The 121,896-nt window shown below is 41.3% G+C and overlaps 14 protein-coding genes, 3 long non-coding RNA genes and 1 pseudogene across 28 annotated transcripts; 9 read left to right on the top strand and 9 right to left on the bottom strand.

The window, feature by feature from the left end:
• Window positions 1-475: 475 nt before the first annotated feature.
• On the top strand, window positions 476-8,856 carry LOC105685499 (allatostatins). The gene is made up of 3 exons (XM_012399653.2): window positions 476-687; window positions 7,235-7,601; window positions 7,683-8,856. The coding sequence occupies exons 2-3, from the start codon at window positions 7,305-7,307 to the stop codon at window positions 8,091-8,093; spliced, it is 708 nt and encodes a 235-aa protein (XP_012255076.1). The 5' UTR covers window positions 476-687; window positions 7,235-7,304; the 3' UTR covers window positions 8,094-8,856.
• Window positions 8,857-8,994: 138 nt separating this feature from the next.
• LOC105685611 (protein amnionless-like) lies at window positions 8,995-14,894 on the top strand. The gene is made up of 6 exons (XM_012399876.3): window positions 8,995-9,539; window positions 12,054-12,364; window positions 12,482-12,611; window positions 12,711-12,948; window positions 13,073-13,226; window positions 14,149-14,894. Exons 1-6 carry the CDS (start codon window positions 9,177-9,179, stop codon window positions 14,516-14,518), a joined length of 1,566 nt encoding a protein of 521 aa, XP_012255299.2. The 5' UTR covers window positions 8,995-9,176; the 3' UTR covers window positions 14,519-14,894.
• Window positions 14,895-16,491: 1,597 nt separating this feature from the next.
• LOC105685619 (cyclic AMP response element-binding protein A-like) lies at window positions 16,492-26,715 on the bottom strand. Of its 2 annotated transcripts, XM_012399888.3 has the most exons (8): window positions 26,509-26,715; window positions 26,003-26,270; window positions 23,700-24,451; window positions 20,539-20,860; window positions 20,089-20,456; window positions 19,672-19,998; window positions 19,433-19,576; window positions 16,492-19,319 (listed from the first exon to the last, which is right to left on the bottom strand). In XM_012399888.3, exons 3-8 carry the CDS (start codon window positions 23,763-23,765, stop codon window positions 19,140-19,142), a joined length of 1,407 nt encoding a protein of 468 aa, XP_012255311.2. In that variant the 5' UTR covers window positions 23,766-24,451; window positions 26,003-26,270; window positions 26,509-26,715; the 3' UTR covers window positions 16,492-19,139. The 2 variants fall into 2 exon arrangements, with proteins under 2 accessions (XP_012255311.2, XP_048511579.1); XM_048655622.1 differs by lacking the exons at window positions 23,700-24,451; window positions 26,003-26,270; window positions 26,509-26,715 and adding an exon at window positions 22,924-23,088.
• Window positions 26,716-27,981: 1,266 nt separating this feature from the next.
• On the bottom strand, window positions 27,982-35,504 carry LOC105685602 (ubiquitin-protein ligase E3A). Of its 2 annotated transcripts, none has more exons than XM_012399865.3 (12): window positions 34,855-35,504; window positions 34,184-34,319; window positions 33,907-34,087; window positions 32,252-32,617; window positions 31,823-32,133; window positions 31,547-31,750; window positions 31,155-31,454; window positions 30,867-31,067; window positions 30,507-30,784; window positions 30,220-30,436; window positions 29,916-30,151; window positions 27,982-29,831 (listed from the first exon to the last, which is right to left on the bottom strand). In XM_012399865.3, exons 1-12 carry the CDS (start codon window positions 34,899-34,901, stop codon window positions 29,711-29,713), a joined length of 2,598 nt encoding a protein of 865 aa, XP_012255288.2. In that variant the 5' UTR covers window positions 34,902-35,504; the 3' UTR covers window positions 27,982-29,710. The 2 variants fall into 2 exon arrangements, with proteins under 2 accessions (XP_012255288.2, XP_048511578.1); XM_048655621.1 differs by having other exon boundaries at window positions 35,275-35,504.
• A 339-nt stretch (window positions 35,505-35,843) lies between these two features.
• LOC105685442 (T-complex protein 1 subunit beta) lies at window positions 35,844-39,169 on the bottom strand. The gene is made up of 8 exons (XM_012399517.3): window positions 38,991-39,169; window positions 38,572-38,913; window positions 37,825-38,134; window positions 37,225-37,736; window positions 36,919-37,143; window positions 36,657-36,834; window positions 36,367-36,570; window positions 35,844-36,283 (listed from the first exon to the last, which is right to left on the bottom strand). Exons 2-8 carry the CDS (start codon window positions 38,572-38,574, stop codon window positions 36,111-36,113), a joined length of 1,605 nt encoding a protein of 534 aa, XP_012254940.2. The 5' UTR covers window positions 38,575-38,913; window positions 38,991-39,169; the 3' UTR covers window positions 35,844-36,110.
• Window positions 39,170-40,792: 1,623 nt separating this feature from the next.
• Window positions 40,793-44,761, top strand: LOC105685895 (protein inscuteable homolog). Its single transcript, XM_012400364.3, has 4 exons — window positions 40,793-41,689; window positions 42,783-43,277; window positions 43,372-43,582; window positions 43,669-44,761. The coding sequence occupies exons 1-4, from the start codon at window positions 40,944-40,946 to the stop codon at window positions 44,647-44,649; spliced, it is 2,433 nt and encodes an 810-aa protein (XP_012255787.2). The 5' UTR covers window positions 40,793-40,943; the 3' UTR covers window positions 44,650-44,761.
• Window positions 44,723-46,739, bottom strand: LOC105685908 (MIT domain-containing protein 1-like). 2 transcript variants are annotated; one of them, XM_048655627.1, is made up of 5 exons: window positions 46,599-46,739; window positions 46,294-46,417; window positions 45,971-46,209; window positions 45,691-45,890; window positions 44,723-45,109 (listed from the first exon to the last, which is right to left on the bottom strand). In XM_048655627.1, exons 2-5 carry the CDS (start codon window positions 46,412-46,414, stop codon window positions 44,968-44,970), a joined length of 702 nt encoding a protein of 233 aa, XP_048511584.1. In that variant the 5' UTR covers window positions 46,415-46,417; window positions 46,599-46,739; the 3' UTR covers window positions 44,723-44,967. The 2 variants fall into 2 exon arrangements, with proteins under 2 accessions (XP_048511584.1, XP_012255813.2); XM_012400390.3 differs by having other exon boundaries at window positions 44,993-45,614.
• LOC105685900 lies at window positions 46,536-48,669 on the top strand. Of its 3 annotated transcripts, none has more exons than XM_048655623.1 (8): window positions 46,536-47,180; window positions 47,251-47,314; window positions 47,391-47,515; window positions 47,593-47,711; window positions 47,783-47,892; window positions 47,963-48,126; window positions 48,197-48,361; window positions 48,492-48,669. In XM_048655623.1, the coding sequence occupies exons 1-8, from the start codon at window positions 46,996-46,998 to the stop codon at window positions 48,598-48,600; spliced, it is 1,041 nt and encodes a 346-aa protein (XP_048511580.1). In that variant the 5' UTR covers window positions 46,536-46,995; the 3' UTR covers window positions 48,601-48,669. The 3 variants fall into 3 exon arrangements, with proteins under 3 accessions (XP_048511580.1, XP_048511582.1, XP_048511581.1); XM_048655625.1 differs by having other exon boundaries at window positions 46,537-47,180; window positions 48,197-48,382; XM_048655624.1 differs by having other exon boundaries at window positions 46,538-47,180; window positions 47,596-47,711.
• A 304-nt stretch (window positions 48,670-48,973) lies between these two features.
• LOC105685916 (ADP-ribosylation factor GTPase-activating protein 2) lies at window positions 48,974-51,855 on the top strand. The gene is made up of 7 exons (XM_012400402.3): window positions 48,974-49,131; window positions 49,549-49,740; window positions 49,975-50,106; window positions 50,192-50,518; window positions 50,614-50,891; window positions 50,967-51,345; window positions 51,447-51,855. Exons 1-7 carry the CDS (start codon window positions 49,057-49,059, stop codon window positions 51,720-51,722), a joined length of 1,659 nt encoding a protein of 552 aa, XP_012255825.2. The 5' UTR covers window positions 48,974-49,056; the 3' UTR covers window positions 51,723-51,855.
• LOC105685924 (probable protein phosphatase 2C T23F11.1) lies at window positions 51,739-54,185 on the bottom strand. Its single transcript, XM_012400413.4, has 5 exons — window positions 53,932-54,185; window positions 53,457-53,770; window positions 53,116-53,321; window positions 52,632-52,857; window positions 51,739-52,481 (listed from the first exon to the last, which is right to left on the bottom strand). The coding sequence occupies exons 2-5, from the start codon at window positions 53,641-53,643 to the stop codon at window positions 52,147-52,149; spliced, it is 954 nt and encodes a 317-aa protein (XP_012255836.1). The 5' UTR covers window positions 53,644-53,770; window positions 53,932-54,185; the 3' UTR covers window positions 51,739-52,146.
• A 138-nt stretch (window positions 54,186-54,323) lies between these two features.
• On the bottom strand, window positions 54,324-57,083 carry LOC105685449 (translation factor GUF1 homolog, mitochondrial). The gene is made up of 7 exons (XM_012399530.3): window positions 56,863-57,083; window positions 55,923-56,735; window positions 55,585-55,824; window positions 55,234-55,499; window positions 54,920-55,134; window positions 54,636-54,848; window positions 54,324-54,552 (listed from the first exon to the last, which is right to left on the bottom strand). Exons 1-7 carry the CDS (start codon window positions 56,949-56,951, stop codon window positions 54,427-54,429), a joined length of 1,962 nt encoding a protein of 653 aa, XP_012254953.1. The 5' UTR covers window positions 56,952-57,083; the 3' UTR covers window positions 54,324-54,426.
• LOC105685802 (translation initiation factor IF-3) lies at window positions 57,058-58,309 on the top strand. 2 transcript variants are annotated; one of them, XM_048655626.1, is made up of 3 exons: window positions 57,142-57,245; window positions 57,323-57,751; window positions 57,815-58,309. In XM_048655626.1, the coding sequence occupies exons 2-3, from the start codon at window positions 57,434-57,436 to the stop codon at window positions 57,983-57,985; spliced, it is 489 nt and encodes a 162-aa protein (XP_048511583.1). In that variant the 5' UTR covers window positions 57,142-57,245; window positions 57,323-57,433; the 3' UTR covers window positions 57,986-58,309. The 2 variants fall into 2 exon arrangements, with proteins under 2 accessions (XP_012255647.2, XP_048511583.1); XM_012400224.3 differs by having other exon boundaries at window positions 57,058-57,751.
• LOC105685779 (spondin-1) lies at window positions 58,217-79,010 on the bottom strand. Of its 5 annotated transcripts, none has more exons than XM_012400193.2 (17): window positions 78,819-79,010; window positions 74,900-75,098; window positions 66,024-66,264; window positions 65,769-65,955; window positions 65,358-65,522; window positions 65,156-65,279; window positions 64,934-65,064; window positions 63,441-63,630; window positions 62,900-63,062; window positions 62,093-62,531; window positions 61,474-61,687; window positions 61,223-61,393; window positions 60,978-61,100; window positions 60,702-60,874; window positions 60,538-60,616; window positions 60,395-60,460; window positions 58,217-60,323 (listed from the first exon to the last, which is right to left on the bottom strand). In XM_012400193.2, exons 2-17 carry the CDS (start codon window positions 75,093-75,095, stop codon window positions 60,133-60,135), a joined length of 2,853 nt encoding a protein of 950 aa, XP_012255616.2. In that variant the 5' UTR covers window positions 75,096-75,098; window positions 78,819-79,010; the 3' UTR covers window positions 58,217-60,132. The 5 variants fall into 5 exon arrangements, with proteins under 5 accessions (XP_012255616.2, XP_012255603.2, XP_012255634.2 ...); XM_012400180.2 differs by having other exon boundaries at window positions 63,399-63,630; window positions 78,819-79,009; XM_012400211.2 differs by having other exon boundaries at window positions 62,294-62,531; window positions 63,399-63,630; window positions 78,819-79,008.
• LOC125501018 lies at window positions 70,977-78,811 on the top strand. 2 transcript variants are annotated; one of them, XR_007278491.1, is made up of 4 exons: window positions 70,977-71,352; window positions 72,020-72,186; window positions 72,340-72,612; window positions 75,433-78,811. It is a non-coding gene; the product is annotated as an uncharacterized LOC125501018 (long non-coding RNA). The 2 variants fall into 2 exon arrangements; XR_007278492.1 differs by lacking the exon at window positions 75,433-78,811 and adding an exon at window positions 74,547-74,677.
• A 173-nt stretch (window positions 79,011-79,183) lies between the features above and the next one.
• On the top strand, window positions 79,184-85,245 carry LOC105685382 (annotated as a pseudogene).
• A 197-nt stretch (window positions 85,246-85,442) lies between these two features.
• Window positions 85,443-86,957, bottom strand: LOC105685509 (splicing factor YJU2). The gene is made up of 2 exons (XM_012399665.3): window positions 86,666-86,957; window positions 85,443-86,581 (listed from the first exon to the last, which is right to left on the bottom strand). The coding sequence occupies exons 1-2, from the start codon at window positions 86,687-86,689 to the stop codon at window positions 85,580-85,582; spliced, it is 1,026 nt and encodes a 341-aa protein (XP_012255088.1). The 5' UTR covers window positions 86,690-86,957; the 3' UTR covers window positions 85,443-85,579.
• LOC125501020 lies at window positions 86,957-93,984 on the top strand. Its single transcript, XR_007278494.1, has 3 exons — window positions 86,957-87,817; window positions 87,929-88,057; window positions 93,859-93,984. It is a non-coding gene; the product is annotated as an uncharacterized LOC125501020 (long non-coding RNA).
• LOC125501019 lies at window positions 89,856-100,175 on the bottom strand. Its single transcript, XR_007278493.1, has 4 exons — window positions 96,957-100,175; window positions 96,517-96,661; window positions 94,418-94,554; window positions 89,856-94,227 (listed from the first exon to the last, which is right to left on the bottom strand). It is a non-coding gene; the product is annotated as an uncharacterized LOC125501019 (long non-coding RNA).
• Window positions 100,176-121,896: the final 21,721 nt, after the last annotated feature.

Below are 121,896 nucleotides of genomic sequence, written 5' to 3'. Positions count from 1 at the left end.
CTGAGACAGCATTGCAAGTGATGTTCATAGTTTCGGCTGCCTAATGGGAGCACCAGCGAAACGACGCGGGGTGGCTTATGGCTTTTTATAGTCATCGAATCGAGTGGAATTACATCGGGCCCGTATACGAGGCGAGAGAAAAGAACAGCCATTCAACGATGAGAGGCCATTAATATTTCCAGGCAGTTGTTACCGATCAATTAGTCGGCCGTTATTATGTTGTTACACCTACAACCCCTTCCTCGGTATTTGATGACGAAAGAACACGTTTCACGCTACGAACGACTTCCCGTTTCCCGGTCCTCCGAAAAAATCCTCGACAAAATTCTTATTTCGGAATAAGGGTGTACCATAACAAGCGTCTTGCAATTGGCCCGGAGAGTAACGCGGGGAACGTCATGCGTCGAGACGACGGCGTCGCGTCGGTGGCGGCGACGAGCGCGGGGTTGAACTTGTTATATAGGAGACCGTCGAGGCGCCCTTCCCGTCACTTTCACGCCGACTGCAACGTGCGTGACCGGTGATTGTGGTTGTGTTGAAGAATCGTCGTAACGAGACTTGGTCGTCGTCTGAGAAACGTTGAACGGAAGAATCGGTACAGAGAGAAAAACGGAAGATCGAACGCTAAAGAAAGTAAAAAAGAACGAGATACACGCTCGGGAGGAACGGAGATACGGGGAAACGCAAGTGAGTCACATCTCACTCGATTCTGTTTTCGTACACTCTGTTTTTATTTCAACATTCACTCTGCCCCGATTATACGATGGGGTGTATTGTAATCATTTGTTTTTTGTTCCCCTTAATTTTATTTCATCTCGTCGAAACTCCTCGAGATGATGAACTCGGAGAGGGCCCGTGATTTTTATATTAAATTTGTGGCTACGCGCGTATTCCGCATACGCAGTTCTCGGGATTATAACATGACGTAGGTATACGGGAGATGATCGCGGGAATTTTATTTCATTTCATTTAATTTCCTTTTCAATACTTGACACATACCAGTTTCATCAAAGATCCGGAGCAATCGATCACTTTCGAAGACAAGAGGCGCCGAATCGCTGAAGCGTTCCAAAAGCGATTCCGGTGGGGATCAGAAAAGCGGTTTGGAGCAACGTTAAAGGATCTCCTTTCTATTGGTCCTTGACGCCCTCTCGAGAGTCTAGAGTTTCACTTACGAAAACAGGCAATAATCGCGCTGCAGGAACCGCCAATATAAGGCCAACCAACCTCAAGAGTTCGCTGGTCGGTTTGCATTCCTCATTTTTCACCACCCCCAAAATTCTTCCAGACCTCTCGGCATAGCATTTTCCTATACAATTTATTGCACATTGAGCAGGTTCATACACATCGGGGATTCTCATATTCGAATATATTCATCCTACGAGACAAGTGTATGAATCGGTCATAATGTCAACTCGTCATTCCAATTACCCGTGACTCTTCGAGCAGAGCTTGGAATGTAGTGGAGAATTTTCTATGCGGTACCGCGTAACATAAAAATGCGCGAACCGCGGTACCTCAGACAGTCGCGGAATGGATCGGATCAACTGCGGATGGGAGCGAAAAATTCCGGGATTTTCTGCCGAAAAGATATGCGTCGGAGCAGAAAAAAAAAAAGAGTAGAAAAAACGTGAAAAAAAATTAGTTCGAAAAGAGGGGGCCGCCCGATCCTCCCGATTTCGACGACACAACGGATCAAGCGGATAAAAGAGCAAGGATTTATCATAAAAGGACGCCGCGGTGGCAGGATACGTATAATGCTCGGGGAGGGGAGACCCAACGTTCGTTATTAGCCGCGCGTTATTACCGAGGCTTAGGATCACGAGCAAACTGGCCAATGATCGCCATTCTAAGACCCTCGCACGGTCATATTATATAATGTACATTGTGTACCGGCTCATAGCTCATATCGGTCCCCGATATAAGAACGATCGCATACCCCGAGGATTATTCTTTAGCGGAGCAAAAGCTCCAACCTGCGCGGTCGCATGAAATAACTCTGCAGAGTGGAACCTTCTCGCATCGTATTAGTTTGATCCTTTTGATACTTTATCGGTGCGTTATCCGAGAATTCGGTAAGATTTTGGCGGTAATTCGTATCACGACTCTGCGCAAAAAAAATTACGTCTTCGTTAAAAATGAATTCAGGGAGTTGGTATGATATAAATCCCGAGGGAATCTCTATCCACAGAAGACATTCAGTTGTCGGGTTTAGGGATGAACGGTTATCGTTGAACTCGCGTTATTCGTCGAATCCTGTAGACGTAGTGAAGCTAATAGAGTTATCGAGTAAAATTTGGATAAGTTTCAACCTCCGTGGTTGACGCGAACTCTCATCCGTCATCTTTACGTTTGAATTTCCAACCCTTCGGTAGAATGTGCGGTGCGGGACCAAATGTATGTACGGTATGTATGTACGGTATACCGAACACAGCTTTTATCCGCAATTTTCGAGAATCTGAAACTGAAACGGTAAACAAAGTTTACAGTTGATACGCGTAGTTTATGTACATGCATGTGAAGTATACGCGACGTCCCCTCATTCTCTGTGGTTTATTCAATTTCGTCGACTAATTCGCCAAAGGACTCGTATACCTATAGGCTATAGGGAGTTGTTGAAGCTATAACCGATCATCGAAGAAGGTCCATGTAATTTCAGCTGTTCCCTGTGACGTCCCAGTGATGTAATGGTATCATTTATATCAGAACTAACGCAAACAGCCGAAGGTACGAAGGGGAGGCTCACGGAAACCTGCGGAACGACGATAAAATTGAAAGAAATATGTTGATGCTGAAGACTTTTATATTTTGCGTTATAATTAGTTCTGTTTTTTTTTCTTCTCCTTTTCCTGACATTTTCGAATTTTTTTTCTCCTCGCACGTGGACGAAAGTAAATGGTTCGCCTTCCATGTTTTATATCTCCACCTCAAGACCCCTCGTCGCTTAAAAAAAAATATAATTATAAATAAATTCGTCTCTTAGGGCAGCTTAATTTAAATGACTTCCACTTCTTTTATTTTATCGTAATTATTATTTTATTTTTCTAATAATCTTTTCCCGCTGATGATCCCGTAGGTCCACATCCAAAGTGGAGTAAATAACGTAAACTTCATTATCTCGCGTATAAATTGATCCAGTTCGGCTTCAGCAAACATTAATCATTATACATAAATGATAAATAGGTGACGCGTACGCGGTACGTTACAAATAATCCGTCATTATATCCGATTGAAAACCAACCTCCTCCTCCCGCCCCCCCTCAAACCTCTTCGGACAGGTGCTCGTTTATCGCCTGTCACGTCACGATTTTTTTTTTTTTTTTTTTTCGCACAAGAAACATTCAGCGAATAAAATATATCTCACGTAACGTATTTGCATATATATTGTGCGTGAACATTTCACATATGAATGTACGTAGAACGCGTGTCTATGGTATAATAGCGCTCATACGTGCAGCGATACGTGAGGCATATGTGCAGATATTACAATATCAGGTCGTGGTCCTGCAGGACCCGGACGGAAACACATCTCTAGCCGCGCGGATTTCGCACCTCGGATAAATGCTGCCGGTAATGACAATAATAATAATGACAATAATAATAATAATAATAATAATAACAGGGAGTATTGCAATGAGAATGATAATAAAGCGAAGACGACCCTTCTTGCATACGGGCGGACACCGTTAAACGTAAAGGGCGCATAAATAGGTATGGAGCATGAGGTGGAGGATTCGAGCTAGCCGCGAACTGTTCTTACCGAACGACCGCGGATCAAACCGTAAAGGAGGGAAATCTCAGAGTCCAACTCTCGACATTAAACTCCTAACCCTCGGATATCGCATTATAATATAAGTCGCAGAAATCCTCGAAAAGCTTCGCGGATCAACTTCCAGTTTAAGCTACAGCTTGCCCATATATTCGGTCGAATCCCATAAACTGTATTATAACCGCGGCTAACAAATCTGCATTTAACACACCTTGGTTACGATCGTTATAGGTATATCAAGCAATTGATGGTGCGGCGTAAGATCGCTATTTTAATTGCACATGGGATAGAGGTGAAGGATTTCTTCGTATTCATCAGCATTCTACGGAAATGCTTTTACTCACGTGTTCGTGTTCATGATGAATAAATTACGGAACTGAGAGCTCCGCTTTCACACGTGCAGGAATACCTTGATTAAATTACTATAACAATACATTTCTGCTGACTTTTCAATTTTGAATAAACAAACCAGAACGAGCATTTATCCTGATTAAAAATACCATCAAGGAATAACGTTCAAACAGTGCGCCCCCGTGTATTTTAGCGATGCGCGTGTCCTCGATTGGGAGAAAACCTGTTAGAATCAATCGTTGGACGCTGCCTACCCAGATGTTTATCCACGACTGGGGATAAAAGAAGAAGGATAATTCGAGCATCGCGATATCATTCCTCGCCTCGTTTCGGTCCTCCCTTGATACCTTTAATTTCCTCCACGGGATGAATAGTGCCGAGTCTTAACCGCTGCGACGGTCGAGAAAGATTCGTCCGTCCGTATTCGTCCTCTATAGCAAAACTGTATCTCTCGGTATAAATCAGTATGAGGAAACGGTGGCCGTTAAGTGTGGGCGTCATGCGGAATGAAGAAGACGCAGTGGCGGAATAATCCGTGGAACCTCCTGCACCCCGTGGTAATTACCGGGAGTGGAGAGTTAAGGTTGCCGTAAGCCAGAAGCAGAAACAGAGGTGGGATGAGGGTAGGGGGGTAGGGGGGTAGGGGGGAAAAAAACGAAAAAAAGGAAACGCAAAAAGAAAACAGAGGCGTAATCTCGACCGGGCAGCACCCGCCGGCGATTGCGAAGAATGTACCGTACGTATACATATAGAGAGTGTGGAAAATACCCCTGAGACAGACGCGGATGGCGAAGCCTTCGCTAATCTCTCCGCCCAGATATCTCTCTCTCTCTGTTTTTCAACTTTCTTACGAGCTCCCTCTCTCCGGAGGGATAGGGCGAGAGAACGGCTACGTGAAAATTAACCGTTCCCTTCGCCATACCTGCGGGATATTCAACACACCGCCAGATGAGAATCAGGAGCTCCCGCGCCGTCGGCGAAGCGTCGGGGGTGGCGACGCAAAACGGCACCGGCACCTGTTGCCGTCGCACAGATTTCATCCCGCATTTCAACCGTCCGTCCCGGAGAATTCATCCCGTCGGCATCCCCCTCGCAGCTTTGGCCTTCCTCCCTCGACCCTCTGCAACAGTTGTGTGTATACCTATACGTGTACGCTGTATACGGTATACACGTATATTTCAAACCGAGTAATTCCAACAGTTATCTTACAGTCGCCGCTCCCTCTATACCTATAGCACTGCAGGTCCAGCGTTCATTTCTAGTTAGTTTTTCCGTCTAATGAAATCATCGTTTTAATTTTCGTTCTCGCCCCGCTCATCCTTTGCTTAACCTTCATCCAGATCTGAAGGCACTCCGGGAATGTAAATTGCGTCCGAGAATCCCCCGGACCTCTGCAGCACGAGCTGGTACGAACTTGGCTAGAAAATGAAAACATCTACAGCTATTAGGGCCGAGATACCTTATGGGGTGTATGTGCGCCGGATGATCCTTCGATATTTCGAGACAGCACGAGTCCTGAAAAAGTATTATAGATATCGATCACTTTATACATTTACCCCCCATTTGTTCATCCCAACGCAAAGATAATACTAAAAATAAGAAGAATATTCTGGAAAGAGAAGATTTGCGGAAAGGATGTAGAGCTAAGCTCCGGACAAATAACCGTATACAATTATTATTATATAGGTATACCCATAGGTGAGAGCGAAAAAGTAGAGCGAGGAACGTTTACCGGATGGTCGTCCCTTTGGAATATCTACTGAAAATCCAATCCCCTGCGTAAATATAGGTATACTTATAATGGCGTTGCGGATACGGCGAAGGCTATTTCGCGCGACGGGCTATTCGCTTGTGAAATCATTTGACCACCTCGGAACGAAATCACAGAAATTAGGATAATCAAATCACCGAAATTGGACGCGTTAAGTCGCTGAAATCATTTTTATAGTTCTGTTGTCCGATGTGAAGTTATCGAAATCACCGAGGAATTCTATCTAGCTATAGATATCGATGTCATTCTGAAATCATTTGTGCACCGATGCCGAGAATTAATGCCAGCCCTCGATTTTCATTACGATTTCTTTCCAACCGTCGCCGCGTCGATACAGTCGACCTCGCGACGGAGATCACTACGGATTTTGAATCCTACCGGAGCAACGGGAACGCCGACACACGGCGTCATTAATCATCCGACAAGACGCGCTTATGTATACTTTGTTGTACCATTTGGTATTTTCACGCGGTTACGTCTTGTCTAGCTTGAACCGTTCACAGATTACACGCAATAGCAGTTTAAATTTTAACCCATCCAACCGAAATTCACGCGATATTTGCACGAAAATATAAATCGTACCCGATTTGATCTTATTCCATGAAAAATCATACCTACGTAATCGTATTGGAACCCCGCGCGTCATCGAAAATATCAATTGGGAAGTAAATGAAATTGTGTGGGGAAATTGACGAGATTTTGTTTGGCAATTGTATAATCTCGTTTCAGCTGTGGGTAGTTGAGTTTCTCCTGTATAAAATATCTTTTTGTCATACTGAAATCGTTCGATTTTTCTCGTATCGATTCGGCAGCGCTTTTGCGAATTTCATATTATTTTTCGCTGTAGAATATTCACGGTAATATGGCGAAGCCGAGGAAATTTAAACGCGTGGGTTATCCGAGTTAGGTGGTAGGTCGAAACCGGGCGCGGGATGTCGGAGTGAAAAGTCGTTCAGAAACCACAGACGGTAAGCGTAGCTAATTAAATTACTGCAGGGGATTCAATTAGCGGGAACCAAACGAGAACGGGAACGATAGTGGAAATGGTAGCTATATACGTATACGCGAAGCTGGAAAACCGCGTTCACGAACCAACCCGCGAGAAAGGGTAATCGGAAAACCGATGGGAATCCTCATTCGCACCTGCCGCGTGTGCACCGCTATCATATCGGCACCGACTATTATTTATATAATTACTTTTTCTCGCATTCGGAACACTATAAGAATATCGCGTACGGTGTCTCGCGCGTCGCACGACACGTACCTACGTGCGCGTGTACGCTGAAGTTAGGGATGAACGGAACCTCGTGGTATTCCCACTGATATACTGATTCCTCAAACAGGTGGAGGAGGAAAGAAGTGGAAGAATATTCCTGCGAGACGCGAAGCGGCGGGGAGAGAAAAAAATAAAGGATGAGGAGTTTGGCGTTGGCACTGGCCTGTTCGTGGCTACTGGGTTTCATCCGTCCCTCCTTGACGATGCAGGAAGCTCCGTCGTCGGCACCCCTTCAATTGTCGTCTTCCGGAAACGTCGAACTCGAACCGGAGGTCGATCCTGAGACCCTGCTGCAAGGATTGGAATTCCAGGGGAATCCCGGTAAACGGGCTTACACCTACGTCTCGGAATACAAGAGGCTCCCGATATACAACTTTGGTCTTGGAAAGCGGTGGAGTATTAGCGGAGGCAGCAACACCGTCGACGAGGACAAGGTAAGGTTTGTCCCCCGGTTCCGTCCCTCAAGGAACGGAGCCTCCTGTACTGCGTCGGGCGCCTGTAATCCCTTCTTCCAGAGAGCGCGCCTCTACTCCTTTGGGCTTGGTAAACGCGCCAGGCCGTACAGCTTCGGACTTGGAAAACGTGCCGATGATTCCTCGGCGTCGACCTTATCGTCTCCTTCCTCTTCGTCGTTTGGTTTTCGCGGACAACCGGACCTGGAGGAACTTTCGCGAGATCCGTTGGAGGATTATCTGGAGAAACGTAGCCGTCAACTGTACAGTTTCGGGCTTGGAAAACGAATGGCGGGCGATGAAAGGGGCGATTACGGTCAACGGTTCAATTTCGGACTCGGTAAAAGACCCAGTGAGGATTACGGCCACCGGTATAAATTTGGCCTGGGTAAACGACGGCTACTCGTTAACGATAATCGCATTTCTCCTTCCGATGACGAAGAAGAACAGCAAGAACCGGCTCTAGCGTCCTAGACCCCGTTTGAAAAAACAATCACCCTTCTACCACCTTCACATGTACCTTTTCCTATTCCGTACGTAAATATATACCCGATGAAATTTTTTCATGCCAATTTTCCCGAAACCCCGCAGCCTCCGGCTGGTGCGCAGCCGGTGCATATGCAGCGCATATATAGGATTATTTTTCTCTCGTTGATATGTGTAATTATCCTTAAAAGTATAGGAAACGGAACGAACAATTTTCTGTAAAAGGAGAACAACTATGCTGCATAATATTAAATATTATTCGTGGAAAAAGAGCTCGAAATGATTACAAGTCGATAGATATAACAAGGTGTCCGAAAATAAGGATATCGAAAGAGTATATAAATGTATAAAAAACGAAAATGAAAGATGTCTGAAAAGTTGGCTAGTAGGGGGCGGCAGGCAGCGGATCGCGTATCCAGATTCCAACGGCTGACCCGGTATAAGTAATCCAAATTTTAACGCATAAGATAGCTAATGAAATTATTTATTCGCGCAGTAGGTACCTGTTTAATGAATAATTTACTCTGCTCTGCTGTCCTCTGCGCTGCAATCTTAATCGGAAAATAAGAGACTAAATTATACAGTTTCTTTTTCTTCATTCTACAACCGGATAAGGTTTCAGCGATCACGAATAATTACGATCACTAATTATTAACCCATTAAATAAGTCAACAATGTATAACCTGTCTGTGAGTAAAAAGGAAAAAAAAAACATTATTAATAACAAATAAATAAAGCGGCTATCTGTAAACCACTGTTTCAGCTGATGGAAATTCTTTTACCTCTACCCGATTATCCAGATTTGAAAAAAAAGTAGCTAGATAAATCCGGCGAATGAAATCTCTCTCATACATCACCGATGCTGCAATACACGGAAAATAAGAGAGCTGCATCGCGTATGAAACGAAGCTGTTGAAGTACGTGCGGCTTACATATGTATATATACGACTGGTGTTTTTCCAATTTGCTATCGTCGGGAGAGGCGTACATTCGTTCCCTTGGGATGCAGACGCCCGTCGGTCGGTTTCAGAGCCTGGAGGAAGCCGAGTGTCAGTTGACCCGCGAAGTACAATGGACAATGCCACAAAGGAAAAGTGGAGAACTCGAAGGTGGAAGGGATGGAGTACAGGGTTATCACCCAGGGGACCCTTCTTCCAGTTTTCCCAGCAGTTCCTGCCGTTTCTCGTTTTGATCACGTTACTGCAACAGCCGGGTGTTTCTTCCCTGGACATAACTTGGGTGCCAAATCTGGAATGGGATACAAAAAGCAACTGGGAAAATGGATTCTTACCGGAAAATGGTGTCCACGTTGTGTTACCCCTTGAAATGCGTCTCTCCGTTGGTTTACCTGGGCGAACTAACGATCTGGATATCGCCGGACTCGAACTACCTAGAGACGGTGCTCTCGCACTTCCTAAAACTGCGAGAATTACGGTAAGCGTTAATTCGCACAGTTAAAATTCCCAAAAACCATCGCGTATCGGTTGCAATTTTCATTTGTTAGTCAAGAAATGCATGAAAAAAAGGCCTCGGAAACGAAAATATGGCGAGAAAGCTGATTTTTGGATATGTTGTGGCGGGGGCTTTAAGAAGTTCAACTTCAAATTGTCGACCAAGATTTCCTATGTGCGTTCGCCGCCATCTTGAAAATGGTGTGAACTTTGTTTTTTTGCGATAACTCGGTTCTCCGTCGTAATACGGAAATTCCGACTATATACTTTTTTGTTGGTTTTTCGACGTTCTACAATTTAGGTTGAATAAATTTAGCACTTAACAATCAGTTGTTGTCGAGATATCGAATGAAGAATCTCGGAAAAACTGAAAAATTAGGAAATTGAAATTGGTTGGTGTTTTTTTCTCCTTTCTTGTAATACTTATCGAAAAATATCTATATCAATCTTGTAGAGCATAATAATTCCTGTGATTTGCTTTTTTTTAAATTCATTTTAATTAGAATTACCACTTCTACCGAGCCGCGAAGTCGTAATTTTGCGACCACAACGTGTTCCACGCTGCAGCGGACCAGGTTTATAAATGACCCTCTTGTATTGTTCTCAGCGGACATCTGTTCTTTGTCGTTGCGTTAGGCAGCTAACTCGAATCTTTAATTTGCACAAAACCTTCGATTGAAGACATTCGTGTCACTAACAAGAAGAAAGTAGTTCAGACTCTTAGCCGCAAGCGTAAAAAAATGTGAGGAACATGAACGTTTTAAAAAAAAAAAACGTTGATTAGAAAAAAAAAATAGTATTCTTACCGGTACGTTCTTGTATTGTTCTAAGTCCTGATCCTGACCACATGCAACGATTCATCGTTATTAGACTTGTCCGCGTCAACAATTACGACTTCGCGACTTCGCTAGAAGTCGTAATTCTGATTAGAATGAAATCAAAAAAATTTCAAATTACAGGAATTATTATTCTTTACAAGATTGATGATAGACGTTTTTCGATAAGTATCACGAGAAAGGAGAAAAAAAAAAAAAAACAATTTCAATTTCCTAATTTTTCAGTTTTTCCGAGGTTTTTCGTTCGATATCTCGATAACAAGTGATCGTTAAGTGGTAAATTTATTCGACCTAAATTGTAGAACGTCAAAAAACCAACAAAAAAGTACATAGTCGGAATTTCCGTATTACGACGGAGAACCGAGTTATCGCAAAAAAATAAAGTTCACACCTTTTTCAAGATGGCGGCGAACGCACATAGGAAATCTTGGTCGACAATTTGAAGTTGAGCTTCTTAAAGCCCCCGCCACAACATATCCAAAAACCAGCTTTCTCGCCACATTTTCGTTTCCAAATGTATATGACGACTGTACAAATTTTTCGTGTTCCACGGAGATGAGGCACCTAATTCAGATTCAGATGCGGTGATAATTGAAACGGGAACGACTCGTGCACTATAGGGTCTGCGTAATTCCATTACAAAAATGTCGAGACTCTTTTGCCGGTACTTATACTCACGAGTGATTTGGCCGGGTCATTAGGAGTACAAGTTCACTTCGGTCCACTACGTTGACCCCTGAACAACCCGCAGAAAAAGGCAAACAGTTCAATCCAAACAAAGAGTCGCGTTAGGATCCTTTTGAAACAAAATAGTCGTACATACAAACGTACAGATACCATACTATACATTTTATTCAAATTAGATAACATAACATGTAGGACGGTAAAAAAGAATGGATAAAAATATAAACAAACAAGTATAAAGCAAATGAACACAAGGGCGATAATGAAATGATTCGACTCTGGGTAAAAATTCCGTCTCTCAATTCTGTAACGTACAAACGGGTGTTCAAGTATAAAGTTAATAAATACTTGCTCGTTAAAACACGTATTAAAAACACTTTTAATCGAATATACGTTCCTTTTTCTCCTTTACTCTTTGGCAATTAGAGCGAGTTATAAATGTACACGTGTACATTTGTATACTCTAGGGTCGTTGAAAAAAAAAGAACCGTTTATTTATTTCATTTTTTTCAAGCTTGAACGTGTTGTATACGATCTTTTTATACCTGCATTACCGCGCGTAATACCGGTTCACCGAAAGAGTTTTCGCCATTCAATCGATTGTATACACCATACAGTAGGTGTATACATGTACCGGTATAGGTACGAATGTCCCTACATATGCACTTCGTATTATACGGTTTTCAATTCCGTTCAATTCACACTTTAACGTTGTCCTAAAGCAACACGTACCTCATGCCCTGTCTCGTACGCGTCACAAGGGACGCATCGCGCGGGACGTTTATATTGGCAAGAGCATCGCGCGAGAACAACGATTATTATCTCCTGCGGACCTCGCTCGGTTTTTTTCCATGTTTACCGATCGAACCTTCTCGGCGAATTTCCGATGAGCTTTGACAGAATGAAGAAATACTCCTGTGTACGGTACAACAAATGGAGAATAATCTATATAAAGGATTCGAATGAATCACCGGCAGATAAGCGAATCCACTTCTTCTTCAAAAACTGCGCGTTGGACCCAGGAGGGACCGCTGCTATGGGTGGATCCGAAAAATTGGCGTTCCGAAAGATCTTCCGAAGCTGTCCCGCATCTCGAACGTATCCCCTGCCAAGGGGATACCGTCGTGTTGCCCGGTGCCGGACGCACTTTCAGTATGCAACTCCCTGGTGCCACGGGATTCAAGATTCGGGCCATCAAAATCGCCGATGACACCGGCCCGCTGCCTCCCTGGGAATGGAAACACACGCGCGAAAGAATGGAATTTGCAAGGGGCCCGATGACCGTCGAGTATGTGTCGAAAACGATGAATAAGTTCAATAGCAGAAAAATATAACGTCATTGCGAATGGATCGCATATCGGTACCTGGAGATTCAAGATATTTACGGTTTTTGTTAAAATTTCAGATACAGCGGATTTCAGAGTTGCGACAGCTGTCCGTGTCAGCAGGAAGCAAACGGTCGAGAAATTTTGAAGGAAGTCTGCGATTCTCCAGGGGCAAAATGCCGGGATTTAGCATGCGAGTATCCTGTGAATGTGGGTGGATATTATTCATATGGTATTTGATTTATGAGCCGGCTATAAATTTGAAAATTATTCCAACGAAAAGTATATTTCCTCGGCAACGTTCAACAGGTAGAGGGGCATTGTTGTTATTACTGCGGAGGTCGATTGTTGCTGACAACCAATCCGTCCCTTTCATTCATAAAAAGGATGTCCGATCAGGCGCTCGCAGGTTTTGGTAATTCGCTGTCCTGGTATCCGCGACGGACCTGGAATTCCAAAACGGAAGTTTTGATCGCTGGAAAAAACGGTGGATACTCGGTCGAGGAAATTGCCGCAGCCGTCGCGACCCTAGCGAACGCTCTCAAAGGTCAGTCTGCACATCCTTCCCAGACCGTCGGGAGTGTGAAAAAATAGATAAGGAGTTTTATTGCGAGAAGGCGCACGCGTTGCACACGCGTACGAATTAATTGTTCTCAACTCTCCCCTTTCAGAGCAGGGAATCGAGGTGGCAGCTTCCGAGTCATCTGGGGCTGAGTTACATGGCTCGAAATCCATAAGAGTTTTGGGACCGTTCTTCGGCTCCTTGCTCATCATACTGCTGATACTTCTCGCAGTGTTTCCATATTACGGTTATCCGCTCCGAAGGTGAGTCGAATAAAAGTTGTTATTCGAATATGTGTACGAATTGTCGTGGCGATGAGAAATTTGACACCCGGTAGGTGGGTATAGTATATTTGTGCACCAGGTAGTGCGAGTATTGTTGATTTTTGACGTCGAGAAGCCGTCGCTATAGAGGGTTGAAGTATATCGGAGATAGGAGTTGACGGCAGGGTGCAAAGAGACCTCGACGTCGGAGGTTGAAACGGAAAGTGGAATGAAGACAGAATGAAAAACGATTGCCACTCGTCCGGCTACGGCAACTCGACTAATTAAATACCAGACGTATACATACTTATACACACATGTATGTACAAGATACGCCATGTATCCACACTATTTTCACAACCATACACAACACATAAACCAACAACACCTGTGTCTACAAATAAACTACATACGCATACATATATCATAGGTATCCCCCGCGCGCGAAGCTTAAATGACACCGTTCGTTTATGTATAATATATACATATACACGCGGTTCTCAAGGGGTACAGAGGAAGGAAGGTTGCTTTTAAACCGAGGGTTGATGGTAGAGCCGTAAGTAAATGAGAAGTCGGCGGGGGGTTGCAGAGCGCAAATGAAATGCTTTCTTCGCTCTTGACTCGTGCTCAGAATGGGGCAGATAAACTCACCGACGGAGTAGTAAACGCGGAAAATTACGCCTTGCTCTGAATATACATAGTATACCGCCGACCAAGGTATTACAGTTGGCTTCTGTTAAATATCTTTTCATTTTTTTTTTCTTTCATCCTTCTCCCCTCGCCAAGTCGTTTTTTTTAGTATTTCGCCGCTTCTTTTTCTTGTCGGAATATTATCTCGACGTCAAACGATTTTCATTCGCAAATAACTTGAACGAGAGGGGGAAAATATCCGAATTTATATAGCGGAAAATTGATTTCTCAGGGTCCTCGGGGACGGTTGGAACGGACTTAGGGATCTGGTACAGTCCGCAGGTGGAAACAGCGTCGTTGCGGGAGTGGCACCGACGCTACCTAAAAGACCGTTTGGATTCGCGAGATTTGAAAATGCTGCCGATTCCGACGTCGAACTTGCACCTTCTCCGAAAATCGGTGGCATACGTCGACGCGCTAGCAGCGCGGTAGAAGACCTCGATCAAGACGAAGACGAGGAGGAGGGCGCCGGACGCTTCGCCAATCCACTCTATCGTTCCGGAAGAAGAGGTCCGGAGGCGCCGAGCTTCGCAGCTCTGAAAAATATTAATCGCGACGACGTCGACGTGGCGGATGAAGAAGTTGACTTGACGATCGATTAGTAGATACATGTATACATGTACGGTATATTTTTATATATAAAAAAAAGAGAAAATGGAAAAGACTTATTTCCGATGAAATTGGATTAATAATAATGACAAGATCAAATAAAATGAAATAAAATGAAATAAAATGAAATAAAAACGAACAAATTGATGTATGTATGAACGTAACGTGTGTATATGTATAGCAGCCATCGATATTTTCCAACCGCGACGAAGTATGTATATGTAATCGTATAATTGACTGTTTCGTAACATTCACCCCGGAGTTATATAACATCGTGGAAGGCTTCTGCGAATGTACGTAGATAAAGGCGTATGCGGCAAACGGGGGTAAAGAGCCGGGGGTTAAGAGGGTAAAAAAACGGGGTTTGAAGAGAGGGGGCTAGTCTAGCGATATGCGATGTTATTCAATTTCGCGCCACACGCGCGACCTTTGACCCTGCTCAAGTCGGTTGTTCTACGCGTTGTGCAGAAAATTGGATCGGGGGTCACAATATCAACGATGTACAGAGAAAGATAGAGAAAGTTGGAAAAGCGACTAAATGGGGTGGTGAAACTCGGGGGTGGGGGCGAACGAGAGCCGAAGTTTGTTAATATTCCGAGTTTCGGTCTCTCGAGAACAAGTGCAGGTTTACTCAATCAGAAGTTCTTCACAAATATTTATAGGGTTCGAGTAAACATCACTAAATGAGATTCCGAGAACTAAATGGCTGCCTTGAAAAATGTTCATCTATATGGAAAATTGCAACTCACACTTTTCGAATAAATTCAGCACTATAATGTAATATACAACGGTAATCTGTGTTCCATTGGATCACCTTTCAATAAATACTTACTCTCTATTTTTCTTTCCTTTACATCCTTTCTACACTAGTAACGTGAATATGGTCCGAGTAAAATCGATTGCCAGCTATTGATATTTCTCTTCCCAGCTTCCTGAAATTTGCGATTATCATCATCATCGTCATCATCATCATCATCATTAAGAATTATTCGTTGCCCCCCTGGTTGCCCCTCACATCTTACATGCATACGAAATTGCATCATAGATTGGTTGCAATGCCCACAGGTAATTAGATACTAAATCAAATTCGATTAGTACCTATAATACGTCTAATAATATATCTACGGTGTAATTTTATCGCGGATCGATCAGTCGAGGAAATTTCCCGTAATCGTCTCTGTGCGGCAATTACAGGGCATACACTGTATCGGGAGAATTTATCGCGTATGGAAATGTAACTGCAGCTGGGCGCATATACATATGTATATGTACGAACAGAAAATCGAATTGTTGGGGTTTACAGACGGAAGAAATATGCAACGAAAAAAAAAAAGGAGGAACGAAAGAGGGAGAAAAGTCTGTATGCTATTTGCGCGACAAACAATTAGGTACGTACCGGCGGCAGGTGCTTTCGCACTAACTGTTATACGGAGCAAAATAAATTACTTATATTATCCGTTATATTGTACATAGGTATTGCCTACGCGTGTATAATACGAGAATGTAAGGCGCATGACGCCAACAGCTACATAGCTACTTCTAAGCCTAGCTTCGCTTGCATCGTGCAGTCTTGGTGCAAATATTGTTAACGAAACTACTTAAAAGTACTTATCATAATATCGTACACTTCACCTACACGTTCGAGTATAATCAAGAAATATTTGAATGTTTGAATATTTCGTATTCCAAGTACATCGGCTGGTCAACGACGATCAGACACACGCGTTGTTGTACGGGAAAAAAAAGGATGGCAAACGATGCGATTCTCCTAAATTATTACAACTACGAGCGTTCGTTGGAGGATAACGCGGTGACGTTTATCTGATCGCTCTGATTAAAGCTAGAGCAGATTCACTGATCAATTTATAGATTAAATCGTTGCACACACCGAAACTGCGAACGTAAATCGAACGGTTGCGCAATCAAGATTCCCACAAAACATGGCTCGTATATGTACAGATTAATGTGCATTGTAAATATATATATATTTTTTTTGTTTCATAATATATATATTAAATTTATATCTTCGGCAATATCAACAAACGTTAACTATATTAATTATAAATAACCTCACTGTACAATGTGACAACGCTTTTGAAAAAAACCTTTCAATACATGTATAATATTATCTTTTAGTAGGAAATAAATGTATATGATAATCGTGTAAATATTTATCTAAAATATTTTGAATATCAAGACATGCGAATGACAACAGGCCACAGACGGCACTTTCAAAATCATTCCGCTCATTTTATGTTTCACAATCAATTCTTTCCCATAATCCAAGTACTCGCAATCAATACAGTGCAGCCGCAATTGAATAGTATAGCATGACAATATTCATGTCTTGTTCCATTCATTCCATTTATGACGATTCAATTGTTTCAATGGAATATTAAATAAACACCTACATACAATATAGGCACCAGGCGCGCAGATTATCCCACACGTAATAGGTAAGTTTATGTAAATTTTTCACTCCCGATTTACCCGTTCCATAGTTTTATAACTGTCAAAACTTGTTGGCATACGATCGAAGCCGAAGTATATGTATCGACGATTTCAGTTCATGAGATGGATCGATCGGAAATGTGATAATGGATTTATGGAGACTGCGTGATCGAACGCCGTAATATTACTATCCAGGTGTTTACACGATTATAGGTTTCATCCTGTGGTAATACAGGATTATCATTTGATTCAACTGTAAGCCGATTATATATACCTGGTATTTGTACTTTACGTATCAACCGCTAAGTTTAGTGTTTAAAAAGTTTACGGGCGGTAAACCATTGATCCAGCGAAATTTAAAAATCCAGCATCGGATATTCGAGGGCGCAGTCGTCGAACTCAAGAATTTTCTATAGTTCGTACTAATAATGAAAAATCGTATTAAGTAGCATCTAATCGTGAACATTCAATAATATCAATAATGATGCTAACATATAAGCTGCGTTCGAAATACAATCATAAAAAAAAATTGGATGCATGAATTCTAGTGAAATTTTATGACATCAGAAATGACAAATTTTTAACATTGGAACTTTTCGACAGATGGATCATAAATTCTAGAGTCTATATTCTCAAGGCGCGTCTGGCTCACTTGCGATATAAATTGAACGCGATCCCGAAGGATGCAATTTCTTGTTTTAAACAAATAGATAGCTCTTTGAACTGATCTGTATTTGCCAAAATTGTGCGCCGTGGGCTTGATTATTTTGGAGGACAGCGATTATTTTCTTTAAATATTTCGGTTGAAATACGCACACCAGATAATATACATATGTATATGTATGTATGCATAGATCCTATATTTTCATCTATCTACGTATGCAATATTATTAAATCTGAAGTACATACTTTTGCGACGGACTCTTAAACTCGTCATTTGCACTTTGCCCATTTTTAACCCTCCGCGCTAATAATCGCACAGAATTTGTCAGTACATTATATGCACGTAATTGCATACAAATATTAAAATATATATTTACTAAAATTATTGAATTCTTAGTTCATTAGGTATAATATATCTATATTCTTTTCTCTCATTTAATTTTCCTTTATTTTTCAATCGTTTAATATATTGATTTTCTGATGCACCGATATAGTAAAGGACGGAACACGATTAAAGTACAAAAATCGTAGCATCGAATTACCACGGATTTTACTGTATAAATAAATAGTTCGTGACTAATAAGTAATATACTCATGTCAGATATCCGTTCAACGAGTCGAGTCGTACTATCCTGCAGAGATAAGAGATACAGAAAATCAATTGATTCAACGATAAAATTATGAAAATATGCCACGCTAGCCACGCCATTTTCGGTTATAAATAGCACATAGTTCAATCCATTTAGAATAATTACTTTCGCACAAATCTTGTTTAACATTTTATAACAATAATCAGGCACTCCGATTCTTAAAAGAGCGGGGAAACGATATAGGACGATCCCGAATAGTGTAGATAGGTATAGAATCGCTCGATTTTATGTTTCTATACCGACAGAAAGTTGAAATTTTTTTTAAAAAAAACTTAATGGTTTTGCATGATTCTAGTGTATCTCCTTTTTAGCGTTAAATTAACCAGCACAATTTCCCAGCTAAGATTAAAATGGTAAAAACCTCGATCGGAAGAGTTTCGAAGATCGGTAATGATATTAATAATCAGGCAAACAAGAACAAACAGTAAACGAGAACAAAATTCAACGAACACCATTCACAAGTTCGACAGTATTGTTATCATGTTGGGTTTACATGTATCTACGTACCTATACATGCGTCCGTTGTTATCGGAGGAAACTCTACTAGTTCAGCGCGAAGTTTCGTGTTTAATCGTCTCCCTGTAGTATCTGTATCGCACCAACTTCCGTCACGCTCGCTTACATGCTACTATCGTTCAAAGCAACTCAACACGAACCGTCGTTCGACACGATCTCTTGGTTATTTTTCTTTTTCTTTTCTCGTTTCTCGTTTCTCGTTTCTTTTCGTATTCTGTTCGTAGGAACCATTGTATGGAAACAATTATTATATAAAAGAAATAAGCGTTACTGCATCACAGGTAACTGCAAACGATTCTCAGGGGGAATGTTAAAGGTGTGTACGTGACCCCGTCTACGAAGATCTGAGCATCGCCTGAAGCCGCTGTAGTTCCCGCAAAAGTTCGCGATTCGTTCCTTCCAATGTCGTAAGACGGTCTTTGTAGCTGGAGTTCTCTTGGGCCAACAAGGTCACGCGCCTTTCTAGACCATCCATGTACTCCTTTTTCTTCCTTCGCGACTCTTGCGCCGATATCTTGAAGGTAAGAAACAAATGGAGTAAAATCAAGCAACGTTCCGTATTCACTTCAACCTCCGTCGGCATAAATAAAAATAAAAATAAAGTAGGGGGATCAATCGGTTTTTCACCTTGTTCTTTATCTTCCGGCGAACTTTTTTCAAGGATTTCTCCTCCTGTTTGGTCAGCGGAAGTTTCGTCGGCACGGGATAACCCTCGGCAATCAGGGTTCGTTTTTCTTCTTCGGTCAAGGTTAGGATCCCCGTCGAGCCCTTCTGCATTGGAAGAATCGAAGAGAACCGGTTAGAAATCGACCTGAGAAATCGATAATGTAACAATCTTTTCTCAGATAACTAGAATGGCGTATTACCGGCTGACAGGAAATCAACGGCGTATGTATCGGTTGTCTGGTGACGTGCCCGTTCATGTGTCCCCCTCGATTAGCGGCCGGTGCAGTTCTGACACCGCAGAAACGAGGGGAGAGCAACCCCCGTAAGCTTTCGGAAACTCTACGTTCGGGGGAACAAGAAGCCGATGCGGCTCCTTCGCTGTCGGAACTTGCGCTACTCGGGGGTGTCGGGGGGAGACCTTGTCTTCCGTTTCCGTTCCCACTGCCGTTACCTCCCGCAATCACAAGTTCCATCGAACTAGAGCTTCCCGTCGACGGTTCGCCGTTCGATTCCTCAAGTTCCATACCCTGGAAATCAAATAGCGACCAATGATTTCCCATTATTAAATTACCCCCATTTCTTCGCCCGAATCAAATCGCTGGAGGGATCCTCGTTACCTGATAATATTCCGCCTCGTCGTCTTCGCTATCGCTCGTTGCGTAAGTTTCGGATCGTTCAAAGTGTAATTGATACGGAGCGATAGCTATGGTCTCAACGGCGGCTAATTTCGACGAGTAATTAACGGATCGCGAAGGGCTGAAGGGTTCGTCCTTGATCGGGACTTTCAACGTCGACGTGTTCTTGGCGGTCGCAGTCGTAGCTGTGGTGGTCGCGGTGTCTAGCGAGGTGCAGGTGGGCGACGGCGATTGCGACGGCGAAGGTGCCGCGGAAGACGGTGATGGAAATAGGGACGGTGACTCGGCGCCCGCGCCTCGTCCGGATGCTCTGTTGAGGGAGATCGCAGGGAAGCATTCCTCTTCCATGTCTGAAAAGCGTGCAAGACATGAGAGATTCTTCTTCCCGACCACTAGATGAGAAGAATGTGATATTTCGAAAAATGTCAATACCATCTATCCTATTCCTCAACACCAAAACCTGGTGACCGTTTATGTGGGGCGTCGCTGCTGCGCTTTTTCTCGCTGCCGGATTTTCATTCGGAGTATCGGGTGTATCGTTGCCGGAAGGTATCGCTGGACTCGCAGGAGGACTGGACGCCAGTAAACTGTAACTATGTTCGGATTTTATCGGTCTAGGTCCCCCCAAAGCTGCGTCCGTCATCAGACGATCTCGCAGGACGACGCCGGGCGTAGTTTTGTCCCTCGCACCGCTGCAGGAAGCGCTCCCCCAATCCTCGTCGCGTGTCGTCATTGGAACATCGTGTACCATCGCCTTTAAATAAAAATTCATCCAGACATACTACAGAGGCGAAGAATATACTTGTACAATATATATCGCGTGTATTTATTTCTAGGAATACGCTAAGCCAGCAAAGAAATGTAGAGATTATAATTGCTATGGTTATTATATAACTGCGGTAGGCCGACGGGAACAACGCAACTCCCACCGTGACGTCCGTATGGAGCAATAATAAATTCATAGTGTAAATGCAGCACCGCGTGACCATTATGAAACAGAGAGAAAATGAGGTACGAGCTATTAATGTACCGGAACTTGAGCTGCTCTCCGGACAACATCTACCTGATTGAAAAACTTCCCAATTACTTCGAAATTACCGATCGGCAGCATGGTACAAAAGTTTATACTCTGCGTGAAAAAAAATAAGCAACGGCCACGTGATAACGGTAAAATGTACGCGGTATGCTTTTGCTTGCATTTGCGTCTCAATCAACCGGTCGCCTACAATTCTGGATTGACATCATCTTCTTCAGCGGTGAAATAATTTTCCAAAATGCTCGCGGTCACGTCGAGCGTATTAGCAAACGAGATTTGCATACGTATATCTGTACATACGGTAGACACATCGGACATAAGAGTGCGGTAGGTTTTTTCCCGTGTCAATCGCGGAATGAGAGGGACGCGGGTGAAAGGGATCCGAACGTGCAACCGGTCAAGTTGAAGGTCGGGCAGTACCCCGTCGGGGGGCCGGGCAAGGGGCCACCGAGCGCGACCGGGAACTCCGAGAAGGGGAATTGTAAGCGGCAATGCGGAACTTTACTTTCCAAGGCCACACTCCTCGCCCCTCAAGACATTTCTTCGTCCCTCCGCGTAGGCGTAACCCAGACCGGAGAAGGAAGAACTCATCTTCCACCATATTACACGCCGGTATCTCATCTAATTCGCTGTAAAATATAAGCTACGCCGTTCGTTTCGCAGAAAGCGGTCTTTCGTTCCAACTAAGAATCTGCGGAGTCGACTAATGCATTTCTATTCTGTTATTTTCGCCGTATCAACGGAACACGGCCGAGCAAAGCGACCGATCTGCCACAGGCCACCGAATCGAAAAATTGTTTATGCAGTGCGGACCTAAGCTGTAATTCGAGTGTCGACGTGCATAGAAACCAAGTTGCATTCCTCACATCGGATCGTTGCACCTACGGTTCAACTTGTCATAAAATAGCGAAAACTGCACGGTAAAAATTTATACACGATTCGAAACTGCCTTGTGAATAGTCAACACGACCGCGGGAACCCGGCAATATTAGCGGACCGCAGGTGAACGTCCGCGAAGGCAAACTCGAGGAGAAGGTCAAGATGCAGCACGTGAACCGGGGTTGGGTCGGGTCAGGCACGCGTGATTCTTCTTGCCGGTACTGAACGGCTGCGACTGAACATACGTCGTTTTCGAGACGTGGGAATAACGTCAAACGGTCAATTTTTTTAGATACAATAAAATATACGTAAAAAAAATAAAATCAATTTCTGTTGAAAAAAAAATTCGATCGAATTGTCGGTCTGTGCGTGATATACATATGTATACCGAAGCAGTGCAACATCAAGATTTTCTTGGAAGCGGAGCTGTAGGCGAGTGTATAACGGGCTGCTGATAAGCGTTTTAAAACCGAGATCCAAAGTCTTATTACATTTCATGTATACGGTACAACACTGAATCCGCGGCTTCGTGACCTACATACACGTGGACCGCTGCGTCGTTTCATTTCGCCGAGCGATAAGACGCGGATAATATTCGAAGTTAGTTGAAATTGATATTGCACGGTTAACGTATTATACATGTGTATGTGCACGTATGCATGTAATATAACGTTTTATCGGAATAAGACGTGTCCTACACAGTCTGCAGCTAAACCGCCGCGTAACGTCCGGGGAATGTAGGTATAGAAGCGATAATCTATCAGCGAACTCAACTATTGCAACACGCATATAGTGTACAAATGTGTGGTATACACACGTATACTTATTGGCACCTAACGGTCACTCGCTACCGTAGAAGCCCATAAAATAAATAAATAAATAAATAAAAAAAACCTATTTACCTTCTCATTATACGCACTTATCGCCTGCGACTTTTATGCATTTTCGACTTGAATACATGTTACATTATATAACTGACTGTGAGTGATAGAAAAACAAAACAAAAAAAAAAATGAAGAAGAGAAGATTTCAACCGGCGGATAGATTATTAATGGTCGTGGAAGCGGAATATTATCCACACGGCACTGTATGTACTATAATGATATCGCATTTGGGTATATGTATATTAATATCGTTTCCAAATCCTGTGTAACGATATGCCTCCGTACGTGGACACAGGTGTATCAAACGTAAACCGAAGAGCCTCGATCGCTCCTATTTTTTTCATCTCAACAAATACACTTTCCGTCTCGCATTCGCCGATGATGCAAATATTTTGATAGCCGTCGTCGGTGTTAAATCGAACGCGATCGGCCATCGATACACGTCGTATTATCATATTATCATACATGTCTGTAAAGATGCATAAATTAATATAGGTATGTTACGGGAATTGCACGCGAGTATGGGCGTCGTCTGTATTCACACACACATAAATACTCTTCCAAATTATCGTAGTTATATTGTAATAAAGTTGTTGCGTACATGGCGGCCGGCAAAACGGAAGCTCGTATAAGGAAGTGCTCGTGAACAAATTTCACATTTTTATCAACGCTCTATTCGGAAGAAGTTGCGAGACGACGAAACAAACTTTACGCCGATAGAATGACAAGAAAATAATATAAAACGAAATAAACAGTTGGATGAAAAAAAAAAATAAATAAAAAAACATGCTTACAGATTCCGCCAGATACGACTCCCAGAGCTCCCTCAAGTCACTCGAACCAACGTCGTCGAACTCCATTCTGTCTCCAGTTGATTGCGTCTCTCTTCCTCTCTCTCTCTCTCGCTCTCCTTCCAAATTAGTTTCTATATATCAGTTCCCGGTCCCACTTGATGGCTTCTTTCAATAAAATACCGCAGAGCGTACACATACATAGGTATGCATGCGAAGAAGGCAATTCTACTCCATTTTCTCAGTGCAAAATCGGCGTCGTTATTGTAAGAGACACGCGGCGGTATGTACATGTACAACGAGTAATTAGGCGCTCGGTTGTAGACGGGGATTTTCTACAAAAGCCATTACGACACGCACCGCCGTGCAGGCGCACCCCGCGTGCAGGCGCCCGGCGAACAGTTTTATCTGCATCCCTGGATCATAGCGGCGAACCCCTTTCCCTTCGTCGGCCGTTCCAGCTTCCTTTAAATTTATGCCGCAGCACTTCTTCTCCACGGACCTCCGTCGTCTGTGTCAAACTTCCGGTTGCGGCGAATCAGTGCAATTATAACTTGTACACACCGCGTTCGAAGTTGTACGCCGTTGCACCATCCGTTCGGTAACGATACACCTCCGACTTGGTAATTGTCAGCCGCGGAAAACCGGAAGTGCACTGTGCGTAAGGTGAGGTCCGGTGGAATCCAGTTATATATTATCGAATACGCGCTGAAGCTTCGTCGAGGCAGTCTCTTCGAGTTTCTCAGAAGATTCGACTGAAAAAATGAAAATAAACAAGCAATTGATAAGACAGCATATTAATACAATTTTATTAAATTGGCGCGTGGAGCGATGGGTCTTGTATTGTACTGATGTATTGAATATGTGTGTGTACGTGATACAGTTCGGAGATGAACGCGTTGCTGGTTGACGCAACTTCGATGTATGTTGTAACGTTTATGTGTGCGTATTTACGTCGTTATAAATCGTTGGGATCAATGGACCACGGTCAGTGATGAGGGACCACGTGCGTCCACGGCGAAACATAAGCAAGAGTAGAAATGTCGCGGACGCCAGTTTATCGATCAATCCTTCTGGAGTCTATACGTACATACGTTCAGCGATGGACACCGGACAATACATATGAAGCTCGACGTATCTATGTACGTACACTGTCTGTACAAGGCTTTCAAATATATAGGAATGTACATGGAAACCATAAAACTTGTCGTTTATTCTTCGCATCATTGTGGATGAAACGTATTTTATTGATTTAAGGGCAACTGTGCAATTATTACATTATTTTCATTTTGGTAATTATTTTCCGAAACGATTGTAATAAATTTAGCCTACGGCGGTTTTGTTTTACCCTACATGTTGGAACGAACTACTCGTCGCATTCTAAGCGCGTGCCGCGGTAAATATGTACATAATATTCCTACCGAACAAATATCGGGCAGATTGATTGTTGTAACGTAGATACGTACATACATACGAGGCAATGATCGAATATCGGTAGCGAGCACTCACATATATTATTCGTGCAACAAAACCAAACCTTGGCATGGACATCAAATTATAAAAGTGCTGATTGCTGCTGCCGTTGCACCAACAGTGGCGGCGGGATTAACAATCATCGGAAACCATCGTGACAACACACATAGATGCATTCCTTATGTATGTATAACGTTCACCTCTACGTATACGCGAGCACTAGTTTATTTTACACACATGCATGCTCCTCTGTGTGTAGGCTTGTACACGTTCCGCCTTTCATGCATTCATAGATTATGTGTACAGGAATAACAAGGGTATGTATACAACGGTAAAATGTGTTGCCTACACTGCGGCAATAATGCACAATGCGATCTAATCTAGAGTCTTTATAAACTAATGAATCTATACCTCGGCTATTATTAAGAACTAGAATTGTTGTGACTAAAAATGCATCAGCTGTATGGAGTGACGCTGAATATATGCCTGTTTACGAATATCTTACTCAAATAATAGAAGCAATCTATACACCGTGATCGCAGTCGTCGATCATCGGTGAGTGTAAGGAAATTCATTTGCACTGTGTGATCGAAGACGGAAAAATAAATAAAGTAAACTCGTCTGTTGACGCGATAACTCAGATAAGTGTAATCTGATTTATTTGAATATTCTCAAGTACGCTTGTAATAATTACAATCAAAACAAACGATGCCGCGTTACGCGGCACGTCGTGCACCGGAAGACCGGAAAGCCGTGAGAAACAGAAGAAAAATAGTGTAACGGGAATTTTGAGTAACAGTTGAAACTTGCGCGCGTATCAACTATGATTTTACCTGAATTTTGATTTCGATGCTCCAGACGTCCCGAAGATGAAAGGTAAGAAGATGTTGGCAAGTCAACGACCGATACGGTTCTCACTTCCCAAACTGGAGGAATTCCTTGGGGCATATACATATACGTATATACATATGTATATATACGGAGTGGTTCTCACACGTGCAACATCCGTTGGTTGGCACCTCGCTCAGGTGGTTGAAATACAAACCCCACGGTGAAAATGATAAGGGAACCAGAAGGGGGTTTCGATACCAAGTCGAAGAACTGCGGGGGATCCAAAAATGAAGTTTAATATCCTATATGCATATCCACATGACTTTCAAAGAATTTGTCACTTAAAACAACACAAAATATGACACACTGGTAGGTTACTGCAAACCGTAGCACCGTGCACAGTTAATTTCTGATAATATCTGGTCGAAATCACCGCATTGTTATATTTGAACAAGTACTGTCATAGCGCATTATGTTATGAAATAAATATCGTCGATGATGATATTACCTTGACTAAAAGAAAACACAGATGGAAAAAGGCGTGCGCACGCGTGCAGTGGCCGGTTACGAGGAGATTCCACTTTTAACTAATTGATTGCGCTGAAAAAAAATCGCGCGCAATTATCCTTTGCCCTTTTTCCGGTTAGTTTAAACACTTGGACAGTTGTTAGCGGTTTCCGATCATCCGGCTACGACCGTTCCTTCCGTCGTCAAGGCACTTCCTCTACTGAAGGACGGGACGTTGCAGCGCTCGGGGAGGCTTTCGAGAGCGCTTTGCCGGCTCTCTCAACCAACCACCGTGAACCACCTGTTACCATCGCGGTTATCGTCACCAAAAGTATGCGCGCGCAACCTTCGGATCGCTCATCTGTCGGGCGTCTTCTTGGAGAAACGCATACCCGAATCGAACACGGATCGCTTTTGACGACCAACTCCCCCAGACAATTTTGTCGTACTGTTTAGTAGTATTTCGTATCAATTAGAGGCCGACAGATTTGTTCGTATCACGATTCGAGGCGCCGGTATGTACGATAGACTTTCCCATTTGTACGGTTGCCCTTGCATGAGAAAGCTGATGAGATAAAACAAAAGAACAATAATGTGGTAGGGCCTTGGAATTTTCGTATGTTGAAAAGCGCTAATTTAGGCATTTTTTCGATCACCCGATGATTACTACACGACGAATTAACGATATATCATTACAGGGTGTAATGTGCCACAAATGAACGTATTGCAAAGTACGTAGAAAAATCAAATTACGAATAGCTATAAAAGAAAATATTTTACAACTGCGTATTGTGCTGTATTTATTTTGATCATTTACTTTGATGCAGGAAGTTAGGAATAAAATGCGAAGCGTTGAACCGGTTGTCCCGCATTAGAATATCATCGGGTCTTGTGTAAAAATGAGTTACGAAAATTCTCGACAGTTTAGTTGTCGAAAAATATTATCTATAATAGATTCTGGCAATTCGTCAAAAGACTAATATAATATCTGTTGCAATCAGACAGCACGCGTTTCGTGCCATCGACTACTCTATCGTACGGCCGGCCCGGTGCAAGTTGAAAGAACGCAAGTTGTATTCGGTTATGAATAATATGAGAATATAATGCGGGAAAAGTATTACTGGCTATCAGTGTGAATAGGCCCGGGGCTGGTCATAAATTGTAATCATCCAAATAACGGTCTAACTGCAACCAAAGATGCAACCCATCGACTTTTATATAAGTCTGGCCTGGCGTCATCCCTACTTATTTTACGATCCTTAAGTACAAACGCAATACGGACTAATTACTCGCCCAGACATGAGTGGGAGCGGAACTATCTCTGGAAATACAGAAGGCCCGTATGGCTATGTAAATAAAGGCACAGAAAGAGGATTACAAATTGAATAGAAGTTATACCTAGGGGGAAAAGTTTTACCGTGTATATTAGAGCTAACAATGACGTAGGACGAGAATTTTAATCAAAACTTATTCGTCTCATTGCCTGAAATTCGTTTTATGTTTATTGGATCGGAGTGGGTTTTTTGCACGGATTATCGAAGACGGTTTTTCCAATTATAGGTATGCGTAAATGACGGCAGAAATTATCTAACAATTATTGATTCATTAACAAAGTCCTGTTCCCTATACAAATATAAATTTTTGTTTTTATCTCTTGAAGGTGTGCCATTCTGACATCTCACGATATCTTTGATAAGACAATCTTTATTCGACAACTAATATTTAAAACTTTACATAATTTTACACGTTACGCGGTCTATATTTAATTTGATTCCTCTTATTCATTTATTTATTTTTATTCTTTCCCTTTATATTATGGCACTATAAATCACTACGTTCACTAGACCTTTTAACTTATGCAGACCTCTTACGTTTTTCATACAACTTTTTATTGTCACACGACTAAAGTTATAATATCGGTGTAGTGTGCAGCGTGCCTTTTTAAAAAAGTCGCCGATTACAAACGTTTATACAAATTTTTGTTTTTAGATGCGACTATTATCTATGATAATGTATCCATGAACATGACTATGATGATGATAATGGTAATGTGTAAAAGAAACTAAAATAAAGGTACGGATACGCGAATGTGTCGCAATGCGTTCATTCCGGTTCCCTGCAACGATCTCTGTAGTATCTACCATGATATATTTATATTGTTCACAGAGTTTCCTCCATTTGTTATTGAATATTTATTCAATAATTTAGATGCTTGTTTGAATCACTCATTGAGTTTTTTTTTTCCACTTCATTCTTTCAAGTTTTATCTCTATTATTTACTAATAACATTCTCACTCGCATCACAGTCATACGTTTCACTTGTCTTTGGAGCATAATATAATCTCTACAATCTGGACGCGTGTAAAGTTGATCAAAGGCGCTCAATACACGGGATTACATCCGGTTGTCGTGTATGTATTTTTATTATGTTATATATATATGTATATATATGGGATCAACGAAACGTGGATATACCAAACCCAGAATTAATCAAAAATTGAAAATATCTTTATTCCCGACTCAACCGTAAAAACAACTTTTTTGACCTGAAAGGCGAGACTAAAGTTGAATCTGAAGAAAAGTAAATTTGCGGCACGAAGAGTGGTCTCTACGGTTGAGTCGGGAATAAAGTCCTACATGCAATGCAGTAATAAACCTAACCATTCCTTCGGACTTAATGCCCTCCCGAAAATTCCCTCGAGTGAATACTGCCCTCGCTTCGCTCGCGCAGTGAACTCACCCTCAGGAATTTTTCTCGGGCAGTACAGACGTCCGTGGGAATAAACTGTAGCTTTATTTCCTTGTTGCATAATGTACTATTTTTTCAATGCATATTTTCATTGACAAGTGAGATTTTTGACATTATTTAAAATTCCACACACTTCATTTAGCTGGCTGCATATAAATTTTCTCCTTTTACCTCTGTTCTTTTGGCTGTTTATAGCTACGATTGATTTCAATCGATACGATCACAGGCTCTAAGCTCGATTCCATTTTTGTTCATATGATTTGCCATGAGTCTTAGAAAATGCCAGGAACCATCTGCCCCTATTTGCACGCACTTACTGTACACTTGCTCTTGGCAAATACCAAGTTTAAAATAAATAGGAATAAAAGAGGCAGGAAAAGAGGGGACACTATGTTTTTTTGTCTTTGAAAAAATGTTTGATTCCAACATTCGAAGAGTAAAGATCCAATCTTATTCACAGCATTCCAAATCCCTTCGAGTAATTTATCGCCTTCAGAAGACGGTCTTGTAACTTTTCTATCGTGCCATAATCAGGTAATAGTAAAACGTTAAAGCACGTATGTGCTATTGGTAATCTAGAACAAAAATATGGCGTACTCTTTCGTTATTATACACTCAATGCTACCCTCAAAAACTAGATAATTGAATACATTTCCTACCTATCAGAATCTGGACCATGCCGCGCAATGACCATTTTTAAACGAGACAGCCCTCCAACAGGGACTCGATCACTTCCTGTTGTGAATTGAAGTAACCTTCGTTGGCTTTCTGGTGGAAGCGAGTGAGCTACCCTCCAGAAATTCCTAACAGCTTCACTTTCCACCGTGTAACCACCTTCGTACTCTGTCGCTGCTTCCAGCTCAGCAAAGTCGAAATTCTTACTTCCGCATACCAGCTAGGGAATAAGTCATTCATCAATGTTACATTTCCTTATTGCAAAAATACTGATACCAGAAACAATACCTGTTCTACTTCTTCAGGCCGAAAGAGTAGCGCCAGGGGACTTTCGTCTGTAACCATTTGGAAGCCACGTCTGAAAGCCTTGAATTGTCTTTCTACAGATCTATTTAAAAGAAAATCAGCGTAGAGGTCGACGAATTCTCTTTTGTTCGATTGTGTAACATATATTTGATCCCCATCTTCACGAAGCTCATGGAATAATTCAGATCCAAATACATCTCTGAAGAAAAGATGGGTTAATTAAAACTTTGATTACTATCGCGATTATTTTCCATAAATTTTTTACTTACTTGTAACCGACCCTAAAAGTTTGCATGAACGTATCAGCCATATCTTCACCACTGTAGTCGAGCAGCTCCTTCAAACTTCTGTACAACGTAGGACTCCAATCTTCTAAATCAGCAAAAGCTCCTTTTCTTCCTAACAACTTCCTATATACTACCATGGGAAAGCGGACGTCCAAAATAACGTTATTATAAATTGCTAGGCCTAGGACTACTCCAATCAACGTAAACTGAGCATCACTTTCAAATGATGTGGGGTTGAACCAGGTTGTCTGCGTCTCTTCCTTTGGAAATGAAAATATGAGAAAGCATATAGTCACCCACCGTCAAATATTATATTTAAGTGAAAATTTACAAGCTTAGCACCTGAAGTGTAAACATTCCATAGTCGGGGTTGAAAATTTCTTCGACTACAAGCTGGAAAAATTCTTTGGACACTCCACCCTCATCAACGCCTTGTTCACCCTCAAATTCTACGACTAGCTGCTTTTTTAAGTCTGTGGGATTTTCCATAGCTACCATCTCCAATTCTACAAGTGCGTCGTCTATCAGGTGATCCCTTCGAACCTATCGATGATTAGAAAATATCGGGAGCTTATAATCAATAAATTTAATTCTTCAAAATCAGAGGAAAAACGTGCAACATTTTTCTACCTTCAATCGAAGATATGGATTAGTTGGTTGCCCTACAACGGTTTGTAGAAAACTCATCCGCCGTTCACTGTACATTCGTATTCGGTTATCATAGTAAAGTCCGAGGGTCTTTGTTGCAGGTGTAAGAACAAAGGCGTAGTTCATGAAGCTGAATTTTTTCGGCTGCTCGCTTTTATAGTAGGCAAAGTCTTTATCCATCTCTATGGCGTCACTTAATGGCTCGTTGTAAAAATCGTTGAAAGGTATATAAGGTTTGCGAGCGTCTAACGAAGAAATACTCAATGCTGTAGCCAGCGGATCCTTCAAAGAAATGAATGAGAAATAGCCCATGAAAAGATAAAGGACAAATAACAATGCTTACATGGAATAAGCATATCATCAGAATATCAGACCTGTAAAGCCTGTGAAGGATTTCTCTGCCCTGGAGTTTTCTCGAGATCTCCTACATCTCCTTCCTCATCCCGACGTAGTTCAGGTCCGTCTAGCTCTCCAGCTAACATGCTAGCATAGTACAATATCTTCATCACCTTAGTCGGAGCAGTAATGGTATCAGCGTCTTGGACACAATAGTCTCGTGTAAATGAGCCCCCAATTACCTTACGGAAAATAATAACATTGAAAACGTATTTTCTAATGGTACGTAAATCAGACTCGAGAGCTCTTTGTACCTTGACGGTGATAAGTTGTTGCAAGGCTTGTAACAGCCCCTGAAGTCGAGGTTTTGAATGCCGAGCCCATACACGGGCCAATTTTGCCTGAGCAGATAATGGCAAACAGCTGGCAGCCTTGCATAACATATGCAAAGCCAATTCTAGGTACTCGCTGCTCCCCAAGACTGGAATCTCAAAGACGATCAAAAACACGTTCAGAAGACTATCTGTACTATATGAAGGCACTATGCCAAATACTCTCAAGTCTAGTTCTATATTGTCTGCCAAATTGACTAATGCATGTACCAGAGCTGATTCGAATGCCTCCCCTGAAAAAATACAGATCTAAACAAACGGGTTTTTATTTATTCCAACAGTCAAGCGGAGCCGGAGTATTTCAAATTATTCAATGAAAAGAATCTTAGTATTGAAGATCATTTGTTCTACCTGGCAAAGACCATAACGATGAGAAGGCTCTTCTCACAGCAGGTAAATCAACACTTGTGTCATCGGGATGTGGTTCAGTAGGTGATGGATCACTGCTGTCTTCTTCTTTGTCTTCACCTTGGAGGGATCGTACGGCTTCTTTACTAAGATCTCCTGGGGGTCCAAGGAGAGCTACAGGTGCTCTGTCCAAAAGAGCAGCAAGAGGGGAGTCGTTTTCCGCACTTTTCTGAAAACTTCGACTCAATGCCTCAGCAGATGAAAAGACTTCGCCTAGCGTACGAATTAGCAGAGAGTAAGATCCTTCCGATTTGCATCTCTGAATTATGTCCAATAACTTGGGCTCTGTCAAGAATGGCACTGGTTTACCTGTTCAATTGAAAAAAAAAAAATAAAAGTAATTTCAGCATTGGATTTTAGCAACATGAGCGTGAATTAAAAAATTTTCTTCCCTTTGATTTCAAATGTATACGTATTTGTGGCAAGAAAATTCTTAAGCACTATTGACTCCCACATTACTTATGCGTTACTCAATTAATAAAGCTTGATCAGTAATAAACAAACATGAGTCAAAACTGGAATTTAATAAAGAGTTTATTACAAATATAATACATGAGTCAATACGATGAGGCACAAAGTTATGGTATAATTTTTTTGATAAGTTGGTGCTTGAATGAATTACATCCAGTACTCTCATCCCCTAACAACAAGAGAAATCAGTATCCTTTTTATGCCTCGAGAAACTAAGTCCACAAATACGAGCGCATAATGATTGACCAAGAGGGCATGCACTTAAAAAGGTGTTATTTAAAACTTATTATATTTTGTTTGATGAGATGAACGCTTCACTTTTAAATATTTAAGGTACAGAGTGAGCACAACTAATTTTCTAACGAGTTTCTGCGACTGGCGATTCTCTACTTGTCGGGAATTACTAACCCTTTTTATCCCGAATGATTTCTTCTCCAATGAGCTCCTACACTTCGGTTTATTCAACTGCATCAATCTACCTTCATACCTAGTTCTACGCGGAGGCGCACTTTTAGCATATTTACGACTAGAAGCCCCTTTAGGACGTACTCTTAAGATCGTTCCCGAACTAGACGTGCTATTCGAAACTGTTGATGCTAATCTTGAGCCTTGGATTAGTACACTTCGCGAATCCCCACTCAAAACTTTGCTATTCGACTCACCGAGAAACATTTGGCTTGAATTCGGATGATATATAGAATCTGGTCTAGAAACCACAGCAGAATTAGAATGCGGGCGAACAACACGAATTTTTTTTCGCTTGGTGACTGACGAATTTTTCCGACTACTCTTTGAATTATTGGTGCCAGTTTTTTGAGCACTTTTTGACTTTTTTGTGTTAGACGATAGATTGCCAATTTTCGAAAACGAGCTTTTCTTTTGAGGGGAGCTGCGGCTCCTTAAGATTCTGGCGCAAGGTGAAATTGCAATTGATTTATCACACGAAAGTATTTGAGAATTTTCAGGTGCTACTTGAGGTTCAGGTGATGTGCCAGAGCACAGACATGATGTCTCTTTGACTTTGCAGTTATTAAGCTCGCTCTGTACCGAGTCTCGAGGAAAGACCAGGACGTTCGATGCTACAACTTCAAAGCCTTTGTTTGTTTTGTCGAAGTTTGAAGCAATACCTTCGTCAGAGCAAGTTGGGTTCACACTTTTAACTGGTAAGCTTTTTGCCAGCGATGCCGGACCCGGCTCAATCGTTGTTCTGGCAACTTTATTAGGCTGAGTTCCATCGCACAAACGTGCTTCTTGTGAGAACAACTGTATGGCCTGAGCAGCAGCTTGATTTGGTGTTAAGTTTGTCACCTGTAACAATAATGGTATATTAGTTGAATAATGAATGAAAAGGATTTTGGCTGGTAACACAGGACCAAAGATAATAATGCCAAAAACCATTTATACCTTGCCACTGGAAGCGCAATTCTGATTGTCACATTCAGGATTTCCACAGCCATCAGTTAATTGATAAAAATAACGCTCTATCAGCTTTTTTGCTGCAGCACGCTTCATGTCACTGCAAGGGCTCTCTGCTCCTACCCTGAATCGCAAAGGTAACTTAAGTGCATAATTATTGCAATAAATATCAATGATGAAAGTAATGAAGAAGAAACATTCAAGCAATGTCCTATGAATCAGCGACCAAGTTTTGAAAATACGGTAGTTTATTGAATAGAAGAAAATGATGAAAGTAGAGGACAAAAGAGGAAACTGAAGTACGGGATGACGTTAACATCAAAGAAGAAAAACAGAGGCGTGAGGTCCATGCTAAATATAACCTCTAAAACGTAAAATAGATTGTCACGCTGACATGTCAACAACAGAGATATGGTTTCAGCCATCCCGTGCACCTAAAGGACTGCCGTTAAGCCTCCAAACTATCGGAAACACATTTCCGCCAATTTTTCTCGAATACGTGAACATCACCCTGAAGTACAAGGTCAGGGTTACTGTGAATTGATAAAGACAATTTCGCACGCGACGAATTTCTGAAGGCTGGAGGTCAGTATCTGAAGTTTACAAACAACTTGAATGACATCTAGACCCTTTACTTTGACCTCAAAACATCTAATTACCTGGAAGTCAGATCTTCTCCAGGGTCCTCTTGGCCCTTCGCGCTCATAGAATATGAATAGTGAAAATGTTGGCACCTTCGCTGCCAAACTTTTTACCCGTACACGACGACGACGATGACAACGTACGCCACGCACTACACCCGCGCGCACACAGATGACGGAAAACAGACAGGCGCACCAGGTGCCAGAAGTAAATTTTCTTTAAGGTTTAGTAACAATGGTTATATTTACGTTTACAACTAAATAACCACTGCACTGCTATACTGGTAATGAACTAAAATTTACGTGAGAATCTTTTACAAATAAAACTTTATTATAAGAGATTCGGAAGCTTAACGGGGATCACGACGGTTTATTAATTTACAAAGTTCATCATTGGTAACAAACGAATCTTCGGTATAAAACAACTACACTTCTCACTTCCTATAGCTGTCTTCTGTCCGTGCCAGTTCAACGTGTCGAACGATTCTGGATACCCGACGACTCGATTTCTATCTTTGGCACTTCTTCAATGTGTCCGCTACTGTTTTTCTACCCGCTATCGGACAGCTCGGTCTCCTTTACCTTTCTGTTTCTCTCACAACTTGCACATCTCGCTCACTCTCTCATTCAGCTTCACATTCACAGATGGTGACCACAGTCGACTTGTCGAGATTTTGATCCAATGATCGACCACCCCACGACACCCCTCAAACTTTCGATTTATCAACACGCGTGCGTTCGTTCAAAAATGTTTATTCACTAACTGCGTAGCAATGGTCGATTAAATAAAATCATGTTTTTTCTTACCTCTGCCGAAAACTGCCAACTCATAATGAACAATTTTTCATAGCTACTCAGGGTTTGGACGGATACTATTTTTGATCTCTAATCAGCAGCTCCCATTTCCTTCCTCCAGTCGAATCAGTAGAATATCATTTTTATTTGGTACCCGACAAACTATCTGACGTGCATAGCGGGTAAAAATATTCTTGAATAAATAGAATACGTTAGGTACAAAACGATATGCATATAAGTATATATAATTCAATATATATACATATATGAAACGAATTTATTTAAATGCTTGACAGCCGTAGAAGTGTCATTAATAGATAGAACAATAATGATAATAATCAGCAACGAGTTACGAAGCTGGTTTACAAATTGTGTTTTTCGGTTAAAGAAGCGTGTTACGCGTATCGTACGATGGGAGAAGCGCAATTATAGAATGGGTAAATGAATAAAGGTAAATTAAGGACAGAACGACACGGTATTCAACAATGGCCGCGGTCTGGCACCCGCTTTCGTGGTGCTGCCTTCAAGATATTATCCACTCGTAGAATCATCTCCGCTGCTTCAGAAGCACTGAGTACCACTTGCCGCTTTACAGCCCACGATTCCGTAATACCAAGCCGTTTCATGCAGCCCACTTTGCCTTCCTCCATATCTGTTGCAAATAATTCAGTACAATTTTATTAATTAAGAAATTCATGAGGAAGGTATTTTGCATCCAGAACATTGAATACTCACCCAGTCCCATTGATCCAGCTCCAGAATTATGAGCAGCTCTAAGTTCGCTCACTAGCTGAGCAGAATCGTACCCAGCATTGTCTGCAATTACGGTGGGTAACTGTTGAAGGGCTCTAGCGTACGCCTCCATGGCAACAGATTCTTTTCCAGGAGTTGCAGCAGCTGCTTTCATAACAGCGCATGCCATAGCCATTTCACTGCAACCTGGAAATAGTTACAGAGATATGAAATGGAGTCTCTGCTCTCGGTGTGTTAGAAATTATGTACACAAGTGAAAAAATATTTCTTACCGCCACCATAAACTATCTGTGACTCTCGTACTGTAGCTGCTAATACACACAGTGCGTCATGTAAGGAGCGCTCAGCTTCGTCAAGGATCTGCTGAGTAGCACCTCTGATTACGACGCTGCAAGCTTCACCAAGCGCGACGCCCGAGAAACGCAGAAGAACGTCTTCACCGATCATTACCTGTAATTTGAGGAAAAAATTCAATCATCTTAATATTATGATCAATTTATGTTTGAAGATACTTTCATTCAATGATGCGCATACCTGTTCTATGAGGTCGCACTTTCCAAGCTTCACCATCTCGGGATGATCGAAGGTGCTCACTATATCTCCACCAGTGACGAGAGCTAATCTTTCAATGCCATCAAAATCTGCATGCTCAATGGCCATGAGACCAGCGTCAGCGAACAGTTGTTCCGGGTAGTTGTAAATTAACTGCCTGTTGATGAATACATTGCAGCCGTGCTTCACTATCTTGTCAACCTTATCCTAAATTCGGTACAGGTTTCATTGAATTAGAACTTTTCGTGGAACTCAATAAACTCAAAATGTTTGATACAACTTCAGTACCTTCATCTTTTCCTTCTCTGCCGTTTCTAGTTCGGCAATTTTGGCCATTGAATCGACTCGCACCCTGGAGCCAAAGACCTTGATTTTATCGGTATCCATGGGTGTATTCGCTATTAAAATTCGGGCATCCTGGACCCTCTGTGGCTGATGAACACCAGGTTTCTTGTCAAGTAGAAAACCTTCATCGAGAAAAGAGTCTGCCAGTGTTGCACCTCGCTTCTTGATAATCTGTATCGCCGACAAATTTCCTGAGCCTTTCAGACGAAGAACAGCATCGACTGCCAGAGTGCTAAAATGCTCCTTATGCTGAGAGAGGATCTTTGAACTAAGTGTTGTTCGTGCAATGTTCATGAGATCTCTGCGGAAAATTGCTGGATCTGCAGAGTTGTCTGTGGCTGCATTTCGCAATGCCTCTCGGGCTACCACTGTAGCGCTGCGCCATCCAGCAATAATAGTTTGTGGATGAATCTTTTGGTCTATCAACTTCTCAGCTTCTTTTAGCAACTCAGCAGCTGTAAAAAATAAAAATAGGATTAGTGAGAAATCAACAAATTTTACGCAGTATTAAAGTGATAATGTATAATTGGAAAAACAACAAACCTAGTACAGTTACAGAAGTTGTTCCATCTCCAACTTCATCATCCTGCACACGGCTCATATCGACTAATATTTTTGCTGCTGGATTGTCAACGCCAACACTCTTTAGGATAGTAGCTCCATCATTAGTAACCTGAACTTGACCAGCAGATCGTCCATGAGCTACCAGGATTTTATCCATTCCTTTGGGGCCAAGAGTTGATTTGACCAGTTCGCCAATTGCAATGGCTCCTACAAAGGAACTCAATCGAGCAATTTCAGCTTTCTCCTCTTCAGCCTCATTTTTCAAAATCCTAACAGGATTAAGGGACACCTAAAAACGAAAAGAAAAGGGTTTCATGTCAAATAAAGATTATTCAATCTTACATCATCTTTCACAATTCTGATGATCTTCAAATAACTAGTGATTATTTTCATTTAATCGAGAGGTTAAAATTGCTAGGTAGGCGAGAAAAGGGTGCTCCGAAAATTGGGGAGTGCCATTAGAAAGTGGGACTTGAGTGTCATTTTGTAATGCATATCAATAACGCGAGAAATGATTTTGCTCTGAAATTTTCAGTCGGCAAGAACCAAGACACGTGCAGTTCGTGTCACGCGATCGGCCATAGTTTTGGGTAGGAACGCCGCACCGTCAATGGTAAGAGGACGAATGTCGCCCATTCTAAGATTCGGATTTAGACGAATCTATGAAAATATAGACTCCGGCAGAGCGAGTTGTTAATTGAATATTTATCAAAACGCAGTACTGACCATGATGGTTCGTGTGAAATTGTAAATCAAATATCCAATTCAGAAATCACCGCCTCGGAGTTGCTTGCTTAGTGCTGTTCAATGATCGTGATGAGGACGGGTAGCACGAAACAACGGGGAATCAAGGGGGCACCGCAGAAACAACTAGAAACTTTACAGTCGGATGCGATCTGACCAATCACAACCACGGATCTTCAAAGTCTTACAGGGTGCCAGGTAGAGGGCTCTACATGGCTTCTACTCGTGCCGAGCTCGCCCTTTGCTACCAAACCAATTCCAATTACGGTCATACTTTCGTTCATGCGCTGACGCGCGCCGCGCTCGGATCTGCGTGTCGAGGGTCTGCAACCAACAATTGCATGGAAATCCAAAATAGGCATGCCTAACCCACTTTCTGTTCATCTTGTATGATACTTCACTTTTGTAAGAGAATGTTGAACTCGATCTGCAGTCGGGGAAATTGCCGAATGGGTTCTCGTATCGTTGACCGAAGATTAGATCAGTGCACAATCCATATTCCCCTTCGGTAGCGACTTCCACGAGGAGTAGGAGAACTATCGAATGCGCATTACTCATTCGAATTTCAAAGTCACTTCAGAGGAATGCAACGCAACAATTCTGAACACAATACTTCCTACAGAAATCACTTCTTATACCAAGCTATCTCAAAATGCCAGAGCAATGCGTTACATAAATCTGACTCACCACTTCACCTGCATAGAACGCGCGCACGTGCGCAATACCGCACCAAATCTCTAGGAGATTTGGATCCGTGAAAGCTTTTCCCGTTCCTGCGCCGAAGCCCGAAGAATACAATTAACTCAAACTTTTATAAACTCAAATGAACCCTGTAAAACCATATTTTCAATCGCTGGTGTTCAATGGACGAAACTTTTTGTCTCTTCCCATAGATGATCGAATATAGATGAGCGACAAAAAATATCGCGCCCAGGTAATAGTTGAACATTTTTTCTCACCCTGAATAAATACCCCTTCAAATGCCCAGTGGGGTTTGGGATATATTTCCCTCTTGCTCCGCGGAACCCCACGTTGAGCATAACGTGAACCATAGGAACCGTGCACCCCGAATTATCATTGTCTGCGGGGTTCGCAGGTTGCGCGTTCACAACGTTCCTATGTAGTAGCTCGGTTCATGTACGAGTCGTAACGGTCCGTCGCAGCTGTCTACTTCTTTCCTCTCTCGCCTTACCCCCTCATCCCTCATGATCGACGACAATAGCGCAAGCTAGACGATAAAGTACATAGGTCTAATGCCCTTTAAAGATCGGCTGGATTCAGCCATATGCGTTCACATATGCTGTAATGTGCTCGTATACAGATTCATACTGGATTAAATGTGCATGGCGAGGGTGCACAAGCATTTCCGCGTGCAGCCAATCAATTTGAACTACAAGCGTTGAAAACTGATATTTTCAGTCGCGCAAAGCTCAGAAGAGGGCAATCAATGAAAGCGTAATGGATTATGTATTTAATTTCCAAGCATGGATGAAAATTATTGTAAAATGTCCCGTCTGACTTTCAGTTTTTAATTTAAATATATCGGGTACGAAGTTACGGAACTCGTTGGAGAGTCAGAGTAACAAGAATTGTGTCGCCGAAGGGTGACAGCCAAGGGTGCGAATAAAGGTGAGAGTATAAGGGCGGAAAAACGTTGAAACTGCATACTCGTGCATCGTCACACGAATATCATACACACACATACGTACTGCGATGCATATGGAAACGGATTTCGAAGCATCGGCACGTGTGCACCGAACGAGGGTGCGGGCGCAGATGCATAACATAGCGACGAACGCTGGCACAAGCGGGTGACTCTTTGAATAAAAGGGGCGGACGTCCCTCCCCAAGGCACTGCGAGAATGGCACCTGGCGCTTCGCCATCGGCGTAGCCCGTGACGGGTCTGCTTCTCCTATAGGTGGTTACCGTTTCCAACCATATGCCGGAACCGGGGCACGAGTGAGGACCCCGATGAGGAAGACCCCTCTGGAGGAGCGACCCTCCCCCACGAAATTTCCCCCCGCGACGAGCCGTAACGGCGCGAGCCGGGGGTGCTATCGCTGACTGTATTAGTTGTACGTACAATATTAGGGCGAATGGAACTCGGTGGGGGAAATATCGGGCCCGATTGCAGAAGCGTCCTTCTCTTTTTCCACGGGCCCCTCGATGGGGTCGGCTCAGTAACGCGCGGAACGTCGCGAAGTCAACTCCGTGTTTATCGTCATCATCGTCGTCATCGTTGTCATCGGTGGTAGTGCGTCATCTTCTAGAGGCGGTGATCGTCCGCATGATTTAATCATTATTCAGGAGCTGGAACTATTGATCAGAAGCAAAGTGAATAATATGAGATAAAATGAGTCACTTCAAAAGAAAACAGAGCCAGGTATTCTGGAAATATATGGAGTCCCAGGACCTTGGGCTTCCCGCAACCGACACGGTCGTTGATGTTGACGAAGTAGATTTAATGAGAAAAAGTGAACATTGGGAATCCGTGGTGGACCACTGCGACGGACCGACTTCTAGGCCGTTACAGTTGCCGTCTGAAGAAGAGGAGGAAGAAAATGAAGGAAAACAGAACGAACGAAAAGATCGGCGTTCGATGAGCTTTGAAAAACTCGGTACGATCGAAGCCAATTCCGGAGAATCGGAGGATTTGATGGAATGGCCTGATCAAGCTCGGGAGAGATCGTCGAGTCCAAGAAGCTTCGTTGGTCACCGCAGTCAGGACTCAGGTTTTTCAGATTCCGAACGATCGGAAGAATCAGCGGTCGACGCGTACGCCTCAAGAGTTGAAAGACTGCGCCTCGCAAGGACCAGGAAGTCACGTCGGAGGAGACAAACCGAAATCCCGCAGTCAGATAGTAATGAGCAGTCACTCCCCGTTGAAATAAATCACGACCGGTATTCCCTTGCCAGAAGACTGGACTCACCCTGGGCCCAAAGCGATTGTCTTTCTCATCCCAGACACTCTTCGACGCCGAAGGCAACCGAAACACGGGGTCGCAAACTGTCGGCGTCGCTACCCCGCCGAGGATCCAAGCGACGTGGTAGAAATTCACCTTTGGAGAACCGGGAGGCTGCAGCTGCGGAGGTCAATAGGTCAGTACTCGTATAAGGAACTGGAAAGATCGACTGTGTAGTTTGTTTTTGAAGCAAAGAATTATATACCAGTAAACGAGAAAATTCGGTGTTTGCCCGTTTACGATAATCTTTGCCGTTTTTAATCGAAGTACATAAATGCTTCGAATCGTGGCTATATATGTATCGGTATATAGGTATATAATATACGCTCTTCCGCTTCGCGATGCATGCGAATCAGTTTAACTTGCACATTTATCGGTTGCGTATTATTTCTCTCACGTATCAGAGTATTTCTGTGCCCATATATACATATATGCACGGTAAACGTTCGCGTGTATTTAAAACACATAACAATAGCCCTCACGAACCGCTAGCAAAGCACATCGTTGTAGCTTCGGTAGCATAAATGTTTGGTATGCCTATGGTTGTGATCAGCATTCGAATTGACTCACGCCGGGGAGCCTATAGCGTATACACTCGGCTCAATCCAAGCAGGTGTACGTGCACGTAGAACGTGTGGATTTACCTCGGCATTTCACGAGTGTGTACGTATGTACGTACATACGTGATAGCTCAGCTTAGCGGTCGCGCGGAAGTCGTATAGTTTTGAAAAGCGGGGGGATACGCGGGGCGACCAAACGAACTCCAAAGATTGAGTCAACCTGCGCTACAGTCATCACCTCAGCGATGACCATCAACGACGGAGAATTTTTTGTGACGAATGATGAACCATCGGAACTTGCTTTGAAATAGGAGCGCGGAGTTACTCATACGCACCCACCGGTATACGGGCAGATGAATGAACGTCGAATAGGGGACCCTACGAACCAACCGTCGCGGCGTCGCGTTGCTTCGCGTACGATGATACGACTCGGATAAGGATTCAGCTTGATAAATTCATTTCAACATCCGATTTATACCTGCGACGAAGGTCTGTTTATATAATGCACGTTCGAGACACTTGAGATTATAAATGTAGATAAGTGTAATGGAACATTTTGTTATTACGAAAACTGACTCGTTGCTGCAGGGAGCGCGTTTTGTTACGAATATTTGAATATATTTTATTTACATACATACTTACATACCGACGGCGTAATTATCATTGCAGGAGAGACGCTGACGACGATGGCGAAGCTCGTCAAATCGAGGACTGTCGAGTGCCTCGAATGATCGAGGTTTCGATGGAAGACGGAGAATGTCTTGGAGATTTTTTATACGCTAGCGAACCACCGGAAGACCTCTTCCTGGCTGACGCTGGCCTCGTTACTTCTGGAGGAGCGATCCGAAGGTCGACTCATCACCCCAGAAATCGCAGTGGAAATAACTCCGATAACGTACGCGATCACCTAGCACCAGTGCGAACATGGCTCGGTCACCTTGCCCTTGAAACGGAAGCGGAATGCAGTGCAACGCTGCAGAGTAAAGCGTTGCCTCGGATGAGAAAAACTTATTACGCCGGTACCGCTGATAATGGAAAATCTAAAGATTCTCAAGAAATTCAAGCTAATGACTCAACCCTCCTCACAGCATCGGCTACAGCTGCTGCGACCAAATTACTCGCAAGGGTCGAGCTTTTCCAGCAATGCTACCAATCCGCGATAGAGTGAGTACATATTTATTGGACTCGAGGAATTTTCTTTTCAGGGAAGTTGCTTATCGTTGTTGACATAATTTTTCGTTCTTATTAAACTTTGTAGTAAGTTGAACCAGCCGGGAATTGGAAGGATAGAGCGTAGCTTGGTGCAATCGGTTGAAGAGGAAGCGTTCTTGTTACTCTCCGAGCTCGGAGCACCGCCACCTCAGAGAGTCCGTAATTTGAGCAGTTTTAAAAACATTCTTCGGCAGCTCAGGGATCTCCATAACGAAGTGGACCGCGCGGTCGACGCTCGTCTAGATTTCTACATCGAGGTAATTCGTCATTTCGAATTATTATACGTAGGAAGAGAAAAACAAAAGTATAATCAATATCTCATTATGAAATTCTTTTCCTGTAGCGCGTGGTCCGCGGACTCGAAGAGGCGCCAAGGGAAGAGGGAACGGCTGCTCGGGGCGCTCTAGCAGCAATGACCGTCCTGGGGCTGGGCCCTGGGGGTTCAAGGGGAGGTCGTAGCATCGCTCGATGTTCCGGAGTGCGTGCACTGCTAACAGCCCTTTTGTCGATTCGCGGGCAATCGGTAGCTGCCAGAGAATCGAGAGCCGCGTGTCTTCGCGCGTTGGCCAGCGTTTGCTGTTGTTCAGAGTCGATAGAACAGCTGGTGAAAAATGGAGGCCCGGAGATTCTCGCCGATCTTTTGAGCGCAGAATCGGCTCCCGAAGTAGAAAAGATGGAAGCTGCAGCGCTCATCGTACAGATAACTGCACCGTGGACCAATGCTTTCGGTCTTCCTCATCTTGAATTCTTTGCCGATGAATTTGTTAGATCCTTGACACTATTGGCGGAGGATACTACCTGCTCACAAACGTTGCTTCTTACCGCAGCGGCCCTTAATAATTTGGCCAGTTCTCCGGGGTACGTAGAACCGATGGTAGATTGTAAAACAGTCGCTGCGTTGCTCAGAAGTGTTAAGCGTTCTGGGGGTGGAAGTATCTGGTTGATGGAACAAGTAGCTTCCTTGATCGGTAAACTGGCGAGGTCTTCTGAATTGCATCCCCACTTGGCGGAAGCAAGAGCGTCGGTGGCTCTGGTTTGTTTTTTGAGAATGAGACCGCCCGGTCTTGAGAGCGCGTATAAAAGACTCGAAGCAACGGCATCCGCTGCTCTTGCAAGACTTTGCGTTCATAGGGAAGTTGCACAGCAGGTTGTCGATGTCGGTGGCGTCAATTGTGTTATTCCATATCAAAGTTCCAGCACCGGAGAGTCGTCAAAAACCGGTAATTCACGGTATACAAGGTCGCTCAGAATCGCGTGCAAGAAAGCTGCCCGGCAAATCGACGCCGCTAAAGCATCCGATCGGGCCTGCACTTTAGACCGATGAAAATTCAGCGGAATGGTTCTGGATTGTCTAATCTCAAGCTTGATACAATGGAATATATTTTTAGAGGTGTAGATATTTTCGTATAAAAGAACTAGTATTAAGTATAGATAAAGCATATAACAGAGAGTATATTATTTTAAAATTGATTAGAAATACAATTCGTATCAAGTAAAATGTTTATTAGAATACCGTAACCGTAATTTTGGATAGAGATCCCTTGTCTTTGGTGTATAAAATTATTTCATATCCATAATTACTGTTATACATACAGTCAACTTATACATATATGTATAATATAATACCAATATATCTATAATACTATAAAAATATTCCCAGATAATTAGAACTCTGAAGACTTTTATCATAAGAATGTAATCCATGTGCCATATTTTGCAACGAATTAATTATTTGTAATTGTGACATACCATGTGTTTGACAAAGGAAAAATTGCCTCATCAGTCTGGAATAAAATATTTATATAATGTACAAAAATATCACTGATCGTCGATTTAAATTTGTGACGATTGTTTACACTACTTTCAAGGCAAATATTATAAGATTAATATTATTTCTGGTCGATCGGCCTATTTTTTTCTTTCTTGTTGCACGATCCAACGAATTTCTATTCTTCAAAAAATACTTCTATCCCCACTGTACAAACAAGACGATCGTTTTATCATAATTGGAAGGTCTCGTTATTTCCAGTAAAACTGTACAAGAAGTCGCTGCTGTACCTATTGACGCAGTCTACTGTATCGTAGGATGACTTCATTTGAAACTAAGCTACGAAGGTGTCGTGTTAAGTGTGAGTGTTATTTGTAAGTTGAGAAACATGGAAAATGTCAATGCTAGTCTCCAAGCATTGTCGCAAATCCATATCACAGGCACCAAGTGAACATTTACCAGCGGAAGGCTTGAAGTAGTCCAAACCGCGGCCAATTTTAATCACCCATCCATTGTCTAACCTGTGTTCAATATACGGATAGAAATATGGTTTGCAAAGAGATAGTAGAAATAGAATATACAGCACGATTCACCCACCTCACTTGTCTATCGTGCAGTGTAGAAGAGAACTCAAATTCAAATGATATTTGTCGCATACCAAGACTAAGTTTGAGCTCTTTGAGATTAGCGATTTGGCCCTTGCGTTCATCTGATTCCTGTGTCGTGACTAACGTCACTTTTTTCAAAGAATGACACTTCTGGACACAAAGTTCGCAAAGTCTCAACAGATTTTGACACTGTAATAAAATTCATATCGATATACAAGCATTCAAGAACTCTAGTAGTTAATGTCTCGTTATTTCAAAAAGAGTCTAACCTGATGAAAAAGTCTGATGTAGGGATCTTCGATATGTACATGGGTGACAGAAGCATCAAGGAATCTACCAAAGACAGTGGCATAACCATAGCCAATTGATCCAGCCTCAATTCTGGTTTGTTCTCTGTAGGCACCAGCTGCTTTTTGCTCCTGTATTATTATTTTTATAGTTTCAGCTCTATTCATGTATTCTTCTGCTTTTACTTTGAAATGCTTCTTTTTTCCAGGGTCTCCTGTTTCTGTTTATTTGAAGAGAAATGTTTGATTTTTATCATCAATAATCAGGCTTAGCACACAACCATCTAAAATGATGATGTGTGTACCTTTAATCAAATCCATAAGAATCTGCAAACCCTCTTGATACAGGACTAAAGCCATTGTATACCGCTGCTTGCTGTCCATTTCTACAGCTCTCAATAAAATCGAAACTGCTGCACTTTCCATGATCTGTAAAATAAATTTTCTTTTGAAATAAGAAATGTTCCGTAAATTTGGTATAATTGTTTGGTATTGTTGTCAAACAGTTACAAAGAATGCCGTCCTATGGCGCCTTTTGACAACAGCATTCATAACAGCATTAAACGAAACGTCATGCACAGAGTTTTGTCTGGTAAACTGTGATTCTAACCTGGAATATTGTTGTTCCTACAGTGGTTCCCACGGACGTTTCATGTGCAAGTGAACATTCGATTCAAGTCTTTTCTACTAGACTGTGCTCTGTTACGATCATTGAGCCTCGGGTTTTTGCGATAGCGTTATAATTTCTAATCCATTTTGAGAACTACAGAACGCAACACGTTTACCCATAAATTATGGACCGATGGGAGTAAAACTGGTACCGACAATTCGCGGACGGCGAATAATTCGGTGTAGAGGATTAACGCCGTTAACGACAGATGCCAGTGACCGTATACATCGTGTCACACATTTTAAATTCAAACACGAGCACTGCCGTGCTTTCCAACAAAGTACAACAATTGTTAAAATTAGATGTATGAAGTCTATTACCTGTGCTAGAACCGATTATGAAATCGAGTAAATGTAACGCGCCTGGAACTGGTAACCATTGGGGTGAATTACCCGCGAGAGAAACTCACAAGCAGGAGATAATCACCCCCGACGTGATTGAAAACATTTGGAGACAGGTTATTGAAGATACCAAGGATTCGGGTTTTGATTTTCAACCAGATGTACAAGCAGAACATTTTCAGTGAGTATACACAAGAAAACCGATCTATACAAGGGAACTCATACTCTAAAATTCAGGGTTTTTTTTACAGGTTACCCGCACTGAACCCTCACGTACTGAATACCATAAATCTTCATCAGCGTTTAAGAGATCTGGTAAAAATATTCGTACCTATCCAACAGATGAATTCTGTGATACATAAATTGACTGTCCATGATCAATTTTTTTCAGAAAGATGGAGTTTTTCACGTACCAGCGACTGAAATCGAAGTATTGACGCCACCCAAAACACAAAACTCCTTAAACCCTTTCCAATTTTTATTTCCACACGGAGAAACTGAGGAGGATTCTAATAGGTGATCTCAACATCTTTATTCACCTGATTAATGATGATACCATAGAAATTATATCACATCCGTACTCTTTTCTTAAGTAGAAAAATACCCGAGGGCTCATCAAACCATGACGCGATAATATACCTGAAACCGGAAACGGCTCATGGTTTGCTGAAACATTCCGTTGTTGTTCTACTGGCGCATACCGGGTTTGAAAGTAATGCATTTCTATTATGCCCTTCAAAGATTGAAATTGAATTGATTATATTTTTCCTTTTTTCCTTTCAGGTTCCTCTGATATAGCCATTGAAGCGCTGACGGATATTGCTGAACAATTTTTGAAGCGAACCTCTGGACTACTTAAGGTTGCGGCGGAACAAGAAGAATGTGGTTTTCCTGTAAGTGAAAAGAGCATAGAAAGAAAATTTTCACTGCAATCACGATATTTGATTCATTTCGTAATATTAGGACGTTGTTGAGAGAGTCTTGTGTGAAATGGGTATTGGCGGAGCTCGAGCGCTCCACGATTACTATCAGGAAAACGTTTTGAGATTCGAAGCAAGTATGAAAATAGCTGTTGAAAGGGCGGCAGCTAAACGGAGGAAAAGGGAACCTGGTTCAGGCAGCAGCAAGTGAGCCATAATATTTCAGTAACTAGTTGTGATTTATCATTCTCTTCAAAAATGATTTCTCACCCTATAGGATGGAACAAGACGACGGTTTTAGCGATGTAGGTTTTGACGAACTTGACGAATTTGGCAATGTATGCAGAGAAGTGCCAACGTTACAACTATTGGATCCTGAGCTTGGATTTCCACCGAATCTTGATGCAGGGTTCCAAATGCTTCATAGTCTAGAGCAGGAAGGGTGAGGCAAAGCTTTCCAGTCGTACGTTTTTTACATCACTTCCTACTTTTTCTCTTTTATGATGTCTCTTGTTATCACCCACCTGCTGGTTGACTATAAACTTAAAACCATCGTTGATTATTCCGGCCAGATTAAATAGCTTGGAGGTTGACGAAGAAGAGGTCAACGTGAGCGACTCCCCCAACTCCGTTCGGCTACGTCAATCTGAAGCTCTGGCTGAAAAAAGAAAAAGATCATGAGTCTAAATCTTTAAATAAAGAATTCTGGCTCTCTTTGTAATAAATCAATACTATGAGTCTTTCAATTTTTCCAATTCTTCCGTTTACTCGTCTTCGACATTTGAATTGTACTATTCTTATTTTTGACGAAATGAAGAAAATCATACTCCGTATACAAGCTTGCCCCAGGCACATAATATACTATGACATTTTCTCGGATTCACTCAAAAAATAAGACCATCATTTTCTAATTTTGAGATTTAAATAGGTAACTATTCTGAATGGTATAATGTAAGAAAGACTTAGGACGAACAAAGTTTTCTGCTACTCGTAAATTCCACTCACCGCTATGTTCTAAGCATCGCTGCCGTACCGACACCGTTATAGGAGATCAGTGGTTGAAACTGCAGAATCGTTTGCCCGCCCCAAGTCCCGACATGCCACGCGCGTGATTAAATTGACAACACGACGTCAAAGATGGCAGATCCTGCACCCAGCAAGAGTGAGATTGAGCAGATTTTTAAAAGATTGCGAGCTATCCCGGCTAACAAGGTTTGCATTTAAATCATTAGGAATACAGTGGAGATTCTGGACTCTGTTTCATTTTAGTTTGAAAATTTTAAACTCCAACTTTGATTAGATTTTGTGACCCCTGAATCCATTTCTGGCTCTGACTGTAGGGTCGAGGATATTCATTTAACGTACAGATATTTTGTTTCATAATAATCTATCGCATTTGATAATTAAATGAATAATTTTCTCTCGTTGTTAATCTGCCACGAGTATTTTTTAATTTTTTCTACTGATCGACTATTCAAATATGGAGACCGATTGAAACATGTGTTAACCTTCCCTTGACTTTCCATGTTTTGTACAAGATATCTACCTTGGATTGTGTTACACTATTTGCACGATACTTTTTACAAAAATTGTCTCCAAGTTATGTAGTCGTGGTATTTTAATTTTCAGTCATGCTTCGATTGCAACGCCAAGAACCCGGCATGGTCCAGTGTTACCTACGGGGTATTTCTGTGCATAGATTGTTCAGCTGTGCACAGAAGTTTGGGTGTACATTTGACCTTTGTTCGATCCACTCAACTTGACACTAACTGGACTTGGCTACAATTAAGGAACATGCAGCTCGGAGGGAATGCAAATGCTGTTAGTCCATAAAAGATATTTAAAAATACCTGTTTTAAGCTTTCTTCAATATCTAGTACATGCTTGTTTTTGCACTGTACGAATAGTGGCAAATCATTCTTGCTAAACATATTCAGACATTTACCTTCCTTGAATATTATTTCCATAGACAAAAGTCTAGTTTAATTATGATGTAAATTTCTAAATCAAGATATTCAGTCATTCCTAATGCTAATCACTATAAATTTTTGCTAGAGAAAATTTTTTGCTCAGCACAACTGCACTACTACTGATGCTCAGCAAAAGTATAAATCGAGAGCTGCCAGCCTGTATAGGGATAAGCTGGCCCAAGCTTCTGCTCATGCCATGAAACTCCATGGAACCAAGGTCAGAAGATACCGTTGACAGATTTTATGACTGACAACGAATCACCATGTTCCAACTTTTAAAGCTTGTGTCATCATTATTCTAGTTATACTTGGAGCCAGATCCCGAACAATTACAGCCAGAAGCAGCGCCCGAATTAGATTTTTTCAAGGAGCATGAAACTTTAGAGCAGTCTGACAATTTCTATTCTGCCAAAACTAAGTTTGGAACAGATCCGCCAGTAAAATCTGAGCCAGCTCCTGCAGTTAGTGAGGATACTGGAAATACGTTGCCCTCCACAGCACCTACTACTCTAACCGGTACCACAGGGCCTAATGTAACAGGCGTACTCTTACAATCAGATTCCATTCCTCATCAACCAGACCGTAAACCCACTATTGGTGTCAGAAAAATTCAGCCTAAACGAAGCGGGGTAAGTGAACCTAATATGAAATGTAACTCCCTAAATTTCTTGAATAGTCAATGAATTTTAATACGTTGAAATTTCATATGCTTGATCTTATATAGCTGGGAGCCAAGAAAAGTGGTGGAATGGGAGCGCAAAGGGTGAAGACTAATTTTGACGAATTGGAAAGAAGTGTGGCTGAGGCAAGCCGTGAATCACGAGAAAAGGAGAGTCGCGAGAAGGCTAAGGATGAACAGGAGGCCATTGACACACGCCTAGCTTATCAATATGAGCACGATCTGACGCTTCAGGCAAAAAAGGTAGAAGAAAGGACGAAGCGGATGGATCCTTCAAAAGCAGGGGAGGCTGAACGTCTAGGCATGGGTTTTAACGCACGGCGGTAATTCAATTAGAAATCATTAATACCATTCACCTCTAACCGGTATAAAGTGACAAATAACCTGTTGTATTTCAGAGGTGCTAGCCACTCTGCAGTCAGTGACATGCGCACTATAACTCAGGAGGGTGCTCCAGTTCCATCTCGAATGATTTTGGCCAGTGAAATGAGGTCTAGGGAACAAGATATTGAGATGTTCTTCGATATCGAAGATTTCACATGCTCACCTGCTTATGGAAAGCAGTCTAGTAACTTTGGCAGTTCGCGAAATGATGATGTGATAGTTGTTGCTGAAGCAGATGTACCTCGGCGATCGACACAGCAAACCATTAATAAGCCTCACACCGAAGAACGGGAGTCAAATGATTACGGTGGTGAAGCCCAGAAAAAGTTCGGCAGTGCTAAGGCTATTAGTTCAGACCAGTACTTCCGCAATAGTAATGCCGATGGAGATGCGGTCAGTAAACTCCGTCAACATTTGTTAACACTTCTGAAGTTTGTTCAGACTACATCAAAATACCGTGAATAATCAATGATTGTTCTCTTCGGATTTTACAGTGGGAACGTAAGAGTAACTTGCGTCGGTTTGAAGGATCTTCCAGCATTTCATCAGCTGATTATTTTGGCGATGGGTCTAGCCACGGTAATGGACAATCGATGTCATCTGGACCTATGTCTTCTGGCGGTGGCAGATCAGTGAGACAAGGAAGTGGTAGCGTAGATTTGGAAGAAGTGAGGGAAAGCGTTCGTCAAGGAGTTAACAAAGTTGCAGGCAGGCTCAGTTCACTGGCCAGTGCTGCAGTATCCTCCATTCAGGATAGATATGGATACTAACTGAAAACTATTCGTGTAATTTTCAATAACACGTATTATAATTATACTTATTTTGACTAGGCATTTCAAATATTGTTGAGACTTTTCCAATCACTGTTGTACGGAAATGTAAATAAAAATCTACTACTAACCACACGATGCTTTGATTGTCTTTCAACTTACTATCTAATTGAACAACTCGTTATGAGTTTTTCAAATTTATATAAATCTGATGACATTGAGATTGATATAAAAATGCTGAATTCTATGTATAAAAATATTTATAGGTCTATCAAGTTGTACGATTAAATCGCTAATAAGTAGCGTCGACAATAACAATTAATAATATAGTATAAAGACAATGTTGACACAATATCGTAGATTAGAGATTGGGACAACTAAAAATTTCAACAATTAACTAAAATTTAGCAGCATAAAAGACTAGCTAAGTATCGACACTTGGTGGCTGTCGACACCTCGCAATCAGATGCGAATATGGTTGGCCGTGTAAAAAACACACGAGGACGACGGTCATGTTGTCGCAACCTGTGCCCATCCGGGCATCTGGCGCCAGGCAGTGGCTCATCAACTCTTCGCAAACGTCTTCGGGATCCACCATGCTCCCCTGGTCCTCTGTTCCATTCTTTGCCTCTTGGGCCAGACGGCTTCTTACAAACGCGACAACTTCTTCGTTGCTCATCACATCCCAAATCCCATCGCATGCCACAATGACGAATTCCCAGTCGGTGGTCACATTGTGCCTCTGTACTTCCGGATATGCTGTAGGGTCATCAATTTTCTATTTTAAATGCTCATTCAAATCAGTACGGTATGAATAATGATTCTCTAACAATATAAATACTGCCACCATAATTGATTTGGTGTAACACCATCTGCTCTAATTAGCAAAGTATAAAATATTGTTATAACCAGTAACGATCTGCTCTTCTGCAGTCTTGCGTTCGTTTCGTTTGAACACAAAATCGCCGAGAGCTCGGGACAGGGCCAAGTTTCCGTTTACTCGGTTGAGTTCCACCCATCCACCGGCTGCTTCAATCCGATCTCGTTCTGCCCTCAAGGACGGTTTGTGGTCTCTGCTAAGGGGCACAGCTTTCCCGCCAACACTTGCCACGGCTCGACTATCACCTGCATTTGCCTAAAATTCATATGGAAATTATAATCAAAGTGTCAATATTAACATGCCTCTGATATCGTATAATATGACGCAACAAAGAATTAAAAATAATTCACTTGTAGCACACACTGAAGCTTATAAATGATTTTTAAACTTCTTTCTCGTACTATCAATTGTCTGTCATCAAAGAATTAAATCGTAATATTTTTTATACATTCATACTTGTTTTAATGACATTGCAAAGCCAAAGATAATAAAACGGGTTGAGTTGTAACTCACGCTATATAAAACACTATCCTTGATGAGGAGGGAGATAACAGTGGTGCCAGCTTGTTCATCTCTTAACAGCGCATCGTACTGCATTGTTCTATCCAATTCTAAGAATCCCTGTTGCATTGCCTCTACTACATTTCCAGCTTTGTATTCTGCTCTGCGTGTTATATATTCATGTAAATGCTTTGCGGCATATTGCGCAACTTTTGCACCTGAAATAATAATGGAACTCAAAAGAAAATTCATGACGTAACTGCTGATGAAATATGTAATTAGAAGAGCTATTCTGGCAGTTGCACACAAACATTATTGTCTTAGCAAACAATACTTTAAGAAAAGATTTTCACCACCATGGCCATCGTATACGGCAAAAAAGGCAGTTCCAGGATCATCTGGTAAGGAAAGTATATGGACATGGCAGTCTTCCATGTTGACACGCCATCCTTGCATGCATGAGCTTCCGACTCTATAATTGTTGTCTCTGCAACAGGCAGACTCTTTGGCGGTAACTGGTTCGCTGAGTGTCTGTCCCATGATACATGTGAATACTGTTGCTACTCTCCCAGTGACTATGTTTATGTCAGTTCCAAGTCCAAATTTCAATTGCGGAAATGATTTAAGTCGATGCAAGTACCATAGGATAGCTGGAGTTTGCAGAAGCCTATCCCATGGATGAATATGACGAATGAGGTGATAGGGGCTAGCGACAAATTTGTGTTAAATGATCCCTGACGTTTCGGCAGTGAGGTTAAGATCAGGTATACATACATATGTTCATTACCAAGAAGTAATAGATGGAAAATGGAGAGTGAGTTGTCTAACCTTTTCAACCGTTATATGTATTAATCTGTCACGATAGCCCCATTCGCGTCTGATTGGATATCTGGCAGAATCACTACACAATCGCTCTTATATTTTGTACCAGAGATTGCAGACTTCATTTCGAGTTGTTTCACCCTAAATAGCCGTAACCGTTCTGTAACACAATTTGAACAATCAGGAGTTCGTCACCTTTCGTCTTCAGTATTCTTTTTTTTTTTAGTTTATCTTCTTTTTTTTCCAACTGTGTGCGACTTCTTGCACAAGATCAATAATTGCTAGTTTTCTTCATCTTCCATCGGTGGAGCCACCAATTAGATAGAAATGCGTTCTGACTTTGGCCTGTTTAATTTCGTGACAATGAGTTACAACCACAGCAGAAAAAACATAAAAAATCAAGAATTTGATACGATTTAATGCGACCACATTGTTGATTACAGGCTTACAAAAGTATTAATAGCAGAGACTGCTAGGGATATTTTTAACGATTCATATCTTTTATCTTTTGAGGACATTTATAAAAGTTTCCCTTGGTATTGGGATGTTCGCTACCATACGCAGTTTTCGCTTTCCGTCTGCCTGAAAGGCTAGCAATTTTTTTCTCCTTGTGACGTCTCCACCGTACTGAAAATATTTCAATAAACAAATAAGAGAAAAAAACACAAAATATGAATTCACGAATTTGTTTTAGTATCATAGCATCTTACCAATTTTGCCGTAACATCCTTTCTGTAAGGCTTCAAATTCTCCCTGGCCAATATCTTGTTTCCTACCGCCGCTTGAATAGCAATTAAAAATTGTTGTCTAGGAAGTATGTCCAATAGCTTAGTGCACATTCGTTTTCCAACCAAAGTGGCTTTTGTACAGTGAACTACTGTACTTAGCTCTTCAACGAGGGTTCCGTTCAATAAAATGTTCAACTGAAGAAAGTATACAGCATAAGTTTCATTACCTATGAGGAACTGTAGGTCGACAGACCAGTAATTCTTACTCTGACTATGTTTGATGCTTGATATCCCAAGTCTTCATAGTCAAAGCTGGCATATCCAGAGGTGATCGACTTGAGGGTATCATGAAAATCCACAACAATCTCGTTCAAGGGAAAAGCGAACTGTAGCATAACTCTGTGGCTATCAATGTTTGACCCTGATTTGTGCAAACCCCTCTTTTCCATGGCGAGTGTCGTTACAGGCCCCAAATACTCGTCTAAAAAACGTCTGTCATCAGCAAATAAATATTTTAGCGAGTCGAATCGATTAAAGTAACAGTAGATTGGAAAATGATAGATTTTGAACTTTCCCTTACCTGGTGTTATGATGGTACCTAACACCGTTGGCTCATAGTAATCAGAAACAATGGACGGGTCAGGCATGTGTATCGGATTGTTGAAAGACATTTCTTCGCCTCCATATTTAGCGATATTTTTATCACCAATGACTTTTGCTTTGTAAGTGACATTCGGCGCTGTAACTATTGGTTGAGTACCATATTCCTGCTCCAGACGCTGAATGAACACTTCCATGTGTAAAATTCCTAAGAATCCAATCCGCCAGCCAAGACCAAGTGCTGGACTATAACGATGAAATTTGTTACAATTGATTTTGGATTCTATTTAAATTTGTAAAAACATAATGAATTTCAGAGCTCAAATTATACCTCGAATCTACCGCAGTACTGACGGCGTAGTCATTGAGCACAAGCTTTTCAATAGCACTACGCAAGGCGCCATGCTGAGATTGATCCATGGGATAAACACCTGCATACACCATGGGCCTTGCAGGTTGAAATCCTTCTAGTGGTTGAACAGGGGTTGATTTCAAGTATAGAGTATCTCCTACCATAGCTTCTTTGGACGACTTCATATTGCAAGTGACACATCCAACTTGTCCAGCAAATCTTTTTGGCAGAATAACAAGCAACGTTTGGTTACCTGATCAAAATTAAATCTAGTGCTCATATTTGAAAGTAATTACGTCCAAGCAATTGAAACTCACAGTGTCTTCACATTTTGTTCAAATGGTGTCAAAATAAATAGATTTTTTACTTCATACGATTTTTCAGTGTACACAGAAGCAATTACATCTCCTACAGAAATGGAACCTTCATTAATATAGACCAAAGAGATGGCTCCTTTGAATTTATCAAACCAACTGTCGAATATTAAGGCTTTGAGGGGACCAGTTCTGTTAACAGGTGGTGACGGCAATCTCTCCACAATAGCTTCAAGGACTTTGTCAACTCCTGTTCCAAATTTGGCAGATATTTTGAGAATCTCTGACTCTTCTATATCAAATAGGGTTTTTAGTTGGCTAGCAACTCGTTCAGGGTTTGCATTTTTTAAATCAACTTTGTTCAATACAGGAATGATTTTAAGATCTCGTCCAAAAGCAAGAAAAAAGTTAGCCACAGTCTGTGCTTGGACACCATGATTTGCATCCACTAACAAAATGACACCTTGACACGCAGCTAGAGACCTAGCCACTTCGTTTGAAAAATCTACATGGCCAGGAGTGTCAATCAGGTTTAATAGATACTTTTTGCCTTTGTAGTTGTATCTCAATGATGCCGTTTGAGCCTTCACGGTTATCCCTCTTTCTTTTTCTACTTGCAATTTATCCAGGAATTGTGCTCCTGCATTTTGTTTTATTGCGCCCGTTATTTCCAGTAAACGGTCTGCCAGAGTACTTTTACCGTGATCTACGTGAGCGATTATGCTAAAGTTTCGAATATTTTCTAATGGAGTCTCGGCCACTTCTCTATCTTCATTCGCTGAGGAGTATCGTCTTTTGTATATCATAGGCAGCTGTCTAGATATTTCAAACACATATGTTATGAAATAATGAGATTAAGAAAGCAGGGACTTCAGATATCAAAAGTCTAAGTTCGTCATAGAAAAATATTTAACAAATCATGACTTGGGTCATATAAACAAACCTGATTGTTTTTCGAAATATTTTAACATTTCTGAACGAATAACTCTTGTGTATGTTGAACACACCGCAAATTGTACTTTTTATGTACATTTTAGGTGGACAGTTGTTCCTAAATTATAACTCAACAATTATGCAAATTTTTAACAGAAACAAATTCTCAAGAATTTTAACCATGCACTGTCCATGTCGTAACTGTCGCCACCATACGCGAATGGGTAGAAGTTGAGCCTCTGCTGAGGCTTCTGCTTCGCCCAGCTGATCGACTACCTCGTGCTTGCTCGTGCCTAGACGTCAGTTGAGCAAAAATGGTGTTATACAATGTGTTGTTGAATGGGGTGAGAATGTTGCCACTTGTTAGAACTATAGTAGTTGATAGTGCTTGTGGTGGGTATATTGCACAGATGACAAATATCAGTTTCACAAATATAAGTAAACATTGTTCGTATTCTACGAATTCAAAGAGAATAACTGAACGTCAACTCAACCCTCAATCAACCAACATCGATTCACCCAATGGACCACCTGTGAGTCCTAAAATTACCGTTCTGTCTGGAGTATCATCGGTTGTCATAATGACTCTAGAAGCAGCAGAGCGAATAGCCAAACGTAGGAATCTGAGACTGGTCAAAATTACTGACTATGATCCAAAGACACGCAAGCCTACTTACAAAATGATGACAGGTGCTGAATACTTCCAAGACGAACCTAACAGGCGGCAGCAAAAAGTGCTGAAAAGACAGACCGAAATTAAGGATTTCAAACTGATTTCTATGACAACTAAAATTGACAATAACGACTTGAAGTCCAAGACAAAAAGTATTGTTAAGTGGTTGAGCAAAAGACATGAAGTTAGAGTCACTGTTGGTATTCTGCAAAACATTCAGACGGCGGTAAGGTCATGCACAGCTTCCTTACATCATAGCTATTTATATTCTGCTTTCTTAATTCAACAGGAAAACATATGCACGTTAATTGAAAATGAGACTAAGCATCTTGGAAAAATTCAATCAAAATTGCAAAAGGGTAATTCGATAAGGTTCCAAATTATGCCAGATGTGGAAAAGATTGAAATACAAAAACCTGAAGAAGCTGAAGCAAAGACAAAACCTCAAGAATCCACTTGATCCTCCATATGTTTATGGAGTGTTTGCAATTGTAGCATACTCATTTTGTCATTGTTTATTATGTTCTTACTGCAAGTCATTTGTATCATAAATTAGTGACTTACGAGATTAAAAAATTTCCAACAACTTACGAGTATAAATGGATAATGTTGTAAATAGGTTGGAAGGACAAAGCAGAATAATTGTTGTGAGAAAATGGAAGAGAATTCCACTTTTAATGCGTACACTCAATTATTGATAGATTTATATTTTTGCGAAATTATAAATTCAATGTTACATAGAATGAAAAATGTCTCTCATGATTAAACGGAGTGTGTGACAAAACTGTTCTTTTTTTCCTTAGCCTAGCATCCCTATAGATCTTATGATCATACTAAGAAATATTTATCCATTATTTGTCAGAGTAAAATTGTTTTGATGTGGACCAAAGTATGTAAAAAACATTTGTGTGCAATTCTCTAGATATAATAATATATTTACATTCGTATAATGTCATGTGTCTTCACCGCAATCGATCTGACTTATTAATACTAATCACTATGAATACAGAGTATATATTATATGTTATTGTCAATCGACACTGTAAACAAAAATTTTGTTCAGTTTAAAATACTCCATTCGATCACTTGTATCTTAATTCTATCGATATGCAATTTACATATGGGGCACTCCACATCAAACGGGCGACTTTTGACAAGATATTTTTTGAACTTGATGTCTTGAGGGGTCTCGGAAACCAAAACACATAAGAATACCATATAAAACTCGATAAGAAAAATTTGCCAAATTTTGGCTCGAATTTCGAGCAAAATCTAAGGCTATAGGCTAGACGTTTTTTTGGAGCGAAATGTGAAATTATTGCAAAATTAATTTCAAAACGCTTTTCCTATGTATTTTCGCTTAAGAAACATGTGAGGAAACACGAATGCGTTGATTAAATTGAGTTGGAAATAAATCCCATCGACATATCCTCGATTTTTTGCATTTTGGAGCAATTAATCAGATCTTTCGATTTCATAGTTAGATCAATTTGGTTTTCAAATTCGCATTGCCGAGATCAAAACACATCAGAATAAGATAGGAGAAACTAATTAAAAAATAATGTTTATTTTTAACCCCAAAATCGTAAAAAAGTTTAAATTTACAATTCTCATCATAAATCGTAGCTTATGGGAATTCTGACTTTGGGCGTTAATACGTGGTCTGAGCATGATTTCTGAAACTCCTCAAGACGTCGAGAAAGTTTTATCAAGTTCAAAAAATATTTTGGAAAAAGTGGCTCTTCTGACGTCGAATGCCCCATATACATTTACTCTCTAAAAATGAAAAAAATTACTATAACAATATCGGGTATATGAAGATATAATGCTTGTACAGTATATTACATTACAATACATACTTCCAATTTTTGTTTGTCAGCATTTAAATGGCGTTTCCGTGCAAAGAGAAGAAGTATCTTCTTCTTCTTCTTCAAAAAAAAAAAGAAACGAACAATTAATGTTAGGTACATTTATTGCTAAAATTATTCTTAGAATTATTTTACGACGTACAATGAAAAACAATGATGTTGAAATGCAGCTTCTGAGAGCTATAAATGCCTGATGTGATCATGTCTACATTTTGTTGGATTGTATTTACGATTCATATTGTGATTCCGAGAGTCAATCGTCTCAAAGGATTGCACGTACTGTGGATTTTGGAGTTTCCTAAATATCTCGTATGATTTCTCGTGCTCCAATATAGATTTTTAATAAGTCCAATTATGTATGTCTTTCACATTTTATGGTTTACTTATTCCCTAAATTCATTTATTTTTAATGTACGTACGTACAACTAACATATGTATGACTAAAATGTATCAGAATGGCTCGTGACTAGTCCTGTATAATAAGTTCACCACTCTACCCTCGTAGTAATATCATACCTTTCTAACAAAAATAATTAATAAAATACAGTAGAATGTCTCATAAATTTATAATATAAATGTAATGTCGTGTAATTATGCGCATTTTGTAGTGCCAATAATTGAAAAATCTTATTGGCATTTTTGAATTTTTTTTTTTTTGCAAATGATCTGCGGACGTAAAATTATTACGTGCATATTACGTATGTTTCCATATTTTAAACTTACGCACTAATATTTTGTTTCACTGATTCGGAGTTTCGGTGCATGCAGGCGAAGAACATGAAGCAAATTGAACGAGAGAAGGACACAGCTTCGCTTCTTGTCCAACTGGTACAACCATTATATTTCTTGTCCTGTGGCGAACGGAATATCCGCACGTTGCTGTACATGGCGACCAAGGTGACCAGGAGGATACCTCACAATCAATGGGATCTAATTCCAAATAGTAAATTAGGTAAAAAATTGAAAAAATCGTTCCGGGCTTTTATCAAATTAAAACTCACTCGGATCTTCACTGGATCCATAGAATGAGTCGTTATAACTTCTGCGCCGCATTCCCCTTCGGGTGGCTGCAAATGAAACAATTTGATAGAAGTTGTGTAATTGAAGGTTGAGATATGACGATACCGTCGTACTGCACACTTACAGCAAGGTGGTACTTTCCGGCACCTTTTTTTCTGTTGCAGTTTGGTTGGGCACTTTCTACCACCGTTTTCGGCTTCCCGCTGCAGTGAACCAAAAAGATGGTTTTAGAGATAATGGCCTATAATTGTTAGTATATATTTCTGGTGGTTATTTTCATTCACTAACAATAATCGTTCTGTTACGATACGTGTAGCCTTTGCAGTCCGATCTGCAAGGTGACCACGATCCCCATTCGGTAAATTCGCAGTCAATCGAATCGCTCGAATATTCATCCGTAGTTTCGATTACTTGGCTACCAGATGGGATCCCTCCAAGGTCCGGTTCCTCTGTTACTTGTGCTGTAAAAAAGTTGAATATTTTCATAACTCGAAAATCGTGTAACATATTTCTTTTTTCATTAGTCCAGGAATTTGAGGGTTTGCTAAAAGAAAAAACCGTCACCGTATTTAGCTCTTTTGGTTTTTCCGCTACGTTGTTCTTGCGTAGGTATGTGATAAGAGAGCACGCTGCTAAGAGAGACCTTAAATTTCTTCATTACCGCCGAAAGATTCGCTCGAAGTTCTCCTGAGTAGTTAGTAAGCGTGCATGGGACAAGCTTTGTGTTAGCTAATGGTTAGCCTTTCATTAATTTGTTTTTTTCAATTACTGATAACATTTAATAAGTAATCGATAATTCTACAACATACTTTGATATCTACTGCAGACGTTATTGCAGTCCTGTTCTGTCGGAAAATTATTCCTGTTTCCGTTACAGCCGGTGTAACCGAACCATCTGCATTGGTTGCTCGCACTGTCAAAGTAGACGCGCAGAATATTTCCATTACATGTACCAACGACTTGCGGTTCGCTGCAAATGCCTAAATGAAGCGATAAAAGGAAGTAATTTTCGTTCAACAAACTCACAAGAGTGAATAGAATAATTTTGCTAAGCACTCACTTCGCGCTATTTCCTCCGAAAAATCACAGTTTGGAATTTCTGCCTCGCAAGATGCTTGTTCAATTTTACATTCCTCAAGATCACGTTCTTCCGCGTCGTTCATGTGACTCCAGGATTTGTTCGGAAGTCTAGATCGTAGTCTGACTCCTGGACCGCAACTTGAACTGCACGGGGACCACATTGACCATTCGGTAAATCTTTCTCGCGGACATTTCTACGGAGAAAATTTTTCTATCAATTATTCGCCTTACAGGAAAAACCATCGTCGTTCTGAATGCACAGCCATGCATATAATGTTTCAGTTCACCGCATACTTTTTATTTATTTATTTATTTTTTCTGACTTACTGCGATCACATACGTACTGTAAGTATATTATTATACTGTGACGGTGCAATGGGCAGATACGTGAGGAATGGTGCATCAGTTGTATTATAATTGTGTTCGAATGAAAAATGGGCAAAAATATATTTATATTCATTTCAAGATGCGTCAATGATTAATTCCGTAACGGCAACTTTCATTCGATGCGATGAGATCATGATAAGAATGACGTTCAAAAAAAAAAGAATAAAATAAGTAAATCAAAAGAAATAAATCGTGACCATTTGTCATCGTACCTGCAACCATTCCTCTGACCTCGTCACTTCCTCGATGTATTCAGTTTCATTTTCATTTTCGTGTTCATTTTCATTTTCATTTTCGTTATCATTTTCATTTTCATTTTCATTATCATTATCACTATCATTATCATTATTATTATTTTCATTTTCATGTTCATTTTCGTCTTCATCAACAGCAGTTTCGGTAGTTTCGCTTACCTCCTCGGCATCGGGATCATCGTCGGAGCACGGTTCATTTTCATCACATTCAATGGTTTGTTCCAATTCTAAGGGATGCACGTTATGCATGCAGTATTTTCTGTACTTTCGATTTTTGTATTTTCGCGAACGTGTTTTTAAACCCGCACCACATGTTGTCGTACACGATGACCACGCCGTCCATTCCTCCAACTCACACATTTCCGCGGTCAGACCAGGACGCGTGGAATGACCAGGGCTGGAAAATAAAAAATAGATATACCTATATAGGTGGTTCCACTCATTCGTCTTCATATAACTCTGCTCGACGGACGACAGAACCCATAATTCACAATGAAAATATAAAAAGAAATAAAGAAATAAAGAAAAAAAGACATCTGCCCAGATCATGATTGATTATGATATTGAGAACGTTATGCGGAGTTCGATAACTGTCGGATGAAGTTATGAAATTTGTAAAAAAATAAAAATAAATAACCAACGTTTCAAAAAGTTTGTCAAGATTTGTAGAGTTTGAGGGTATCCGATAATGTTCTATTATTATACGTGTGCCTGGGTAGAAGTTTCAGGAATATACGTGTGGAGTGCATGATACAATTGACTTACCAGCGTTCAACGTTGCACTTTGTTCTTCCAGTTAATTCGCGTTTGCAATTACTCGCTGAAGCTGCTTCTGGGTCTATATAATGTCTTTGACGAAGTTTATGCCCTCGGCCGCACGACCGTGAACATTCGCCGAATTTACTCCAGCCGCTCACCTCGCATGCCTCTATTAAGTTGGAAAAAGATTTTCAATTATTAACAATCGATCGATCAATCAGTAATCCATCAGGGCTTGGCGTGATTATGGTCAACTGAAATTACAGTCTACTAAAAATTTACGATCGAAAATAAATAATTAACAAATGAATTATAATGCGGTAAATAAATTGGAAAACTTCAGCATCAGCTAATATTATTCCTCACCTGTAGATCCGTGTGAATATGCATGGAAAGTGATCGACTCAAAATACATTGTAGATTAATAAACAATGAATTTGGTGAGTGATGTGACTGAGCATGTGACGAATAATGACAAAAGAAAACAACTAAAAGCGATACTTGCTACGAACAGTATGACCAGGTTTGCCGTGTCCGGGACGCCCACCTGTTGGACCCACAACGGGTTGCGGATCGTCGCAGGTTTTTTCATAGAGACGTTGTCGGTTGAGGTAAAGTTTTGCTATTGGTTTCATATCGATGCCACTTTCATCGTAAAACGGTGATCGGTTGTCATGCGGAAACGTTGAAGTTATTCGGCGAATAGGTTCTCTTGGGATTGTAGGAGAATCTGGTGACTGAAAATTAATCCTAATTGGTTTCACTTCGGTATGCGAATATTATAATATCGAAATATGCATATTCGAATGGTATAAATTAACGTGAACAGATTTATAATATGTATATATATATATATGCGTAAACATCTATCGATTTGGCGATATAGTATCTACTGCAGATTTTTTTTTCATTCGCAAGATAAAAAATGTAAAATTTATCGCTCTTCTTTTTCATCGAAAAAGTCAAAGCCATCTGCCTCTTATGCTTAAAATGAGTAAAGGCAAGGAGATTTTGGTAAAATCGGTTCGCGTCTGGAGCTCGCTAGAGCGCCTTTACATCTCCATTACCCTCGTATCAGCCGTTCCAACGACCATCAGAGCAACGTGTAGGGGTTGAAAGCGACGCCACATTTCGAACGGTACATAAATCAGCCGGCTAGTCGACCATAAATTCCGTGGGTAGACACCAGCCATTCGGGTTAGAGAATCTTGTGCGAGAATATATTTTTTTACGCAATTTTTTTTTTTTTTTTTCCCTTCAATCAAAAAGCTTAAATATGGACGTCGCAATTTTCCCTCAGCCCAAGAAATGTTTTTCGCAGTCGAGGAATCTGTCTTCCGGTAATTTACCCCCAGCTCCTTCGTATTCTTTTATCCCCCTAGTTTTGATGCCATTCGGAATCTTGTCACGGAAAAATTCGGAGCGAAAAAGACTAACTTTGCGGATGAGCATGATTTCGGAAAATCGTTGAGAAAAGGGACTGGTGGAAGGGAAAAGGATTTACGTTCTCAATAGCTAAGAAACCGAATCTTAGACGCTATCTGTCACGGATCATCTGTCACTCGGATAAAGTTTAAAGGGTTACGCTCTACCATCTGCTCGGATAACCGCACCGACCCTTCACCGTTATCGCGTCATCCGCGTGTAGTAGCATATTTTAAAGTCGTAGTTGGCTTGTGTATAGCAATATAAATGAGGATGACATCTCTGCAGTAACAGGCGATACATTCGATAATTGGTAAATGATCCAAAACAGCTCCATAACCATGCCGAAAATGAGCAATTGACCGTGCGATTGTTGCGGCCATAGTGTGGCCATCCCAGAATTATCGGGACGCGTTGCAGTTCGGTCGTTACGTTCAAATTATACGCTCTGTTATTTTTGCAAATCAATGGCATGCGGACACGCATCGATCACTATAATTTGCAGAACAATAACCGCCCATGGTACCGAATATCGCTGTAGAATTACCATACAATTTTTATGAAGAATGAAAGGAAATGTTCAATGGAGTGATTTATTCGATCTAATTCACTTACGATGTAAGTAATTCCGCTGTCTGTTCCTGCGTCGTAAGGGTACAAATTCAACTCCTTATGTTCTATCCAGGAACAGTTTGACAGGCAAAGTTCGAGTCCTGAAACACCGACGATCCAGTCCGGCGAGGGATCTGCGAATATGGACAAGGAAAAAACGAGACATATTTTTTTTAATTTTTTTGGGAAAACGGTCTGTGGAAAAGTTGATTGATTGATCATTACCGATCATAGAAACGAGCGACATGAGATGGTGCTTTCTATCAACGCGAAAAACGGCAAAGGTTCTTCCCGTGACATTGGGATAGCTAATTCCTCTGGCTTTTATAATAGTCCTGATGTGTTCGCTCTGAAAATAAACAATCGAAGAAACGGATACAAGTGAAATGAGTGAAAGGGATTTTTTAAAATTGTTTCAGTGTTAAACCTCGTCTTTCAATTCGGATTCAAGCATCCTTGTAGCTCCCCGTTCAGCGACTTGTTTCAGTCCTTCGCTGGCTACTTCCGCGTATTCCCAAAACCTGTAATCCACGGTGTGCGAAGCACCGATTACGTCTGAAAATCTCGTCAACCATCCGTTGCTGGGAAAGTCCTGTACGAGTAAAAGAAAAGAACAAGTCTTTTCATCCAAGAATAATATCTCACGTTTCTCTTAATTCTGTTTTCTCATTGTTTTTTTTTCGTCGAGCGGAAATCAGAGTCCCGAAAATATTTTTCTCTCTGTCTGCAGTGGCATTTTGATTCAGACGCTCCTCGGAAGAGGTGAGCTTAAATTTCCCATCCCCCTTGCACAGATCAAAGCCCTCATCACATGGAATTATCATTACGAAACCTGTACCTTTGGGTGCGTGTTTCGAGACCAAAGACCTTCAAACGTCACCTCGTACTTTGCTTCGTCACAAGCGCAACACGTTGAAAGTACGGGACCTGGGTCGTCGATTTCAGAAGCTGAGAACTGGCACAGCGTCACAGTCAAACCACCCTCATCCATGTACCACGTTTCCCGAGATTCTACTACGGTTGCCCTGATTGGGAGAAAAAAAAATCTTAATCTGTCCCCTTTCAGATTACATTTCGGGAAAAATTGGTATACCTGATCAAAATGCACCCAGCGTCTTCCATGGGGCTCATCCAAGCGACGGTAACTTCTTCTTTCGGAATTTTCGAGGCTTCGATTACGGCGTTTGGACACTTATCGGAGAATTTAGTAAAACTAGAATCTTCTATTTCAAAGTAACCGATATCAGCCGATTCGTCATCTCTGTTTTCAGCGACTAGCGTAAATCTCCCGAATTTTTGTGAAATCATTCCAGATTTATCTCCCTGGAGGCTGACTGGAATCAAAAATTTTTTTATCAATCGTATCAAAGACTTGAACACACATCTCCAAGAATACTCCGAAAGCTCAAGCCGAGGTTGATGAATGTACAGTTGAAATTAACTGGCTTCGGATTTCTACTCTAGTTCATTAAATATTCTTAGCGCGAAAGTTCGTCTCGGATAGGCAGATATTATACCCATAATATATGAATCCTTTGAAACTACTCAAGTTGGCAGCACTCTTCTACACTGGCGATATTAGAACCGGAGGTTGAAATATGTCGAGGTTGAACTGGAGAATCATGCTGCGACTTTATCTTGGAATCCCTAGTACATAGATATAGGTATAAGTACACATGGCAGAATTGCAATGGCAAGGGTCGACGGTACATAATATTTTCTGGAGCATGGAAATATCAGTAAGTTCAAGAGCTGCATACCTAAGGATAAAATTATTGCTTCGAGCAATGGAAAATGCAGCACTTTTAACGTAATTAGGAACAGACCTACATAGTTCTGATCAAACATACCTATATTCTCTACATTCTAAACGGAAAGACCCGCAGCAATGTCAGTGATGCGCACCACTCTATTACTCCTGGGAACGTTAAACTCGAGTCGGAAAAAATAATGAATTGGAAAATGGTCGTGGCGGAAGTTCCGCGCAGTGCTGGAGCAGTCCTCTGATTTTTATTTATTAAATTTTTTTCATCTTTAGCAGAACTGCATCACCCTTGTGGGTTGGAATCTTACAATTAGTTATTATTATTTTCTTAAATTCTGCAATTAAAATAATTTCGTGTACTTCGACTTTTTACTGCAGACAAGAAACGAACGCGTATAACTTATATTTTTATCATATTTTCTTTTCTTCTTTCGGTAGAAAAATGTTGGAAAAAAAATTTTCTCAAACAATTTTTATAAGAAAATACCTCTACGCGAAGTGCATCAATAGAAGAAACTTTAGATTCTCGAGTCATACGTTTTCACTGAAAGTTTTCTTCCTGCCTTGGTTTAGGCGCAGATTGAAATGAGCTGAGAAACGTGCCGGGCATGAAATAGCAGGGGCGCGTTGAATACCCTAAGATTCAAGAGTCGACGGAGAGAGTATAACTTTTACTTTTTTTACTTTTTTTTTTTCCATCTCTTTTTGCTCCATTTCAATATATATATATATATATATATATATATATATTATGTATATTTTTTTTAATTTATTTTTCAAAGCCCACAACGGCTTATAGAATAAATTCTCGGCAATGAAATAATTGCTTTATACCCTGTTAGAATGCGGTGATTTTATTGGCTCTTTAGCGAATAAAAGACTGTGAGTTTAAAATCCCTTATAAAACTCCGCGAGTTCTTACGTAGGTACCGGAACACACCGGTCATGCGATTCTCTTATCGTTTGCATAAAATCGAAGCACGCGGATTTACTTCTGACGTTTGTAAAAGTTATTCGTTTTACGAGTATACGTATACCGATAAATACACTCACGTAAAATTTCTCAATAATACTCCGTTCGAATTTATGATTTACCACAAAAATTAATTCCCTATAAAAAAAAACTGAGTTCATAATTAACGAGTTTACGATAAATTCGTTAATTATTTCTATGTACGTTATATCTATGATAAGTATAGAGCTTGAATTAAATGAGAATAAATACGCGTAACAATTACCAATTCACCATAATCATTAAATAATTGCGCCTTTCATTTCAGTATAGGAGGTCTTAACGTTAGCGTTATAAGTATACGTACGTATATTTATACATACAAAATAAGCAGCGAGGGTCAGGAAACCGGCAATTAAACCCTCGGAAATATTTTAACCAAATAAAATTGCTGATGTGAATGTATTTATACATCAACTATAGGTATACTCGCTGAAACGAGCAATATAAGATAGACCGTGTGAAATTTTTATTCACCGTTAGCCGAGGAATTTCTGCATAAAGTTGAACTTTCAGAAACGGATATCGAAAGCTCGTAGTTCTCGTGGTCGACCATTGAATTTCGATAAGGTAAATGTGTACATTGCCGCTCGACGGAAATTCGATCGTTAAATGTAGATACCGTGTACGATGAATGAAGTTGCAAAGGACGCTGGTGCAGGACGATACAAACGTCATGAAGTCGTCAATACCTTTACCGTGGGAGAAGATAAGGTTAAAAAGATCCAAGCTTGCAACGCCGTACCTACTATATCTTCCTGACCGTGATTCGAAATCTTCTTTTTTCAATTTTTTTCAATTTTTTTCTCACTTTTTTATAGCACATTTAATTCTCCCCGAGGATAGTGAGATATTTTATTGAAACCGATGTAAGTAAAATGACGTCACGTCCCGCGTACCGTAAGCCAAGAAAAGATGTTGGGCTTCTTTATAGGTATACTTGATAGAAAATGGAAAGAAAAACTTCATCACGTTATTCGAATACAGCTAAAATCATCGGTTCAAATACGATGTACGTACTTCTGATTTGGAATCGAGGAGAGTGAAAGATTAATTAGAAAAATTGCAGAAAATAAAGTAGATAAATGAAAATGCATATATCGAAGTTCAATGTCATCGATCGCCACTCTCTTTTCAACGGCATGTCCGAAGACTTGATTCTCGTTTTCATGCACGTATTTGAAATACGAGGAAATATTATAAAAAATTAATTAAAAGCTCCGAGGCGCGACGTCGATAGCGGCATATCCGACAAGAAATGGTGCGCGGCGATACTGTTTTTGATAATATGCGGATACACAGGGGCGTGTATAGGGTGTAATACGGGCGTACATTGTACGTATAGTACGGAGGAGCGAACAGAACGGGCAGTTTTACGGCTTCACGAATTCCCAGGTCTTCTCAAATAGCTACGAGCGCACTCTCGGCCCATTAGATGAAAAATTCAAGGTTCCCTCGGCTTACGGCGCAGAGAAATATTTTTCACCTCGCGGTTTAGTCAGACCTTTCTTTTCCCCTTTTTCTCTTTTTTCTCTTTTCTAGTGTCTTTCTTTTCTTCTTCCTCATTTTCCACGATTTATCCCACCCTTCCTAGTGTTTTTTTTCTTACTCTTTCTTTCCTGCCTCCTTTTTTTTCGCCATTATTTAGCAGGCGTACAAATAGCAACCCTGTACGTACTGCACGACTGTAAAATGAGAAATAAAAAAAGGAGAATTTAATGTGAGGGTTTCTCGATACAGTTTTTTTTTTTTTTCTTTCAATTCCCAACACGGCGCTATCTAAGTTCCGATCATTGATTCGCCGACCAATTAGTATCTAACGAAATAAGAGAAACCGAAAAAGGAGGAAACAAAAAGTATTCCAACAAGTTGGAAAGTGACATAGACGTGTAATTCAGAAAGTCCAACTTAACTTTTAACTCTAGAACTTATTATTGTCATTTAGTACAGCTGCTGCAAGCCCACAAGGTACAGCAGAGACTTTCGGAACAAACGATATGAGGGATGGTTTTCGAACCACTTTAAGAAGTTGAACTTTCCTATACAGAAAAATGAAAGATACCTAAATATTTGAAATAAAAATGAACAAATATAATCGGTCACCAAGACACCGTGAACGATACATAATATCTTCTGCATCGACGTTGCAGATTTAATAATTTTTATTTTTTCACCTTTATTTCAGGTGCACTGGTACAAAAATGATAAACAACTTTTTACCGTGCAACCGGAATAATTTGTTCCGTTGGCGAGCTGTGGCATTGGAGTAACTAAAGTTGAAATCTCGCTGAAGATGAGATCGAAATTTGAATAAAATAGGATTCGAAGTGAACGCAAATTTTCAAAAAATTTTTCCATTTTTTTTCGTATTATATAAGCACATAATTCCATTCAAAATTGGTAGTAAAATGTGAGCCTCGTACAATATGGAGGATTTCGATTACGCTACTTACTCGCAATGTACTCGCGTATCACGTGAGCTCAAAGAGCTTACTTTTGCTGCTGCTGTTGCAGTCTCGTTATATTTTCTTTCTCCGTGAATAAAATATACGTATGCATACGTTCGGATACATACGTGTGTACGTATAACCAATTCAGTCAAGATGAAAGAGTGAAGTAAGGAAACAAATTCTATGAGTAAAAAGACAACCATAAGAATTCCTTCCGAGCGTGGGATACTTTTTGGTTGAAAATTTAAATCCATCATCAATTATTATCATCATTTTTCCCCGCTATCAACATTTTTAAAAAATTGTTGGATTTCTCGTTTTGATCGCGATAAGATCGTTGATTTTTTTCTAATGAATTCGCAAATATCGGGAGAATATAATAATTTGCCACACCGTGCAGGCCGGTTTCCATCTCTTTGTGAAAATATAACAAAATGGCGAGCTTTTTTAAAGCTTATACGGTGAAAAAAGTTTCGTTGCAGTCCACGTATTTTTAATCAGCTTACAGCTCCGTTGGTATAGTCGGCGGCTAGCTGGTTGGATTTTCGTGAATAATCCAGACCTTAATCACTCAGAGCTAGTGGATGACGTTGGAGCTTTGGGGGCCATGTAGTGTTAGCATTTTACATTACGTCATCAGCTGCTAAGCATTGTATTATGTATACCTATAAAAGCGGTGAAAAGTGTGCACTGTAAATACGTACGTACGTACGTACGTGCAGAGCAGTTTTATTCTCATAACCCTGAATTAGAAGAATTAGCCGTGAAAACGCAGTTAACTGAAGCCTTCGCCACAGAGTCGGATTACTAATTAGTCATTATGTGACGCGGGGCAGATGGCGAGAAAACCTACGAATATTGTTTATTTGAGTACTCCACGCCGCGAAACGGTATACGTAACTGTCAAAACTGTTCAAAAAAAATCAAACGTCGGAGAAATTATCAAAACAATTTCTCTCGCAATCGAGTATAGCTATAAATATCGTATTTATACATGTACGCGCGAGAGAAATGTAACCAAACGGAATTAATGATAATTATGGAAATAAATTTCAAATTAGTACAATTAGAATTTCGAGGGTTGAAGGTAGGCGGATGGGGGCCGGGAAAGTTGAACGATTTGAGTGATAGTTGAAAGACGATTATAACGGGGAGGGTTGCATCAGCCGATAACAATCCTACGGAATGGTGAGAGGTGAGATTAAGAATCATTAAAGCAATTATCTCAAACTTAATTAGAATCGTGATAAGGATCTCGTAAAATTGTCAGCTCGTCGTTTGCTTACGCGAACGCGAACGAAATTCATTACATCCTCGGAGGGACGTCATGGGATTAAATTAAGTGTTTTACTTAACGCTACCGCGGCTGCGTTGTAATAAAAAAAAAAAAGATTTTTTTTTTTTTTTTTCATTGCTACAAATGTCGCTCCCCCGTAAACTTTGATTGAATTATTATCGCGACCCCCCAAATTGATCGACGTTTCTCAAGTCCGTATTCAAAGTCACTGGATCTAATTATACCTCATCATTCGATCTCACTACCCATTAAATAAAAAATTTAACGATCGGCGATGGGCATTTGTTACACCTACCCCTGCACCATCGATCAAACAAATTAATTTCGCTTCATTTATTTTACGAGAGTTTGATTATTGTGTCGATCACAAGAAAAAAAAAAAAAAAATCAACTACTGGAGTAAAAAAAAAAAAGGTCGAATCTCCGACGATTTTTATTAATCGCGATCCCATTGTCAGTAATCTCTGATCAGGCTTCAATCAACGACTCTGATGTATTTTACTCGACATTGACGCGTTGACGATAAATTTTCAGAAACTTTTTTCAACTGCTTACATAATAACAGTTTTCAGGCCACATAAGTGAGTGTTAATTTAATCGAGGATATCTTAGAACCGGTTGGCTTGTCGCCAGAAGGATGTAGAGCAGTGTGATATAATTTCACCATTTGCATAAGGGTACATATCCTGCAGGCGCCTCAAACGAGTCTCTTCGTGTAATCATTTTGAAAAGGTTCGGTAACTATGAGCGTGTTCGTAATAAAGGAAAAAAAAAAAAAAAAAAAAAAAAAAAAAGGTGATAAGTCGTCGTACTTGAGAATTCAATTAAATTTGCCAAACAATTCCGCAATATAATTTTCGCTAATAACTTTCCTATGAATTTCAGGAGTGCGCACTCGTCGGAAGGTAATTTCACATTGTGGAGTGATAATGAATGCAATTGACCGATGAAAAACTTCACTTCCTGCTTTGACCTACTATCAAAGTTCCGCTGTCACTTTTTCTGCGATATAATTCTATTCGCTACAGCTGCAAAGCAGCGAAAATTTATTCGCTAATTGTAGTAGTTACTGGCAAATAAAAGGGTCGTACAGCTGACAGCTACTAAGCCCTGCACATTACTGCAGGATAATTTCCGCAAGGTCGCGGTTGGATCTAGGTACGTAAAGATTCGGTCTGCCATTTTGAAATTTATCCTTCGTAAGGGGATTATGCAAACCGTATGCTGATGACTTTGCAGCATTTCCTAATTGATTCAATTTTTTGTTCCTTTTTCTGTTTTTACTCTCTTCATCTTTTCCTCTGCCCTTTCCTTTTTTTCTTCTTACTCTACACTTTTTGCAAAGGTAGGCCTAAATTCACCTGCCCTGTATCAATAAGATCAGACGTAAACTTTTAAACAGCCTTCTCGTGTCTGTTGAAAAGTTTTTTTTTCATTCCTTTGCTGTGGATTTCTTTCTTTTTTTTTTTACTCTTCGCGTAAACATACCCTTTCCGGAGAGTGAGATGGATCGGTAAAATTCTAATCTTTCGTATGAAATAAAAATTGCGATTTCGGAGGTTTGAACCCGAATCGATCTTTAACAAATTTCATATTCAATCTGAAAATATTTAATACAGTAGGTAGGGCAGCTGTCGAGACACTTTCACAGTTATTTGAAGCTTTACCAAGAATCACACGTAATAACGTAACACCCTCGCCTAAAAACGGAACGTACGCGAATTCCAAAGGAGTAATAAGCTCGGGAATTCAGCGAGGAGGTTAGCGAAGAGAAGAAGAAAAACGTACGGGCAAAAAAAAAAAAGATTAAAATATAAAAGATACAGAACGGAAGAGGAAGCCAAGAAAGAACGAGGGGAAAAACTGGCGGACGTGAACTTTTCTCGAGTCATTTGGTTTTTCCCCACCAAGTAATATACGCACAGTGTGGTGCATGCGTATACCGTATATTGTACGACGGGAATCTCTCGAAAAATGTTTCCGCTGTACTAAAGTATAATTAGAAAGTTTTTCTTTCCTTTTTTGGGTCGGGATACAGGTATGTATTTGCAACCCGCGATCCTCATCCCTATGGCTGTTTATGGGCCGAAAATCTTCACCCGACTTTTTTTCCTTCCTCTATTGCCATTCACGGTTGTTTGAGATCGAATAAGCTTTTGTTGCGTCATTCAAAAATAACGTCGATAATCATATCCCTACATTACGAGTTGAGGCAGGTTCAGAATTAGTATGCGAATCCATTCGTTTGACTTTTGCTCGAAGGGGTGGTTTTTTTTGTCATATTTTGATATTCGAGTATGGTCGCGTTTATTCGCGGACATTGAGGTACATAAAATAAAGCAATCTAACCCGAAATTGGGGATCTGTAATGGCTCATTGCTTGGATTGGTATCAGGCAATGTTTATAGGGTGGGATTAATTAAACGTTTCCACCCCTGTTTTTGGGGGGGACTCCGACCTTCCACTTTGATACGCGTACGTTTATTTTCATTATTTCCTGTCACCATAACGTATTATTCGGGTAAAAAAATCTCTGCAGGGGCGACGGACGATACCGATTCACATTTTGCGAAGCGGATCGAACAGCTTCAGCTACATATTATAAGGTGATCGTAAAATTTTCCACTTGAATTCTTTCGATGAAAAAACTTACGGGGCTAGCGCGGTATATAGCCGGGCGGTTGATCCCGATATTCGACCTCCGAGTTTGAAGGACGTTTTAAGTACGTGTTCACCGCAGCTTTTTCGAAAAGTTATTCGAACGGGGGTAGGGTCGGGGATGCAAGTCCCGTATGAAAATGAGCACGAGCGACCTATATGGACGTCGTTGTAACGTATGGGAATGTAAATTTCATTGCCTTAATATGGGGTCATAAATTTAGGAAATTTTTATCATCAGTAAAATCGGTTGCGATATTACGAACCTCTTGAGTTCAGGTCGTTGTTATGGAGCGTGAAATTGATCAGAAATTCCTGTGGGTTCTCGGCTTTAGAAAGTGCCTTTTAGTGCGGCGGAAGCGAAATTTTCAGTGTAAATAAAATAAGCCATGCCTGTTGAAAAAAATTGCATTTTTTTTTCTTTCCTTTTTCAGTTCGGTCTTCCTCGGCAATATTGTAAATGCCAACGTATGCTCCTCCGCGCTGGTCATGCTCGTGAATTTATCTCGTTTACTTTGCGAAGCACTTGGCGTATTGCAATTTTAGGGGAATTTATAAAGCATATATCTACATAGGAGGTGTAATATGTGAAACGTAAAGTGCAACAACACACGCCGCAGTATTAGCTAATGGAATTCGCGAAGATACATGTGCATCCTGAGAGGTTGTTCCTGCAGCGGGTGAGTTTCGAGTTTGAAATTTTTGTTTCGCTGCACAGAATGAAGAATTTTTTATCGTCAGGTTAATCAAAAGAGGGCAATATTGTTTTGAATAAAAATTCACTCACCGATATATTTCGTGTTCGGTATATAGGAGCTCGTGTATTCAGTCTTGTTATATTCGGAGACAACAATTCGGAACTTTCCTCCCAAGGGTGATCGAGGTTTTAGGGAATCCTCCGGTTTCCGGTCACATTTTCCAGCAACTTGGATGACGACTGCTGCGAGCAGCATTAGTAAAATCCGCACCTCGCGAACGACCATTTTCTGCAAAAACAATCAATCAATCAACGTGTATTACGTTAAGAATGGGAAGAAAGCGAATTTTTCAATGGTATATATTAGAAAAGTTTCTGAATGACTTTGATCTGCGACTCATTAATAAGTTCAAACCGAAAACTCTCGGAAGCTAATGGAAATTCCGCCCAAAAATAATATGATATGAAACTTGAAGAGAGTTACAACCAAGGAGATTCTTCGTAGTTCATCAACTTTTCAATTCAAACTTTAACCGAATTCCCAAACTAATTATTTGTCACCCATCCTTCGATCGACTGTACCATATTAATTTCCAAATGAATCGGTTTTTTTTTTTCTCTAGCGTCAAGACGCCGGCGAATGAAAAATGAAAAGAATGTTATCGCAAAATCACGATCGGTTTCGCAAAGTTTCTTTCGGCATTGGCACTTGGCACCTGACACGGGGAGTGCCACGTTGGTGATCGCTGTTTGGACAGATTAAGTTTGCATCGAGTGAATGCATGTACGTGACTCACTACTCATGTATGTGGCCGAAGTTGGCAGGCGTCTCAACTATTTGGAATGGTAACAACCGTACAGAAGTCGCGAGTGCAGGACCCAGAGTCGACCGTACGGCACAATATACCTGCTTCGCATCATCCCATGCAATTCGGAATATGATCCTGAGATCAGTGCGAAACGGCGCGACGTCACGGGGAAGACCAAGGAGATGTTAGGAGCGGTTTTTAACGCTTTTTACCTCGCTTTAGACTCGCGATGCAAGGAGTACCCTTGATTGGCATAATTCAAATGCTGATGGACATCGAGGGTGCTTCGCCCCTCGACTCGAGTTCAACCTCATGTTTAATCTCTCTATCTATATTTGAGGAAGGAAGTGTAAGGGGAAAGGGAGCTTGATTTTTTCTTAAATACACAACCGAAATTGTACGCGTCTTTCAATCTAATTTTGGAACTTGAAGTGGTCTTATTTTCGAAGTGAAAGCACAGGCGGGCTAGACGAGAAAAATTTCAAACGTCTAACGTCTTCGAAGCACGTGACCGTTGTGCAACGTGAATTTTGAAAATCTCGAAAGTCGGGGAGCAAGAAAACAGGTGAAAAATTTAATTCATCGCATCGTCTCTTGACAAATCATTGTTATTGTTTTCCCTGTATAGATGTGTAGAACCGAAACGATACGATGTGTATATGGGGCGTAACATTTGACTGGTTTTGGCGCATCGCCATCTTCGCCGGTAAATCCCCAAACGAATATCCGGTTAGCGATGTAGATGTAGGTAGCTGAGTACACCGTGAGATATACATTGAGCTAGAGCTACACGCGAACGGGAATGTAGCGCGTCAAATTCCACGGATCATTCCATAATTCAAAGCTTATGGTCTTCGATATAACGAGATAGTAAAAGCGGAGAGAAAAAATTCCACGTTTTCTTTTCACACCCCGTACAGAATTTATTCATCTCGCAATTTTTTGTCTCATTACGAGACTCCCGTAAAAGTTAGTACCGCGGACGGATCCGTGCCGCGGTGGCTATAAATCCGTTGAAAAGCGCGAAGATTGCGGATGAGTGAAATAAACGAGCCGACGTGCAGCGTGGTCGGAGAAACGGAAGTGGCTGTAACTTGGAAAACAATTGATTCACCCCAAACCAGTGCTACTCGGCTCCTCTTTTATCCCAACCAATAGCCCTTTCTCCATCCCGCGGCCTCCACTTTGACCGTATTGCAGGGGCTCCGCTACGGGGTAAAATTTATTTCCCAATACGGAGTTTGCGCCAACCGGCGATATATTTATACGCTATTCTATACGGGATAGTTCTCGGCTCAGCGTTAAATATATACCTATATACACCCTGGTACTAGCTATAAGCTCCAGGACTCGAGATTCTGGAGATTTTGGTGTTCCTTCGTCCGCGAATACCGGACTCTGATTCACAGAGACATTTTTACGGGGGCAATCTGTCGGTGAAAACGTACGTATTATAGGATCCTTTGCCCCTTTTTTTATATCGAAGAAAAGTAGCTGCCAGAGCTTTGTTTCCCCGTTGCATACAGGGTCAACCAACTTCGCGTTTTCATCCAGAAATCAAAGAGGCCAACTATTTTCTACGTTCTACTTTTATTTTATTGTATTTTCCATGTTTTGTTTTGTTTTTTTCACGCTCCGACTCGCGATGGAAGTACGGTCGAAGGCCCCTTGGCTTCAAACGTTTGTCGCGCTATACCTCCGTACACACGTATAGCTGCTGCGACGAACATATCGATAGATATAGCCTTCGCCGGAGGAGCCGTTTGAGGACTCGCGAACGGAAGTTCTCGGTCGCGGAACGAGAAAAATAGAAAAGAAGAAAAGAATAACGTAAAAGGGTTCCAATTCAACTCCTGCGTCAAGCGCGAACAAAGAGAGGTGTACAACCGTTTTCAACTTGCAAGAGGAAAAGGAAAAACAATTATTCCTCTTTACTTTATGCCACCCCGTTCTTACACCGTTCACACTTATTGCAAATTTCACTCTCTCCTATGCGAACTCTCTCTTATCGAGAACTCCGTGTAACGAATTTATGCCACGACGTATTCGAGACTGGAGGATCACTTAAACGCGGTAAGCTAATCTAATCTGGGGTGGAAACCTGTTGCAGAGACTAAAGGCATAATGTAATGTAACCTTTCTCCAAGCCTGATATGCGGATTAAAATATGAATACGATTAAAAATGGAAATTAATTAATACTTACGTAGTAGGGAAAACGAAACTTTTTTACGCCCGCCTAATGAAGTTATAATACAATTATGTTACTAATCAAATTCTGCAGATTTTGAACGTAGGCACTTGAAATTATTGGGTACAATGGTACAATTGTTTCGACAAATTATACGATTATAACAGATTGTGAGCTGAATTTAGTTCAGATTTTCAAGCATAAGTTCGAGTATCGAATATATTTCACCACCCGGCCATCGGAAATATTACTGAATTTATTTTGAAATTGGAAATTTTTTCACTTCTTGTTTTTTCTTTTTCACGTTATTTGTTCAGTGTGTCCCTCCGGAACGACGTCAATTTTTATGCAGTTTAATTCATACATTACACTACTGCACACGGTCGACGTATTCGTCAATTTTTTACAACCGCACTCGCACGAATTAACTAAAACAAATATCTGTACGCAAAACTCGTTACCAAAAGTAATTAATTCGACTACATATGAATTCAGAAATACTCCGCATGAATTAAAGTATCCCTTTGAAATAGTGCGGTGAGCGAGGAGTTGGATATTTTTAAATATGTAAGTCAATTAAAATCCGGCTTTTGCGATTAACAATTTTCAGTTACTTAATTACGAAGTGATTATAAGATTTTGACGACGAGTCTTCGCATGGAAACATGAGGTAGAGTAAGATAGGAGGTGATAAAAACTTTAACCCAAGCGGAGATGACTGCCGAAGACAAAATGAAGATATCAGTAATTTACGGGAAATTTCATACTCAAGCTCTCTGGATTAGGAGTAAGCCTAGGACTGTATTAAGTCGAGAAGTGAGGGCGCGTTTCGAGAGCAAAACTTAATCTACCCAAGAAGTTGTGTAAATCATAAAGGCCCAGATATTTTACGAACAAATGTAGAATCTGTTAAAAATACCGATGAAGAATTATAAAACCGTAATGCGTTGATTCTGTAAAATTGTCATCTTCGATGAATGAAAGTTTTCAATATTTTTCAAAATACTTACGAAGCAGCTTGGCCCGCGCCAATCGCACCGTGGGAAAATGTCCTTTGCTTATGAATTTCGTTTTGGAAATCAATTGATGATCGCGATCAAGTTCGAATTCACATAAATAAACAGATGTCACATGTACCGCGTTACAGTTCAAAGAAGAATCAACGAAGTTACATCATTTCGTGAACGTCCCGTTTGCGATCCGGCAGCAAACTGCGGCTGCCACTGACTGACTTAGACTACTACTCTCCGTCTGATCAACGCGTGACAAATCTACTCATGCGCACCGAGCTAGGAAACTTTTAGCGTCCTAATTTTGTTGGGTACGTTGTACTTACTTATATTATTCTTGTACTGTATACATACCTGTACGAAATTGTCTCCAGAAAATAAGGTGGATATATTACGTAGCTTGATGTGGGGCGCTTAATTACACGAGGTGAAATGAAATTTGAATTAAAGATAACGATGCAGAATAGGGTAACGTAATTTTTAAGGATACGACGAAATCGTTGTCACGATTACCGAAGGAGAAAAGAAAAGTTTCCATCGAATGCTCGATAATTAGGGTAAGTCCCGATGTAAATTATTTGGGACGTTGCAAAGAGTTAATTATTGGTATGACCTTCCGCGGTATTAAATTGTTTTAATGCGAAGCCCCCCCCCCGAAGTCCCTCTCCAAACCGTGTAATATGTTTTTTGGCAATTAATTTATTCTCCGTAAGAGTCCTCCGGCGTAATTAAACTAAATTCATTCCACCACGCCGCTGTTATTCCAAAGGCTAGCGAAGTCGCAGCTTTTAAGCCATCGGAAGCCGACCGAAAGGCCATAATAGGGCAGATCGGTGATACGATCATCGCATTAAAATTCCTTCGGACGATTCGCGTTATTCTTCTCTTTTTGAAAAATTTCGCACCAAGTCCCATGGAGTCAATCCGTTTCTACAGGTACTCTTATACTTTTATGGGATGTGACAGCAAACTGGAATCGACGCGGTTGTATCGACGACCATAAGTATTATTCGGCTCAAGGGTGCTTCAAATTTTATAGTAAGGCCGGTGACTTCGAACCTCCAAGATTTTTCTCGTTCGGATCGCAGTATTCGTTGGCGCACTACGTACTGTATTTTCTGACGCAACAGGAAACTCCGAAATAAATATTCACTCCCGAAATAAATGTTCATAATCGCAGGGCTGTGCCAATAATGCAGCGCACCGGACAAAGGATACTTTTCGAAAATGTCGATTATTCGTTGCCAATTTAAGGGAGAAAGAAAAAAAAAAATAGGGAAGAAAAAAGTGTGAGACGTTCGAGAAAACGAGTGCCCCCGGATGCGGTAATTTCGTTTTCCTGGAGCTACGGCGCTTCGCACGCTCTTTTAATCGTCGTCATTGAACTCTAGGCGCCGAAGAGAGACTGGGAAATTGACAATGACTCATTTTGACGGACGACTCTGTTGGCATCTGGTCTGCGTTTAGTCTAGCGCATATGCATATGAAGATATGGTTGACGCAAAGTCGCCGGAAGAAGCGGAGGCGAGGGTGACGACGACGTTGCGATGAACGGGATTCAATTTTTTTGTTCGTTACAAAAGAGAAAAGAAAGAATTCCAAATATGATTTTTTTCGGTCTTAGGATGAGTAATCCTGTCTGTCATTCATGGGCTCTGATCAGTGGCTTTGGCGAATCCGATGAAACCTTGCTACAAAACTCCAGAAGTATAGAAAACAAATGAAAAAATTGAAAGAGTTGCCATGACAGGACCGCGCGTTGTTTCAAACTGTCAACACAACCCATGCACGCAAAATCATAGTTACATAATTGAAAATAATCCGGAATTCATCTCGTCATAAGGTTTTATACAAAATTCCGCTAAATATGTACAACTGACAAACCATGTCGACATCGTCCGCCAGTAAAGTAATGTCCCAGAGAACGGATTCCACGGGTAAGTTTATGTCGCGCTTCACTTATACGATAATCCACCCAAATATACGCTGAAATTTCACCTGCGTTGCAAGTAGGTGCATTTTTGGATTTTGGAGTTTTGTTACTATTCCGCTTTTAACTAAACTCGCTATTTTCAAATTGACGAACGTTTCCTATTTTAGTCAGAGCAGGGAGTGCGTCCATAACCCGACTCACGGCAGAAAAAGGATCCAAGTTAATAATTCCCAAGAGCTTTGGAATGTCTTCTACACCCAAAACTATGACTACCAATCACCAGACGGCATGTCCTCGCCCATCTTTAGACGTGACTCTCGTATGTTTTATGGATTTTTCTCCTAAAAAGCACGATATCTGGTTTGATCCGAGTCCCTCTGCACGTTCCGCGGTTTTTCTCTTTTCTGTGTTTTCGAGTGCCGTTTAATTGATCTCCAGGAATTTGCGATTCAGAATTGCGGCGTGGCTTCAAAGGCACAGAAAACAACGAGTCAAAGCGAAAATCCTGTTCAGTCGAATCCTGGGGAGCAAATAATTACACCTCGAAGTCGAGCTTCAGCGTTGCCCACGTTCACTGGATTGCAACGTACTGCAGTCAGCAAATGTGGCGTTTCTTCAAACGGTTCAACGACAAAAGTTAAACCTGCGCCGGTAATGAATACCCTGCAGAAAAAGCAGCTTGAAAATCAGTTCACCAGTAAAAAATTAAAGTACATGACGCTCAGGAAGGAAGTTATCGAAAAGCAGGTGAAAATTGAGCGACGTGAAGAATACAATCACGTTATTTATGGAGTTTCAATTTGACCTACTGTTACATTATTTCAGAAACAAGCTTCAGATTTGTACGAAGATGTCACCGATTTACGAGAAAAAGTAATAGCAGCTGGTCTAAAAGATCCGGGAAAAATAGAAAAGGTGGCAATAGGGATGACACTGCAGGGTAAAAATGGTGGAAAAGAACCGCCAGCGTATTTTGAAGGGGGAGCAGCCGCAGGGGAGCAATTAACTGCGGCTAACTACAGTGCGACGTCGGTTGTAACGAGCGAGTTCATCGGTACGTTAGAAGGAAAGCTGAACGATTTGACGAACGGGTGTTTGGAGGTGTGTCAAGATGCCCTGACGAAACGGATAGAGATTATTTCCTGGCTGGCTGGTTTTAGCCAGGAAAATGAGGCGGTCGTCGATACGGCGATAATAAAAGGGCTTGAGTCTTACGAAAGTGAAAGTGATCGGCTGCAGATGCGGCTCAATGAGGTGACCGATAAACAGCGAGTCGTGATCAACGAGCTGCTCCAAAATACATCCGCTCTCTGGGGTGAACATGAAAACTACAGGATCCACATCAGGGAGCTTGAAAGATCGGGAGAAGGGCTGGTCAGAGATTTGAAAGAGAAGTTGAGGGCAGCGATTGAAGATCTTGAAACTGAAAAGGAAAAGTTGACGCAGTTGAGGGATCGCAAAAACTCTGTTGACGCGCAACTCCAGAAATCAAGGAATAAGATACGGGAGCTGGAGAGTCATGCGACCAGCAACGAGGCCAAAATCAACCAGCTACAGGCTACCGTAAAATCTTTGGAGCTGCAGATCAAGCAGAAGGAAGCAGCGCTGGAGGCGCGGACGAAGGATATGCATAGATCAATTAAAAACAGCGAGAGTCTCCAAGCGAAAGCTGAAAAGCAAAGGGACAGCTTGGAATCACGGTTATTTTCTATATTCCTACCGAGTATGCAATCGTTTTAATCGATACTTGTTAATCAGGGTTACCGAATTGAAAAAGAAGATCGACTCCAAAGAGACGGAGTACAACCAAACCGTTGCAAGACTATCGAAGGAACTGGAGGACGCGAAGAATCAACTGGTCGCGGAGAGGGACTTGAAGTACGCGGTTTTTTGTCACATGACACATGTTTCCATCATAATTAACATTCGGATCAATAAATTAATAGTTATTCGTAGACGGCATCTGTGAGCGTTTTTTGTCTGCTTCTTTTTTTTGCAGATGCCGAGCCGAGGAAAGAGTTAAAGAATTGAGCGACCGGTGCTCCAAACTCGAAGAGAAAAGTCAACGTCTTTGCGAGTTGGCTGAACAGACTAAAGAATTTGTGATGAAGCCAGGTACCCAGAATTGAGGCATGTTAATAGAATTACTTTAAAATTATATTTTTCAAACCCCCAGCCGATGGGAAGTACACGGAAACTGAGCTCCAACTGTGGAATGAACTGCGGGCAACGAGAACGGCACTTACCGAACGAGATCAACAACTTCTTCAGGTTCAGCAGGAAAAGGAAAAAATAACTTCAGTGCTCCACCTGGCAGCCGTTCGTTTGCACATTATTATGAATTTTTTTTAATTCAACTTATTATTTCTACTCACCTTTGTGTATGGGCCTTTTACTCTCGATTCACAGGATCGAGAGGATCCAGGTTCCGTTACGGATAAATTAGCTGCCGAGCTGGTTACTAAAACGGAACATCTTCAGGCAGCCATTTTGGATCGTACGAATCTCCAAAAGAATTTGAAGGCTGCGTTAGTTACAAGACATTAATAATGACACCCGAACTCTAATCTATTGTAAACTCGTCTCAGTAAATTCCCCTTCATCCCCAGCCTTGAGAAAAGCGACAAATTCGAGAGGCAATTATCCGAACTTCAAGGCAGACTTCACGCTCAGTCGAAGGAAGAAGGTAAAGCCGGTTGGGGCGCCCACGCTATAGAACTTCAGCAGCAGCTTTCGGACCTGCGAACTACCCTGTCAGATTTAACCCGACAGAACGAAGAACTGGAAACCGCGTTGACCCGGAAACAGCTCGAACTTGAACAGAGAGATCTGGTCATGAAGGCGCAGAGTAAAGTCTTGAGGGCCAGGGATGAGGTCATCGGTTTACTCAAAGGTCAGACTGGAAATCCCTCCGGGGAATCGACGAGCTCCCAAAACGGAATGGAAAATGTCACCCCAGAACACCTGCGACTTGATCCGGAAACCATCGGCCAATTGGTGAGTTTCTCCAGTATATTCTAAGGTCTCTTGTTGAGGTGGATGAACTTTTCAATTTTGTAGATTCGATAAATTTTTTCTGATTTTAGGTGAATAAACAAATAGCCGTGAAATCTGAAGACTTACAGATGTTATATTCCACATTGGAAAACAAACAGATGCAGTTAATGAGGCTGGAAAAAGTGGTCCAGCAGATGGAGGATGACAATGACCGTTCACAAGCTACGCGAACAAAGCTTGAAAAGGAAGTTGCTCGTCTTCGCCTTCAATTGCACGAAAAAAATCGTGAGCAGCGGTACGTCGTTCGAGAATCTTCGTGTTCTCCTGGTCCCCCCGGTTCTTTGCAGCTTCAGCAAGACCGGCCAAAGACCAGTCCGCAAATATTATTAGAGCCAAACGCTCCGCGTACATTTCTTCGGCGCGCGAATTCTCCGTCACCCCTGTCCCTCTCAGCGCTACCAAACCTGCCGATATCCGTCCCGATTCGTTCACGGAATCCATCGCCCCGGGCTAAATCAGAAAACCCTATTTCGGTTGAAGTGAAAATTCCCGTTGGTATAACTTGCGGGGAAACACCCTCGATGCACAAATTAAGCGACATTCAAAGAGCGGTCGAAAATGAGAGGGCCAGGGGGACCCACGTTTCCAGAAGGGTTTCCAGATCCCTAAGGGGAAGCCCGGTCCGAAACAGCTCGGAAATACGGGAGGATCTTTATAACTGGTTGATGCAGCCCACTGCGGATGCAGCGTGCGAGGCAAATCGTAATCGGGAATTTGTGAGGCATTCAAGGGCACTTTTAAATGGAGAATTGTTTAGGTCTTCCGCACCATCCGACGGCGAATTTGTTCGAAATAGATGCGGGAGGGAGAGAATTTCTAGGCGAATAACAGGCGAGGGTAGCAGGGAGTTTAGGAAAAAGAATTCTCAAGGGGACTGCGATTTTGATTCCGCTTTTTGGATTAGACCGACTTCACCCACGCGTACCCCACCTTTGATTCGCGTACGCAGATACACGACATAGAGATTTCATTACGATTTTTCTTCAATAAAATGATTCAAATTAATCGCGCCGAGAATTGTGAAAAATTTTAAACTAACTTTGAAATCATTTGCAAAAACCTGATGCGGTCTGATTTAACAGGCTGGGTACTCCCTGCCGCCTGAAAATTGGTACCCCGTAGTATTTCCGGGTGCAAAGAATCTAAAAATTCCTTACAGAGTGCCTAGCCTTTAAAACAGACCATGAAAAGACGATTACGCTTTTCCCTTACTGGTAACCTTTTGTGTTTTAGGAGTACTGGGTTCATCTTCATGTAAGGAATTTTCTGATCATCGCCTGATGGAACTATGCACATGCATAAATATGAATATGTATACGTTAGCTACCTTTTTATTTTTAATTATTTATTTTTTTACGTTGGTCCGCTGTAGAATGATTGTCTCGTGTTGCTCAATCTTTTTCGTCCCTTTATTGTTAGTGTAAATATACCTCTGATCACGTGTGATTACATTTAGTTGCCAAATTGATATTAGTTATAGTTTGAATGAAGTCGCGTTTTGTGCCTGTGGAGTAAAGATAGATTGAAAGAAAATTGATAAACGTTGCGTTCGTAATTAATTTATCAGCAATCATCAGTTTATCTGTTTTCGTAATTGGGAACAGGAAAAAAATAATAATTACATGTGCATCCCAACGTTTTTTTTTTTTTATAAATATACATACATATTTTTAGAATTTATTTATTATATGAACACGTTGTTTTGTGATTATACAATACAAAACAGTTATGCATAAAAAGCTAAGGAGTCTGTTTTTTCCATCACTGAAAATTAATCACTCTCATTACCACTACTACTCGAATATGCACCAAGTAAAGACAAACCAGCACCTGAAGGTGTTGCTGGTGGTATCAGCTTGGAGTCTGATGTACTTGTTGAATTTATTTCAACATCGTCCTTTGTATTCGAACGGGGTACAATGCCCAGATTCACAGCTTTACGTTTCACAAGCCCTGTGATATTTGATTTATTTGAAATACTACCCACACTCCGAGTCCACGTTGAGGTAGAAGACGAGGGTATCAAAACAGGTGTATTCTGTGATTTAGACCTTTCCTGAGAATTATGAGAATCTGAACTGTCTGATTCAACTATTTCTACTCTAGATATTTTTTTGGGTGGTTCCTCGGAAGCGTTTTCATTTAATTCGACGATTTCTTCCTCTACAACTTTTCCTGACGATTGTTTCTTGCTAAATATCGATTTTACAAATTCCTCATCTATTTCCTCCTGTTCTTTCACCGTTCTTTGTCGAGCAGATACTGTATCATACTGTTCCAGCATTTGATCGTAGTCAATAATTTGTTGTCTTCTGTTCAAATCCTTCAATTCCTCAAGGGATTCTAATAGTTCCAACTCCTGTTTAGACTGTTGCGTTCTTTTCTCTAAAAGTTTCATCGGGTTTGTAGCCTCCTCTTCCTTTTCCTCATCTTCCTCACGTTGCGCCTGTTCTTCCGCCAACTTCAATGCCATAAAATTCCTAGTTGCTCCAGCCTCAATCTCATAATCTGTATTCTTTGGATCAGTCTTGAAAGATATTTCTTGAAGACATCTAGTGCACTTTATGTAAAATCTGTAGATCCTTATACCTAGGTAATCGTCACCTTCTACGTCCTCCTTTCGTGCGTTGAATTTCTTACCCTTGTAAATATATTCTCCACAAGTTTTACACCTCATGTTAAATGGGGCCATTAATCTGACGGTATATTGGCGATTGCGGGCCAATTTCATACGCGGAATTTTCGACGGGTCGAAATCCGGAGGATAATATTTCTGTAAACAAAAATATGTTAGGTTAAAACAGCATCAGGATTCTCAGTTTAGGTTATATGTATGTTCATAACAGGTAATACTCACGTTCAATACTTTACGTTCCGACATTTTTCAAGAGTTCTTAGAGGAACCAAACAAAATCTTTCCTCAACACTTAGTTCGCTCCAATTATTGTTCAAAAACACGATGACACTACCGATAATACTGGATGACACCCACGCGCAAGGTTAGAAACCAATTCACATCTGTCCCAGCGGAACAGCCGAGCAGACGATTTCTGTAGTTTACCAAAGATGGCGCCGAATGTAACTTCGTTCGTCAGGGTTTCGTACGTGATCCAAAGCCACCTACTGCGCTTCTATTAATTCCTTTATGCAGCAGCTACTAGATTCATAATTTCCATACTACCGGCATACTATGCGTATCGTCTCGGTCTTTGATCCATCGAAGGCCGGAAATCTGGCAAGAGAAAAATTAATCGGTTGTAACTAGCCCGCAACGTTTTTCCTTAATTTCGCCATGTCCATTGTAGAATTCGCTGCGAAATGATTGAATTCAACGACTAAACCGAGGCATACCCTTAAGGCATACCTATACATATATCCTCAGATAAGACTTTCATCCGCGCTGGCGATAAAACCGGTCAAGAATTTTTACGCCTAGACGTTATCACCTCGGTAGCGTAGTATTGTAGTAGATAATAAGATAGCCGGTTCACACGACCCTTTATCGTGTTTCCTGCTAAGGTAAATTTAATATCCGAGTTATGAGAGTCGATATGTCGTTGCTACTTTTGAAATATTAGTGTACGATTTCTATAAGCAATAGTATACTTATAGTATATTATTTATGTTCGCATATTATAAGCTCGTGATACTACACGATTAAATTTCATTCGTCAGAATTTGTTCGCTCCGGCAGTTGAGCCAAGGTTATAAGGAGCGCACACGTGATTTGAAATTATCAAATGACTGATTGTGAGTGGCCAAAGACTCCGCAATTTCATTTCTGATTCTCAAGGATCGACATTACAACTACTATTCAGCCCTGTTTCCCCCTCATATCCCTTTGTCTCCTGTTACATTCCGCATACAGTTTCACCTTCGATTTTCGACTGCCACATCTGTACCAACACCTTAAGAGCTACTCGATCTCCATTGTTCTTGCGGCAATTCAAAGATGGAACAAAGCACATACATCTACCCAATATACATATGCAACAAAATTTGTAAAAATGTTAGTTTTGGTTTGAAAGTGACTTATGTTAGTAATATGTAATTTGGTTTATAAAGTGTGTAGTATAATAGGTTTTTGCAATAATTACAATAATAAAGTTACGTATTCCAGGTTAATCATCATGGTTGTGAGGAAAAAGGAAGACAACAAAGCTGGTGACTAACATAAGCAGCGAGACAACCTGGCGCACCACTTGATGCGATGATGTGTGTAAAATTCACATGGTATTACAAAACTGAGGTATGTTATATTACGTACGATAAATGATATGGTTACATTAGAATAGTATACGTATACAACAATAATAACATTAAAGCTAGTCCGCCATAACTTTCCGCTCTGTGCAACTTATACACCGATAGGAAGTGACGAAAATAGCCTTGAACTTTGATGTAATTCTTATTTATTTTTGGTTTTTCTTTAATTTTTCGTTTAGTTCCCAAGTTCTTGGAGCAGGTTGACTGGTGATATCGGACGAGCGTTCACGGTCATTGCAATTTATCGTTATAATTATAGAGATTCGCGGCTATAATTATGATTATCGAAAATCGGTATATCCCATCGAAATGGGAGGACGCGTATTCTGTATATTCTCAAATCGTTGCAATGGGTGCCTATAATAAATGTTAGTAAAAATTTATAAAAAAAACTTTGTACGTCGAGACACGTGTAGAACAAAAGGTTTTTAGTAGGTACTATAAAACGACTAAATATGGCGCGTCATCGTCCTTGAGGTCATCGGCTCTTTAAAACAACCAACTCCTACCTACCTACCTACCTACCTACCTACCTACCTACCTGGCCTAGCTTCGCGCAACTTAAAACTTCTACGATTGGCAAACTAGTATATTCGTATATCTTTAGTTGCTAAATATTCGCCATTAATATTCGCGTTGCGTTGGGTGAGCAACTGGTTCCAAATGTAACTGGATTCCAGGGGACTACTAAATACTAAAAGCGTTTGTACGAACTATCCTCTGTTGAAAAACTGATGTTCACTCGAACCCACTCGATTCCGTATTGCGAGAAGTCGCACTGCGAGGTGAAACTCGCTTCGTTAGAAAAAACTCGCATTCGGTTTCTTCATCAATCAAAATTTCACCTTCGAAGGGGGGATTTGCACGCCACAAAATATACATTATATAGTATATAATTTTGCGAGATTCGCATCGTGTGACATGATCGCGTTCGTATTACCTTCGCCACGTGTTGAAGGATCTCATCTATATACCTTGTTCGCGGTAACTTCGCCACGTTTCGTATTTTTTCTTATTTTTTTCACCATCCGCTTTCTTTTCATTTTGTACTCTGCTCTCTTTTATTCGCCTTTTTTCGTCTATCGTCAGACAGGATCCCACGTTATCGGTGGTGAGCTGGTTACGTAACCATTCGCAGGACTAATCTAAGTGAACTTTTTGGCCGTGTGCGAATTCGTCGTTTTTTTTTGCCTCGTACACCTCTCCTCGTTCTACGTCGCGAAGATTATTCTTTCGCATTACGTCACTTTTAAAGAACAAAGAAAAAATGTGTGCGTTTAGTGTGGATAAGAATTGGTCAAGTTAAATCAAGTATATTGGAGTCATCTCGCAACTTACTATACCTACTCTCATTCTTGTTCTCACTTTTGTTTTCATTACGATTCACCTTTTCCTTTTCTTTTACCTTTTTCTTCGTCTTCTTGTTCTGCTGCACCGAGCGACGTCGGCATTGTCTGCACGACGGTCATCATCATCTGCAGCATAGCGCGAACGACGCGCGATGAACAGAGAAAAATTTACTTTCATATCGTTCGAGTAGCTCGGAACTTCCGGCGGTACAACTACGTCAAAAATATAATCCTTAAGGTTGTACGGTTGATATCTTTTTTTTTATTTCATTTTCTTTTTTTGCTTCCCGTACTTCTTTTCCTTTCGCTTCTTTTGGCATCAATGTATGAAGGAATGTACGAATGTATATATGGATGTATATTCGTATACGACACGTGGCGGTTGAAGACTAGTTTTTTAATTAGACTGTACCCATACTCATGCCTCCCACAGTCCGTGAGAGAAGTGGGAATGTATATACGCTAAAATGTTCAAGCTAATCGCATCAGGAACAATTGATAACTAATTGTAAGTGAGATTTTTACTCATCATATATTCATCTCATTACATTGGGTATTTAATTTTTTTGTTGCCATTTTCTTCATCTGTTCGTGGCGAATGAGTTTCAACGAATTATTTCGTAATTTTGATAAACTTGGTACTTTTTTTTAATGATTTTTTTTTTTAGGGTTGTAACCATTTAAAAAACGCTTTTAATAATAACGGAATCTTTTGATCGGGCTGTACAGTTCTTGGAAGTCGTTCCATTCATGCAGTGTGGATGATGTCGGTGGTCAGTGGCTCTCATGTGTTGTATAAAAATTACTCAGGTTTATCAACCGGCGTGGATTGTAAGCTCGGTTTATGCTCTTTTTATATCCGACAAAAATTGCGTCACTTCATAGAGTCGCCAGATTAAACGCTCAACTCGTGTTACTTGACCAACGCGCGATTATAATTGCCCTATCTGTGCAGCGCGACCATGGGAATATATCTTCAAATAATTATCATCTCACCCTATGATTTTCGACATTTATCATATTCTAGCAGGTAGCCTGGAGTGCAGTGAAATTTTTTTTGTTTTTTTTTCTTGCCATTGGTGTTTTTGAATAATCAACGTAACTCAAATGTATAAGATGCTGCACTCGTATCACCCACCTATACATTCATATAAAATTTATCAACGAGTATAATCGTTATCTGGAAATTATTGCGAAATGGAGGACGAAAAATTGGATCCCCCACATTTTGCAGTTCACGATTATGTACCCAGAATATGAAGAAAAAATAAGTGGGAGTAAACGCGATGACGGAAACGAGAGAATTGTAGCCGGATGTTGGGCCGTGAAAATGAATGATAAGCCCTTTTCATAACGTTGTATACGTTCACTCGAAAAGTAGGTATTAAAAAGTATGACGAATCGCACGAATTTCCATCGAGTCAATTTTCATATAACTGTAACGGTGAAAAGAGGAAAAAGACAAATACGTCGCGGATGAAAAAATGAAGTGTAGGTCATATCTGATACCAGATATCTAATATATAAAGAGCCGCGTTTATGGTCCCGTTGCATAAATGCATACAGGTAGGTTGGTTGTATTTGAAAAAAACGAGAGAAAGAAAATTTTCGTTTGATGTCATTTACTATTCGAGATTTGAAAATAAGACAAGAATCGGGGCGCCGCCGCCGAGGCGCCTGTAACAACACCAAAAGGGATGGCGTGGTCCGCGCGGCGTTAGGTACAGTCTATTATATGATATAGAATCAAACAAAACAGGATTGATTAATCGATCGATAGGTTGGAAAAAATAAAAAAAATACCGCCGTAGACACGTTTGATGCCACTACATTTGAATCGATGCCCGTAAACTTCAATTATTCATTTCGTTCTTTTCCCTGCACTGCAGCGGCAGGGTTTAAAAAAGAAAAATAAAAAGAATAACGAACTGCTCGTACGTATACTTTGTCGACAACACACAACTTCCTCTTCTCCGATACAATTCAAATTCGATCCTTTTCGTACAATCAGATTTTCTCCCGTTTCATTCTTCTTTTAACTGTGTTATATACCTACCTATATACCGACCGCATTATTTATACAAACAAACAACGAGACAATATATTCTATGATGATAGTATTTGACGTATCTAACAGTTCATCTCACCTACTTTGTTTCTTGTCTCATGAATATCACTTGTCGGACAATTTTCTGTTTCATTCCTTGTTTTTTTCTCCTAAACTATACATACAGTAATTGACATGCACACTCCTTGTGTCAAGTTGTGATTATTGGAAAAAAGCTCAGATTTGTTTCGACGTTCGAAGAGAACAAAAACGTTAATAATTTTTCGTCATTTTCTCTGGCTTCGATGTATGTATTTTTCGCCCACACGTGCAAACCAACAAGCACATGTATAGTAAAAAAAGAAATTTTATAAACGGCGATACGTTATCTGAACGTGTTGCACTGGTATCAAAGGATATTGTGAGAGCTTTGTCTTATATCCATTACATACGTCGTGGCAAACTGCTCCAGAAATTATACGTATCGTAGATATTAGACCATATAGTTCTTCGTGGTGTTCGGTATGTTATATGCACGCTACAAAATACATACCTATGCTCACGTACGTACGTCTACAAATCATTTAACTGTTGGAATAAAACTTTATAATCTCTGACCCTGTTCTATCTGCGGTAGGGTATACACTTATATATATTTTGTATATCGTACGCATACGTACCTCTCATGTATTACTATGTATGTATTACGACGGTGTACCAACTATATCCTTTGCACATAAATACGCACACCCATGCATGTGATAAATATACTCACACACATTTAACACGAGCTCTTGAGTGACACGGAAATATTTTTTAGCCTAGAAAACGCCGCGTGATAGAGGGCAGAAATAGAAGAAGAAGAAGAATAGAAAAATGAGAAAGAAAGAAAAGAAAAAAAGTTTAGGCGCCGGTGCTCGTTTTTAACATGCGAGCTTATACGCGTACTATACAAGTTGCAATATGTTATGCGGTGCAGTGCGGTATAATCATATGTTGTATCATATTGAGGCTTTTCTGAGTGCACACTGTATAAATCCATGCTTCGAACTCACGAGTGATGATTGGTTTTTTATTTCATCAATTTTGATATTCCTATTCTGACTATATTATTTATTTCTTCTACTCGGTTTTTTGTGCATGTGAAATAACTTGCAACATGAAATGAATTGAGTGTCTAGTTCTTGTTCGTAGTAGGTCACTACGCGAGGCTATAGAAAAACAGAACGTAACTCATATGTATAATGTGTGAAATCTTCTTCGTCTAGTCGCTAACTTTTTAATCTAATCATTGATAATTGCAGTACGCGTATTTTATATGTTTCGGAGCACATAAACTTTAGTGAAGTTAGGATAGGTCGGTGTAGCTGTTACATCTACAATTGAATGATTTTTCATAAATCATATTTTTCTTAATTAAGAGAAAAAGTACGTGCGCGAGATTTGAAAAATAATTGAAAAAGTAAATTAGGGGACCGGATCGACCGTGAGTGCTACGAGGATGGATAAAGAAGAATTCAAATAAAGTCAATGTATATATATATATTCCAAGGATTTTCAAATTCATATTCGATCCGACGTGTAAAAATGAAAAATAAAAAATTCGCACGATTTCCTTTTTCTCATTTTTGAGTTTCAAAGAATGCGGGCAGTCACACGAAACGCGCAGTATCGGTAGTCACGCGTATCATTGTATAAATTACGTAGTATAGTGGCTGTTCAATCATTTGACGAAAGTTTTTTTTAAAAAAGACTCTAAAATTAAGCGATCTTATATATACTGCACGTGCGCGACCCACAGTCGGCAAATGTTACTCGTAAATTCAAACTCTGCGCCCACCCGCACCCAACAACTGTAACAACGACCGTATATAAGATTTCCCCTTCTTTGCCCTGATTATACGCGATGACGTACCGATTGAAAAATAACCTCCGCAATAAACCTGCGATTCAAATTGGTTGGGTTTGTATCTCATCGGTGTACACGTGTAATTCAGTACGGATAGCGGAAATCTTTGGCATGAGAATTTTCAAAATTGTACTTCTACATACTAAAGATAATTATATTCATTAATTCTGCGGAATCGCAGACTGACAATGAACGAAATTTTTCGGTATAATTTTTTAATTTTTTTTTTTTTTTTTTCTCTCAACTCTTCTCCTTTTTCGTCCGCTCTTATTATATACCCATGCAGTGTGCGAATCCCGTTCCTATACCGCAGATATCCAACTGGTCCGGGCCTTCTTGTAATTGTCTTGAATTTTGATATTTCCACTATACCAATTTCCGAACCCTCCTCTTCTCCTTTTCATTTTTGTTTTCCTTATTCTTTTTCTTCTTCTGCTTCTCCTGATGCACACCATCAACAGCCCTGGGCCCTCTTTCAGTCGGGACCGTTCCTCCGGCGGGGCAGACACCGCCACACAAGAAGCCAGGAATGCGGTTCGAATGCGTGGCAAGGATCTGCCCTGGGAGGCGGCAACAGCCTGCGATGCCGGGGCTATAGATCGCTGCAGAGAAACGGGGGAACGTCGACCAGATCGGAGTCCTGCACCGGGTCCGGGCTACTCTCGACCGTTTCGTTGATCACGATGGATTCCCCATAAAGGTCTCAGCCGACGGTGGTATTGTATAACCTTCAAAATCGCATCACCTGGTCAGCGAGGACGTACGCCCAAGACCTCGGAGATGACGTCCCTGCAAAACACCCCGCTTCAGAAGAGGTGAGCGTTTCGCGAATTGTTGAAAAATTTCATCTGAAAACAAAATTATCACAACTCTGCCGGATATCGATGTTCGATTCGTCCACGATCCCGAAAGCAGGATTTTATTTCACATGTTTAATTTACTTTTCAACATCGGTATGGGGGGAAAAAAAAATTACAAAAAAAAAGTAAGGAGGATTCGGTTAACGTGTAAGAAGATGGACTGCGGTAAAAAGTGTACCTTATACGATGAGTGGCGGAGTGCTGTACCTACTTCGGCCACGGTAAAGTATTGGTAATGGTCATGGTAATGGTGGTAGGCTGCCGCAGATTAAAGAGCTGTTCGAAGGTCTTCCAACTGTGCGAATGCAGCAAACCCTGTTGTGTAAGTGCAGGACGCTCGGTGGTAGTTATTTTGAATGTTTGACATTGTTGTTATTTCTTCTTTTTAGAAGGTGCTTACAAGGAGACCTTGCCAAGTGCCACCCACCGATTTTGACGAAACTTCGCAGGATGGAAGAATAGCAAAAAAAAACGGATACGTGTTTCGGCTTATCCGTAGACACTCAACCGTTTTCGAGAAAATTACGGTTGAAACACGAAAAAATTTTGACGTAGCTTCATAACTCTGGCCGCGCGCCATCTGTACAAGCAGATCAGCGGTTCAGCGGCTAGCGTGACAGCTTCGAGAATTGATGCTCCGGGTTCGAGTCCGGTCAGAAATGTTTTTTTTTTTTTTCAAATTCTTCGTCAAAGTATGCTGCGCGAACGTTCCTCATTTTATTGGGAAATACAAGGACCCTTTATTGAAATTATAATTCATCTTTTCGAATAAACTGTCCGTTATTCCGAATTATGCTACGGGGTAGGTTTTCAGGTAGGCTCGCTAGCCGTAGCCAACCGACCGATAATTCGTAGAAAATAATACGAAATATTTTGGACTGGTAAAAAACTATATTCGACGTCTCCAAAACTGCCCCGTCCTGATTGCACAGCGGAGAGAAATCACAAGCAGACGCGACGCAATAAAAATACACTCCCTGGTCCATAATCAATTGCGGGCAGCAGCATTTGAAAAAATGATTCGGTACGCATGGTTCGCCGCAAAATTATCGGCGGATCGCGAGGTTTTCAATAACGTCAACGACGTTGCGTTTCCGGATGACGTTCACACCCAGAACTGTGATTGCGGCCAAAGTGCCTTCACGCGTTGCTTCTGGTGCAGAGAATATTTATGTTTTGAATGTTACTATGATAGGTACCATCCCGACGAATGCGCTACATATTGTTGAATTAATCGGGAGATAATGTAATAATAAACATAAAAATCAATAATAATAATAAGGAACGTTCGCGTAGCATACTTTGTCGAAGAATTTGAAAAAAAAAAAAAACATCTCTGTCCGGACTCGAACCCGGAGCATCAATTCTCGAAGCTGTCACGCTAGCCGCTGCACCGCTGATCTGCTTGTAGAGATGGCGCGCGGCCAGACTCATGAAGCAACGTCAAAATTTTCCGTGTTTCAACCGTAATTTTCTCGAAAACGGTTGAGTGTCTACGGATAAGCCGAAACACGTATCCGTTTTTTTTTGCTATTCTTTCATCCTGCGAAGTTTCGTCAAAATCGGTGGGTGGCACTTGGCAAGGTCTCCTTGTTAGATCAGTTGGGAAAGGTTTTTATCGGTTATCAGCTGCAGTTTTACAGTTAGTTCGTTTGATAAGCTGATTCGGATCACGGTATATTATCTATTTACGCATCGATTTTTCTTTCTCACTTCTGAGCCCCATTGACCAGTAGTAAACGCGATGCACGGTCTTATCGTAGAATAACGATCGGAAATTGTGTCTATCGGTAAAGTTATATGGTAGTGGTAGTGGTAGTGGTAGTAGTTTCTGATTGAAATTCTATTCAAACGGTTAAAACGAATAAGCCGCGATACCGATCGTCCTGCGCGATATATAGTCGGCATTTGGTACATACGAATCAACCGAATATACGTTAGCATTTAAATTCCTACAATCTACGATGCCTGGGCCTGTACACCTATATTCAGTTTTTCTACTCTCGATATTCATTCAGGAACATAATCTGTTGTACGGAGGTTCTTTCCTTTCTTTTTTTTCTTAAAATTCTCTTCTTTTTCATACGTCAATTTTGATTCATTCTATTTTTGTTCCTTCATTCTCTCTTGTTGGTATAGTCCGAAATTTTATTGCAAATGATCGTTAATTGGAGATAATAATTTCAGGGATGTGCACGTATAAATAACGAGGATCGTTTAAGGAATGCCGATCCTGTTGCTTGTACGGCGGAGCTTTGGTAACGAAAAATTTCTCACCGCGTGCGTGTCTTGTCTCTCCGGTGCTATCGGCTATCGCGTTACTTCATATCCCCATCATCATCGCTGCTGCAGTTCCCGGTGTTGATGCTGGTGCAGGATGTGCTCGGGGTCTTTTTGATGCCTGCATACCCCATCATTCCTTCTGAAACTCCATGCTTCGCATTTGAGCCTGGATTCGTAGTAATTAATACTTTTCAATTATACTTATCGCATCACGAACAGTCCTTGTTTCTCCGTCAGAAGACGACGCGGCGTCGGACCGAGGGGTAAAAAATGAGGGGCAATAAGGAGGAAAAAAGAATTAGAACGGAGAGGAACCGCTACGTTGACGGCGTAGGCAATGGAACGGGGTGTATGGTGTCTATTATACAAGACAAACAATAGCTATAAGCGCGCGGTTGTTGAAAAGTCCAAACGAGACGAGGTAGCCTACCCACCCGAGTAGCTGTAGTAGGTCCTGAACAACGTACCGGAGCATCGGCAGTCCCGCAAACGATTCCTGGAACCCGATGGAAGCCCAAAAACCGAAACACGAGACTCACGAAGCGGAGAGGGCAGACTCGCAGAGCCATTGCCATACCCCACCGCTGTGGACAGGACAGAAAAATCTTGGCGTTGGCGTCGACGTTGGTCGGTCCGTGTGACATCGGAGATCGCCGACGTTCCTCGGTGGCCCACCGCTCAAATCGGTTCCTTATTTCTGCCCAGTTGGTTGCCGTCCTTTCGGGCGTCGCGCGGGTTGAGCGTCCTACGCCCATCTTCTTACTCTTCTTCTTACTCTTCTTCTTCTTCTACTTCTTCGGATTTTTTCCCCTAGGAATTTTTCGACCCTTATCCAATTTCACGACGGGGGATGAGAGACAATGTTTTAATCGGGCCCACAGATATCGCGATAATATTATTTAGTTCTCATCTCATTTCGGCCGATTTTTCCATTCGCTTTCCCCATTTAGATATTTTCCTTGATATTGAAAGGGAAAATCTTTTCCAAGCATCAAGGACGCGCGTCGAGGACACCGGGTAACGTCTTATTCGGCGATGGGCTATACCTTTACGGTATAACCGCGACGGGTCGTGCTCATCCATCCGTCGCTCTTTCGAAATTATATCAAACTTTGCACCTCGTTTCATCCCGCGCGGCGTGGTGTGAATTTGATACTTTTGCATCGCTACTTTGTAACATTGGGTGGAAGTATAAGGTAATCGACTCCACGGTCGCGCATCAAGAATTCCCTAACAACCTCTGTTTCAACTTCTTCCTTTTCTTCTCTAATTTTTTTAATTTTTAATTTTTCTCAGTCTATTTTCATTCCTCTCGGTCGACCTGCGCAATTTTGCGAAGCGCGCTGTTTCATCTTTTCATTATATCAACCCCACATATTGGTTACTCGGATGTTTTTTTTTACGAATATTTGTGGCTGCACATCCTGTAACGCGGCGATGGAAATTCAGCCCGTTAAAAAAACGACCGAACAAGCGTAGAAATAAAAATTTTCGTACCTCGATTCGAGTACGGTTTTCGAAAACTTCGTAGCACACGTGTCTCTGTGTAATGCATAAATTATTATCTTTCTCTCTCTCTCCGATTTGATTATGAAATAATCTTGTCTCGCAACCGTTTCAAACTGTTATCTGTACCGGCCGACATTTCGTGGTGTATACAAGCAACGGTTTTGTGCGTCCTTGAAGTTGAACGGCTATCACGCGAATCACGCGTTCACGCGGGCTCACAATCGGCCAATATCAGGAGGAAGAAAAATTGCATCTTCATCCCCCGCCGCCCCTCTTCAAATCCGCATCGTGGTATACGCCGATCCGTACGCTATGAGGTTTTCGATTTTTAATCGCGCGTACGCGCAATCGTGCGACTCTCTCCGGCAGGAATATCCTTCTCTATTGGTGTAATATAATGTACGGATATATTATACATATCGCAGCTCCGTGCTCTGGTTCCACAATTATTTTATATTTTATTACCTATCGCCGATTAATTATATCGATTGCTAGCTATATTCCCTGCGTTACGAGGTTGCAGGTATACAACGTATAACCCTGTGGGTTCGTATGCCTATTTGCACGTGTTGCGTGATCTTGATGTTGCTCCGCGTCAGTGTACGAGTACCTGCATACGTATGTCGGCGACGACAACTTTCTGGTCACTTTATACTCTCGTTCGAACTACAGAACGCGGTTAGTGCAGCGTGTTACTTTATTAAAACGTCGACCTGATTGAAATACAGACTCTCCTCATCTCCAGCCTCTTTCTCTTTCTCTCTCTCCTCCCCCTATTTTCTTGCTCTATCTTTTGCTGTTCGAATGTAGAGTACAACTTATTATCGCAGTGGCCATGCTGCGCACAAACTATGAGTTTTCCACGTTTCGAACATCCGCCTATTCTCGCGCGCTGCAAAATTACTTTCTTATCATTTTCGCGTAAACTGCGCGCACGCTATGTGACAATTTTCCAAGCTTCTCAGAGATGAAAAATTTGAAATACGGCTCCCTTACGAAATGTTACGACCGAAGAGCGAGCTTACAATTAGCGCTTTTCGATCCATCTTTCATTTCCCGCGAGCCCGGGCCTTAAAATTAATCAATTAATTATTTTTCAACCGAATCAAACCATGCATAATGATACATAACGTAGCAGCAGGCATATTTATTGGTTTGTGTTGATACATAACGAGATATTTATCTCTGTAAATGTTCACCCCGTTACGTGCACGTTGCCTTCGATCGTCTGGTACACCACAGCCGGTTGCATCGGCTTGACTAAAATTTCCGAGAAAAGGAACCTGCGTGCGTGTGGTGCATTTCCTGTTTTAACATTTCTATTTTTAATGCATACCGATATCTGTGCACTTGCATCGGGGGGGGGGGGATTCGGCATTCGGAACAGAAGTTCAACGCCGCCGTGTGTATAACGATGCCCACCGATGTTCATCGATGTAATCGATCTTTTTTAATACGCATATATTTTCTTTGAATTTATTTTCAACCTTTCGGAAAAATAAATTAAAATTTAAGTATCCGCACCGTTTTCGAATGTGATACGCCGTGGCGCGTAGGTAAGGCGAGTCATCTCCCGGCAGGCGTGTATAAATTCAGTGGTACTCATCGCAACCCGATAAGTTAAACGGTTCGGTGGGGAAAAAAAGAAAATTTGTTGTTAAAAAAATTTTTCGTTTTGAAATGAAGAAATTTGCGAAAGACACCGAAAGTTCGAGTGAAAGAAGTTTCGCACCAAAAAATTTCCAGCAAAGAATACAGGAGGTATTGCGGTGGTAATTTCTGCTGCGGTGCGAAAGAAAAGGAAAAATCTGAAATTCGAAAAAATGGAAAGAAAAGAGAATTGAATTAGAAAATTTGTATGAATGGGCAAAAGTTTTTGGCGCGTTGCGCGTGTGTTACGAGTACGCATGTATGTGTGAAGGTACGTGTGTTTGAAGAATTCGGCACACCAAACGTCGGAGACGCGCCCGGTCGGCATTTAAAAAAAACCTGTTCCCTTGAAATGTCCATTAGAGCGTCGTTTGGCAGGTGCATGTCCCAGGTATTTAAAGTGTTTGGCATTCATTCGGATTCCTGGAGGCTGCTTGCTTAATTAGTCGCGTTATAAACCAAATCTTTTCGGCACGATGCGGATCGGCGAGACCGAAGGCAGGGGGGGCAGGGGGGAGGGGATCGCGAAACTTTGCGAATTAGTCGGGACCAAATATTAACCGTTATTCTCAACCTCTAATATCAAACGCCGCATGAATACATGCGAGATGAGGTTCGTGAATGGTCAATTCCGCAATTGAAATCACGTAATGATCATTATCTGAGGATACAGCCGAAAATTGAAGGTCGTAAAACTTTATTCTTTGATTTTCCTTCGTCGTTTTTATGGCAATTAATTTAGATCCTCGTAATTATCTCGTAAAATAATCAGAATTAATTGAGAAAATCTTTTTACGTATTGAAAAAATCATTTCGCATCTAACAATCCGTCCGTAATTTTTACCCCGTAATTTTTTTTATTTTCCTTGTACTTTTCAGCCCGCATCGCGTTTTCCTATACGGTCAAGTTTCACGTTTTTATCTTATGCGAGGCAGGATGTTGTTATCTGCGGTGCAATTCGCCTTCGTAAAATGTGTGTCTATATAAAAAAGTGGAAAAACGATCATGCAATCTTTATAGTATTGCGGGTTACGTTGGAATAAGACGACAAAAAAAAACTCGTGCCTTATTGTACTTGTACATATTCTAAAACCCACATAGGTAAAACGTTAACAACGCTCATACGTAAGAACGGTAACGCGTTACATGTAGGTTTTACACGAAAAAAAAAAAGAAATAAATAAAATGAGAAAAAAAAAAAAATATACGCTAAACCATTCAACAGATAATCAAATGCACGTATTATATATTCGAAGACATTTCCATGCCGATTATATTCTGGTTCCTCAGCCGCGAGCCATTGCACATTACATATTCGGTCGTTCGGTATTTACACGACTAATTTTATACGTCTCCTTTTGTTTCGTCTCATTTTAGAGAACTTTGAGAAACAAGAGAAAAAAAAATTGAAACTGTACAAAAGTAAAAGCGAAACGTTTCGTGCGAATTATATAGAATCGAAGGAATAGTATAGGAATGAGAAATTTAACCGGGAAGGTAATTTCGGGTGTACAATTCCCGCGATGGGTTGAGTGATCGCGGTTTTTGATCGGTTAGGAAAATTTGTTGGATCCGGCTTTCGGGTTCGCACGATTCTTTTCCCAGCTCTTGAACCTCCTCCGACTTCCATCGCCGCAATTACCCGAATGGTACGGTCGGTGGCTTTCACGGTCATAGCCCCATATATAGCCTGGCTAGCGCCACCTTTCATCCCTCAGTGACTGCAGAGCAGCGGCAGCAGCGGCGGGAGTGCGGGGTCGTAGGGAACTTCTCTCTCCTCTCTTTTACTCCAACATGAAAAAAAGCGTCGGAATTTTGATCGAGAAATTATACGGGAACCAACCACCAACCCCCTTTTCGAACAGACCGTCGTTTCTGCTTTTGGCTTCTTACCTCCGTCCTTTCTCTGAGGGGAAATTTTCGGCTCTCTCGACTCTCTTCTACGGGGTCTGAAAGTCCCCGGTGGTGGGTCCAGAACGAGCCCATCGGGGACCACGGGATGCTGCTTCGTTCCCCCGGAATGTATTCGGTTACAATATATATATATACCTCTGACACACCCTGTCGGACACGTTGTTTGATCGTAGCGGCGGCTGCCACACGAAATCTGATTTATAGATTATCTGATTACCGAAAAACAAGAGAAAAAGAAGATCCCCGAACCCCGCCAAAAATGGTCGCTGGAATTACGCGCTCAACTTACTCGGGGAAAGTTTAGCTACCCGCGTGCAACGCCCTCGTATTTTGTCATGAGAATCGGATCGCACTCACATCGTAATTAACCGGTGCCGCTTTAATTACATTCCATGATTCTTTTTACACCGGTGTAAAAGTCCCGAGGAACAGAAGCGCGTCGTGCTGCGGCCGTAATATCAATCCCCCGTGATTGATCGTATCGATCGATAAATGTGTCTCTTTCTTATTTTATTTTCAATTGTGACCGCAGCGAGAATCGGTCGAACGAATTCCGTATCTCATTTTACGCGTCGCCCCTCTGGAAACGGAGAACTATTTTCTCAACGAAAATTCGAGAACTCGGGTTACGCTTAGGAGAAGGATGTTTTAATTAGCGTGTCAACGGCGAAACTGTTGCGTGTATGCAGACGCATTATAACGAAAAAGTCGGGTGTTTGCGGGTATATTTGAATTCCCGCGTCATCAAACCTCCAGAACGTCAACGATCTTATTCTGGACGTTGGGCTTTTAAACGCACTCGAATACTCGCATGCGCACACATCCGTATGGATCAACGTGAAGTGCATGCCATCGGTACGGTAGGCGGCATTTTCTCTCCTCTCTCGTCCTTCTCCGTCCACCTCTGCGGACCCGTGGGGGGATGACTCTTTATTTTCTTGTTCTTTCGGAGCTCCTTTTTATTTATTTTCTCCATTTTTTTCTCTTCATTCTTCTCGAGCTCCTTTTGCTTCGTTTCTCTTCCTATCCTCCTCTCTCTTTTCATCCTCACTGCACCAACCAGCGAAAGAGCTTCGCGGTGCACTGTACATACATCGCACTCCACCTTCCTCTTGTTTTGCGGGATGCCAAGGCGTACGCTCCGCAGACAGGTCTGCCGTTGCCGTCCCTCCCTCCCCCCCCCTCCCTCCCGCTACCCATACCAATATCTTTTATGCCCTCACCGTGGACCCACATCCCATGGCAGCACCGCAGCCTCCCGCATTGCTAGATTCTCGATACCGACCAAATAGCCCCGAGTTACCGTCGCAACGAGTCCTGCAACGCGATCCACCCCTGCTCCCCTTTTATTCTCTTATTTTCGCCTTTTACAGGGGGAGACATTTAAACGCCATATTTATAGCAAAATTACAGTCATTCCTCGCGCACGTAAGGAGCACACCTCATCCGTTGCGTCGTATATTTATTACACCGCCAGGTATGCCGAGTGGTTTATAAAATTGTATGTGTATACGTATGCAACGCGTGGATGTAGAATGTGGCGTTATAATTTAATCGGCGACAAACTGTACGCAACGTCACCCGAAGAGTTAATTACACGAGGCGATGTAACGGTAGTATCACGATAAATCTGATTACAAGGTTGATACGATTTCCATTCTCACCTTATCGGCGGTTCAGCCCTGTAGGAAACAGCATCGGTTGAAAAACGAAAATCGAAAAAGAGAAGAAAAGGAAATTTCGGTTCTCTTTTCTGAACCGCTGCACCCGACGGGAGGATAACGAAATTCTTACCTGCCCTCGGGTTTTGCTGGGTGATAAATTCCAGGACCAAACACGAAAATCATGGCCATGCGTGTACCGTACTATAGCTAAGGTTCTCCGGTTTTTTAAACCGACGAGTCATTCAACCACCTTTCGTCACTTATCGTACGCACGTCGTATCCGTATTACCGATGGTTCAGAGACTCTCCGAAGTTCCACCTGTATTATATACGTTCTTTTGTTTATTTATTTGACGTACTTTTTTTTCGTGTTTCATTTCAATTTTTTTCCTTTTCTCCCTCAGAACGGATTTAACTCGTATTGGTATGCATCCTAACCTGGCGCAACCCGGTCCTCTCTCAGTGGCCACGTACTCCGTTTACACTTGCAAAGGTACGTGTGTACATACCTCAGCGTATATACACATAGATGATACACATGGTTTAATGGAGAAACGTGAATCTACGGGGTAAAAGTTAGTGGCGCTGGGGAGGGGGCGGGGGGAAGGGGGAAGGGGGTGACGTATGTTATTTACATGTGACTAGCGCGAGGCATCTTCTTCGAACAGGGCGGTGTACTTCGAAGACAGAGGAGGCGAAGAAGTATGAGAGGTGGTATAATGTATATAAGTATACGGTGTATGGGAAGAGGAATGAAGTCTGTGAGGAGGAAGGTGCTGTTGATAGAGGATGTTTCGAAGAGAAAGAGAGCCGAAGAGGATGAAGACGAAGACAGGGATGTTCGTGTAGGGTGAGGGTGAATGCTGCTGAGAGGGCAGTGTGAAGGAATTCCCGTGGGAGCGCGGTACGGAACGGGTTTCTTAAAGGGACGAGAGAGAATTTGTTGAACGTGACTAAATATTGTGTCCTACTGCTACGACCTTTTCCTTCTTTCTCAGTTTTTCCCTTTATTTTGTCTTTTCCTTCTTCGCCCGCCTCTCATGCCGCCTCCCCGTGCGGTACCCCCGCCGTCCATAGGAACCTGCAGTGTGTCCCAATAAACGAGGTCGCATACGTCCTACTTATGGAACATTTTATTCGACCTTGATGGTTTTACATGCGCAAGAGAGAGAAAAAAAAACATTAAGAACAAAAAAAAAAGAAAGAAAGAAAGAAAAAAAGAAAAAAAAAAAAACAAACACGCCTCCACGTGGACCTGTCGTTCCTTGGGCTTCCACTCAGCTGCTCATTTTACTGGTTCTCAAGAGATCGGCTCGTTATAAATCCAGTTCTCCTTTGTCGCTCGAGACCAGAGCTTGTAAGCACTTTAAAAAACCTTTCATACATTCTCAATCAAATCGCCGGAGCCCAGAAAGTTCCTTATTTCATTACCATCGTTCCAATCTATCTCGCTTACAACGAGCTTATCCCGGACTCGTGGGGAAATAATCTTATTGCTAAATGATCGGATAAACGGTCACAAAACCCGAAATTTAAAGGCGGAAAGAAAACAGGTCTGGTGTTGCCGATCTTCGGCGATCACCGCGTCTCCTCGAGACCTGGAAGATTTTTATCCGCTACTCTCCTCTCGTGGTCGTTTCTATGATTAAAGTGGCGCCGAAGTCACCCTATACTCAATCGTATTTATATCCCTGGACCCGCATGAGCCTCTCCATTTCCGGATCCTTCCTTTCCTCGACCCCTTTTTTTTTTTTTTTGTTTGTTTCGTTTTTTTTTTTTTTTCCTTTCCTCCAAGGAAAGAAGATCGACCTTCGAGCATCGACGGTGGTCCGCAGATTTGATCAATGGACAAGTGGATCGATTTAAAGTTCTAAGCTCCGACTTTGAGTGTATATATGTATATACGAGGTTCTTCTCTGTCGCAATAAATTTCTTCGTGAAAGATTTTCATCGCGACGACGCAAAGGCTTGGCGATGAAAAGCTCCGATCATTTCGTTTCGCATGACATGCAGCCTCGAAAACCTTGACTCCAAGTTGAAGGCCATTACAGTATATGGACAGCGGACGTTGCATATGGGCGCGAGGTTTTGAGCCGCCGCCGCCGCCGCTGCTGCTGATGATGATGGAAGCGGAGAAATAAGGCCTTTTTACGCTCGGCGGACCACCACGAGGAAGTTCAACGTTAAATTGTTGTTACGTTCGGACCAGACGCAATCACTACGTCACTTCGTTAAGCGTAGATTGGCCCTGCATACCAGACGTACTCAATGAACTACTGCTGCATGCGAGAATGAGGATGAGAAGGAGTGAGATGGAATGTACTCGAAGGAAGATGAAGAACCTTATATGCGATGTGCCTCACACCGTGAATACTCGTCTGAACGGAGAACCAGAGAATACCAACACATGCTCCTGCCACCTATAACGTATTAATGGACACGTACGGAATTTATCAAGAATGAACACCTATGTACGTACCTATTTATGTACATTGTGTACATGGGATAATGTTGTAAATTATACGGATGCTTCTTTACTCGTCAATTTTCAAATCCCCGAATTAACGAGGAAATTATTTGCAGATCTCATTCGTGATTGAAAATGACTGAAAAAGAAAGAAAGAAAGAAAGAAAGAAAGAAATCCTAACGGCAGCTTGTGCCGAAGCACATGGAAGAAAGTAGCTGTATCTGGATACGTATAACCCATACACGCGGAGAATGAAAGTCTAAAAGAAATGTGAGAGTGAAAAGGAAGGGGATCGCGGTGACGTTTATCTGCGGCAATAGGACCTACGCCAAGAATGAATAGTTCTTTTTTTGTTTTTTTTTTTTTTGTTTTTTCGTTTTTCTACACCCACCCACACGCGTTTCGAATAACTATATGTGTGCGGTTACCATACGACCACGCCACGTAGTATGACGATCGTGAGTGTACCGCAGAGGTATATATGTATGTAGATAACGCGTGGAAGTAGTGGATCGGTTGAGTCAGTGGATGGGCTTTGCCCTTTGCGCTATAATGCCGTCGTTAGGATCATAGTGAATACCATCCCAAGGCTGATCGGATCCCATAGAATTTCCCAGGGAGATTCAAAGCCCTAAGACCTGTCGGGCACAGCGGGGGTCGAGCAAGGTGCCCAACATAAATTATCATATACTGGGTTGTGTCGCGTATACAATGTCGCTCGGCGCTGCTGCTTTTGCTGCCGTTGCTGATGCTGCACTTACTACACCTTGCATACCATACCCGTCTCACGTTCGTATTGTACATATGAATCTTATACATATATATCTACCGAATCGCGTATGTACGACAAACGCGAGGAAAATCTCGGTAGGGAATCCGGTCGACTTCCGATTACCGAAACGTGGACAGTTCGTTGCGTTGCGATCGATTACGTTGTACTCGTGGATCACGTGGTCGATGAAATCTTTGGTTTCTTTCCATTGTAATTTTTCGACGATCACATTGTATCGTGATTCGCGAAATTTGGTTACATTCGAACGATTTTCACTCGACTGCAACTAAACGAACTTTGGGTTACGTTGCTTTGCTCGAAATGAAATTAGGACGATTACCGTGACGATTTACGTACGGTATACGTGATCGGAATATTAACTCGACTTCTATTGATTTTGGAGATTAGCCGTCGTTAGAATGTTCAAGTATCCGTGGGTCAATGAACGACGGAAGGAAAAAAAAAAATCCTCCAATCTCTGTCGATGTGACACTCGAACCGATCTGATTTTGAAAATAGATATTCAATCGGTTGCAAACCGAGAAACAAATATCCGCGTCCCGCGACCACGTCTTCGAAAATCTCTAGAAAACACGATCGGTATATCTTCGGGATCAGAAATCTTAATTAATTGTGGGATGGGAAAACGTTGCGGTTGTTGTTGGGAGTGCAGAATTATATATACCATACGATGCGAGGTGTCGTTTTACCTGGTACGGTAGCACCTGACAAATGCACGCATCTTTATACGCTCCAGGTTCTGATTTATATAAGGTGAAGGGGAGGGGGAAAAAGGAGGGGACGTTGGCGAACCGAGAAAAGCAAGGCAGGCGAGATATCGATATCAAAACTGCATTCTTTCGTAACGATCTCATCTCATCTCATTTCATCTCATATATTTTTCTTCTGCCCCATCGATATAAGAAATATGATAATTACAACTTATCGCCAATGATTCAACGTATTTCAATTACAAAACGCCATTTTGAACAATTTTCAAAGATTATACGCAGTGTATTGCACTGGTATCACGTGACATCGTCTTTGGTAACGAACGCACCACAGCATCTTATCTTTGAGATTCTGTGCGTCGTAGCAAAAATTGAAACGGGTATTAACGACCGGTATATAATCTATACCTCGCTCTCTCGCATCCCCTGCTTCTTTTTTAAGCGTATCGTAGTATCGATACTTTTTTCATTTTTTTTTATTTTCTCCTCCTCCGTACGTTATTGAGCACCGATACCAAGATATTCACTCGTGTAAGCTGCACCTCGGAAGGTGAACGAGCAACGAGTTACGATTCAACAACTCGCCATATAGGTATAAACTTTTCGCGCGCCGTTTATTTGCCAAGGAAGCAAATCTCTTCTTGCTGTATCTTTTGTACCCCACACACACTGACCTGCGGTTTCTCTCAGCCGTGGGAGTCTCGGAGTCCTCGACTAAAATATAGTGCGATCGATAGCCGCACGTACAGGTATAGACGAAATATCGAATCTGAGAAATTTCACAATCGAACGTACAAAATGTGGAATCGGAGAATGATTCTCGTTCTCGATTGGCTCCATTCTTTCCTCCTCTCTTTCCACATGTATTTTTATCTAACCTTTTGAGAAGAAGAAGAAAAATACGAAAAGGAACAAATAAAATTTTGTTTAACCTTTACACGTACGCGCGACTACCGCTCGGTATCTCGTCTCATTGGGTGGTAAATTTTATAATTGAAAAGAGAATAAAAAAAACTGAAGAAAATGATAATTTACAAGAGTATATAACCTAAATAACGGCAGATGTTTTTATAGTTGATTAAATATTTAAATAATAATATGTATAATTTTCTTGGGCGAGTCGGGTGAATGATGTACATGCGGAAAGATATTATTTAGGTATTATGCTGCCTGCGAGAATTTTTCTATTATATAATCATGAGGTGAGAATAGGGTGTTTTCTGATACGCCGATTGAGAGACGTTGAGAAGTTTTCTTTTTCTCCTTTTATCCGCGCTGCAGTAACGGCGGCATAAAGATTATTATTTTTTTGTTTTTTTTTGTTTTATATCTGGGTACGCGTTGTTTAAAACGGAAACATTCGTTACCATAAGTTTACATGTGTAAATACGTAACGTACATAGTTTAGAGGGAAGAAAAGTTTAATGTGTACATATGTGTGGATGCGGCGTTGTGCTGCATGTACCATAAGAAATCTTTATACGAACGTAAGAATTCTTTCGACTTCCTTTCGAAACGTCATAGTCCTAGGAAAAGAGGAATAAAGGAGGAATACCTACAAGTCTTCCATAGGACACGCTTGCCTGCATAACAAATAGAATACCAACTTTTCGTGTTATAGCAAATCCAAACTTCCGCTGTTTGAACAAAAGATACAATACAGTGAAAACATAATTATATTATTCGCGTAAAATGTACGAGAGAAAAAAAAAAAACCTGTAATAAATAAATAAATAAATAAATAAATAAATAAAAATTAATCACTCATCTATGACGCGCGGGATTCCGCGATACATTTTTCATAAATATATGTATATTTAATAATTAACGCCTGATCCCCGCACGCACCGGGTTAAGAATCTATTAATAGATGCGCGTTGTTCTGTTGGATAAAATTATTATTGCCTCGGTGTTTTAATTAACAACAATTAAGAGGCGGCGTGTATTTATAACCCATTCTCGCCGCACATCTGCGGTCTACCGAGAACGAGAGAAGATTGAGAAAACAATTAAAAACGTATGAATTAATCCGCGAGTGCGAAATTGGTATTTGAGCAGCTATTACCAGATTTCCCGTGCGACTGAAAAAATTCGCCAAAGTTCCACGTCCAACGGACGAAATTTGTGCGGCTGATGAAAATGAATTAAGAAAGAGCTCCTTCTCGTCAGTCGAGGATGAAAAGAAAAGTCCGAGTCCAATTATCCAATTTTTATTACATCCAGCTTAATTACTCTACTATTTACTTGCAATGTGAAATAATTATCGTGTAGTTATGGAGAGAATCTAACTGGAAACGGAAACGAAATACCATAATCTTAAGAAATTCAATGTCCTCGCTGCGACGCTCCCCTGCATCACCATTACCAAAGTTTGTACCGTGGGCAGCTATTTCATAGCGAAAAAATTGGGATCACTTCGGTGGTTTCTTGAAAATGGGAGGACGAGAGAAAAGAAATTAAAGCAAAGAAAAAAGAAAAAAAAAGGTATACATTTATACCGGTATCATAACAAAAGGGTAACCACAAGGTGGCAAGGAAATTGTTCCAGTTCGACTACGAGTATAAGAGCTTACTCTACCGTGACGCGGCATCCTGCAGCAGGCCATACGCTCAAGACTTCCGGTCTAACACGCACGGACAGACAATGCCTAGTCACGAACAACTCCTTTCGTAATTGTTTCCTCCACGTTGAACTGCAGTGGAGATTGCAGTACTGTACATGCACTATTTGCACATGTAGTTCAACGCACGTACGTCGTACGTAGTACTGCGATTCAGACCGTGTCACTTGACCAAATAAGAGGGAAAAAAAATGAAGAAGTTTCATAAAAAGTCGGGAGGGTTAACGCGTAAATTTTATTAATAACATTAATTTATTCTAATAAGTGTAAACATCTAATTAGTGACGATGAAATTTATTCGAAGTTATCGTAGCGAGAAAAATGAAATTAAAGGGAAAAATATTAAAATTACATGTATCAAGTTTAATTTATCCCCCATATAACTATAAGTCGTATTCATAAGAAAATTGCGAACTACGACTAGACGTTATGCTAGTTAAACTGACTAATGATACATAAACATGTATCGTTATGTTTTCGCATTTATTGTAAATTATGTATACGTAAATAGGTAGGAGAATACGTGCTCGTTGCATCGAGTAGTTGTTCACTAATGAAATTTGCGGAGGGAGGTAGAAGAGGCGATAACTAACGCGGAGGTTCCCCTGTTTCGCGGTGTCGGTTCTTCCCTCAATTTTCTTCACTCCGTAGAAACCTTTCAAGTTACTAATTTTAAGGTGACCCGTTGCCGCGCGATTTGATTCGAAGGATCTTGAAAATATATATTGTGCACAATGTAAGTCTGACCTACGACAAATATACGAGAAATAAAATTAAAAACAAAGTAGAAGAAAAAAAGACAATATTCTGAATCGATTTTCAGCTCATACATTTATTCATCAATCGTTCGGCGCGCGTTTTGCTTTTTAATGGTTTGTCAGAGTGAAATTACAAAGCTCATTGTCAGAATATGAGCCTCCCGGGCAGCTATCTTTTCCTGTTTTATATTCTGCAATTGTTTTTGTATTTTTTTTTTTTAATTTCTTAATGGGTACATAAAGGTAATAAATAACGTCGCTGCGGCTAGGACTACTTACACTTACGGTGACTGATTCTCCTTTAAAAGTCTTTAGTCCTTCAGGGATCTCGAACCCTCCCCGTTCGTTATTTATCCTGCAACGTGGTGTGCCACTTCCTTCGAAACGGGCAAAAACTGACCATATGGCGTCGCAATACTTGTATATACTCGACAGAAAATTGACGATATAATCAGAGGAAGTTATACAGCAAGACGCAATCAAAAGACGACAACTAGGTATGCAACGTAACGACGTAGAGAACAATTACCGAAAACGGGGTATGCGGGTGAATGAAAAAAAAAAATGAAAAAAAAAAAAAAAACTGCGGAAATCCTTTCCGTTTTCGACTCCCGCTATCACGATCGTCTCTTACCGCACCAGACTTTTTGACTTATATACACCTATATTTAGTGAATCAAGTGACATTCCCGTTACGTATTATTTCCTTCCGGTGACTCCACCCGACATGTGAACTGCGAGAATGAAGAAATACAAAATTTTCTCGTGACCCTTTTATTTCAATTATGTTCGATTCTCTGAAAAAATGTGGCAAGGCAAGGACGGACGTCAAAAGTGAGGTGAAAAATTTTGACGTGTAATTTAAGAAGTTTTCCGAAAACAATGGTTTTTCATTTAATTCTTCATTTTTTCAATTTTTTTCATTCGGTTTCGGTTTAAACAAAACGGGGGTTTACTCAGTGGCGTTAGAAACGCCAACAATAGTTGGGCTTATATTATATTATAGGGATAACCGGCATGGGTATATGGTCCGATGGAGGCTCACATTTTTATGGGGTGTCTGTCTCTCCGTGGACCGCCGCCGTTGTTTGTCGACTTTGAAAACAAGTGAATTCTTGGAACTTGGAGTCCTGGGTCCATGGGGTCCCATGCAGACCCGATGGAAACCCTGTCCGGTACCGTTGGGAATCTTTCGTTTTCTTTTTCTTTTTTTGCTTCTTCTTCTTCTACTTCTTCTGTTTTTTTTTTTTTTTTTTTTTTATTTTTTTTATCCTTCACAATGGAGCCGTTTTTTAAATCTGAAATGCTGAAACGGAGATTTCTAAGACGGCGCTGAATAGCTCTCAATAAGAGACCCGCGCCAACAGTTAAGATCGTTTAATTTCGAAATCAAATTATACCGGGACACAATATCAGCTACCAAACGAAAATTAAAACGAGCGGTGAGATTACATTATTTTATGTGAGCGATAATTATAATTCCGTCGCTCCAATTAATTCTTATCTTCGTGAAAAACGTCACTTTGTATGTAATTTTTGGTGAATTACATAAACAAAGAAATATATGCGTACGTTACGTATATCACACGTTACGCGAGTTGGATCGTCGCGCCGGTTACCGTGTAATTACACTATAGACGAAAATGGAAGAGGGGAAAAAATGAAAGAATTAGGTGAATATGCGTCACGGGTAAATTGATGGAGATTGAAATTTAGCTGACGATTGATAAAAAACTGATTTTTTATTCCGCTTCATTTTAGTCAAGAAATTCGCGTAATTGGGTTAATGCGATGATTTGAAATCGTCAAGTATCCTAAATCATAACTTATCTCCCTTGATTGCCGCGGTGCAGTCACATATCATGGTAAACCGAGTTAATCAAAGTCTAAAGCTCGGGTCAAAGTTCCGGCACGAGTTTATATAGTTTTGTGATTAATTTTTGTATTTCTTATTTCCTACCTTTTTCTTTTCTTTTATTTTCTTGCACTCACAAATGAAATCACAAACCCGCTAAACGGTGATCGTGGGACAACGCTTTGCGGGTACCTTTCTGCGCTGTGCCCAATGGCGATATGTATTCGTATAAACACACATATACATATACCTACAAAGGTTTCCGAGATCTAAGGCGATATTACATTATAGTAGAAACCGTAATAGACCGGAAGGAATTTCAATGGCGATTGTAAACCAGCTTTGAAGGACTCTCCCACGCCGCTGAAGTGTTCCTATCTTATTTTAACCCTTGCTGTAATAAAAACACGGGCATCGTCTCGTACGATGTTCATGATCTTACCGAACAATATGAGCGTGGAAGCCCCCGGCCAATTACGCGTCCACACGGACACCCGATCGGTTCATGTGTATCGGTATTTCGCGGCGTCGCCCTGTCTTTTTTTTTTTTTTTCTTTTTCATCGCATATTTATTTAGGTCAATTTGATTTTCGCTCATGCGAGGGTTTCTTCTCCCGTGCAGCTGACGAAGTCCCTACGAATGACTCTCTCATCTCAGGAAACTTAAACTGCATGTGAACGCTAATTAAAAAAAAATAAAAGCGAGGAAGGGAAGGAAAGGAGAAAAAATTTAAGTTCTAGGGGTGCGGAATTGCGGTAAGGATGCACGACGTGTATCTCGACTTGGAACTACGTCACGCGGGTCTTCGTTCTATAAAATAATACGACAAAGGACTAAAGAAAAAAAAAAAGGAGTATCGCGATAATAACGGTAAGAAAAAGAAAAAGAACGGGAAGTCTGGAAAATGCAAGTGTTCCCGTGGGAATCGCGGGACATGCCTCTCTGTACTGCGACGTGTTGAAGATAATTTGTGCAGTGATACGGGATGACGTTCTTCTTTACTGCGACCGTGAAAGAAGCCATCATTTTTGGCAGGCTTTACGCTCTAGCAACATCGAGAAAAAAAAATGCATTATTGCCAGGTATTCAGCTCACATAGATACACCCCACACACGGTACGTACTAGTAGCGATATGTTTCAGGTACAATGCATCGGAGTCAGGAATTTTTTGAAGATTTTTACCGAACCTATAGTCAAAATCTCACGTTACACCGGGGCCATTCGTCGCCGTACAGTCGAGATGGTCGATCCTGATCGCGGACCAGTTTCAAAAACCAACTTCGAGTTCTGTTACTCGTAGTGGGAATACCATCAAATTTCAAGTCCGGTGGCATTTTTCTTTTTTTTTTTTCTCTTTTTTTTATTGACGGGATGAAAGCTAAAAATATATAAGTTCTGTTTTCTCAGATAGATTGTCTTTTTTTCTTTGATTTTCCGTTCAATTTAAATCGACGTTCTTCTCGACGAGCAAGAACGAAGGGGATAAGATCCGTGTCGAAATTCACTAACACCTAACCGATAGGGAAACACTTACACACGTTTCTAGTCGATTTAAAATACCATGAGATCCGAGCGTGTTTTTTTTTTTTTTTTTTTTTTTATCTAAAAACTATAGAACGAAACGGTATGAATCTTGAAATTTATACACGGCGTATCGCATGTTGGTACCGAGGTGTACAAAAATACGATGAGATTTCTTCGATCAATACGTGCAGTGTAGCCGTTTTGAATTTTTATGCGCTGTCCATGATCTGCATATAATGACGAAGCTGATTGGACCGGATGCGCCGCTCCCAGGGGAAGAAATTCCACGTTACTCCGTCGAACCGAGATCCGACAATGGTTGTAACTACGGATGCTCTCGAATTAATCTCAAAATTTGACCCCCCCTACGAACCGCCCTTTCACATCCTCGGAATCGATTCGCCCGGTGTATCAATTCCGTTTCGTCTCATCTCGTTCTATTTTCTCCCGGAAAGAGTCCTGAAGGAATTTCTCGAATTATAGAAATATCACGGGTGTCCAGATTTCGGTATTTATAGGCCGCTTGCTCGGAAGGAGAAAAAAGAGAGGCGTAATATACCTACTCGCGTTATATATTTAGATGTATAAAATTGGAGTGAGACGTAGGTAGAAGGATACCGAAATAGTCATGGGAAAGAGTCATGGCCCACTTCTGGTAGTCGGTAGTTTTCCCGATGCTCCATGGGAGGAGGGTGCATGTGTTGCAGCTAACCCCAGAATTTCCCCCGTACCTCCCCTCCCCATTTTTCTCCCTTTTCTGGAGCAGCGGCGACGTCATCGCGGAGCTCACATCTTTCCCTCTCAGTCGGTTCTGCATCTCCCCAGGCGTCCGGTTCTTCTTCTTCCTCGTCTTCGTCATCTTCTTCTTTTTCATGTTTAAAAATATCTCGCACCATCGTAACATCCACCACGTCTCACGGTCACTAATACGAACGGTAGTTACGGAAGGGAGGATACTTTTGGGGTGGTTATACTCATAACCACTTGCCTGCTACTGCTACCGTAATGTAATAACATCGAGGGCGTCCTTCACCCTAATCCCGGGGACCACCAACGTCACTTTTTTTGTTTTAGAAAATTTTCCCCGCTCCATCTTCATCATCTCCATCTTCTCGCTCCTTCGGCCGACGATGCGTCCTGCGCTACGACGCGAACGTCTTATTACGCAATCGAAGACACCCCCTCTCGACCCAGTGATTGGCTTATTCCGTTATCATCGCGACGATTACGCGATATCTCGTACCGTGTCGTCACGATGTTTTTTTTTTTTTTCCTTTTTTGTTTCTTGTTTATTTTCCATACAAATTATTCGCGACGATGACACACCGGAAATGGAAAAAATAAACCAACAACGATTCGTATACGTGTGGGATTACGTATTATTCTTTTTGTTTTTATTTCTCTTCAAATCGATCCATCCGCAATGATCGTCGCCCCGCGGTATGGCATGTATGAAAATTTACGTATTGAAAAATGAGGGCAGAGATATTATTTCCCACAAGGTGCGAGCTCGGCGAAAGGTTGGTAGCGACCCTATTCGGTCGCTTTGTCCACCCTATACTTAGGTATTAGCCCTGCAATTCCTATGGGGCGTACGTATAAGTGTATACATGGGATACAGACTAGGTACGAGGCTATACGCGTATAATTACAATGCGGTGATGGGCAGATGCAATTCCGTGCGCTTTGTGACAACCGCGCGTACCGCACAATCCCGTATTATTATACATCGCGTGTTCATTGCGACACTTCGATGTCACGATTTTCGATGATATACACTTTTTCTCTTTTTTTTTTTTAATTAATAACCGAACTCACGTCACGTCGAAAGACGAAAACCATGGGAATTTGAAATTATCACGCGCGCGCAGGGGTTATTTTTTACGGGTCGGTCGATGTTATTGAAAAATGGAAAGCGCACCTGTCGGACTTCGGTCCCATCGCCCCAAAAATTAGTCCGTCGAAAACGAAACTGAACTTATCCTCATCGAGATGAACGTTGTCGTACGCGACGTCGCGGTGTGGTATAAGTCGTGAAAGGCGGCGTTAAAAAAAATTTATTTTAAGGGCTGTTTGTGCACCATGCAAATCGCGTTCTATTGAGACAATTGGTCATTTTCAATGCCGAATGTCCGACGGAAGTACCGAAGCGCCCACAGTCACTCCGCTTAGCAAATTGAAACCCAGACAATAAATTGCAAACTACATCGTCGTCTCTTCAAGCCGCCTCCGTAGGTATACGCGTTTATTATTATACTTGCATACGCGCGCAACGTCCAACCGTCCCGATGTGCCGCGCGGTCCTCTTGCTCTTCCTCGTCTCAAATCATTTCGCAAGCGCAAGACGCGGAGGTGAATGCACCGACGAAATTAGGGGGAACAAGGATAAAAAATGTATGGAACCGCTGAAACAAATGCGGAGGCTACCGAGCGCAGATAATAGAGAAATGGGAGAAGGGCCTCCGCGACGTGATTCGGTTCGTTGGTGAGTAGGCATGCGATCCTTTTTTGTTTTTTTTTTTTTTTCCCCGGCGTCGAGCGTGCGTACGTACGTACGTACGTGTGATTCGACCGTGGGTGGATGGGTGGAGATGCACAAAGTGAGGAGCAACGGCTCCGGTGCAGTCGCAGATGAATTCATTGGGTGGTGCACGTCGTCGGTGTCTTCCGTTCACAGGCGTTACAGTTGAGAGGCGGGACGACCTAATCATTCGAGGGCTCCTTTCAATTACTATTTTAATCAGTTTTTTCCATTCCCAATATCTCCTTCTCTCTTTCTCCGAACGTCAATGCGGCGGACGGATCGATAAACGGATGCTGGACATCCCTTCGGCTGTTATGGTATTTAAAAAATTGTCCCGCCGCTTCCGCCGATAATTACACAACGGCTTTGTGTCCCATTGGAATCGGGATTCTCGGAATAGTGAATCTGCGAAATGGGGATAAACAATCGCACGCGCAACTCCGTGACCCCCGGTTAGAGAGGTTCTTCGATCCCTTTGAAATTAGTTTCTTGTATAATTCCCCGAGCCTCGTTCGATTCGCTACGAACGGATGTTGACGCTGTAAAATATTTATATTTTTTCCGATTAATCGGATTTTTATTCCTCATTTTTCATCCCACTCGCTCCCGGCCATAATACAGATGGTTAAACTCCTCCGACGATGGATTCTGACACGAGTTGAAACCGGGAATAAAACATGAGTTGAATATCAAATAAGTTTTACAACTGAAACCATCGAGTGTCTTTTCTTTTATTTTTTACCTTTCGTTTTTGTTTTTGTTTTTGTTTTTTTTTTTGTTTTTTTTATTTCTCCACTTATTTCCACCGACTCGACGGACAATGGGTTATAGAATGTGACGATCCTTTCTCATATATGTACGCGGTTCTCGTTTCGCACGTACTTCAAATTTTCCGGAAAATATGAGCCCGAATTTTGATTCGATTACGTCAAATGGTACGAAAAAATGTTGATCTGAGGCGAATCGAGAAAAAATAATTCATATTTCCATCGTTTTAGGACTTTTTTTATGGCCATCATCGAGGAATCCCACGGTGTCGGGACTCCGGCGTCTGTAGCGCGCAAGGCGCCGGTTCCTCGGAGATTCACGCTGCGCTGACCTGGCCCAAGAAAGTAATAAGTATTATGACATTTGATGAAAATTTTACGAGCCGTCAAAATGCTATTCGGTATGTATGGGGAATTTTTCGACGAATCAACGACGAATTTGGAGGATTCTCGCGCCATCGGATTCCTCGTTTGCACGAGTTACGAACCGTTCAATGGCGGGCCCCGTGACCCGTGACCCGCGAACCCCGATCAACCCTATCGTTTATTGTATGAATAGAAATACGAGCACCGAGCAGAACGACGATTAAGAATAGAGATTTCAGGCGAAACAAAATACAATACGGTTCACGCGGTTAATGGAATGGGGGCTCCGGGCGCCCCCATGTGACCGGATAAACGAGTCATGGGAATTAATTCACAGATAATACAAGCTCGATCGATTTTCAACGCGCGCCTACCGCGATTCGATATTTTTTCCTCTTTCTTGCTCTTCGTTTTTTCGTGTACGATTTTTCTTCATCTCCAGCAACTCGGTATAGTTTTCTGTCAAAAAATGGCGAATGAAATCAACGGCTCTTCCTTTTTTGTTTTTTCTTTTCGAAAACGATCAATTTCCATTCGTCGGAGAATCGAGTCAGCTCGTTATCTGAGCGCGATGTAAATTTTATCACATCGAATGCTTACGTGTGTCACGAGTTATCGCATAGATTATGGGGCGTGGGTTGCATCGGGGTATCGATTGCAGCTCGAGGAATTGTTTACTTTGTTTACAGCGCGAAAGAATTTTTTATGAGGTTGGTTCTCATGCGGTTTAAAGGGCTTCCACGAAGGTCCGCTATAGGTGTTAAAGCGCTAATTCAATTATAATAGCAGTCAAGAGACCCCACAAGGACTAGAAGGACTCATTCATACAGTATAAAACTGTTAAACGTATTTCTCTTATTTTATCTCCTTCTTTTTCTTCACTTTTTTTTTTTTTTTTCTTTTGTAACCAGATGTACGGCGGCTATGCGCATTCCTCGTGTGCAGTAAAACTCTACCAACACCGTAAAGTGCTGCGAGTTATTGTACGACGATCGTTGTGAGTAATTCTGAAAATTCAATTTTTCAAAAAAAAAAAAGGAAAAAAAAAAAAATAATAAAAGGGAACAGAAAAAAACCACCCCTGAAGAAACGTATACATGGTGTAAGTATATATCAGTATCATCCGTACATTCGTGGAGATTGTTTATTTTCCAAAATTCTGGTCAAAATATATATATTTAAAGATAAAGAGATTCTTCAGTTTGGAGAGAAGAAAAAAAAAAAAAAAATAGTTCATATAAATATACGAAAAATGAAAAAAATTCCTGTGTTATTATTGTGATGGTTTCGAGTTCTGCGGACCGGATATACCCGTGTGGAAGATGAAGTAGGTAGGTATTTAAAGTACGAGCGTACCGGGGTAAAATGCACAAGTGAAAAGCATGCAACGGTGCTTTTTGGAGATGAATTTTTAAGTTTGAGTTGGCCTGTTTTAGCAAAACAGGCGGTTACATCCTGTGATATATTTTTATGAAGACCTTCCAAGAAGTCAACCTCTGCATGGGGTGAACACTTGAACAAGGAGTATAAGGCAGAAACTACAACAGAAACAGCACCGGAGTCATAAGTATATACATACAGTTGTACACATAAGTCGAACACATAAGAGAAATGCAGCGAGAACAGCTGAGGCATATAGCGATAATGTCACGCGGCAGAAGAGTGTACGTTATACCTTGTACGTGCAGTACAATGTTTGTTTGTTTTTTCATTAGTTTTCCAAAGATATTCTCAAGATAAATAACCCGAGACGTACTCCTATTTACTTTATATTGTTAAATTAATGCTTACGATTTTTTATATCGTCGCGGCGAAAATTTCATCCTCCCGCAGGACCGCGGAATAGTTCGTATATAATCGCGTTATTTAAGCTCGATTAGACACCGTCGGCCGATGATCGCGTAGATTTTTATCTCAGAGGAACAACGCGTTTCGCCACACAAGCCTAAAATATAGCAGTTCGGTTAACTCGGTGTACGGAACTCCGAGAGCTGAGCCGGCTATCGAGTTACATTCTTTTGCGGCCACGTCCTTCGGAAAAGATTCAAAGAAAAATATTCGATAAAGCGTCGCGAAAAAAGGACAGGGAGGTCCGTTCGAAGTCCTCGACTTCGGAAACGAATTCCAATCATCCGCAGCGCGGATCGTTTCTGATTATTATCCCTTTCCAAAAGTTCGAGCTTTCTTCTGTTCTAGCGTAACCATAATTTTTTTCTTTACGAAAAGAGAGAGAGGGAAAAAAACGAGAGAATACTCGCTTCCAGATGCCGTGCGTCAGAGACGATCTTTTGAATTATTTATCCACGCAAACGCGATAGTCGGGACCATCGGAAAATCGGGGTGTCAACCCCGTCCAGGGATCTCGGATAAAAAATGGTAGAAAAAAAGCTGCCTTTTTTATCTCGCTCCTTTGAATTAACATTGAATTCTCACGAATTTCTGTTACTCCTCGCAGCGTGATAATATGGTTTATAAGTTATAACGTAAGCGCAGTGGCACCAGATGGTGTGAACCGAATTACTCCTTTATAAACTCGTGGAGAGCGCGCGAGGATGAAGACCAACGGAACGGTCTAACCGGCTCACGAAATGGCCCACAAGGTGGTTTCTTCGGTTCAACGTTTTTCCTATAATTAACGTAATCAAATTAGAACGTATTCCATCGGAGAAAGAGAGTCATCTGGTCCGGGCACGCGACCGACACGGGCCAAGGAGAGCCTTATGTCTTGGGCCTTATGCCGCTTCGCTGTACGCGCCGTACGCGTATGTATATACTTGTAATAATACTTATGCACCCCACTCGCGCGATACGTATATAAAATACATATGTACGCGCGCGTACGCATACCTACCCGCTGTATGTACATCGAAGTCGAGGAACGCGATCGGAAAAGGTGCGGATGAAACAACGCCAACCACCGCTGCCGTATGTTCGAGACGGTTACCTGCGCTACTTATTACATACCCATGTATGCAAGGGGTATTCGTACATAAGAAATTTATTTATTTTTTGTTTTTCTTTTTTTCTTCTTTCAGTACGAAGAGTATAATATGCGGTGGCTCTTGCCAGCCGTCGCGATGCAGTCGTCATTCGTTCCACAGGTTATACAACGTCGGAGGGGTAACCATAACGCGTCTACGGGTAGCCATACCTTAGAAATAGATCAACGGATATACGTGTCCTTCAGAAGAGCAACCAACCTCGGAAGGAGAGAAAAAAAAAAAAAGAGAAAAGACGGCGAACCGAGTCGCGTCTTTGAAAATTTTTTTATTCAGCTGTCGAATATCGAATTTGAGAAGGTTTTTTTCTTCCAACTTTACGTAACCGAGACCTTTTATTACGATCGGTTGATGATCCTGGTTACGGAGAGCGCGCGTGAGAGATCCCCCCCCCCCCCCGTCCACCTGGTGTATAATAATTGTACATCGATTCCTTTATTAGCAAGTTTCGTTGTTCGCCAATTCCGCGCATAGTGCAAGCACACTTTGCATAACACACGCGTTCGTGTATAAGTGTATGCGTCGTGTACATCGCCGAGTTTGAAATGTAAAATAAAGATGATTGTGTAAAAAAATGCGTCGCGACAGGCGCAATGAATAATACCACCGGCGTCGAGACGCCAGACAGACGGAAACCATCGTCATCGCCGCGTCGAGATACTCTCAGCTGTGTTTTGTCGTACATGTTAATGTGTATAGTTGATACAATATAGGTACATTTCGGTATTTGCCATTTACAAACATACACGTATGCTCCATATTCGCGGCGCTCGAAGGAATGAAAAGAAAAAGAAAAAAAAAAAAAAGCAAAATCGATTAAATGGGCTCGGAAATTATGAAATTTTCGAAAATCTACGTTGAAACGGGTGAGTGTAGACGAGTACACATCTCTCGCAGACGAATCCACCTCGACACAATGACTGCTGCGACTAATGCCGCATAAGTTTGTTTCGTATTGTGGGGCGAGAAGTCGTCGAGGGCGACGAGGCGAAGAAAACGGACGACGATCCGCTGCCGCTGCCGCCGCTGCTGCTCCCGCAGGACGCGTGCCGGCACACCTGCGCTCCTGGGTACAGTGGACACACCTGGCATAAACCCAACGTAACATTACTTCTCGTGGCACTCGCGGGCCTGACGCAACACAGTAGAACCAACGATGGGGATGAAAGCGGAATAAGGAGTTCAAGGGACTCGAGTAGGCGCAGGAGCCGCTTAGACCGCTCTGAGGTATACAATAATAACGATAATA

Source organism: Athalia rosae, chromosome 5 (genome assembly GCF_917208135.1).
Source record: "Athalia rosae chromosome 5, iyAthRosa1.1, whole genome shotgun sequence".
In the NCBI taxonomy this organism is placed as follows: domain Eukaryota; kingdom Metazoa; phylum Arthropoda; class Insecta; order Hymenoptera; family Athaliidae; genus Athalia; species Athalia rosae.
Note: the sequence above shows the minus strand (reverse complement) of the source record. Positions and strands in the feature narration are given on the sequence as shown.

Bases quoted from the DNA above. Each gene is read 5' to 3' on its own strand.
- LOC105685499 (XM_012399653.2), top strand. From the start codon at position 7,305: ATGAGGAGTTTGGCGTTGGCACTGGCCTGTTCGTGGCTACTGGGTTTC. The intron at 7,602-7,682 runs GTAAGGTTTGTC...CCCTTCTTCCAG, and splicing joins ACACCGTCGACGAGGACAAG to AGAGCGCGCCTCTACTCCTT.
- LOC105685611 (XM_012399876.3), top strand. From the start codon at position 9,177: ATGGACAATGCCACAAAGGAAAAGTGGAGAACTCGAAGGTGGAAGGGA. The intron at 9,540-12,053 runs GTAAGCGTTAAT...AATCACCGGCAG, and splicing joins CTAAAACTGCGAGAATTACG to ATAAGCGAATCCACTTCTTC. The intron at 12,365-12,481 runs GTATGTGTCGAA...TTAAAATTTCAG, and splicing joins AGGGGCCCGATGACCGTCGA to ATACAGCGGATTTCAGAGTT.
- LOC105685619 (XM_012399888.3), bottom strand. From the start codon at position 23,765: ATGGAGTTCGACGACGTTGGTTCGAGTGACTTGAGGGAGCTCTGGGAG. The intron at 20,861-23,699 runs GTAAGCATGTTT...TTTTATTTAAAG, and splicing joins AGTCGTATCTGGCGGAATCT to GCGATGGTACACGATGTTCC. The intron at 19,577-19,671 runs GTAATACGCCAT...CTTCCAATGCAG, and splicing joins CGTTGATTTCCTGTCAGCCG to AAGGGCTCGACGGGGATCCT.
- LOC105685602 (XM_012399865.3), bottom strand. From the start codon at position 34,901: ATGAGCGCGAAGGGCCAAGAGGACCCTGGAGAAGATCTGACTTCCAG. The intron at 30,785-30,866 runs GTGCTAAGCTTG...TCATTTCCAAAG, and splicing joins ATGGAATGTTTACACTTCAG to GAAGAGACGCAGACAACCTG. The intron at 30,152-30,219 runs GTATTGTTTCTG...CTTATTCCCTAG, and splicing joins GGCCTGAAGAAGTAGAACAG to CTGGTATGCGGAAGTAAGAA.
- LOC105685442 (XM_012399517.3), bottom strand. The intron at 37,737-37,824 runs GTTTGTTGTTTT...TATTTTTTACAG, and splicing joins AACTTCTGTAACTGTACTAG to CTGCTGAGTTGCTAAAAGAA. The intron at 36,835-36,918 runs GTATGCGCATCA...CTCAAATTACAG, and splicing joins AGTGCGACCTCATAGAACAG to GTAATGATCGGTGAAGACGT.
- LOC105685895 (XM_012400364.3), top strand. From the start codon at position 40,944: ATGAGTCACTTCAAAAGAAAACAGAGCCAGGTATTCTGGAAATATATG. The intron at 43,278-43,371 runs GTGAGTACATAT...TAAACTTTGTAG, and splicing joins TGCTACCAATCCGCGATAGA to TAAGTTGAACCAGCCGGGAA. The intron at 43,583-43,668 runs GTAATTCGTCAT...CTTTTCCTGTAG, and splicing joins GTCTAGATTTCTACATCGAG to CGCGTGGTCCGCGGACTCGA.
- LOC105685908 (XM_012400390.3), bottom strand. From the start codon at position 46,414: ATGGAAAGTGCAGCAGTTTCGATTTTATTGAGAGCTGTAGAAATGGAC. The intron at 46,210-46,293 runs GTACACACATCA...TCAAATAAACAG, and splicing joins TCTTATGGATTTGATTAAAG to AAACAGGAGACCCTGGAAAA. The intron at 45,615-45,690 runs GTGGGTGAATCG...TATTGAACACAG, and splicing joins CTGCACGATAGACAAGTGAG to GTTAGACAATGGATGGGTGA.
- LOC105685900 (XM_048655623.1), top strand. From the start codon at position 46,996: ATGAAATCGAGTAAATGTAACGCGCCTGGAACTGGTAACCATTGGGGT. The intron at 47,315-47,390 runs GTAAAAATATTC...AATTTTTTTCAG, and splicing joins ATCAGCGTTTAAGAGATCTG to AAAGATGGAGTTTTTCACGT. The intron at 47,712-47,782 runs GTAATGCATTTC...TTTTCCTTTCAG, and splicing joins GGCGCATACCGGGTTTGAAA to GTTCCTCTGATATAGCCATT.
- LOC105685916 (XM_012400402.3), top strand. From the start codon at position 49,057: ATGGCAGATCCTGCACCCAGCAAGAGTGAGATTGAGCAGATTTTTAAA. The intron at 50,519-50,613 runs GTAAGTGAACCT...GATCTTATATAG, and splicing joins TTCAGCCTAAACGAAGCGGG to CTGGGAGCCAAGAAAAGTGG. The intron at 51,346-51,446 runs GTCAGTAAACTC...CGGATTTTACAG, and splicing joins GTAATGCCGATGGAGATGCG to TGGGAACGTAAGAGTAACTT.
- LOC105685924 (XM_012400413.4), bottom strand. From the start codon at position 53,643: ATGGGACAGACACTCAGCGAACCAGTTACCGCCAAAGAGTCTGCCTGT. The intron at 52,858-53,115 runs GTGAGTTACAAC...TATGAATTTTAG, and splicing joins AGGATAGTGTTTTATATAGC to GCAAATGCAGGTGATAGTCG. The intron at 52,482-52,631 runs GTTATAACAATA...ATGACCCTACAG, and splicing joins AGAAGAGCAGATCGTTACTG to CATATCCGGAAGTACAGAGG.
- LOC105685449 (XM_012399530.3), bottom strand. From the start codon at position 56,951: ATGTACATAAAAAGTACAATTTGCGGTGTGTTCAACATACACAAGAGT. The intron at 56,736-56,862 runs GTTTGTTTATAT...TGAAATATCTAG, and splicing joins ATATTTCGAAAAACAATCAG to ACAGCTGCCTATGATATACA. The intron at 54,849-54,919 runs GTAAGAATTACT...TACTTTCTTCAG, and splicing joins AAGCATCAAACATAGTCAGA to TTGAACATTTTATTGAACGG.
- LOC105685802 (XM_012400224.3), top strand. From the start codon at position 57,167: ATGGTGTTATACAATGTGTTGTTGAATGGGGTGAGAATGTTGCCACTT. The intron at 57,752-57,814 runs GTAAGGTCATGC...TTAATTCAACAG, and splicing joins TGCAAAACATTCAGACGGCG to GAAAACATATGCACGTTAAT.
- LOC105685779 (XM_012400180.2), bottom strand. From the start codon at position 75,095: ATGGTCGTTCGCGAGGTGCGGATTTTACTAATGCTGCTCGCAGCAGTC. The intron at 65,523-65,768 runs GTACAGGTTTCG...TTACTCGTACAG, and splicing joins CTCGAAACACGCACCCAAAG to GACTTTCCCAGCAACGGATG. The intron at 60,324-60,394 runs GTGAGTTTTAAT...ATTTGGAATTAG, and splicing joins TGGATCCAGTGAAGATCCGA to ATCCCATTGATTGTGAGGTA.
- LOC105685509 (XM_012399665.3), bottom strand. From the start codon at position 86,689: ATGTCGGAACGTAAAGTATTGAAC. The intron at 86,582-86,665 runs GTGAGTATTACC...TTTTGTTTACAG, and splicing joins CGGAACGTAAAGTATTGAAC to AAATATTATCCTCCGGATTT.